The sequence below is a fragment of the Phoenix dactylifera genome, chromosome 1 (genome assembly GCF_009389715.1).
Source record: "Phoenix dactylifera cultivar Barhee BC4 chromosome 1, palm_55x_up_171113_PBpolish2nd_filt_p, whole genome shotgun sequence".
Classification (NCBI taxonomy): Eukaryota; Viridiplantae; Streptophyta; class Magnoliopsida; order Arecales; family Arecaceae; genus Phoenix; species Phoenix dactylifera.
Window position 1 is genome coordinate 9,035,225 of NC_052392.1, and position 143,511 is coordinate 9,178,735.

At 40.6% G+C, this 143,511-nt stretch overlaps 9 protein-coding genes across 25 annotated transcripts; 4 read left to right on the top strand and 5 right to left on the bottom strand.

Annotated features, from left to right (window-relative positions):
* Positions 1–7,995: 7,995 nt before the first annotated feature.
* On the bottom strand, positions 7,996–12,405 carry LOC103718397 (myricetin 3-O-rhamnosyltransferase UGT77B2-like). Its single transcript, XM_008807199.4, has 2 exons — positions 11,745–12,405; positions 7,996–9,033 (listed from the first exon to the last, which is right to left on the bottom strand). The coding sequence occupies exons 1-2, from the start codon at positions 12,298–12,300 to the stop codon at positions 8,159–8,161; spliced, it is 1,431 nt and encodes a 476-aa protein (XP_008805421.4). The 5' UTR covers positions 12,301–12,405; the 3' UTR covers positions 7,996–8,158.
* A 3,810-nt stretch (positions 12,406–16,215) lies between these two features.
* LOC103718398 (pathogenesis-related protein PR-1-like) lies at positions 16,216–17,122 on the top strand. The gene has a single exon (XM_008807200.3). The coding sequence runs from the start codon at positions 16,521–16,523 to the stop codon at positions 17,022–17,024; it is 504 nt and encodes a 167-aa protein (XP_008805422.2). The 5' UTR covers positions 16,216–16,520; the 3' UTR covers positions 17,025–17,122.
* A 1,197-nt stretch (positions 17,123–18,319) lies between these two features.
* LOC103718399 (pathogenesis-related protein PR-1) lies at positions 18,320–19,315 on the bottom strand. The gene has a single exon (XM_008807201.4). It carries the CDS (start codon positions 19,174–19,176, stop codon positions 18,703–18,705), a length of 474 nt encoding a protein of 157 aa, XP_008805423.2. The 5' UTR covers positions 19,177–19,315; the 3' UTR covers positions 18,320–18,702.
* A 9,357-nt stretch (positions 19,316–28,672) lies between these two features.
* Positions 28,673–35,009, top strand: LOC103718400 (dentin sialophosphoprotein-like). 2 transcript variants are annotated; one of them, XM_008807203.4, is made up of 3 exons: positions 28,673–29,189; positions 30,225–31,990; positions 33,592–33,853. In XM_008807203.4, exons 1-3 carry the CDS (start codon positions 28,866–28,868, stop codon positions 33,632–33,634), a joined length of 2,133 nt encoding a protein of 710 aa, XP_008805425.2. In that variant the 5' UTR covers positions 28,673–28,865; the 3' UTR covers positions 33,635–33,853. The 2 variants fall into 2 exon arrangements, with proteins under 2 accessions (XP_008805425.2, XP_008805424.2); XM_008807202.4 differs by lacking the exon at positions 33,592–33,853 and adding an exon at positions 34,153–35,009 and having other exon boundaries at positions 28,675–29,189.
* A 12,600-nt stretch (positions 35,010–47,609) lies between these two features.
* On the top strand, positions 47,610–73,307 carry LOC103718401 (putative lipase ROG1). Of its 6 annotated transcripts, none has more exons than XR_605826.4 (11): positions 47,612–48,138; positions 48,335–48,402; positions 56,692–56,762; positions 56,925–57,158; positions 58,566–58,729; positions 65,179–65,234; positions 65,348–65,400; positions 65,510–65,621; positions 68,256–68,333; positions 68,441–68,542; positions 70,110–70,208. XR_605826.4 is itself a non-coding variant. In XM_008807205.4 (10 exons), exons 1-10 carry the CDS (start codon positions 47,744–47,746, stop codon positions 72,972–72,974), a joined length of 1,323 nt encoding a protein of 440 aa, XP_008805427.1. In that variant the 5' UTR covers positions 47,615–47,743; the 3' UTR covers positions 72,975–73,307. The 6 variants fall into 6 exon arrangements, 2 of the variants coding, with proteins under 2 accessions (XP_008805429.1, XP_008805427.1); XR_605825.4 differs by lacking the exon at positions 70,110–70,208 and adding an exon at positions 69,894–69,997; XR_001880040.3 differs by having other exon boundaries at positions 47,610–48,138; positions 68,256–68,542.
* Positions 73,308–74,223: 916 nt separating this feature from the next.
* LOC103718403 (aspartate carbamoyltransferase, chloroplastic) lies at positions 74,224–79,626 on the bottom strand. Its single transcript, XM_039125766.1, has 6 exons — positions 79,570–79,626; positions 76,629–77,270; positions 76,415–76,554; positions 75,242–75,415; positions 74,799–75,035; positions 74,224–74,696 (listed from the first exon to the last, which is right to left on the bottom strand). Exons 2-6 carry the CDS (start codon positions 77,194–77,196, stop codon positions 74,589–74,591), a joined length of 1,227 nt encoding a protein of 408 aa, XP_038981694.1. The 5' UTR covers positions 77,197–77,270; positions 79,570–79,626; the 3' UTR covers positions 74,224–74,588.
* A 12,818-nt stretch (positions 79,627–92,444) lies between these two features.
* Positions 92,445–94,161, bottom strand: LOC103718404 (mitogen-activated protein kinase kinase 5). Its single transcript, XM_008807210.4, has one exon. It carries the CDS (start codon positions 93,882–93,884, stop codon positions 92,856–92,858), a length of 1,029 nt encoding a protein of 342 aa, XP_008805432.2. The 5' UTR covers positions 93,885–94,161; the 3' UTR covers positions 92,445–92,855.
* Positions 94,162–98,880: 4,719 nt separating this feature from the next.
* LOC103718405 (DNA-dependent metalloprotease WSS1) lies at positions 98,881–107,300 on the bottom strand. 11 transcript variants are annotated; one of them, XR_005511634.1, is made up of 8 exons: positions 107,035–107,300; positions 106,752–106,947; positions 105,360–105,884; positions 103,969–104,206; positions 101,904–102,124; positions 100,860–100,988; positions 99,229–99,345; positions 98,881–99,098 (listed from the first exon to the last, which is right to left on the bottom strand). XR_005511634.1 is itself a non-coding variant. In XM_008807211.4 (5 exons), the coding sequence occupies exons 1-4, from the start codon at positions 107,187–107,189 to the stop codon at positions 104,015–104,017; spliced, it is 1,068 nt and encodes a 355-aa protein (XP_008805433.2). In that variant the 5' UTR covers positions 107,190–107,300; the 3' UTR covers positions 98,881–99,098; positions 103,969–104,014. The 11 variants fall into 11 exon arrangements, 2 of the variants coding, with proteins under 2 accessions (XP_008805433.2, XP_038981719.1); XR_005511642.1 differs by lacking the exon at positions 101,904–102,124 and having other exon boundaries at positions 100,860–100,890; XR_005511641.1 differs by lacking the exon at positions 100,860–100,988.
* Positions 107,301–108,213: 913 nt separating this feature from the next.
* On the top strand, positions 108,214–112,604 carry LOC103718413 (D-3-phosphoglycerate dehydrogenase 1, chloroplastic-like). Its single transcript, XM_026808994.2, has 5 exons — positions 108,214–108,829; positions 110,210–110,586; positions 110,981–111,091; positions 111,163–111,258; positions 111,338–112,604. Exons 1-5 carry the CDS (start codon positions 108,214–108,216, stop codon positions 112,007–112,009), a joined length of 1,872 nt encoding a protein of 623 aa, XP_026664795.2. The 3' UTR covers positions 112,010–112,604.
* Positions 112,605–143,511: the final 30,907 nt, after the last annotated feature.

Sequence of the window (143,511 nt, forward strand, 5' to 3'; positions counted from 1 at the left end):
TTAGATGCACCATTAAGGCGATCGGGTAGAGTACCACGTCAGCCGGACAGATACTACGGTTTCTTGGTCCGGAATGGGGATCCTATCGAACTTGATGAAAACGATGAGGATCCGATCACATATATGGATGCAATGCAGAGGTATGACTCTGATAAATGGCTTGGAGCCATGCAATCCGAAATGGAATCCATGAAGGTCAATGATGTTTGGACATTAGTTGACCCACCCGAAGGAATTAAATCCATAGGGTGTAAGTGGATATTCAAAAGGAAACGGGGCGCAGACGGAAAGGTAGAGACCTATAAAGCCCGTCTGGTTGCCAAGGGTTATCGTCAACGTTATGGTATTGACTATGACGAGACGTTTTCTCCTGTGGCAATGCTCAAGTCCATTCGGATTGTGCTTGCGATAGCAGCACATTTAGACTATGAAATCTGGCAAATGAATGTAAAGACCGCATTTCTAAATGGAGATTTAGAAGAGGAAGTGTATATGATACAACCTGAAGGTTTTACATCTGCAGATGAGTCTAAAGTGTGCAAGCTTCAAAAATCCATTTATGGATTAAAGCAAGCTTCACGGAGTTGGAATATACGTTTTGATAAGGTAATCAAAACATATGGCTTCATTAAGAATGAAGAGGAATCTTGCATTTATAAATGGGCAAATGGTTTAGTTATTATATTTCTTATTTTGTATGTGGATGACATTCTTTTAATCGGGAATGACATTCCTGCATTACAAGGAATAAAGGTTTGGCTATCATCTCAATTTACCATGAAGAATTTGGGAGAAGCATCTTACATCCTAGGGATGAAGATTTATAGAGATAGATCTAGAAGATTGCTTGGATTATCCCAATCCACATACATTGATACTATACTGAAGAGGTTCAGTATGATTAATTCCAAGAAAGGCTATCTTCCGATGGGCCATGGAATTAACCTCTCTAAAAGGGATTGTCCGACAACCCCTCAAGAAAGAGAGAGTATGGATAGAATTCCATATGCTTCGGCAGTGGGATCTATAATGTATGCCATGACATGTACTAGACCAGACGTGGCATACTCACTAGGAGTAGTGAGCAGATACCAGTCTGATCCAGGTAGCAACCACTGGAAGGTTGTAAAAACCATCCTTAAGTATTTGAGAAATACTAAAGATCAGTGGCTTGTCTATGGTGATTCTGACTTAAAACTTGAGGGATATACTGATTCAAGTTTTCAGTCAGATCAAGATGATAGCAAGAGCGTGTCAGGATATATCTTCACTCTTAAGGGTGGGGCCATCTGCTGGAAGAGTTCCAAGCAGCATACAGTGGCAGATTCTACATGTGAAGCAGAATATATCGCAGCATCTGATGCCGCCAAGGAAGCTGTATGGTTGCGGAAGTTCATCACCGAGCTTGGAGTGACACCCTCCATTGATGGTCCAGTGGCTGTATTTTGTGACAATACTGGGGCCATAGCTCAAGCAAGAGAACCCAAAGCACATCAGCGGACCAAGCATATTCTACGTCGCTACCACCTGGTTCGAGAGATCATCGATCGAGGTGATATTGATCTTCAGAAGATTGACACAAAAGAAAATCTGGCTGACCCATTTACCAAAGTCCTCAGCATCAAAGAGTTCGACGAACATAAGTCGAAGATGGGTATTAGATACTGTGCCGATTGGCATTAGGCTAAGTGGGAGTTGTTGGAATTTGTATCCTAAATGTCAATCGTCAGCATATTGATGATTGAATTTTGTAAATGAATTGACAAATTAATAAAGTGTTATTTGGCATTATTCATCATTTCATCTTCAAATGAACTCTTATATGATGAAGTCCTTAGGACTTATGTTATGATAAAGGAGGATTTATCTTTGAGTCCTTAAACTTGTTTGCGACGAAATGATATGTTGTTACTAGGACGACAATATTATCGAGATTAGGTCGTTGTGTGACATATACATTGGTTGTCCTCTTAACCAAGGAGTGTGGAGACACTGGTATGCCACACAAGTGAAGTGTAGGAGTACATTTCACTGAACGTGACCAATTCCGGAACGCTCTACTGTCGAGAGATGTTTCGAGTGGATATGGGTATAAGTTTGGCCCTCTGACCTGAGACCGCAACCTGTGACTAGCAAGCAACTCACTGTACTTTGGTACCGGACTACCTGAATTTCTAATTCAGTGACGGAAGGTCACTGGGTGCAGTCAAGTACTTGCGTAGTCAGTTGTGAGTCAAGATGGAATTGACCCCTCCTGAAAATAGGAGATAATGTCTTGTGATTAATTTAGCAAAACCTTGGCCAGGGTAATCCCAGTAAGGAGTCACGCTAAAGTTAATCACATAATGGATGTACTAATTATAGGGTTGACAGTGAGCTCTAAGTCATCCTGGCATTAGGAGTCAAAGGGATTGAATTATACAGTAACCATAGTTCAGGGTTCCAGAATATTTGCTTCGCATATATTCGACCTATCCGGACGTCGGGTACCATTGCTAGATGGTCACATCGATTAGTGTAGAAAATTGTTCCTATACTACCGGCTTAGGTTCGAACCTATGAGGTCACACGCATAGAAGATTCCTGATTGATCAAGAAAGCTGGTGAATGATTAAGAATCATTCAGGGGTAATTTGGTCAATTTGATTGGCAAATTATCTTATAAAATAATTAAAGTAATTATTGAAGGATTAATTAGTAATTAAATTACTAATAAACTCAATTTGATTGAGTAATTGTGCTAAGGATGAGCCAAATTGAATTGGATTCAAGTTTGGGCTCAATCAGGGTTTTGACCTGATTGGATTAGGTCAGAACCAAAAAGGACTTAAGCTGATCAAATTAATTTTAAATTAATTTGTTCTTAATTGGGGATTGACCTAATTGAATTAGGTCCAACACAAAGTAATAATTCAATTTGATTGAGTTTGCATGAGCCAAAATTGAATTGGATTCAATTTGAGCTCAATCAGGGTCTGACCTGATTAGATTGGGTTCAACCAAATTGCTTTGTTTTAATTCGGGTTTGACCAAATTTGATTAGGTGCAACCCAAGGAGATTAGGCTCAGATGATGTGGCAATTATTGGTGACATGGAATTGGATTTCATGAATTTTAAATAAACCAAAATTATTGCATGGCACATGGACCCATTGCTTGACACATGGCGACATTGTTTGTTATTTGAATTTAAATTCAAACATTAAGCAATATGTTAAATGATTTTAATCACTCAAACCATCAGCCAAGGTGGCGTATGAGTTTTTGAATGGATTAAATTCGAATTTCAAGAGGTGATTTCGAAATTATGAAGTGTTTTACCTTGCCGCATGGATTTCAAATTCCTTCCCTCTTGCACATGTGTTTAAAATTTGAATTTAAATTAGATTTGGTTGAGATCTGATTTGGGTTGTTCCTATTCCTTTGCATGTGCCAACTAAAAGAGGTTTTCTGAAAATAAATTTCGAATTTTGAATGAAAATTCGGAGGCCATTAAAAGGGGTCAAACATGGGCACCAAAAACTCATCCATTGCAGCCTTCTTCCTCACCCGCCTCCTCCTCCTCTTCTTCTCCATTTTAGATAGGGTTTTCAGGGTGAATATCTAGAAGATTCAAGATCAGATTTGAGTCCTCTACTTCCCTTACAAACCTCATCTCTATCTGCTTCAAGACGATTGATCAAGAGTTGATTGAATCCCGGCGGGCAGATTTCAGCTTTCAAGTGTTCTGCAGCTGCTAGCACTGTTGCGGAAGAAGATCCTTCAGGACTTCGCGTGTACTTCTCGTAGAGGCCATTCGTGTGCGTGGCTGCGAAGTCAAGAATCAGATTCACAACTTTCATCCATCATAAAAGGTATTAATCTAGCATTAATCATTTATTATGGTGTCAAGGTCTAGGTCCGATTCCCCGAGGTTTTACCCTCTTTTGGGGCTCCTCACGGAGATATATCCAGAATCTATTCGATGGATATTCGGAGATTAATTGGAATAGAGTTCTTAAGTTTCAGATCTGATAGTTAATCATGCATAAAAGTTTTAGCATAATTGTTTAAACGATTCCGGCATAATCCTATGTGTTCTTAAGGTGCTGATTTCTAGATTTGATCTTGTAAGCATGCATGAATTAAATTGTTTGATTCGGTTTTTCCGCTGCGTTTTAAAACTTAAAAAAAACTACGTATGGCTTGATCCCCCTTATGAAGGGGTACGTAGGCAACCCGATCAGGTTCAGCCATGGTTTTCAAAAAAAAAAAAAAATTCAGCATGCTAAACACCGAAGAACCTAGGATTCACTTTCAGTCATATATTAGGATTTTCAAGTCTGCATATGCACTAACACATCACATCCATGCACGTACTGCTTAATCTATGGTGAAAGCTGGTTTTCACAAGCATACTAAAGAATTTCAAACTTGGGGTTACGTAATGATATGTCTTAAGAAATTGCAGTCTCTTAGTATTGGACTATTCAGGGTGTTGCACGAGGATGGCACTGACGCCTATGCTTGATCTCCCATTTGATTTTGGTCATAGCCTTACTTTTAATATTAAGGATTTGGTTGCAATCTCGGATAACTTTTTTGCTGAACCCCCTCCTGCGCCAATTGTTTTTATCCTAATACTGATTCCATGCCATCTTCATCTCCTTTTCTCCTTCATCGAGCACAAAAGGAGTATATTGATTCTATTTTAGCCGAGCAAATAGTTTTTACCAGTGATGGAGGCATCCAGCATTTTCTGGTTCCTTGGCGAGGACGACCAAAGTCCGGTTACACTTAGATCCAGCGTGAGGAGCTACCGTCGATTGACCCGGACTTATTGGAGTACTACCGAGGCTACACCAAGCCGCTTTCATTGAGGTCGACTTCTTTCCATCCGGGGAGAGTTGGTGCAGATACCAGTGCCAAGTCAGCTATCACTCAAGTTTACAATCGCCACAGGGTCCAATCAGTTCAAGTCTTATAATATTATTTTGCGTTGATTTTCTATTATCTTGTTTTATTTTATGAGCTTATTTGCATATTGTTATTTTAGGGCTTTTTGGAATTATTTTCTTTGTAGGAGTCTATTTGTTATTTTGTGATCCTATATATATGGGTCCATGTTCATGTTTAGGGTTTAATGAATGATAAATGAAAATTAGTCTCTTTTCTTTCTGAAGCTCTGGTGTGAAGCTATGGCCAGAGCCTACTGAGAAGTTTGGTTCTTCTTCCCCCTCCTCTTCTTCTCTCTTCCCTCTTCTTCCTGCAGTTGTCCTGCATCACTTGAGCTGCTCGGTTAGCTCGACAATGCTAAATAGAATACATTACAGGACACATGTTGGGTAAACAAAGATTTTTTTCATTAAAATATATGATATATTATAAATTTTAGAATCTTCCACAACGAGGTTTTTGAAAAATTGCACTTGATGTCGATTTGCAGGCAACATTAGCAACCGATCGGTACTTGTTTTTTTTTCAATATTCTGTTAAGACCATTTATCGAACCAAGAATTGTACCTATGCACAAAATAAGCTTATATTCGTTCTAACAATCTTTAAGTTGATTCCCAGGCTCACAATTATTTCAAGTCATGTTTGGAAGGATTTGGGCTCAGTGGCTCAATAATACCCCTAATTAAGGTTGCAAATGGGTTGGGTCATGAGTGACCCCAACTCAGCTCGATTTCTTGTTCGGATCCTAATTTTGGACTCAGACCCAACCCATTAGAAGATCGGGTCCGGGTCTATGCTTCTTTTTATATACTGAATATCTAATTTTTCACACAAGAAGCAAAGCACATGTAGCTTGATGTATAATTTACAAAAATCTGGTTTTATTTCCTAGAGATTAAGATATCAAAACAAATAAATGATATTCGAGTGATTCAAAGTCTTGCAAGAATGTTGATCATAGCTTGGCATGGAGAGTAAATGGCCTCCAATGGGACGGCCTTGGGCAAGGTCAATTCAGAGCTTTCACCCATGCCCGCCTCTTCTTTGCCAACTCTCTTCCACTCAAAGCATTGGATCCATGTCCCAAGTGCTAGCCCACTGTCTCTTATTGCAAGCCCTTCTCCTAGGCATCCACTACAGGAAAAAGGACTTTACCCGACGCTTTCGTGGAGCTTTGGCGACGCTAATTAGCGTCGGCGAAAATACCCCCGACGCAACGCCAAGCGTTGGCAAAGCGTCGGATATACCAGAGTGGCAAAAGTTTTTGCCGACGCTTTACTCAAGCGTCGACAAAAACATGGCTTTACCGACGCTTATATAGCGTCGGCAAAAATATGGCTTTACCGCAAAATGATGTTTTCCCCGACGCTTTTTTGCGTCGGCAATTCCTGATTTACCGACGCTTTAAAGCGTCGTCGGAATTAACTTATAAGCGTCGGGGCTTTTAAGTTTTCTAACGACGCTTATAAGCGTCGTTGTTTCTTAAACTTATAACGACGCTTTAAAGCGTTGTTGTTTGTTTCGCTTTTCCAACGCTAACCCAAAGCGTCGGGAAAGGTTGGCGCTGAGCCAAACTTTACCGACGCTTTCCCCTAGCGTCGGGAAAAGTTAGTCGGCAAAACCAACATTTCTTGTAGTGATCTCCTCCTCCCACGTCTTGGCGTCTCCATGGATGTAGTACGAGTTCACCAGCAATGTTGTTCCTTAAGGAATACCGTAACCTCCAGCACATTCGCTAGATGAATTATGGGGCAAAAGAGGGGGGTGGGGTTCTAGTTTGGGCCAGAGCTCTAAGCCAGGCCTTAAGCACCCAGTTTCAGAATTCTAACTGACTTGTTTGGTTTGTACCCCTACGGCCCGCAGGCTCAAACAATTTTCTAAATTCGGGTTGGGTCGGGTCGGGGCAGGTTGTAGGATTGAAAACCTAAAAATATCAAAATTTTCAATAGGTTGGGTTGGGTCTGAATTTAGTAAATCCAGACCTGATCCAAAAAATAGAACGGGTCCAATTTTAGAACCCGGCCCGACCCTAGGGATCCTCCAAAATGGAAGGAGTCAGATCTAAACAGGTCGGGTTGGATCCGGTCATGAGTCAACCCGACCCATTTGCAACCTTACTCATAATCGGTGTTATATATTATAGTATATGTTAGTCGCTATATAATTAATCATTGGATGAAATCTACCTATTTATCTTTGGTTTGATTAGAAACAGTCAACCACTAAATCAAGTTTGAATCCATCTTAATGTTGTCTGACTTTACTTGAGCTAGTTACAGCTTAATTAAGGTTATTAAGCCTCATCTGAGATTTCTTACAAGCACAAGCATATCAGGTAATTCAATCTTACAATACTTTATTATCTTATGGAAATAGATTTTTAGTTCATTTGATTTGCAACTTGGCTCGCCGAATAACAAACTAGCTAAGCTCAATCTTATTTTCAAGCTTGGTCAATCTTAACAAAATTACAATGTCATTGTTTTTTTCTTTTCTTTTGTTAAGCCCCTTACAATGTCATTCTTGGTTAATAAGAATTTTTTTTCTAGCCACTTTTAGGGGTGATGATAGGGTTGTGATATTGCCAAACCTAATTTTCATGCTTCAAGTAATTGAAGTGTTCCTAAATTAAGCCCAAACACCTCAGCTCCTTCCATCTGTAACATACCAAGAAATGGCACTTACCGTAGCCACTTCAATTATAAATAAGTAAACCCTTCCCTGAGAGAGGGATGTGCCACCTCAAATTGAGTGTGCATTTATTAAATTTTATATAAAAAAATTCTAATAAAGATGGGAGGTGATGATCATTCATACTCTCTCATATTTAGAGATTAACGGGGCATTCAAAAGTATAGTGGAGGGCATGATTGTAAATCCAAAGAAAAACAGTACTCATTTCAGAAAAGAAAAAGAGAATTTCACAAAAAAAAAAAGAGGAGTCATGTGGAAACCATTTGCAAATTTTGCCTTCTCAAGCCGGTAGTATGCTTATCAAATTCTGTAAGAAATTTAAAAAATATTTTAGTAAAGTTGGGAGATCATGACCATTCATAATATCTAAAGATTATATAATTTATTGATTATATAATAAGCTATTTTTTTCACACAAGACATGATATTTAAATATAACCAACTGTGTTCATAATTATTGGCAAGATAAGCTAAACTTCAACAAGGGAAGGGAAGAACATTTAAAACGCTAGCCGACTAAAGACACTTAATTTCGATGAATTATCTTCAAAAGCTTATTAAAATTCTCGCTGGAGCTCCCACCGGGCCGAACCGCCTGCACCGCCATGGCCTTGAGCTCGGCCGCCCTCTCCCTCATCCTCTTGCCTTCTTCCCCCCTCAACACCACCTCCAGAGCCCTCACCGTCCCCTCCTTTGTGACCACCCCTCCTTCGAAGACCTCCCCGATTCCCCAAACGTGCGACACGGCCCTCGCGTTCAACGTCTGGTCCCCGAAGAAGGGGCGGCACACCATCGGCACGCCGGCGGTGATCCCCTCCAGCACCGAGTTCCACCCGCAGTGCGTCACGAACGCCCCGGCGGCCACGTGTCCCAGAATCCCCCGCTGGGGAGCCCAGTTCACCACCAATCCCCTCTCCCGGGTCCGTAGCAAGAACCCCGGCGGCAGCAGCTCCCTCGCCGCCTCCTTCAGCGACCAAATAAACGGCGCCCCGCTCGCCTTCAGCCCCTCCGCCAGCCAGGCGATCTCGGCCGGCGGCGGCGTCGTGACGGTGCCGAAACCGACGTAGACGACGGTGGCGGGGCCGTGGCGGTCGAGCCAGGGGAGGCAAAGGTGGGGGTCGGGCTCGGCGAGGGGAGGGGCGAGGAGGTGGATGGGGCCGAGGGGAAGGGGGTTGGGGAGAGCGGCGGCGAGGCCGGCATCGACGGACGGGTCGAGGCCGTGGAAGTTGTTGAGGACGACGGCGGCGGCGGCGCGAGGGATTTGCTGAGCCATGAGGTGGAGAAGGAGGGAAATGCTGGAGTTGAGAGGGCCGAAGATGATGCCTTCGGGGAGGTCGCGGACTCGGTGGGCGGAGAGGCCGGGGATGAAGTCGAGAATCTCGTCCGCCCGGCCCGGGTTCGCTACGTGGATGCAAGAAACATAAAGATGAGTCCAGAAATATGGAAATAGACGGCCCAACAGTGATTCAATTGGATCCATAACTAATGATGGTCCAGAGTCAGTGTATTTAGTTTGTTCATTAGTAAGTTACATCCCGTTTCCATGGATAGTAGTTTACGACTCTTTGCCCATTGCTGCATCCAGAGAGGATAAATACATGCATAATCTCCATATTATAACAGAATAATTAGAAATGGATCCTTACATACTCTCTCCATTTAAGCCTTTACGTTCTCACCAGATCAAGGATCCAAATCCCACAAATTCCACTACAAATACTATGATTGGCTTGTGGTCAACTTAATTGGGTCCATGCTGCAGTGTCCATCTAGTCCATATGGGTCATAGGTCGGTTCTGCTCGGATACCATTTTTAATGGCCCAGAATCTCATCTAAAAAGATTGATAGTTTCTTAAATTTGTATAAGTACTTAAGATCTTTGCAGTGAAGGACTAAACATATGCATGCATGCGCTTTCACAATATCTTAATATTATGCCAAGTGTTACCTTTATCTAAGTTCTAATGATCTTTAAATCAATCAAACCAGCTGTATAAATTGTAAAGGAGATATCAAGCAAGGTAGGGAGAAAAACATGCCGCTAGTTCCCTAAGACCCTTGAGGAAGAAAGAGACGTTTGAGGTCGGGAAGATGGACAAATATCTAAAACTCCCACCTGCAGCTTTCACCTAAAAGGGCTTTATGTACTTTTCGTTTTGCCCAAAAGTAGCACAGCCAGAACCACCATGTCTTGCAAAAGTCTTTGATTATTCCATTTGTGATATCAGCCCGACCAAGATTCCAACCTGGTCGAACTATTGGAGTGCTCGGAAGGTCAACTACTCAAATTAGGGAAGTCAGCTGAAGATCGTGATGTATCTCCGAGGTGGCGATGTTGTGACTGTGGTGCTCAGATGATAATAACTTTGATATTGGTAACTCATGAGATGTGTTGAACAGTACAGACTATGCTCGGACCTTCGCTCCGATGTTGGATCCGACATGAAATAGCAAAAGTAGAGAAGTCCTCTAGCTAGAGAGTATCTAGCGGGCTACCTTCCGATGTCTAAGTCAAACGGACTCTTAGAAAACAGTGGAGGTGTTGTGAAAATGCCAGAATGGCAGCATAAAAAAGTAAATGGGCTCGAAAGCACTTATCTGGAGGATCCTCTAAGAATGGTTAATATAGGTGATGGTCAGTGCTTGTCGTCAAAAAATTCGTGCGTGCAAATCAGCCGTTTTTGGTAACCGATCGCACGTCTCAAAGATCGCATGGGGGCTTTCGCCTGCACATCTTGCTTACTCATCATGCAATATGAAAATTGTTCACGATTTTAGCCGAACTGTCCCAATTGAGTGGATAGTTTGAAATTTGAAGAACTATCCACTTTTGGGATCGACCATATGACGAGTTTAACTAGTTAGTCCGAGGCTTCATGGCAAGCTCTCACTGGTCGGTCTACCACGTCAGCTATGGTCAATTTTGAGGTATATCACTTGTCCCCCCACTTCTAAGGCTGAGTTAATTTGTTAGCTTGGGCGGTGGAAGTAGTTTACGGGAAAAGCCAATCAGCCGAGGTGAGTCATGAAGCTGAGCCATCACGACCATCTTTTTGGTTTTGTTGTAAAGATCTTTTATATATGAGGGATCCTGTAGAGGTCGAACTCTTCCAAAAATACTTTTTTCAGCATTTGGATTCGAGACGACCTCGGTTTGAGCTCTACCCAAAGGCACGAAAGCTCAGTCAGGAGAGCTTCTTGTGGGTATGCTAGAAAGAACGGAATTTTAGAATTTTTCTTAACAAAATCTGTTACGGTCGTAGCCTCAGAAGAACTTTACATCTACAATGACCGGTCGACATTATATGACAAGATGTTCTTTCAAAATTCAGAAGAATTTAGGCGAAGGTTAGAAATATCATGAAAGCTGACATACAAGATGTCCAGTTCTTTCTTCTCATTTTTTTTATCTTGTTCTATATACCAGCTGGAATCTTACTTCTTCCAATCTTCCATCCTCTCCCGTCATTGTTTTCATATCTTCAATAAAAGCCGGCTGTCTACCCTGCCTCTCTTTTATTAAAAAAAAATTATATAAATATCCAAGATCTTTAGGACGGATAAATAATATGGGACTAAATCTAAGTTCTAATGATTTTTAAAATCAATCAAACCACCTGCGTAAAATGTAAAAGGAGATGAGACCAAACAAGGTAGGGAGAAAAACATGCTGTTAGCTCCCTAAGAGAGGGACGTTTGTGGTCGAGAAAATGGACAAATATCTAAAACTCCCACCTACTCCTTTTTACCTAAAGGAGTTTTATGTACTTTTATTTTGCCCTAAAGAAGCACAGCCAGAACCACCATGTCCTGTAAAAGTTTCGATGATTGTATTCAAGCGGGATGTGCGAACCATAAAGTCGCAGCCACGGGGAAAGCATGATGCCGACTCCCTAGCACACTACCAGTTCGTCAAAATAACGCAGACACGGACAAGTAAGACTGAGGCTTTAAAACAAGGTAGTCGTAACTACTCTTCTTTCCAGGTAGGTGGTGGCACGACTAATGAAGCCCTGTCGCTACGCATAACAACCTCCAACCTTCCCGTAAGGCTGACGATCCCACGAAAAAAGGAAAAAAAAAGTCACAGAATGGGAGAAATCGGACGTACCTTCTTCGCCGACACCAATCATACGGCGGAGCAAGTCGGTGTGGAGGTGGGCCAACAGCCCTCCGGACCCGCCCGTCCACAGCGGGACCCACGGCACCCCCATCTCCTCCGCCGCTTTCCCAGCCATCCACAGGAACGCGTCGCTCACCACGCAGCTCACCGCCGCCCCGCCCGCCTCCGCCGACGCCGCCTCTATCCCCTTCCGGACGATCGCCGGTGCCGCCGACAGGAACATTCCGATCTGCTCCTCGATGCCCGCCGCGGACGATCCCTCCGGAATCCCGTCGGATAGAGGGACGAACCGGAGGTTCCCGGCCAGGACAGCGCCGCCGCCTCGGAGGGAGGCGAGGGATCGGGCTGTGCTGAGGAAGGAGAAGGTGGTGGCGGGAGCAGCGGCGGCAAGGGCGCGGGCGAGAGCGAGGAGAGGGCCGGCGTGGGTGCCGAAGGGAAAGGCGACGAGCGCCACGTGCGGCGGGTGCTCGGCGGAAGAGTTCATGTCGAACACCTTATCATGCGAACGGAGATTGGAATCAGGAGAGGAAGAAGGGAAGTACATATATTATGCGAGTGCCGGTCACGTGTTTCATATATACATATATATAGCAAAGATCCGTAAAAGAGGGGTAGGTTGGAGTAAAATACGTTGAGCATGGAGTTGGATTTAGTTAGCTTATTTTTTGGTACCAGTTAAAAAATTTTATAATGAAACAAAGATTATAGTAAATTTATTTAGTTGGATTATTTTTTTTATTGACTATTGATTCAAATTTGTGGGATTATTGACCCAAATGAAGGGTTTGGGGCATGACAGTAGCAGTATCAAGATTTAAGATTATAGGAATTCTGGCATACGCAGCATCAAAATTTAGGATCATTAGGGATTATGCCAGAAGTGATTTATAGAGTTTGGCTTTTGATAGACAATTTGTGACTCCTTTTATAATTTGTGGGGCCTGATAAATTTTGAGATCTTATTGTTTCGGAAATAAATTAGTGAATTAAAATATTTTTGGTGGATTTTTATTAGAGTTGTGCAGCAAAACTGTGGTGGGATAAGTTATTTTTAATCTGGTCAAAAATATTAACTCCAATTTGGAAGGTGTTATGATAGAGGTCTTGATTTGGTTTTTCCAAGGCTACTTGGGGGTTCAAGAACAAGAAAAGTGAGAAGTATTCTCAAAGTATAAAAGGGTCAAATAAATTTCGAGGGCGAAACTCTTTTAAAGAGGGGAGAATATAAGGGTCTGCTCCAGGCCCGAGAATTTGAACAGGCCCCAAAAAGAGTGGCGCCAATTTTAGCCTGCTCCACAACTATTCTTGGGTATTTATAAATATATGCCTATCGCAGCATATAATTTGTAATTTTGCCGGTTGTACTGGCCTAGCTCATGAATCCAATAGGATTCTCGGCCCAATTATTCAAACAGGTATAAGGTTGGTTTAAGGATTTTATTTTCCTCCTCTCTTTGTTTAGTTGGTGCAAAAATATCTGCTGCAAAATAGAAGAAAATGTTTGTACATTTTAACATGTGGTTCTTCCGTGAACTTGCGTGTAAGAACAAGAGCCTATTGACCGGCCTTTTAATTTATGGTCCTTTTCCTATTCACCACAACCGCAAATTGTGTAATGTTGAGAAAGACTGAAAGTAATGATGAAATCGAATCGGATATGGATTGGATGCTAGCATATTCACATCTATATTTATTTTATTTATCAAATATAAATACGAATACAGATACATATACGCATATTAGTCGGTATAAAAATTTGTATCCATATTTATTTTTTAAACGAATATGGATATAAATTAGATATCGAAAGTATGGATATAAATACGAATATAAATCGGATAATTAAACTTTATTACTACAAAATCAAACTCAATAAGTGATAAATCAAGTTAATAGCATATTATTGTGGTTATTTATTTTTTTTAAAAAAATCATGAGTATCATATAAAATTAAATAAGATTATAAATAGAATCGGATATTCGGATATGGATGAAATAGTTATCTTCCATATCTATATTTATTTTTTTTTATGAATATAAATACAGATACAAATGTTAATCGAATACATGCAATCAGAGATCATCGTCGACGTATTCGGTTAGCAGTCCTGCGATACCAACTTGTGGTTCTCCCTCAATACTTACCGGATGTCGTATAATGATCTAGTTCTTGTGCTTGAGCCTAAGGCCTCCTGAAACGACTGTATCATCAAAGCCTGATCTATAAGGATCCGTATGGGCATGTATTTAGTCCCACATTAATTATTCGTTGGATAGATTTTGCGTACTCATATAGGATCAAGAAACCCAAATAATATCTTCCAATTAGCTTTTTTTGAATGAGATTCTGGGTTGTTATAAATTGTATCAGAACGGACTTGGCCATAACCTATGTGGACGAGGGGACATTGCAGCACAGATTTATTAGGATCGATCATGGGCCGATCGTGGTGCTTGTGATTAGATTTGAATGGATTTGAATTCTTAGCCTATCAAAGACGTCAGGGCTTAAATAGGAGTATGTAAAGACCCGTGCAGGCATGTATTTAGTCCCACATCGATTATTCGCTGGATAAATTTTGGATATATATACAGGATCAAGAAATACCTTCCGACTAGCCTTTTTGAATGAGATGTTGGGTTGTTACATTATCTATGTTCCCCCATCTTTCTCCTACGCTCTATGCTCTCTATTATTGAGGACTCTTGGCCCTACCCCAATTGTACAATGATTGTCGGAATGTTGCCAAGTGCCACCACTTCCTCATTTCATCACAGTCGAGAGCTTGTCCGATCCTATCCTCCACCCCCTAGCCATTGGCGGATCATTTTATAAACTCAACCCAATTTGAATAACTTACCCCAAGGATAATTTATACTCTCGGTTAAGTTATCCCAACCTCGATTAACTTATTAGAAATTTTAAATAATGGAAAGGGTAAAAGTATCCTTTTAGATGACATTTTAACAATGTTTGGCATCAAGTGGGCCTTGGAATTTTATTGAATCACTTAACAAACTTCTGGAACCACGTTGAAAATTTTTAGAATTAGGAGGTAATAAGTGAAAATGGCCCTAAGTTGAGAGAATATTTTGGTATTTTTTTTCTTATCTTCTTGTATTAATAACCACTCACTTTGCCGCATTGGGTGATACAAGCAAACTGGATAATAGATTGCGACTTATCACATGTGCGCTCTACCTCGGGATAGCATTATCTCTCTTGCGACAAAGATGAGCACGGGTCATATACATGCATCTAGCTCTCAATTGTAAGTCAACTAGAAGTTCGGGTTCAATCACTTATTAACCTTATGTTGTGCAGCAACAGGTAATTAGACAAGATGAGAAATATGATTTTTTTTTTTTTTTTGGGTACATCGGCGGCTCACACTCTACGAGTGTGAATACGGCCAACAAAATTTGAAAACAACAAAGTAGAAAAGGAACTCGGCACTGTGCCATGCTCTCTCCTAGCAAAACCTTCAGAATGGTGCGCCGCATAGGAAGCAACCCAATCAGCAGCACCATTCGCCTCCCTGAAGACATGTATGGCCTAATGGGCACTACACGCTTGCAGTAGTCTGCGAATATCAAGTAGTAGTGGTCTGCCCTTGCCTACACGACCCCGACCCTGAATCCAATCAATGACTGTCGTCGAGTCGCCTCTAGAATAAGCCAGTCTGCCCTTAAACTCCGTCGGGCATAGGAGATGCCCTCCCAGGCGGCTCTGAGCTCTGCACATACCACCGAGGAATCGAAGATCCGAAGACCTCCTGCCGCCACTAGCCTGGAGTTATGGTCTCTGATGACAAAACCTGCGCCTCCGCAGCGTCTGTCCTCGACAACACTGCCACCAAAGTTCACCTTCAGAAAGTCAGGAGGTGGAGGCACCTAGGATACGGAGACATATTTCGACGCTACAAGAGTAGAAAGAGGGCCCAAATATCCCTAGCCAACTTAGTAGGTGAAGACTCAGCAGTGCTAATGAACTCTTCCGCATGCAATAATGCTCTGGCCTCCACCGTCCTCGGAGGCGAGAAATATGAATCTTAGCCCTAACCAATTACCTGTAGTATTGTGATGTATGGACACCTACTGATGGGACATACATACATCATAGATATACACATATAAGTATACACGCACAAACTCTCTTTTGGCCTTGTCCTGTCATCTAATGCATGATACATGGATGCCGGATGATCTGGAACCGGACTTTAATTGCTCGATATATCTCAGAACAATCAAATATATCCATACTCGTGGTAGCAACTTAAATCAGCACAAATTAATTTCTCAAAGGAACACACAACCACACACAAATGACATTAATTGAATTAAGGCTCCTTGAATTGCGCTGCTCATGGCCATACCTCTGATGAGTTTAGTGATTTGGAACAACAAAACGGACGACTAACAGATCAGTCACTTGATTAGAAGAAACAATCTGTTTGAAGTTTGTCTAGTAAATATAACTGCAACCTCCGAGAGTCCAACTAATAAAATTACTTAATTAATTATGTTCCCCAGCCGTACTCCAGATCCTCGAAGCTTTAACAGCAACTAAAAAGTATCACATTCTTTCCAATATAAAGGTGCTTCTTCCTAGTTGGACCTCCCAAAGCTAGAGTGGGAATCTAATGGAACATGGGTGCCACCACAAACTACCAAAACCCACTCCATATATGAGCGTCACTTGACCACCCAATCAATAACCCACCAAACCAGCAAAGAAGCAATCTTCCTCTAAACCTTGAAGCCATGCTTCCATTCCTCACCTCCCTTCTCCTCCTCCTCCTCCTCCTCCTCAGCCACCAAGCCATCGCCGGCGGCGACGGAGGCCCCAGCCTGGCGAGACAGTTCCTGGGCCCGCACAACACGGCCCGGTCGGCGCTCCGGCTCAGGCCGCTGATCTGGGACCCCCGGCTGGCCCGTTACGCGGAGCGGTACGCGAACCGGCGCCGCGGGGACTGCGCCCTGGTCCACTCGGCCGGTCCATACGGGGAGAACATCTTCTGGGGAAGCGGTTCGGGCTGGACGCCGGCCCAGGCGGTGGCGGCCTGGGTCTCGGAGCGGCAGTGGTACCGCTACGGCTCCAACTCGTGCGCCGGCGGCTGGGAGAAGTGCGGCCACTACACCCAGATCGTGTGGCGCACCACCCGGCGGCTCGGGTGCGCCCGGGTCAACTGCGCCGGCGGCCGAGGGGTCTTCATTGTTTGTGACTACCACCCCCCGGGTAACTTCGTAGGCGAGAGACCCTATTGATCATTGATTGATTGATTAATTATTGTGTTATAATTTTCATATACATAAACGCGTAATGTAAAATAAATTATATGGTTTGATTTTTTTTAAAGCTTTAACATGGGCTTGATTGATGAATTATGTACCAAAAAAAAAAAAAAGGCATGCAGTTAGATTTAAGGGTGGGGCTTCGCCAGATAAGCCCTTGTCACAAAGCGGGTGAATGTGGCAGGGTAGTAAGTGTAGCGATCACATGTTAGGTGGTATACTGTTTTCTTTTAGTAATGGAGGCACAGCATTTTAATAGAGGAATTTAGGAGGTCAGGGAATCCAAGGAAGAGTGGCTTGGATGGCAGTGACGAATAAAAATGGTTTGTTCCTTTGACTTTACAGTTGGTGGTTGGTTTTATAGTTGGGGAGGCAAGAGCATGTGCCTGAGCTCGTCTCATGAACTTTTACCTACGGAAAGAGATCGCTTGTTCTCATTTTCTCTACGTTTACAATTGAGTCTTTAGCTATTGCGTTTAGTCCTGCTGCGGGCTCGTTAGGGGAAAAATGTCCTTATTTTGGCCTATTCAAATCGTTGACCCCGGAGGATCTAATTAATAGAAAAATGTCTATTCCATGGAATGTCAGTATCCCAATCCTTGCCTTATACGTAGTCGTACATGCCTCATCCTGTCCAGTCTCCTAGTTCTTGAAACTGCCCCATGTCTAAGGAAGTTTTGGAGGTTAATTATCCTCGTTGCTGCAAGAGTTTGGGTTGCATTAATAGATCTTGGCCGCTAGGTTGGGTTGCATTACTATATATTGGACTGGGATTGTCTCCATCGGACTAAATCAAGTAGAATTAGAGAGAATTGTTGGGTTCCAGTCCCTACTATTATAATTGGTTGTAGTCTTTTTTTTTTTTTCCTAAAAAATCTGTTTTTAGAAGGGGTTCTCTCTTAAAAGAAAATATTGCAGGGAGGAAGTTCTCTCCATGCCTTTTGCATGGAGTTCAGATCCTCTGCGGTGTGACTAATTATATACTGAAAAATTTTGTACCATCATGTATAGCCGCTACGTCATCCATTTCTGAGATAAATAGCTCTCTTTTATTCTAGGAATATGTTTGGATGCTTTTCAACGGATGAAGGAGAGCCACCTGTTTCTGAGATGGCTGATATGGTGGCTGTTGATGACAGTTCTGCACTCTACAGTACAGAAGTTGCAACACAGAGGACCCCATTTGTTTTGTAAATTCATCTGTCACCACTTTCCAGCTAAGACCACTGCAAGTCTTGTATTAGATCGATCAATTAGAATACAAATTCAACTTAAAGCTGTAGCATGCTAGATTACTGTAATGCTGGTGTTGACTGCAAGCGAAGCGTTTTGCACCAAAACATTATTATCACAACTGCTGTCGACACCGTATCACATTAACAGACGTGATTGACCACATGACTGATTTCAAAATTTACACATTTAAGGTCATATCCTCGTAGACTAATATATTCCACAGTAAACCTAATTTACTACTCTAGACCCAACACCATATATGCCACAATATTTTGTGCCTGCAACCAGACTAATGGCTACAAATATTTCCCAGACAGAACCTAAATATACACTAAAACAGAAGACCAACAAGCCTAGATACTCCAATGACGACATCAGTCAACCGATCCAGAGCCATTGATCGGATCCAATAACACTAATAGGGTCTCTCGCCAACATAATTCCCGGGCGGATCGTAGTTGCAAGTCATGAACGTGTCCCCGTGGTCGCACACGGCCCGGGCGCACCCCATCCGGCGCGTGTTCTTCCAAACGATCTGGGTGTAGTGGCCGCAGACCCGGCCGGGCGCGCACGCGTTGGCCGCGTCCGAGTAGTCCTTCTCCTCCTCCGCCCAAGCCCGCACCGCGTCCGCCGGCCGCCACTCCGACCCCGAGCCCCAGAACACGTTCTCCCCCAACGTGAAACCCCCTTCAGGGAACGAGTGCAACACCCGGCAGTCCGCCTTCCTCTGCTCCGCCCACCACCGGGCGTAGGCCTCCAGCTTTGAATCCCAGAATAATGGCATCTCCCAGTGGGCTGCCCGGACCAAGTTGTGAGCAAAGAGGAACTCTATAGACTCGCCCAAGCATTTCCAGCAGAGGGCTTTTTGAGATGTTGTATATGGTCGCATTGTCGACCTTGGCTAAGGGCGGTGGGTTTGAGACCAATGATTGGATTGGGGTGGAGAGAAAGAGGAGTAAAGGAAGGAGGAGGAGGGTGTAAGGTTGCATGGTTGGTTCTTGGTAGTGGTGTGGCTGGAATTGGGAGTTTGGTGAGGGGGGAGAATAAATAGTGGGTGGTCTCGTGAGTTTTCGGGTGGGGCGAAGGCAGCCCGTGAGTGCTCGCTTCGTTTGTTTGGCTAGGTAACTGGGGGGTGGTTCTATATACACCCCCCCTATTGCTCAGGACACCCCCCAAAAATTAAAAAAAAATTAAATACTCTCTACACCCCCCCATTTGCTAAGGACACCCCTAAAAAATTAAAAATTCCTAAATTACCCCCCACCCTCCCCACCCCCTCACCTAAATTGCTCTCTACACCCCCCAAACCCCCCCCCCACCCCGCTCTTCCCCTCCAAAACACCTCGCCAACGCCCAAAACCCCCCGTTCCCCCTTCTCCCTCTCGTCGCCGGCATTCTCCCGATCTCCGACCACCTCGCCGGCTTCTCCCGGAACCACCTCGCCGGCTTCTCCCGAAATTTTTTTTTTTCACGGTTCGTGCTCCGTTCGGCACTGGATCGCCGAACAAAAGGCTTCTGTTCGGCTGAACAGTGCCGGACAGAAGCCTTCTGTTCGGCACTGTGCAGCCGAACAGATCTGTTCGGTTGAGGGTTGCCGAACAGAAGGCTTCTGTTCGGCACTGTTCAGCCGAACAAAAGCCTTTTGTTCGGCGATCCAGTGCCGAACGGAGCACGAACCGTGAAAAAAAAAATTTTGGGAGAAGCCGGCGAGGTGGTTCCGGGAGAAGCCGGCGAGGTGGTCGGAGATCGGGAGAATGCCGACGACGAGAGGGAGAAGGGGGAACGGGGGAGGAGGGGTTTAAGGGGGGTTTGAGGGGTGTTTTTTTTTTTCTTTTCAAAACGAAACGGAGGAGGAGGGGGGGGGTGTATGAGAAAATTTCAAGGGCAATATGGTAATTACACTAAAGGTTAGTTTGGGTTTTTTCTTTTTGGTTTTTGGGGGGTGTCCTGAGCAATAGGGGGGGTGTATATAGAACTACCCGTAACTGGGCCATGGCAAGGGTTCATGGGTGGCATAGTGAGCATAGTTTATGTTTTTTGGCATTACACGTTTAGGCTGCTCATTGGGTATCGTTTGGACGGGCCCGAGGTCCATCGGTAATAGACAGCGACTGTCATGTGAAGTTTGGTCCTTGGTGTCGTACGTGCTGTGCTGTCCCTGTACCTTGGACTCTTCAGGAAATGTCATTGGTCGGAAGCCACCTTCTGGAAATTTCTTGATATAATTGTTGAGTTCTGGTAAATGTTAATCATAAGCGGACCAACTCGACTCCTTATCAGATTGGAATCGTTGGACTTCCAGCCAATGATTTGTCATCTAACCTCCGTTAATTTTTGAAATGAGCGCGCAGAAATCTTAAATAAAAGGTACCTACCCAGAATGGGCCAAAAAAGAGATGTTTAAGTTGTAAGAACTAAGGAGGGATAGAAGCCATATTTTTCTGTATTATTTTCTAATTTTAAATTATTTTGATATAGAGAAACCTATTATTTAATTGTTATTAGATATGACCCTACTGATAGGGCATAATGTGTTCATACTTGGTATCATTAGTTGACCATCAGTAAAGCGAGATCAATTATTGATGTTAAAATTCTTTACGATGATGAACATGTGCTGGCAATACTTAGTCTTAGGTAAATTCAACTGCATGCAGAACTTTATCAAATAATCGACTGAATCAAAACCAGCGAGCACTAGTTTGAGGCCCAGCCTCGCTAGGCCGGTCCGACACAAAGTGAGGACCTAAAGGCCCTCTTTCCATTCAGAACAGGGCAGAGCCCTGGTGAACCATTGCAAAGGAGTAAGAAGAGTCCTCCTCCACCATATACTCTATCGGAGGCTAAGATAAGCCTAGCCTCTACTTCTATTTAAGCCATCGACCCTTCCTAATTCATCTTCATCGAAAGATCTTCACATATGCCGTTATCTTCTTTTCCTTTTCTTCTTTGATTGCCGACGGCCTAAACTCTTTGTGCTCGCCCAAAAATGCAGCCAAGCCTTGCCGGAATTAGAAGTATGACCCTTAATCTTCTTTTCCTTGGTTTTTCTGTTCACCAACTTCATTGTCGGCTTACTTTTTGCCAGAAAAATTTAATTAAGAAGAGGCTCTCTTCATCCTCTGTTTTTGGATTCAAAAACCACTTTGTTCTTCTTTTTCCAACCTCCTCCACTGTCGACACTTGTCGCCGGAGATGGCAACTTGTTCCCTTTGATGCCTTGGGCCGTCACTAGAGCCCCATCGTCGGAGATCATGAATGAAGAAAGAGGGGAGCTAAAAGCCTTGTTTTCGGTCCTTTCTTCCTCTTCCTGTCATTGTCGGCCGCCCTATCACCGCCGCCGGTCACCTCTGTCGCCGATCTTCTAGCTGTCGACCACCATAACCACCTGACTGTGGCCCTGACCTCTTACTTCCTCTTTCTTCTTCTTCTTTTCTCTCTTTCCTCTTCTTTTCTTCTTCTTTGTTTTTCTATATTGTTTCTCTCTCTTGTCTCTCTTTCTCTCTTTAGGTACACTTAGGGATCTTGGTTTAAGATCCTGTCATTTTTGTTCGGATCCAAGTTGACCCGGGGCTGAAGGCCTGAATACCCCGGTACCCGAGCAGTTGGCCGGCTCATTACCTCGACATTATCAAATTTCTTTAGAATTTGGTCATCATTGACCTTCTTGAGCTACTTAAATTATGTTTGATCTTCATCAGTTTAGTTCACCTTGTTCAGATCGACCTATGCAGTCGGGTACTGCCGCCTGATAAACATTGCCTTTCATCCATCATGATTGGGCCATGAGGTCGTATCCCCAATAATATCTTTTTTTTAAACTTTGTTTGGTTTCTAAGATAATGATAAATTAATAATATTTTAATGATATTAAAACAGGTGAACCTAACTGCCTGAAGTAAAATTTTGAAGTAAGAAGAGGTAAGTAACCTAATGCTTTAAAATGTGTTTTCCAAATTTTTGATAAAATAATAATTAGTTAAATTTGATTATGATATCTATTTTATACTTAGTTAAACGGGTTAGGCATAACAATATTATGATAGAAAATATTTTTAAAATATGTTATATGCTATGTTATAAAAAATAAAAAATGTGACTAGGCAAATTATGAAAAATTTGTTTTATATGTATGTATTCTCAGCATAGATATGATCTGGCTCCGCCAATGAAGAATATTTGTTGGCCCTGTTGACTTGTAATATGAGAAACTGGTTTCGACATTGTACCATTAATGATTAGAATAGTGATATTTAGTATAACACTGATGGTTAATAATAGTAGTGTTTAGTACTTTGTGCATGTTGATTCATCCACTAGATTACGTAACCATAGCCTGTTGTTGCATTTCTGGTATTAGTTTATAAAAATAATAATATATTTCAAAAAAAGATATATGTATTATTCGAGAATTGATTTATTTTTCAATTAATATGTTGCTCTTTAACTTATTCTTTCGCATGCTTAGATCCTACTTTGAGGTGTTATGTTGCTTACTAGGTTTATGTAGCTCATTATTATATTTTATCTATTTTTTTCAGATCTAAATGCATGATTGCTCGAGAGTGTACGTGTACTAGGAGGGCTTCTTGCCCATGACGTTGCCATGAGGGTCATAGTTGCGAGCGAAAAAGGTGTCCCCATGGACACACAACCCGGGTATAGCTGATGAACAAGCTCTAGCTCCACAGTCCACACCATTTGGGTATAGTGCGAGAAGTCTTGGTCCTGCAAATCACCATTTGCTCCATAAGCTTAAATTGATAGGATGATATAGATTTATTTATATATTTTATATTTTCTTACAAGAAGATGTTCTCCCTGTAGTTGGTATTGGAGTAGGACAAAGCACAACCTCTCCTCCTCTGGTTTGCAGAGTTTGCCCACCAAGCAACATACTTGGCTAGCGAAGAGCCCCACCAGAGAGGAGGGATGCCAAGGCTGGCTCGAAGGCGATTGTGGGGTACGGGGAATTGCTGAATTATACTACTCTCTAGCAGTCGCCGTGAGTGACGTGTTCCCTGGAGATGTTGGCTCGAGGTAGGATGAGGGATGAGGAGATGAGGAGGAAGGTTCCTAAGAGTATACAATAGGAGAGGCTTTGGATGGGCATTGAAAGAAAGATTGAAAGAAGAGATGCTAAAAATATTCTAGACTTGAATTTGTGTATGAGATTTGGTTGAGACTTTCTGCTGGCCGTCGTGAGTTATATGTAGGGTTTGAGTTGATCATTCTGATATCCTATGGTACCTGTACGTGCTTAAACAATTTGTGAACTTGAGCGAGCTTTATTATTAGTGATATACCTCGGAACTAATCTTTGTCAATGAGGTAAACTGATCATTCATTCAAAACTTACCATGTGGCCGACCCAAAAGGTGCGTGGAGTCCTTTGCATTGCAAACTTTTCCTCTAGTCGGCAACAACTTGACCGTAATCGCTAGTTGTGTCGTAATATACGTGACATCCAAGCAAATCCCCACGGAAGAAAAGCATGGGTATGATTCATGGGTGAGATACGTTGTTTGTTACCTTATCAACTAGCGTATAGTCCTAAACTATTCGGGTGGGCTCCGGCCCTCGTCTATATATTGTGTTTCTGAAAACGTTGCAGATAAGTTCTCTTTTCACTCTCTTACGCTACCTTTTTGCTCCTCTTAGGCCTCCTATGTTCTGAGAGTTGTATTTGATTTAGACATCGAAAGGTTCCTCATCAGATACACTTTAATGGATGATTTTTTTTATTTTTGCTATTTTAGATTAGAGCCAGTATCGAAGCACCAATCAAAGTTGTCCCTCCACCAACCACCATTCAACATCAACTCATAGACGCTCATATTGGGATCATCACCGGTTGAGTGTAGTGGTCATTGGACCATCATCGTGGAGGCATGCTGTGACTCTATCTAATCTTTTCGATTGAGATGGCGGACAAGCTGGGATTTCCGGCGACCCTATTAACCCGGCGTATATGTCGGGCTGGTTCCGAGTGGCAACAATTAAGAATGTAAGTGATGCGGTAGTAATAGTTGGAGTTAGATAGTTTGACACCGTGGTTCCTATGCAGTTGTCTGCTACATGAGAAGGTATTTCATTCACAGTTAAAATCTTGAAAGCTTCTCTCATCTTGGAAGAGGATTCCTTGAGCGTTATTAAGTGGTTAACCGGTTCAACTTCTTCTTCTTCAAAACTCAGCAGTCATCACTTGAGGTAGAATGAGTGCATCTCTATAGTCTTTCGAAGTAAGATATGCTTTTAGAAAAGCTAACAGTGCAGTGGATTGGATGGTGTCAAATGTTGCTACTCATACCGGATCAGCACTATGGATGTTTGTGATTAATTTTCCTTCTCAATTGTTAGACATTTTATTTTCTGATTCTCATAGATGTATTTACTCTAGATTGGTTTAATAAATTCCATTTTACCACAAAAAAAAAAACAATTTGTGAACTTGGAGAGCAAGTGCAGATTCATTTCATGTGATTAGAACGTGAAACCAAGACAAGTGGGACATGTTAGTGAATGTGGAATTTGGATTAACTTCTATAACATCCTTCAATCATTCAGTGGAGATGGTCGGCAAAATTTTGTTAGTATGGTACAAAGCATTTCTAAGTAAATATAGCAATTTATGATCCGACCAGTCAACTCAATCTACAAGCAACCTGCTTTAAGTAGATCTGGGTTTGACATAAATAGATTTAAATCATTGATGAGGGGCGAAATGGATCGTCCAGCACACAACAAAAGGCCGCTCGATTTTGGCCCAACAAACGCCAACGCCGATCGGTCAAACCCTCGGTCCGGCTCAAAATCATCCCGACCTCGGATTCTGCCAAAAGCTCCATCGACCTCCAATATTCGCCGACTTGCCCCGACCGAGCTCGGGGCGACCGCTTCAATAGCATGCCCCGACCCTCGAGCGCGCTCCACCGAGCACACCTTGGAATCCGGAGAGCTGAGCTATCCTCGACACCCATCTAGCCGACCTCGCCAAATGCATGATGCGACCTCTTAACAAGTTCGGCCTCGCCAACAGTCGCATCCATGTGTGTGCCTACACTCTTGTACGTAGCCGTACATTGCAACGCCACTGCGCCACGCTTCGATAGCTGGCCCTCAACAGTCAAAGGACAACGCCATGACTACTTCGGCCATACCCTGCTATGACTGTCAACACCTTACCGTTTTCAAGAACAGACAGCACCACACGCCACCGGCAGCCTTAGCTGCGCGCCATTCGACTCAGAGACACCCCCTCTCATGATGAGGGTGGACAATGCCTCTGCCACCTGAGCCTCTCCACCAGGACTATAAATAACCCGATCAAGTAACTTCTAAGGAACTTTTTGGCCGGACCAAATTTATCTCACTCTAACTTGATCGTCGGAGAGCCCTCATCGGAAATACCGGTGAGGCTTTGTGCAGGTCCGCCATCGCCGCCGTGCAGGAGGTGGCCCCTGTCTTCTTCCTCCAATCATCGGCGGCTCCCTCGACTCCACCGGTGTGGTCACCCTTAGGCCAAATTTGAACTACAACAACCATCAATAGATCAACTTGTTTAAATATATTTATAAATTTGGTTAGGTTCAAATTTAAACCTTTGATCTGTTTAATAATTAGGTTGTGTTATGGCCCAACTAATTTAATCAATTTAAAACTGCTCAACCTATTTCTGTTCTATTTAACCCAACCCATTTAACCCATTTGATCTATTTAAATTTATTTAACCCATTTAAAACTCATTTAACCTCTTTAACTCGTCTAACTTAACTTGATATGTTTAATAAAAAGGTTATGTGGGCTGGGTTGGATCACCTATTTAATAAGTAAATGGGGTTCTAATCTAAATTTTTGGTCTATTTAATAAATAAATCGAGTTCGGTTTGATGAATTTCTGATATGAGTCGTATCCAAACTAACTCATATCCGATTTGACCTAATCCAATTGCGGCGCCTACGTGAGCAGTGGTTACCTTCCCAGGACTCTAAAGGTTCATCTGAAAAAGCACAGCAGCGATCAGCTCTGCAAAAAGATAGAGGATAAATTTATTATAAAAAGCTTCTGTGTTTGATGCAAAACATTGTTAAAGCATATTTATAACAGAAACCTTATTTATGTTTGCCTCTTGTAAAGTGCAAACATGGGCTTATATCTTATATACGAGGTTTCTTCAACTCAGAAGGATAAAAACTTAAAACGTGCAGAAATGTGCCGGGTAACACAAGGCAAGTGAATGGTGAGACTGCGAGTAGAATACTTATTAAAAAAGTATCATATATAGAAACATTATTGAAGTTCAAAGGGTGTTGACATGCTTTGATATTTGTTTTCAAGACTTATGGACTACAAAAAATGTATGGAAAATAAAAATGGTTTTTTTATGGAAAATTATAAGTTCTTAAAAGAGTTATAAGTTTTCCATGGTTTTCATGCTTGGCCTCCTTCTGAAGAAAGGTTTTCTTGATATGCATTGTCTCATCCATGGCCAGCGTATTAGATCTAAAGAAGTTCCAAGTCATATGACATGACTTGTTGGTATTTAATGATCGATACGGACTAAATTGTAGGGCTAATTTGAACACATTTAAAAAAGAAAAAAGCCCCAATGAGAAACTAATTTCATGACCTTCTTGTTCTCTCTTTGAAGTATATGAGAAAAATTGATGTACATTCATGCATACATTACTATGAGAAAAGTGATATACTTTGGTGCATGCACACATAGTGAGAGACTTAAAAAGCTATAACACGCATATTTTTGGTGCCAACAAGATGTTATTCTTAGATGTTTTACTACACCAGCCAAAGATTTGACTAGACCCATTGATAAGACTATTATCCTCAAAACAGTTAATGGCACAAAAGTAGAAGTGCGACATCAAAGTGGAGATGTTGTAATTCGTAAATTCTTACACTCATGAATGGACACGACAAGCGATGCATGTAAACAGTGCCGGCTCGAACCTTAGGCGACTGAGGCGGTCGCCTAAGGCCCCCGGCCCAGGAAAGGCCCCCACCGAAAGATGCTGCAGCTATACAAACACTCATTTCTTCCATTCTCGTCTTCCCCCCCTTCGTCTTCCACTCTTATCTTTCATCCCTTCTCTTTTTTGGTTTTGGTCTTGGTTTTCCTTCCCTCACATTACTCCTGATCCAGCTGGGCCATCGGGAAGAAAGATAGGGGGATCGGAGATGGACTTCTTGGAGGGTGGAGATTCTTTTAATTTTCTCCTCTCGGTTTCTTCTCTCCTCTTGGGTGGTAGAGAGAGAAAAGGAGCTAGAGGGAGTTGAATGGCTGCTGTGCTGTGATGTTGCAGTTGCTGCTTGGGTACTCACTTGAAGGGGAGACGGTGGGATGGGACTTTTATTTATTGGATGGAGTGAATTTCCCATAATGCCCCTACTTTCTCTTATAGAGAGGTTCAATTTTTTTATTACCTTGACAATGAAGTGCCATGAGATAACCATTTCCTATTCGGCTTTTGCTTGACATGGTAAACACTATTGTCAAGCATTACCTTAGTTAATTAATCAGTTTCATGGCCCTTCTTTTCGAGCAATTACTTTTATTTACTTTCATTTAAAAATTATATTAAATTAAAAAAGTTTTTTACCTATTTTTATTAAATTTATATATCTTTATTGAAATAGTATACTTGATAGCTATCTATTTCTATATCATTTTTTTAAATATTTTATATTTATTAAAAAAAATTATTATTAAAAAAAAAAGCCTCATTCTTTGGATTGAAATAGTATACTTGATAGCTATCTATTTCTATATCATTTTTTTAAATATTTTATATTTATTAAAAAAATTATTATTAAAAAAAAAGGCCTCATTTTTTGGATTTGCCTTAGGCCCCCAAATGTATGGGGCCGCCCCTGCATGTAAATAAGTGTTGACTGTTATTTTTGAAATGAATAGAAACATCTATATATACAATATTTAGTGCCACTCAAATACAATATTTTGAATATAATATTTTTCAATATCAACATTGTAAAAAGAAAAAAAGAAGAAGAAGTATAGAGGAACATATTCAACTCATCACATTTACATTCCTTTGGCCATGCCAGTTCTTCGGCTATTTGTGACTTCAAATAAAGGCAAGCAGAGTGGTCTTTTTTTTATACAGCGACACCTCGTACAAAATGTGTATGAGTGTAGCTAATAAAATTAGAAAAAAAAAATTGATGAAAAAAAAAAGAATAAATGCACCGATGGATTCAAGCCTGCAGATGACCTCTTTTTTTTTTTTTTTTAATGCAATGATTTAGAACATGGATCCGTTATCGTACTATGAGTGGATCCGTTATCGTACTATGCTACAAATGAGTTGAGCTCGGCCCATTTGAGCAACCCAATTCTAGAGTCTAGACCCCGGGCTTAAAACTTCTTTTCGTCAGCTAAACTTTGCCTGAAGACGGAACCGCAGGAATTCCGACGGAGAGAGGTAGGCAATCCTGCTCACGAGCGCTGAGATCTGTGAGAGAGTGAGAGCGGGGAGGAGACCACCGCTGGCCTTTGGAACCAGTGAATCGGCCGACACCGACACAGGAACAAGCTCCCAATGGCGTACGAGATCCCCTTTGATCTGATCCACCGGCTTCAGTCCGGCCTCCGGACGGCGGCCGGCGTCCCGTCGTACAACCCCACGGACCCGGCGCTGCCGCCCCTCGCCTCGATCGATGATGCGGTGGCGGAGCTCGACACGACCCTGCCCCCCTACCTCCGCTGCAAGCGATGCCGCGGCGGCCTCCTCCGTGGTCTCCAGTCCACTCTCTGCATCTACTGCGGCGCCGACCGGGGGAAGGAAGGCTTCTCCTACGAGATTTCCTTCAATTCTACCGTCGGCTGCCGGAAGCTCCTCGAATCCCTTGGTCTCGATGGATCTGTGAGTATTTTTCTTTGATTTGATGCCGGATTTCTCTTTTATTTGGCTATATATGGTTTCTAGGGTTACACACCGAAGAGTTCGTTCTGCTTTTACGAAGAGAAAAAAAAAGGATCTTTTTTATGTTCTTGGAAGTCAATCAAGAATTGAGGATTTGGTCTATAAGTTATTTAGAGTTGATTTTCGTGTAATTTCGGGTGGGACTGCTAAGGGGGATCTGAAATCTTGTTTTGTCCGTCATCAATCTGATGAAAAATCAAGGGAGAATAATTGTTACTCCCAAGGAGAAAGTAGGGGATTATGCAGGGTAGAAAGAAAATAAAAAATGAAGGATGAATGCTCGGTTTCTGCGTGAAAGAATAGCTGGCATAAATAAATTTGCATTCCGCCAAGAAATAATTAGTAACATAAAGTCTAAGATATTCTAAAGGTTTAGTGACCTTTTGGAACCACAACAATCATATTAACTGATCACGGTAGTTCCTGTATGAATTTTTTAGAAAACAAGGAGTGTCTATTGACATAAAACCATATCCCTCCCCCTTGACGAATGCAATAGTGATAATTTGTACAATTCAAGAAGAAGAGATGATAGGTGGTAGAGAATAGGCTTTCATTCAACATAAGGAGTTGACAATGTGGAATAGGAGCAAACAACTTTGTTTACCTGTCAACTAAAGAAAGGAAGAGGAAGAGTTAGTGCAGTGAATGCACATGAGTGCTTTGGCATCTTAAAGACACTAACACGTGCATTGCTTATTGTTCCAACAATGTTTTGGGAATATTTATGTGTATTAAAAGTCGAAGCTTATTAGAGTCTTCCGGTAGACATAACTTAGGAAGCTATGTTTACGACTTTTAAATAGGGATGTAATCTATTGATTATTATTAGGAAACACAGGTGAAAAGGAAATGCTGTAAGTATATGTTGTTATCTAAAAGTCAGTATTGTTCTTGTTCTTGCTCTAAAAAGTTTAAATCATGAGTTTCTTTGATGAATATTTCTATGAGAAACTATGCTTTATTATTTTTCAGGAACCTGTTACTTTGGAAACTGAATCAAGTGATCCTAAGGGCAAGGATACACCAATGGGTGGTTTGGTTTTATCTGATCTTTTGGATTTGGAACTGAAGTGGCCTTTGGATAAGGAGGAAGTTGATAATAGCAGTACAAACAACAAGTCCCCTACCAATGCTTTTGCTTTGAAGTTGTCAGGGGTTGACCTTGATAACTTTTTTTCTGAACCTAAGATAGAGGCAGCTTCTGCTGCTCCTAGCATACCTAATGAACAGATGATGCCAAGCAAGCAAAGCATGAAAACAGAAATTCATGACTTTTCTGGTTCAGATAGTATGTTTGAGAACCTTCGGTCTTCAGACATGAAAGCAAGTTCTTTTAACAATAAAAGTGGTGAATTTGGAGATTCTTTCACAGTTTGGGAGGCCGAGTTTCAAAGTGCTAATTCAAATACTTCTGATTCTGATTCTAAATCAGTCGACCTGTTTCAGGGTTTATCAAATACCAAATTTGTTACTGCACCAAGGCCTGAGGTCACTATCAACTGGCAGACTGATGTACAGAATGAGATATGCAGCAAAGGTAACACAGGAAAATCTACATATGATGCAGGTCAACCTTCCTCAAGTAATACTTGGATTCCAGATGATTTTTGGCCTATGAAAACTGGGGAAGTAAGTAAATCTGATCAGTTCAAGAGCAAAGATGAAACTAATATTGATGAACTGAATAATAACTCAAATTATATGCCAGACCATGAGGTTCAAGATGATCTATGGCCTCCAAGCAGCACAAAGGAATCTGATAATACTAAAAGCATAAATGATAATGATGACTCTATTGATGATTGGCAAGATTTTACCGGCTGGGGCAAGGCACAGGAAAGTTCATCAAATTTGGGGATACAAACTGAGCCCAAATTGTCTGAGCTACCATCAGAAACAAAGTCAGTGGATCTATTGTCTCCAAGCAGCACAAAGGAGTCTGGCAATTCTAAAAACTTGGACGGTAAGAATGATCTCTTTGATGATTGGCAAGGCTTTACTAGCTTGGGTTTGTCAACTTCAGGGTCACAAGCTAGGGCCACATTGGTTGAGCATCCTTCAGAAACAAAGTCAGCAGATTTATGGTTTACAAGCAGTACAAGGGAGTCTGACAATAATGAAAACCTGGATGGTAATGATGACTCATTTGATGACTGGCAAGACTTTACTACCACAGGTGAAGCAGTGGGAAGTTTATCGAATTTAAGAGCACAAACTGGGGCCACGTTGTTTGAGCATTCCTCAGAAACAAATTCATTGGATCTCGGGCCTATGAGCAGCACCAAGGAGTCTGACAAGACTGAAAACATGGATGGTAATGATAACTTGTTTGATGATTGGCAGGGTTTTGCTAGCTCAGGTAATGCACAGGGAAGTTTATCAAACTCAGGGGCACAAACTGGGGCAACATTGTTGGATCATCCATCAGAAACAAAGTCTGTGGACCTACAGTCTACAAAAGAATCTGACAAAACTAAAGCCGTAAATGGTAATGATGACCCACTTGATGATGGGCAAGGTCTGATCAGCTTGGGTGAAACAACGGGGAGTTTATTGAGTTCAAGGGCACAAACTGGGGATACATTACATGCATATCCTTCGAATACTAGGTTAGCGGATCTACAAGGTATGGAATTTGGCAGCTTCTTGCATTCATACTCCTTTTCTCAAACACCTGGCAGTCAAAATGTTTCTAGTGAGGGGAACAATATGCCGTTAGATGTTTCAATCTCTAACAGGTACATGATGAATATTCATTCTGGTTATTGCTTATAAAATTAATTTTTCTGTAATGTTAGTGTTGAAGAAGTTTCCAAAAGAAAGTCCTAGCTTAGCTATTCATCGATATTCAGCTAATGCACGCCGGTTAGTGAGGTACTGTTGAAAAAAAGATAGAATGACTCAATAATTTTATTTAACAAAGGCATATACATTACATTGGAAGTATCTTTAGGTGGTGCACATTTTGATTATTATGTTCTCTGCATATATAAAGTAGAGACTCTGTAGTTGATTGTCATATGCATACATGTTGATCTTTATGTTTTCGACTTGTATAACGTAAAGACTCTATAGTGCTCTATCCAATTTCAATTTCTTTTAGGAAATTAATATGATTACTAGTTGAAAAGTTCACTAATATAAAGATGCGCTGAACAATTAAGTGTTCTCACTAGATATAATGAGGTCTATGCTTGAATTTTGTTATATGAAAAACATGCACGTTGGAGAACAATGACCACCAAACACCTATAAAGAACAGTCGCTACAAAATATACTGTTTTGTGTATCAGTGTACATGCTGTTATGTAGTGTGTTTTATGTAATTGGTACATGCTGTTATCTAGTGTATTTTGTGTAATTGGTACATGCTGTTATGTAATGTATTTTATGTAATTGGGTCCCATTTAATGGGGTTTTTTGGACCTACTTTATTTGATGTAGCTGTCCATAAGTGGCAGGGAACATAGCTAGTGCACTAATGTCAGGTCACAACTTTAGCTGGTCGACCTAGAAGGGTGAACGCTCCTTTCCCTTTTGTCTTTTCTCTCTCTCATTTCTCTGTCCTCCGTATTTTTTCCTTTTAAATTTAAATCACCTTCCTTGGAATATTTTCTTTCTTGTACTCTTGTTAATAATCCCTTAAGGCTTCCTTTTTTTAGCAGATTTTCTGGCATGAACAAATGTAACTGGTCCTATGTAATATTAGGGTCCAATTCATCAAGATTGTGCAAGGACAGAGTTTTTACATTTTTGCACTTAATTATATATGAGCATGCTGTTAAAATTATATCAATAAAATGAAACAATAATAGTCATATTTGATAATATCTAAAGAGAAGCAACTTTTAAGTTATTGGGAATTGGATATTTTCACAACTGTCATATCTAAATAACTACTAGAGTCCCTTTTTTTATTACTTGACTCTTTGGAGTGAAACCATTTAAAGAAATTTTAGATATGCCTATATGGGATATCTTTTTCTTAAACATTAAAAGTTTTAACATGCCATATTATTATCAATGGCAACCAGAACAACTGCTCCATTATTCAGGGTAGCACTTAAGCAACTACCTGCATCATCTTGAGCCCAAGAAGCCACCTAGTTGTTTAGTCGTGCGTAGATAAAATATCGTATTACCATTTCATAAGTTACACTAACCTGCAATTATGGCACTTTTATACGAACATTTAAACTATTAACTGTTAGCCTAAAAGTTATTGTTCCTATGATTCATTATTTGTTTAATAATATACAAGCTAGTTAAGTTTATAATATCTTGTTTGTTTAATATATATAAGCTAGTTAAGTTTGTTTTTATGTATATATATTTGCAGCAATAAAATCAATTGTGAAAATAAGAAGATACTAGAGGAATGACTACAAATTCTTTAAGAGTGGTAAGGAAAAATAGGAGACCAATATGGAAAGGGGCAACAAAAAAGTTTACAAGCCAGTCATCCACATCAATCATGCTCCAAACAACAATGACTTGTGGCATTTACTTTCTACTTCTTTTTCTATCCTTTTGTACTTCCCACCAAACTGTATGATGTATCGGGAGTCATCAATAATATTGTTATTCCTGGTTTCACCAAACGTTGCTGATACTCTTGTTATTATTGCAGTTATCTTCCATTTATTTTTATATATTAGGTATGTCTGCTTTGGTCAGTAACGAGTAGTCTTCTTTTATCATTGGATTTTCTCTGTACTTCGTATCTAAGGGTAGTATCAGGTTTTGGGTATGTGTCATGCTGGCTTATCTTCACCTCTGTTTCTATCTTTTGCAAAGTAAGACTACAAATTTAGAGGAGGGTTTGAAATTGTCCCTTATATTGTTTTAATAAATTGGGGCTGCATAAATTATTGTTCTTTTATCACTGCTCGGCCTGCAGGATGAGTGCAATGCATGAGACATTTGGTGTGGATTCCCATTCTTCTGTGCAAGGGGCCACTGATATTAATAAGAATTCTACTGCTGCTTTAACTCCAGAATCTGCCAATTTCAAAGTTGAGGAACTGTTATCTCAGATGCATGACCTCTCTTTCATGCTTGAGGACAACCTTTCAATTCCCGAGAAGACTGAGAGATCTGACTCCAATTCCTGATCTCAAATTCGGTTCCTGTTAAGGTGTACTATAATTTTGATGGCCTGGTATGTAACAAAATCCTATCTTTTCAAGTGTTCTAGTAGGTAAGAATTCTGAGAAGATTGCCAGTAAGACGAAAGGAATTGCTGCATTTTTGTCATGGCGCCAAGCACACGCATAGCTCAAATCAGTGTGCTTGCCTGTTTGGATGTTTACCCACCGCGTGGGACCTGGGTCTTGATTACCTTTTACCATCGACACTTTTGATGGGTTGGAAAGTCTGCTTGGCTGTCTCGATCACACTGTAGCTGACATTGAAACTTTTCACGGGATCCAGGTGAGGAACAGGAATATTTGCTTTCAGTAACAAGATGCACTGCCTGTTGGAGCTGTGCACTGTCCTGTGTGCTTGGAAGCGCAATGGCAGCGGACTTCCACGGGCAGACCTGTGATCATGATATTCTTTGAATTAATAGACATCCTTTACATTGTTTACAGTTTATGTTTTCTCTGGATAATTCGCAAGCAGGTGATTTATTTGCTAACCTTTTAATCATAATTTGTATATGATTTGTTGAGGCAATGGTAAATTTGCTCTATTGTGACCTAAGTGTCACTAATTCAAAACATAGGAACGGGTAAGACTGCTTACATTTGACCATCCCCTCCCCTAACCCGGCATGAGCCTCATACATTATGAAGCTTTTTTTTTTTTTTTTCTTTTTATCATTTGTTCATGAAATGTCTTAGTAACACGTGTTCTTGATGTTATTTGATGTTGTCCTTAATGTTTTTATTGCATGCTCTGCAAATTTAGTTGTTTTGTATTACATTCATGTTCAAGTAGTGTCTTTTTCCCCTGAAGTTTATGTATTTTTAGGCCTCTCCCTCCATTCAAAATCTCATCCTGTGCAAAATATGAATTCTGCGCTTGAAACCATGGGCAGCAGCTGTGCTGTTGCGTGGCCCGTTCAATCTGGTTAATTTGTTGGTCTCAAGCCAAGATTGATACGAAATCTTCAAATGCCGTGTTTTGCTCTTAAAGTTGTTTTTCTCTTGAAACCTTCATCTGGATGTCAAGATAGCCTAAAACATTCACCGAGACACCATCAAAAGCCAAGGAGATAATTCTTGATGTTATGTAGAAGATTGGATGTTAGTCTTGATATCAAATATAAGAGGATCCAACCAATTCAGAGCTTGGATTAAAGACAAATGAGCTTGTTAGAAGCCTTGAATTGGTTCTGGAAAAAAAAAATTAGAAAAAAGGAGCAATGGTTCGGGGATGGTTTCTGTCAGATCTTAACCACTCGACAAATGGTCTCATGATCCAGGCGTCTAATATTTTTGAACGTTTTTGCTTCCAGAAAGGTCTCTGATTAGATAATGGATTTGGTAGCGGTGTCGGGATGGATAAGAAAATGCCAGATCTCTCTGTACAGATTAATGCTTCTGTGGAGGAGTAAATTTTCTATCATTGGAAGTTGTGGTTTTTATGTTTATAAATTTGAAGATTTTTTGAATGTATATTTTTCTAAATATCGAATTTTGTATAAATATCCTTCAAAAATTCATATTTGCATGTATACCCTCGTAAAACTCTATTATTATACAAATGCTCGTAATATAACGGTTGTTCTAACGTTATTAAGAAAAATCATATTTATATTAATTAAAAATAAAATAAAATTTTAAAATTATGCTATTGTTTTTAATTTTTTTTTTGCTATTAAAATCGTGATCTATTTGCATGTCTACTCATTAAGAATATTTTAGTTATTTTAATTTGAAAATATTAATTTTTTAATGTCGTTAAATAGCATAGGTATATGTGCAAAAATAAAAACAGAAAAAAAGATAGAATAGCAAAATAAGTGTTTGATAAGGGTATATATGTAAATATAAATTTTGAAAGAATATTTATGCAAAATTTGATATTTAGAAGAATATTTATGTAAAAAAATTCTAAATATAATCATTCTAAATGGTTCGCTCATGGAGTTTCCATTGGAGAGCACTCACGGTTTAGGCGAGTAGAGAGACACGATGTAGTCCGTTGAAATGGCCATACCCCACATTCGGACACGCAAGCTCCTTTCTCTTTCAAGATGGAGACGGTGGCGAGATGACCGTGGATTGATCTGGTTGTGTGATGTATTCATTAACCATCAAAACTAGTAAGTCTCGTTAGAGGCGTGGACAAGTCGGATCCGACTCTAGGCTCTGGTCCCGTTAATGTGCGTACGATATTATGCGGAGACGTTTGGAACGTTCCGACCCACTCCGCCACCACGTTTGACGTGCCTTGAACGCGACCTGACCATAAAGCCGGGGTCTCCGAGATAAACGTGGTATCCATCATCGCGGAAGATCACGCTCGAGCCTACCTGTTTGCTGGATAAGGCCCTATTTGGAGGAGCTGTGGACAGTAGAGATGTTGGAAGTAGAGCTGTTATAAAAAGCTATTTGCTGTTTGGTAACTACATTTGTAAAGTGCTGTGGCACTTTAACATATGTTTGGTAAACAAACTGAGAAAGTACTTTTGTATAACAAAATTACAATAAAAGACATTGTATATTATTATACAATAGAACATAATAAAACATAACATATTTTAATACATAAATATACGATATAGTATAATATTATTGTAATATAAATATTATTATTATAATATAGCATAATAGTAAATAATTATTAGAGTAAATTAATTTTTGATAATATAACATAATATTAAATTATTTAACATAACATATTAATGTATTATGATATAATGTAATATATATTATATTTATAGTATAATACAATAATAAAGGTATAAAATATTATAATTATTAGTATAAATTAATTTTTCATAATATAACATAATATTAAATTATTTAAAATAACATATTAATGTATTTTGATGTAATGTAATATAATATAATATTTATAGTATAATACAATAATAAAGGTATAAAATATTATAATTATTAGTAAAAATTAATTTTTCATAATATAACATAATATTAAATTATTTAAAATAACATAATAATGTATTATGATATAACGTATTATGATATTATATTTATAGTATAATACAACAATAAAGGTATAAAATATTATTATTACTAGTAAAAATTAATTTTCTATAATATAACATTATATTAAATTATTTAAAATAACATATTAATGTATTATGATGTAATATAATATAATATAATATAATATTTATAGTATAATACAATAATAAAGGTATAAAATATTATAATTATTAGTATAAATTAATTTTTCATAATATAACATTATATTAAATTATTTAAAATAACATATTAATGTATTATGATATAACATATTATGATATTATATTTATAGTATAATACAATAATAAAGGTATAAAATATTATAATTATTAGTAAAATTAATTTTTCATAATATAAAATTATATTAAATTATTTAATATAACATATTAATGTATTATGATATAACATATTATGATATTATATTTATAGTATAATACAATAATAAAGATATAAAATATTATAATTATTAGTATAAATTAATTTTTCATAATATAAAATTATATTAAATTATTTAATATAACATATTAATGTATTATGATATAACATATTATGATATTATATTTATAGTATAATACAATAATAAAGATATAAAATATTATAATTATTAGTATAAATTAATTTTTCATAATATAACATAATATTAAATTATTTAACATAACATATTAATGTATTATGATATAATGTATTATAATATTATATTTATAGTATAATACAATGATAAAAGTATAAAAATAATATAATTATTAGTATAAATTAATTTTTCATAATATAACATAATATTAAATTATTTAAAATAACATATTAATGTATTATGATGTAATGTAATATAATATTATATTTATAGTATAATACAATAATAAAGGTATAAAATATTTTAATTATTAGTGTAAATTAATTTTTTATCTTCCGAATGACTATTTATCTTTCTAACAATTTTTCTTGCGGAAGGGGGTCTGATGGCTAGGGTTCTTGGCTCCAGTAGATTTTAGGTTTATAAAGGGACAAACTATGTAATTATTACATTTTAATATGGACATTTTTGTCAAAAATACAGCTATTCAACAAAGCTGAAAACAACATTTTTGGAAAGCTCCAAATTGGAGCTTCCCTCCAAAAGCTGTTTTCAGCTTTCCGTAAAAGCTGAAATAGCTTTTTGGAAATTTTACCAAACACCATTTTTCATCTAAAAGTACTTTTAGAGGGCCAAAAAGTACCCTCCAAAAGCTCTCCCAAACAAGACCTAAAAATTGTACGGTGGCAGCATAATTTATATATATATATAGAATGGGTTTTCTATTTTATTATATATATATTTTTAAAGTATGAAATTTATATGGATATATTTTCAAAATTGATATTTGTATATATACTTTTATAAAACATTTTTTTCCATATATACTTTTTTTTCTTCTTACATATAAACCCATACCATTTAACGCCGTTAAAAAAATTAATGGTTTAAGATTAAAAATAACTTAAACACTCTTAATAGGTAGACATACAATAAAAAATATTTATAAGGGTATACATACAAATAGCAACTTTACGAGGATAATTATGTAATTTCATATAATTAGAAGAGTTTACATGCAAAAAATTCTAATTTTATTTTTGCCTATTTCAACTTGTTTTAACAATCAGATTTTAGTCTAGTGATTAATTTTTAATATTTTCTGCAAAAATATTGCTCAAAAAAAAGATTGATTCAATAATTAGATAACAAAAAGAGTTATGAAAGTTCGGTCACTAAACATAAGATTATTCTACTTTATTCTTATTCATTTATAACAACCATAATATCTTATTTCATTAAAACATAGCCTGTAATATTTATTATTATAGATGCATATATGAAGGCATGTATTAGAATATAGAAAAAGATTAGAATTTCTGAAGGGCACACGATGGATTGCATTGATCAAGTTTTTTTGCTACTGCTGTATTTATGAGTGGAAAAACATCATGAATCATCCCCAAGCAAAATTGTTGAAGGACTTCAGAATCCTTCAAACTTATTAACAACTTTATTGGACATATAATAGAAGGCTACCTCTTACGTTGTGTATCTTAAGTCACTTTTTTTTTGGAACCTCGATTTTTTTTTTAAAAAAAATCTAGGGTATAGGGCCCATCTTGTCATAGCATTTTTAAATGATAAATGTTGCAAATCTCATACACGAAACGATAAATATTGCAAATCTCTTACAACACTTTTCTTTAAATAATTCATAAAGCTAAAGACAGAATCTAACTATCTTCATGTAAAAAATAATACAATGAAGGGCGAACTTTGATAGAAATGAGAGGGATTCAAATTCCAGCAACGAGAACTCTGACGAACAAAAGAGAGGGAGAAGAGCTGCCTATGGTGGAGAAGAAAGTCGAGGAAATGGTTTTGATTCCGAATGGAGGAGTAAAAGAGATAGATCAAGAGAGATCAAATTTTTTTTTTAAAGAAGGTAGAGATATTAGTTTCCAGCGAGATCCGTAAATTTATTACACGTTTCAAGGGTAAAAAGATAATTTCATAATTTTAGTTAATTTTTAATTTAAATAAATGTGATTTTGGCTAATCATGTCAGCTGAATCACTATATCAAAGATATTCATACAAAGATAGATATTTTGTGAGGGCATGTATGTAAATATCAATTTGGGAGGGTATTCATACATATTCCAATATTTAGGAGGATATTTATTCAAAAATCCAAGAAATTTTTTTTGTATGCATTTACTCATTAAGGGTATTTTTATTATTTTAATTTTAAACTACTAACTTCTTAACGATGTTAAATGGCACGGGTACATATGTGCAAAAAAAAAGAGAGAAGGGTATACATACAAAACAAGTGTTTTATGAGGGTATACATATAAATATCAATTTTAGGAGGATATTTATGCAAAGTTTAGTATTTAAAAGGGTATTTGTGCAAAAAAAACCTTTACTATATTTTTGTTAGTGCCAGTCTTAAAACAAGAAAGTCAAAGTTAGGGACTCTTCTTGCTAACAGAGTTGTTAGTCCTAAATTTAAAAAAAACCAAGAAAGAAAATTGCACAGCATCTTCTTTCTTCCTGGTTTCCAAAATATATTTTTTTATCAATATACACTACATGGCCAAGTGATATACACTAAATAAATTAATTATCTAGCAAACTAATACAAACTTCTAAGTAAATCAGTACACAATTGTACACCATAACGTACACAATACACAGCCAGATAATGCATACTTTGTAAATTAGTTATCTAGCAATCCAATACATACTTTTGGATAAATTAATACATATTTTTCAGAATATTATGTTCACCAGTACGTAATACATGGCTAGATGGTGCACACTCATCGACTTCCTATACATACTGTAAACTTATTTAATACATATCAAGCAGCGATCCAATAAATACCTTTAGGTAAATGGATATATAGTTTTCATAATATGCTTTTTATCAATACATACTACATGGTTAAATAATACACACTAGTCATCTAGCAAGCTAATACATACCTTTAGATAAATCGATATAGAATTTTCAGAGCATAGTGTTTCTTACCTTTGTCTATAATAAGAAATTATATATTTATCATTCATTAAATTCAATGAACTCTTAGATGCAAATATCTTGAAAAAGAGAAGAGATTTGGAGGAGGAAAAAGGGACGCGGAAAGGAGAAGAAAGACCTTACGAACGAAAAAGATGGCTTGACAGGAAAAACATGAATGGAGAGGTTTGACGAGAAAGAAAAAGAATATTGTGCACGACTTTCTTTCTTTAGATTTTTTTAAATCACGGGACTAAGGACCCTATTAGTAGAAGTCCCTAACTTTTACATTTCTTCTTTAAGATGGTATACCTATTGGAAACATGGCAAAGTAGGAAGCCCATCCTATATTTTTTTCTTTGGTGCTCACCCATATGATTTTTGTTTCCATTTGCTTTGTATCTTTGAAACAAAAAACATATGGAGCGAGCACTAGAGAAAGAAATATGGAGCGGGCTTCCTATTTTGCCATATTTCCTTTGGTACTTATCTTAAAGAAGAAATCTAAAAGCCGAAGACTCATCTTAGTAACAAAGTCATCATTCTCGTGATTAAAAAAAATATAGCATCCCCTTTTTAGGTGATCTTAACCATAGCCAAGTACTATACAACTTGCAACTCTGAAAAAGAGAAAAAAAAGAAGGTTGTGAGCTTTACAGCCCAGTTAAAATTTCAAACCGTTACACCATAAGTAATAAAAAAATAATCAATTGGCAATACCAGATAATATGAATATCGTATTAATACTTAGAAAGCTCATACGAATAATATGCACATTATAATTTTATCATAAATTTATATGCATACACACACACACACATATATATCAATGTATTCAATTGTTCAACAATAATTTCTTATGTCATTTCATCCATTTCTCATTAACTTAATTTTTATGTTTCTCATTGATTAACTTCCAACTTTGGACTAACCAAGATCATGATTCAGTCCAAGACCGACAAAATTCTATGCATAAGCTCGTGGAGGCTATTCTTATGTATTAGCCTGTAGAGGCTATTCTATGTATAAGCTCGTGAAGGCTATCCCCATGCATTAGTCCCATGGGCACTATCCCACACGTAAGCCTGTGGATGCTACCCTATGCGCATAAGCTCATAGAGGCTATCTATGACAAGGTTAGTCTAAATCTTATCTTGTCCGTCTGATTTACATGTTACTCTTGTCAAATCAGTTTCCACTTACATAATATATTTCTCTCAAGATCAAATTATCTTGGTCATATAATCCTGATTTTAATATCTGATACATATAACAACCATATAAGTATATTTGTCTTGAAAATCATATAATACATATCCTCACATGCTAAACCAAATCCATTGATGCAAATCTCACGATGCAAATCCAGTGGTATAAACATATATATATATGGTGACCTAGTACAGGGATTCTTATCTCTATCGCAATCCAATGTAGCTGCAACGTTACCAATCCACACCTAACATGTCCGGTCAATTTAATATCAATATAACACCAACTTATGCCTTATCAATCACTCACCATATTAATAAATTAATTATTCAGTAATTATCTAATTTTAGAGTTATAATGTTTGGATTATCTATATTCTCTATTCTTATTTAATTAAAAATTAAAATAAATAAAGGATCAGGGTCTTACCTCGATTTAGAAACTAGAGTCTAAGATCTCGTTGGACTTCTTTCTGTCTGGATGACTGTAGCCCCATACAAAATTAGGATTGACTAGTTAACACAATGAAACTCAATCCATCTGATCAAAAAATATATATCTAATCGACAAAATGATAATAGATCAGGGGTTATCAATTATGGGTCCAATGGTAGATAACAATAGTCGAGTGCAGGATGGACAAGATCGACTAGGTAGCAGTGTCCAATGATACGGGTTGGTCCGCTTTGGCCAATCAAATCAGTCAACTCATGAAACAAGAATCAGACTATGGTATGGATAACACAATAAAGACTAATGATGATAGAGTTCAACAGTACTCGCCAATAGTCGGGGTAAGTCTAGTACGATGGGTGGTCATAGCGACATTGGTCGAGGATCCTATATTAGGGTTATACAGGTAGTAACATTCGGATACTTGGATTAATCATATCCAGATAGTCTAATCAGTCAACTCAAGAACAAGAGTCAGGCTACATTATGGATAGCTCAATAAAGATTGGCATGTCGCCCAACGACTATGGATCAGGACCCTTCACTAGAGCCGACCAAAAGTCACTGAGAGATGTCCTTACCAGGTCCAAAAATCCTAGAGAGTAAGTCAATCCAGGTAGAAAGAGATATAAGAGAGAGAAAGAAGGGGAAGAGAGTGAAAGAGAGAGAAGATAAGAGAGAGAAGAAGAAAGAAACCTCTCCTCTCTTCCTCATGAAGAGGGACCTTCGCATTCCCCTTAGGTCAGAACCAAGGGCGGCCAGGGGTGGTCCAACCCTGAAGACAGCGAACACTGATGGCCCTCAGCGGCGGCATCATCGGCAACGATGGCCAACCAATGCAAGGAAGAAGGAGAGAAGATCGCCATGATCAACCCCTCTACTCAACCATTATCGTGGCTGTCTCTCAATCCCACCATCACGTGATCTCAGAGGTCCCTAGTGGTGGCAAAGCTTGACCAATCTTGGCGGCCGATGATGAAGCACTCGGAAGAAAAGAGACGCTAAAACAAAGCACCCTAATTCGGATTGAATCCCGGCAATTAGTCAGCTCAAACCCAAGCAAGAGACTGCTAAACACTAGAAAAGGAAGGAGAAGAAGAAGAAGATCACTCACCTTAGTTCGACGAGGTGGTTCAACGGCTCTTCTCGAAAAAATCGAGAGAGAAACCTGGGAAGAGCTTGGGATTGGCGGCGAAATCTTGCCTATTCTTTGATGGATCTCAAAGAAGGAGAATAGATGATCTTAAATAGGCAAAAAGATTTCTTATTTTTTGGTGTTTGGATCATCCTCAAACCCTAGGCTTCCGGCGCGATCGAGATCGAGATCAAAGAGGAAGAAGACTCCCAACCGAAATCTTCCTCCTTATTTCCCTCACATGTAGTACACGTGAGGAGTTGGGCTGGCCTTTTCGGGCCGGCCCACAAGCCCACCACTATGGGCCGTTACAGGCCAAGTGATACACACCAAGAAAAGCAATCGTCTAGCAAATCAATACTCAACTCTAGATAAACTGAAACACAATTTTCATAATACGGTGTTCATCCTGTGCATATTACATGGCCAAATCATACATACTTAGCAAATTAGATAAAAAATGTGTATTGTGTACTAGTACTAATGAACAAAATATTCTGAAAAATGTATATCAATTTACTTAGATGTTGTATTAGTTTGCTAGATGAGTAATTCACTTGATGTGCATTATTTGAATATATAGTCCGTACTGATACGAAACATATTATAAAAAATATGTGTCAATATACCTGGTGGTGTGTATGGGATCATCACTAGGTATGTGTCAAAGAGGCTTATAGTACATATCAGAAAGTCAATGAATATATATCACCTAGTCATGTAGTATATATTGATAAATATGATGTTTTGAAAATATGCATCAATTTATTTGGAGATGTGTATTGGAATATTTGATGACTAATTTGCTAAGTGTTTATCATCTAGTTATGTATTGTGTACTGGTAAGTATTATGTTCTAAAAACTATATATCAATTTATTTAAATATATATTAATTCATTAAATAATTAATTTATTTGATATATATCATCTAGTTATATAGTATATATTGATAAAAAAATATGTTTTAAGGACACAAAGGATAAACTTTTAATTTTTAGGCTTCTTTAGGATGGGCCACTAAAGTGGAAAGCCTTAATATTCCTTGCTCTCGTGCCCGCCCCATATGATTGCTGGTCGTATATTCGTCATCACGTGCATCGCAAAAGCGTGGGTACTGCCGACACTATTCGATCTCTCTCAAATTTTCGACTAGGGCTGTTAATGAGCCGAGCCCGAGCTTGGGAAGGCTCGAGCTCGGCTCGTTTCACAGAAGCTCAGGCTTGGGCTCGGTACCGATCTTTGTATTGGGCTCGAGCTCGGGCTTGCTTGGTAAAGCAAAGGCTCGGGCTTGAGCTCGTAAAGCTCGTTTCAATTACGAGCTCGGGCTCGGGCTTGATATGAGCTCGACACTAAAATTTACTAGTATCCAAATTACATACTACCAACTCAGCACTAAAACTTGCAATGCATTATTTTGTGCAAATTTTCAGTTAGCTAGCAGTCAGAAAGAAAAACTCTAACTGGCAACACTCCAGTCAAAAGGACTATATGCCTGCACCAACAAAGTGCCCATTTTGCAACAGATCCATGAAACAACCAATCACCTCTTGCTCAAATGCTCCTTCTCCCACGTAGGTTGGCTTGACTGCAATCAAAGAATTTTCAGCAACAAATAGGCCAGCACATCCTCAATAGCAAAAAACTTAAATAGCAATTGCAATTGCAGTTGTAACCTGCAAGTCTGAGCTAGATTACTTCGATCTAAATAACTTTGATTTGAATAGAAGTATAGAACTCTATTGCAACAAGTTACAACAGACATGAAACTCGCTGTATTGATGTATCAAACAAATTAACAAGCACACTAAGATAGAGATCTGCCGACATGAATTTTAATCTGCTGGATTTTTGCTGCTTCAAACTTGTCCTGGCATACCATCAGAGACCTGTTCATTCATTCCTGAAGGGAAAAAAATAATAAAGTTGCAATAATGTGAGGCTGGGACTTGGGAGCTGGATGTTGCAGTGTTTACATAGTTGCAGATTTATAGGCAAATGGACCCTACTGTTTGATTTGAGGTCCATAGATCCGTCGTTAAGCTAATTCTATCAACATTTCTTAACATTGGCCTCAACTTTTGGTTCTCAATTGCAAACATTTTCATGCAGTCACTCCTCAAAGTAACCCGTTTTATTAGCTCAAATTTTGGGTTAAGAGCTTTACAGAATAAAACAAAGACCTGATGTTCCACCATCCTAAAAGGATACTCATGCACTATAAACATCTTTGCAAGAATCTCTCTTATCTTGTCTTTATCATACTTGTAAGTTGCTAGCATTGCATGACCTTGAGTAACATCAAACGACAATAAGCTTTGTTTTAACTCTTTGTCTTCGCTAGACTTAGAAAGTTTTTGAGGCATGCAAGCTTTTAAATGTCTTTTAAAATGAGTTGTGGCACCCTCCTTCTTTCATGCCAATTTAGCACTACAATAATTGCATTTTGCCTTTGTGTTGCCATCTACTGTTACAATATCAAATTCAGTTCACACCTCATATCTCTTCCTCCTGTTTGGGTCATCCCAAGATTGTTATGTACCCATTTCTTTCATTTCATCCATTGCATCATCTTTATCAATAATATTTTCCAATTCAACAAGTTCGTTTGCATTATAAGCTATAGAGGCATGTTGATCGAATTTAGGTTGGCCATCTGACATTTCTTGAAAAATATAAACAACCAATCAAATTACATATTTAGTACATAACTACATAAGCATGCCATACTGCCATACAAAGCCTATTCAAGGCCAAAACAAAATCAATCAAATTTAGATGCCAATTCATTTAAACACTTGAAAGCATAACATTCAGCCCTCCTCCCAAACACGTTTTCATAAAGAAATAATAACAACAATAATAACAGAAACAGATGATGGACGGTAGAGGAGCTGAGGAGTGAGGACTGAGGAGCAAAGAGATGATGGACAGTGAGGAAAGAAGAGGAAACTCACCAGCAAGTCGGGGTCGGCCGGTTGGGGGTCGGCGCCGCAGCAACTCAGCAAGTTGGGGTCGGGGGTTGGGGAAGATTCTGGAGAAGCAAGTCGAGGGGTCGAGTTGTCAAGGTCCAGATGATGGAAGGGGTGAGGGGTTCGGAGGAGAGGGAGGGCCGGAGGGGTTTGGAGGGCGAGAGGGGTTTGGAGGGAAGCAGGGGTAAAGGGGGTTTGAAGCCTTTAAGGGTTTGGAGGGGGGGGGGGGGGGGTTCGGTGGTGTTGTCTGTGGAGTCGGGCTTCACGGCCGGCAGTGCGGCGCGCGGGCGAAGGGAGGCAGAGCATGGCAGGGCCGGGGCTTCAGCCTGCAAGCCTTCGAAGTTCGAAGGTAATAGGACCAGTCGGGCAGACCGACAAAGCTAGTTAGAGCCTTGGAGGTGGAGGATGGTTGGAGAATGGAAAAGAAACTAGGGCAGAGCTGCGCCGCAGCAAGTCGGGGAAGGGGATCGCCGGATCGGGATTCGGAAATCGGGAGAGGGCTGGGAGTGGGAGAGGCCGAGAGGGAGACTAGGACATCTGGGGTGGTGGGGCCTGGGGAAATCAGCAAATAGTCGATCGGGAGGGGGCTGGCCGGGTGGGAGTCGATCAGCAAATGGTACTGGGAGATTTTTGTTTAGGCTGGGCCGGCTGAGAGTCTTTCATTTGGACTGGGAGACTAGAGCTCATTTGGGCTCATGAGTTGCTCGGATTTGGGTGTAAACGAGCTTCATATTAGGCTCAAACTTGTTTGACTAACGAGCAGAACTCGAATCGGATTTTTATTAAGCCGAGTCGGCTCATTAACAGCCCTATTTTCGAGCTCATTAACAGCCCTATTTTCGACCACGCCCTATCCATCTCTCTATCAAATAATCGATGCATAGTGCCCCGCCTCGCCAACAGCGCGAAAAGCCAAAGCGAGACAAAAGAAATCAAGAATCCCCCCTCTATCCATTTCTCGAGTAAAAGAAGCCCGTGGATTGGGATTTTTGTAGAGTTTGGACGCCGATCCGGCTCTCGGATGCGCTCCCTCTCTCGCCCCTCCGTTGCTCCAACCATCGAATTCTTGGGAGCTTTCGATCCCCGCCGACCGCGGATGCTCGCCGCCGACTCGATGCCGAGGACTGCGAAGCCTGGCATGGGGATCCCCGGGGGCCACCGGATCCGGTGCCTGAGGGGAATGGCTTTCGTGAAGCTAGGGTTTCGGCAGCGGTCCGCTCAAGAACCAAGAAGAGAGGGCGGGAAGGCCGACTTCGTCCGTTGGATGAGCTGCTTCAAGGATCCCATGGGGAAGGGGAAGAAGGTGGAGGTGGAGAAGGTCCGCGGCGGGGAGGACCTCTGGGATGCGGCTGCCATGGCGGAGCGGGGGAGTTTCCCGGAGCATCTTGTCATAATGGTTAATGGCTTGGTTGGAAGGTACATGTTCATCTCTCTTCTCCTTTGGGCTCTGTGGCTCCTTTATCCTTGGGTTGTTCTTGATCCAGGTTTTAACATCTTTATCATGCTCTTGTTTTATGATTTTGGTTATAAAGAAACAAAGTGATCTTCTATGTTGAGTTCGGTGACAAGTCTTGCTAATTGTCACTTTTTCCCTTCTTCTACTTGATCATAGTGCCGAAGATTGGAGATTTGCTGCGGAGCAGTTTGTGAAAAAGCTTCCAAATAAAGTAATTGTCCATCGTGAGTTTTTCTGTCATCCCTAATCTCCGGGATTCTTGCAGTCGTCCATAAGTCATCTTGAAAGAATGATCTATGATTCCATTCTCAAGTTTTAAATTTGATTCATATCAACAATAAGCACTGTAAATTCATGCTATATATGGTAGGCAAATTATGAAAAGCAAGGATATTAATCAACAAAACAAAATAATATAAATTTAGTTGATTTTAGGCTGGTTGCTTTATTTAAATTTACAAAAATAACTTCCTCCTATATGGTAATCAGCTTTGCTTTTCGTTCTTTTCACACAAGGCCAAATTATGTGAAGAGCCATATGTTACTTGCAAAATTTAGAATTAGTCTGATTGCATCACAGAAATTTGAAAACTCTGTTTAGTTTTGACCAGGCCAAATGTGTTTTGGTTTCTTTAAATTCAATTTAAGGTTCAATTTTTTGGTCCAAGGAATAATAAAAAAAGGAAAATACAAAAATAAAAAACTAAGATATTAAAGCAGATATTTTGAATACGTTTCAGAGTATGTCATATAGTTTGGAACCTTTGGGCATATTCTATACACTCTTCCATGTTCTAACACCTAACACCTTCTCAAATTTATAATAGTTATCAACAAAAAAACTTTAAAACTCTAAACAAGTAGAAGAAAATTTACAGAAATGGCACTTGACTATGAACCATTTTAAAATCATAATATGTTATTTGTTCAGAATTTTGAACACCAGATACATACGTTCATGTTGAAATATTTTTTTTAAAAACAAAAACTTAAATGTACTAGTTTGCGAATTTCATTGCACTATGATACTTCAAAAAATGTAAGCAAGGTTTTTAAGATCTTGCTTAGTTTAAAATAATTTGAAACAATGACATGAGAATAATATTATTTCAAAATATCATGTTTCTCTTTAATATCTTGCAACCGAACACCTACATACTTGTAAATCTACTTAATAATTGCAAAATTTGAATTATTAATCTCAATAAAAATGCTTTTCTAGAGGCTTAATTTATTAACCAGAGCATGCTCAATTTAAAAATAACTAAATATTTTAAAAAATTTACCCCACATGTTAATTTTGGCTGAAATTCTGAAATCAACCTCCATTTGGCCTGAGGCGCTTCAGTTTCAGTTTCTAGACTAAATTAGAAACAGTGGATTGTAAAGCGTGTCTAGGACGTGTTTTGCCCATTTGTCATGATAGAAGTTCAAAAGTTCTCACCTATTATATTGTGCTAATATGCTACACATAAACAAGTTTTACTCTTATCATGAGTGATCTTGTCCCCATATTTTTGCCTCTCTGACTTTTTGCACATGATTTTTTGCTTCCAAAGTTTTCTTGTTTTTTTTTACCTATCCTTGTGCATTTGTTCGTTCTCTAAATAAATTGCCATTTTAGCATGGACTAGTAAGTAGGCATGTGCAGTGCATGTTGCAGGGAAGAGAGAGAGAGAGAGGGCGGGGGAGGGGGGGGGGGGGCTGATAGAGTCCAATTGGTTTAAAGTCAAATCAAAGAGTCCATTATATAGGAGTTGATTGAGGGAAAGAGTCCAATCTGTTTGGGAGTTTTATGAAAGGAGTCTTGATTAGAAAAGGATGGACATAGTGTATGTAGTAGTTAACATAGGGAGAAAGCCAGTGGCATAATTAACATACTTTTAAGATAAATAGAAGGGGTATTGTTGGTATAAACAGTGATGGACTGAATCATGAAGGAATATTCGTTGATTTTAAAACTGTCATTTTATATGTAGCATAGATGACAAGGTGTGCTAGTGTAGTTGTCAAATAATTCAGGCAACGCTGGGCAATATACCTACTAATGGCCAAAGCAATCGCATAAGTGTTCTCAAACCATTGCCTAAGAGGTAGCAATCGATTTTTAATTCTACCACTACATTTATTTTCTCTTTTGTTCTGTCAAAAAATTAGCTTTCTGCCATAGCTTTAGGCATAAATTGGTGAATGTGTAGCACTAATACTCATGAACAAATAATTGCGCTTTCAAATATGTTTTAAGTTGTAAAATGTGATGAAAAAATGATAGAAGTATGACATATGACTTGTCATTGAGCCTGAGAGATGGAGATTGCTTAGCTTCCTCTGTCCAACTTGTTGGCGATTGGAAGTCTAAAGTCTTAAATGAAGTACCCTTTTATGATCACCTTTTCTTTTTAACATTCTAAGTAGTTTTTATTCTCTTCTGATGGAAATTAGTTTTTATCTTTGGTCCAATATCTACCATGAAAATAGAAGGATAAAGAATATTCTCTGCAGACAGTCTAATACGTATATTTTATGTGCATGCATATGCAGAAATATATCTTTATCTATTCCTATTTGTTGTTTGCTTATTTGTGTGTTCAACAAATAATTGTGCTTTCAAAATATGTTGTAATTTGTAAAATATGATGGAACATATGATAGAAGTACATTACATATGACTTTGGCCCCATTTGGGGGAGCTTTTGGAGGGCCAAAAAGCACTTTCTGGCCCTCTAAAAGCACCTTTAGATAAAAAATGGTGTGTGGTAAAAATTTCGGGAAGCTGTTTCAGCTTTTTCGGAAAGCTGAAAACAGCTTTTTGGCAAAAGCTCCATTTTGGAGCTTTCCAAAAACGCTGTTTTGAGTTATCGGAAAGCTCTATTTTTGACTAAAATACCCCCACTTAAAAAAAAATTCCTTCCAGAATGCCCCTCTCACGGTCTGTTTGTCTCCCACACCGCTGTTCGTCTCCCACCCACCCCCTCCCCCTCCCTCGCCGCCGCCCCCATGCCCCTGCCCCCATGGTGGGGAGGTGCCGAAGATCTCCCCCTTCCCGCGGCCGCCGCCGGCCACAACATCCTCGTCACGGATGGGGAGGTGCCGAAGAAGGAGCTTGACCGGTCGCCGCGGATGTCCCCGCCCCCACGGTGGGGAGGTGCCAAAGAAGAGGAAGAAGAAGGGGGCGCCCTCCCGCTTCCTGTAGCCGCCGGCGGTCACGACTCGCCCCCTCCCATGTCTGCCATGGCTCGGCCTCTTTCCGACGCCATTGACCTCGCGGGAGGAGAGCACTTCACAGGGGCCAGCCGTGGCCACCGAGACTGCCGCAGGCGCCGCCAGCCACGGCTCGGCCCCCTCCCGCGGCCTGGCCCCCTTCCGGCGCCGTTGGCCATGCGGGAGGAGAAGAAAGGAGAAGGGGGGAGAGGAAGGAAGGAGAAGAAGAGAAGAGAAAAGAAAAGAAAAAGAAAAGGAAAAAAAAGAAGAAAAGGAAAGAAAAAAAAGAGAAGAAAAGAAAAGAAAAAAAAGAAAAGAAAAAGAAAAGAATAAATAAATAAATAAATAAATATGTATATAAATGAATGAATGAAAGAATAAATAAATAAGATAATAAATATATATATTTCAATGAATAAAATAATAAATAAATAAATAAATGCATAAATAAATATATACGAATGAACGTATAAATAAATTTATAATATTTTATATATTTATTGTTGTATTATGCTATAAATATAATATTATATTACATTATATCATAATACATTAATATGTTATTTTAAATAATTTAATATTATGTTATATTATGAAAAATTAATTTATACTAATAATTATAATATTTTATATCTTTATTATTGTATTATACTATAAATATAATATATATTACATTATATCATAATATATTAATATGTTATGTTAAATAATTTAATATTATTTATATTATGGAAGATTAATTTACTCTAATAATTATATTACTATTATGCTATGCTATACAATGTCATATTACTATATTATAATAATATTATTTTATATTACAGTAATATTATACTATATCGTATATTATGTATTAATATATGTTATGTTTTATTATGCTCTGTTGTATAATACTATGCAATGTCCTTTATGGTAATTTTATCATATAAAAGTACTTTTCAGTTTGTTTACCAAACATATGTTAAAGTGCTACAACACTTTAGAAACTATAATTACCAAACAGCAAACAACTTTTTATAAAAGCTCTATTTTCAATATCTCTACTTCCAACAGCTCTACTGCCAACAACTTCCCCAAACAGGGCCTTTGTCATCTTAGCTTGAGAGATGGAGATTGCTTATCTTCTTCCGCTGTCCAACTTGTTGGAGATTGGAAGTCTAAAGTCTTGAATGAAGTACCTTTTAATGATCACTTTTTCTTTTTAACATTCTATGTAGTTTTTATCTCTTCTAATGCAAATCACTTTTCTCTATGGTCGAATATCTATCATGAAAAAAGAAGGATAAAAAAAAGTCTTTGCAGACACTCCTGTACGCATATTTTGTGTACATGCATATGCACAACACATATGTTGATCTATTCCTATTTGTTGTTTGTTTGTTTGTGCATGCATATTTAGATAAATATAAATTTATGACGTATAATATACAAATTTATATGGATATGCATGTTTGGGTTGCTTAGGCATCTAAGTTAGGGCTGTTCACCTGTAACAATGGTGCTAGTGTTGGGATGGTAGCATAGCACTCCATTGTCATATCTTGTACACCTTCCTGATCTATGATGGCCTTAGTGGGAGAATAAAAAAACTGATCTGCAGGTGTATATTCACTTCACAATTCTAAATTATATGGATATTGGTAATTTTGGGAGATGTCAGCACTGTGGCAACGATCAAACAAGTAGGTGGGTTTCAAAATGTCAAAGAGTGTGCACTTTATAATGTGGACTGATGTGTCTGATACTATAGATTTGTATTTTTCAGACATTTATAATGTGTAAGCATGAGGATGTTGCTGTTTGAGAGAGTTAGAAGAACAAATTCTTCTTTGCTACTTTGTGAGTGATTTGGATGGAGAGAGATAAAATTTGCTAGATAAAGCTAGATAAAAAGAGCTAAATAGATGTTTTAGTGAACTATTAAGAGGATTTTAAGGGACTAGAGTTTTTAGCTTTTGGGCTTCTAGAAGCATGGCCTTCCTGTTGTTAGAGTTGTGGGTAGCCTTTTTTCATTGTTTTCATGCCTTTTTGTTTTCCTTTGCTTTGTGCTCTACCTTCGTATCTCCATTAATAACAAGGAAAGAAAAGTGTGGCCTGTTTTTCAATTTTTAAGCCATGAAGTCAACCAATAATTTGTGCATTCAGCTAATTGAAAAATTTGCATTCTGCTTATACAAAGCTTTTTTTAATATCTTAGGCCCCGTTTGGCAGAATTGTTAGCAGTAGAGCTTTTGGAAGTAGAGTTTTTTGAAGTAGAGCTTTTATAAAAAGCTATGTGCTATTTGGTAACTACGTTTCGAAAATGCTGTCGAACTTTAATATGTGTTTGGTAAACAAACTGAGAAAGTATTTTTGGTATGACAAAATGAGCATAAAAGATATTACATAGTATCATATAATAGAGTATAATAAAATATAATATGTATTAATACATAAATTTATGATATAGTAGTAATATAATAAAATATAATATTATTATAATATTAGTAATATAATATTGTATACTATAGCATAATAATATAACATAACTTACTTGCAAATGTGAGACTGCAGATTTTTGTAATATAAAGAGATATTTTTTGTAATTATAATATTTTATCATGAGTATTTTGGTCCAAAAAGAAAAAAAATTTATAAATCAAAACAGCTTCCTGACGCATGCTAAAAGTGCTTTTCCAAAGAAACTGTTTTAGCTTTTTGACAAAGCTAAAACAACTTTTCGATTTTTTGTACCAAACACTCTTATTTTATCTAAAAGTACTTTTGAAAGGTCAGAAAGTGCTTTTTGGCCCATCATAAGCTCCGCCAAATGGGGCTTAGTCTCTCATGTATTATCTCATTGAAAAGTTTGTAGTATGCCTGCGGAAAGCTCCTTGAAACATTTTAGTCTCTCATGCATTTGGTAAGCTAGAAAGGGCTGATTTAAGTATCACCTTAGTTCCAAGAGGAATAGCTTTGATTCCATATAAATGGTCTCTTATTCATTTCTGTAAAGATATGTAAGTTTCATATGTCAAGCAAGCCAGATAAATGAAATTCAAAATTTCAGCAACTTTGGGAACTAAAAAGTTTGTTTTAAGTCGAGAATACGCAAAATTATACGAGCATGAAAAACAAGCCTTATCCAATCTATATAGGTTTTGTGTTCCTTGGCTAGTGGCTCGTCCAAGGAGCAGTCTTCTGTAACACCAAGTGTCTTGAAATCCTTTGAGGCTATTTCTGTGCATCTAGGTGATGAAACAATTGTTAAGATCAGGTTTTAGATTTTTTCAAGAAGCATTTTCGTTGTTTATCTCTGTCATCTATAGCCTCTGATTTCGTGTCCGTAAATCAGAAACATGTATATAAAAGAGCATAGAAGTCACATTGATAGTTGAGAATGTGTTGGCAGACTAACTGGGATGATATGCTGGGAGCAATAGAGGCCAAAAAGACACTTGTATGGTCGGATTTGGATTTGTACAGAAGGCTTAGGAAGTCTTCAAAAGAAGAGGTTAAAGCTGGGAGAATCTTCTTGAGTAATTTTACTAGTTTTCTGATTACAGCCAATTCTACATAAATTTATATCTGGTTTTATTTTCAAAAAATTGAAGTCACTCCCCCCACCCATGGGCATCCAGTGGGTGGGGGGACCTGATTTTCTCCCCAAGCTTATCAGTAACATAAGCACTTATACAGGGAATACAATCAACTTATAGATAGGAAGGACTGCAACATTTCACAGTAATTCCAGTATATCAGAAGAGGCTTGGATTAGGGGCTGCTAAAATTAGCAATTAATTGTGGAGGGGTATTCGAGATATCATAGGCAGTCAGGTTTATAATAGCAAGGCTTGGAGTTTGGTGGCAAGTCAATGATCAACAAGAGCATGGGAGTCTGGGACTATTGGAAACAAAGGGTGAAGGAGAAATATTGGCTCAGCATAGGAGCATTGGTTGAAAGGTGGGGCCTTTATTGAAGGTGGGGGTGAAGGTGGTAGTTGAGTGGTCATAATGGTAGCAGAGAAGGCAGTTTGAAGAGATGTAGTATAGATGCTGAATGCTGATATGGATTTATGCCGAGACTAGCCTATAGGCTTGTCCATGCATGTTAAGTCATATGGAAAGAAAAATTGCTTAAAAGTACATAAATATACCTATTTGTATGAAAATGAAAGTAATTAGATACTAATAAAATATTTTGAAGGAGTGGAGTTTTTAAGGCAGTTGGCAGAGAGAGACAGTGGTTTCGGATGATGGTCAGTTTCACAAATCTAAATCTGAATAGGATTCATATTTACTAAGAGATCTGTATATAGTTCCAATTTTTCCCATGGACATAAGTTCCAAAGGCCTTGGCTTGTGCTTTTTTTAATATAGTAAAGATATAACAAAATACAGCCATAAAATAGTGAGGTTGATAATATTATGTGTAAAAACCAATTGGATAGATTTTTAGAAATGGAGGATAGATCTTGGATGAAATGGAGAAATTAGTATGGACTGGTAGTAATATGGTTGAACTACTGCCTATCAGGCAAGTTCTTTTCAGAGCACCTGAACATTGTAGCCACAATATCTGAGGGGAAATTGAACATGAACCGGTTGTTTCATCAAAGTGAGAAATTGGAATGATATATATCTTATTGCTGCTGGTGCAATCTCCATGGTTCCTAAGTACATGTATATGGATATATTTTCTTGCTTCTTTTGATAAGTTAATAAACTTCCCTCAAAGGACTTAATAAACTTCCCTCAAAGGACTTCTTTTGCTATCCACCCATCTCTCTCTACTGTTATAGACAGAAGTCCTTAAGCCACAACTCATGTGTCCTTGAGTTGTCAAGTTCGTGTCTCATCCTCTATGTACCTCCTCCTGTGAAGAATACACCCCCTAGATTCAACTATCTCTAAGGGTGAGAGAAAACGGAAGTTCATGAAACAAATTTAGGAGTGTATTTATTAATGAACTTGGCTTTGAGAGGGGAAAAATGAATTAGATGGGACCACAACCTTCCACCCTTTAAACATGCATTGCTTGTGCTCCATTCTGATAAATATAATATAAGCTTGCTGAAACATGGGAAAACCTAAATGAAATCAAAAAGTCAAAAAACCAGTGCCCTCATTTGCCTTATGTTATTAGATTTCCACGAGCATTTTTAATATCTTCTCTTAGTCAGTTTGTTGGATGGTAAAAAAAAAGGAAAAAGAAAAATGATAGCCCTGGTATACTATCCTATATAGTCTTTTGTGAGGATAAAACATAAGCGCCTTTTTTTTCTTCTTTTCTTTTATTAGCAAAATAATTCAACATAATCTTTGTCAAGCAGGGAGTGAGTGTAATACTTCAAGACTGACATTTGATGGAGTTGATTTGATGGGTGAGAGGCTAGCAGAAGAGGTAATTTTGTTAATAAAGCCACTTGTTTTACATGTTTTCACTCCCCTGTTTAATAGATTTCTTGCGCTTATATGTTTGCTCTTTTACATTTCATGAGTTTTATGTCGGAAAGAAGTTTTGATTTCATGAAAGAAGTGTGTGTATGAACCTGATGTTTTGTAGGTCCGTTCAGTTGTTAAGCAGAGAGGAGGCGTACGGAAGATCTCATTTGTGGCTCATTCATTGGGTGGCCTGGTAGCCAGATATGCTATTGGAAGGCTTTATGAGCTACCTCCTGCTGATGCCAAGGACCAGTTTGATGAAGAGGGGTGTTTGGATGGTAGAATAGCTGGGTTAGAACCTATGAACTTTATAACATTTGCATCACCCCATCTGGGTTCAAGGGGGCATAAACAGGTAGAAATATATTTCTTGTTTCTTGATCCAAGTGCACTTTTTTATGCTGCATAAAATACTGTCTTTGAATGCATTATTCTTGTGGTAGTCTAGGACACCATTTTGGACTGGAAATAATAGGGTAAGTGGTGCATGTACGCAACTTGTAGATTGAATGATGAGGGTCGTGCAAAAGAAAAGGGGTAACATTTTGTAGCATCACTGATTTTTGTGAAAGTAAATCAAAATTGATTGAGAAATAAAAGTGAAAAAATGGAACAGTAAATTCTTAGAGCAAACTCATACAAAGCATTATAGCTTCATTATTCTGTCATTGCTTATATATTTGTTAATTGAAAATGTCATAAACAATATCTGGAATGCTGTAATCATTTGATATATCTTGTCTGGCATTATCAACAATCTCATTTCTCTATTGATGTATTTGGAACACCAGAGATGATGTATCTAGTGTAGTCAAATGAATTTTTCATCCACAGCCTTTTCTTTGGAGGATGGAGTATGTTTTTATTATATCCGTGTTAGTTCTCATCTGGGATTTGAAACCTTTCAGTCAAAAGATTTTGAGAATAGGAAATATGGAAACTACATGGAATATTAATTTCACGAACACTTGCATCACTTCTTCAGTTATCTGCCATTACCACTTGGTCTTACCTGGTAAGGAAGCTTGCAAGTTGCAACAAACTATTCATGCTCTAAGAAGCTGCAAGCTTAATGCATTAACTATAAGTGCAATCAATATATCTTATAACAAGTCTTCAGAATTCTTTGTGACCGCACTATATATATCAAGAATATGATAGTAACATGACTTTGAATCCTTTTACCGTAAATATCTTTTTAGCAACTTTGTTCATCTAGCAACTATTGAATCAAAGGCCTTAAAGGTTTAGTTGAAATTCCCTCTCAACTAAATTTGTTTTAGCCAGGATTTGGCACCAGATCATAGAGGGCTATTGTTAGGTTGATTGCCAATCATAAAATTGCTCAATCCCTCCACACATATTCTCAACTTTGAGTTCTGCTCTATAGCCAACTTTATATTTGATGGGAGAAGGCTTGGATGAAGAAGATGGATAAGTAGTGTTGCTATCATTATAAACCTCTCTATATCAAAATGAGTTACTACATTATATGCACTAATTATCACACCAAAGTGTTATGTTTGTTTCTTATAGCGGCGACTGTTCATGAATGTTTTCTCCTGTTCATGTTACTTTGGCAAGTATCGGTCTTTTTTTGTATTATATTTTCTTGGTGTTTAGAGATTTTGCATGGTACTTTACATAAACAGTGCTCCTTTTTCAAGTTCAAACTCATCTCATGTCATTGATTTTCTAACTTTTAAATCAAAGGACTTCCATAATCAGAATGTTCTGCCCTATGCCTGTGTCATTTCACCAGATTCCTTTCCTATGTGGTCTTCCTTTTTTGGAGCGAAGGGCATCCGAAACTGCACATTTGATAGTTGGGAGGACTGGAAAACATCTATTTCTTACAGATAATGATGATGGAAGACCTCCACTTCTCCTACGAATGGTTGATGACTGCGATGATGTAAAGTTCAGGTTTGAATTCCTGGTTCTTTATTTCTTGTCAGTTGCCACTATCTATTAAGTCTGGACCAAGGTTCTCAAAACCAACCCGAATTGTCTTGTTCGGGGCATATTATACCGTACTGCCTGGTTTGGGGTGTATTGTGTTGAATCGTTGCCGAACTAAGTTGGTAAGGGGGTTTGGTTCGGGACTCAGTAGGAATTGGCCCAAATCAATTTGAACAGAGGGGAACCACCTGGTTCTGCTCGGTTCAACTTGGTTCGGATTGACACCTGTGGGTTCTGAGCTAATAGTTGAAGAGATAGAGAAGAAAGGGCTTCCAGACCACTCTCCTTCTAAAATTTTGAAGGTTTGGGAGTGTGGTGAAGTGTGGAAAAGAAAGGGAAGGAGGGATTTTGTAGGCCGAAATCCTTGATCAAGGAAGAAAAAGATAAAATCTTCTTCTCTCTTCTCATTTTTCTTTCAAGCCTGAAATAGGCCAAAAATTGCTAAAACAAGGGGAGGTCATGCTTTCTTTTTCTTAAAAAAAATTTGGCATGATTTCATTGCATGCTGTAGATTTAAGGGTGATTTGTTCATTAAAGTAGAAATCATTATTTTTTGTTGGTTGTGTAATTTTTAAATTAAAAAATATATTTTTGGTTTAAAATGGGGTTATTGCTTGTTGCAATGGTAAAAGCTTGGACTAACAAGTGCAATGGCATAGTTCGTCTTGGGGCTGCCACTTTGTATTAAAAAATGCCAATATTAGATTTGTCCCTAATTCACCCCTCCTAGGATCCTAGATTGTCAGTAACATAATTGAGTAATGGCCTTTTATATTTTTGGTTTAAAAATAATATTTCAAAAATAATGTTCAAAAATTACAAAAATTGATAGCATGTTTGTAGTGTGCATGTTATTTGCTGTCTTTTTTTGACAGCAATTTATTTAAATTTGAGCATAGTTAAAGCTCCCCAAACCTAAGTCCAAATTCATATAAGTTTCAACAGATAAATAGTGACTAAGGCATGCCCATGGACTAAGAAATATATATCTACTAACCCCTATTAGGGCCCTACAGTAATCCAAATTTAAATTAGTTTATTAGGTATTTTCTAATTAAATATTAATATTTAATTATTATATTAAAAATAGTATTCTATACAGATAATTTAGAAGTATTTTCTGAAGTAATACAACCATTTTTCACTAGAATGTAAATTTCAAAATTTTTAGATATTTAATAACTTAAAAAATATTAAGTCAACTAAAAATAATGAAAAATTGAATAATGTATATTGGTAATTGGACATATTTTCTTGAAAAATATGCATAGTTTTTACATAACTCTTATAATTATTACATGTATTAAGTGAAATTATAGAAGACACTAATATGCCTAGAAATAAATAATATTTTTTTTATTTTGTAAAAAAGTGTCGATCCACTTTATGCAAGTCATGATAATGAATGAAGTGGTTTATGATGATGGCCATCAAACTTGTAGAAATGGATTCAAAAATGAAGAAGGACGAGCATGTTGATATTGGTTGGTAGCAAGGATCACTGTGCCGGTACCAGGGCTCGTACCGGTTAACCGGTGGTATGGTTTGTTATGTCCCTATGTTGTTTCGTGCCGGACACGTACCAACACAGAAGAGGGTGGGGGAGAGGAAGAATGGGAGAGGAAGAGAGAGAGAGAGAGAGAGAGGGAGGGGGGATAGGAAGACGGAGAGGGAAGAAGTGAGGGAGAGAGGCGGTGAAGGTTGGTGGATACGATAGAGAGGGCGGGGAGAGGAAGAACGTAAGAGAGGAAGAGAGAGAGAGAGGGAGTGAGAGAAAGAGAGAGTGAGAGAAATGGAGGCCGTCGAAGGCCCGTGGATGGCGAAGAGTGGCGCAGAGGGGCGGAGAAGGGTTCTACCCCTCCAGATCCTTGTTTTGTTCGAAATAGGAGTCCATTGAGGCTCCTCTTTTTATTTTAAAAATTTTAAGAGAAGTTGGCAACCTACTTGCCGACTTTACTTAATATTTTCAAAATTAAAAAAGTCATTTTTTATTTTAAAAATATTAAGTGAAGTCGGCAAGGGGGTTGCCAACTTCACTTAAAATTTTGAAAATAGAAAAAGGAGCTTCGATGGGCCCCTTTTCGAACGAAACAGGGGTTTAGAGGGTGGAGCCCCTACTTAGCCCCTCCGCGCCACTCCCCGACCCTTCGCCGCCCTCTGACGGCCTCCATCTCTCTTCCTCTGTCCCTCTCTCTTTTCTTTTCTTTCCTTCATTCTCTCCTCTTCCTTCACTGTTTTCTTGTTTTGAATGCTGAAATCGTCCCGATCCATCGATGGCACGGCTCGGTACACCCTGAACCAGGTTTTCGGAACGATTCCGTATTTCATGGTTGGGAGCATGGCGTAATGATCTTAGCATCATTGGAGATGCAAGTGGTGCGGTGCAGAGTAGAGAAGGGATGGCTGACGAGATTGAAGAAGTACTTGGTTGGTGTTATTCGATGTGAATGGATACAAGAAATGTTTATATGAGGTTCGACATGTGCTGAAGTACTTTCATGAATGCAAGGAGAGTAAGGAAAAAAACACAGAGAACTAGGCAGAGATTGATCATCAAGAAGTTGAATGATGATCATATTACTCTAGGGATTCAGATGAGTATGAGTTATTGTACATAGATGACACTGGAGGCCTAGATTCAGGCTGCGATACAGGGTAGTCTGAATGATCAGTGGTAGAGGGAGGTTTTTAGGCACAGGGCACAGTTTGGCCCCTCACAATGCGAGATATTATTGGTAAAGGTGGCAACCAGATAGCATCTATGTTTAGGTCTTGTATGGGAAAAAAGGGTAAGAAGCCTCGAGATATACTAGAAGAGGCCATCATTCATGACTTAGATCCACCTGCTTTCCCTAGTAAAGACTCAAAGCAGCTCGTCAAAGATAAGAAAAGGGATATGTGGAGAGCTATTACATCTTGGTTCCACCATAGTACCATCCCTCCAAATTTACTACTATCTTGCTCTTAGCTCCAAGCTAGGTAGAGTATCAATCCCGCCGAATTAAGTGATATTTTTGGTGAGTTGCTTGATGATAACAATGGTGAGCTGGAGAGATGGATAGCATTTGCAATTTGCTTGATTGCACTTGCAGCTGATGGTGGTTCTATTTTGGGTTGCCATCAAATAAGCTCGAGGTTAACAATCCAAATCCTCTCACAAATGGTCTCCTCCAATGGTTTGGAAGTGCAACTTTTTGACCTTTCTCCTTAGTACAAGCAATGACAGCTTTTGTCAGAGTGTTGGTGATCTGCGACTACTTCCTAGCAACAACAACAAGCAGCGACTACTATTGCAGTGGGTAGGACTGAAAATGGGCTCGGATTAGCCCGAGGCCTATTGGGCCAAGCCGGCTTCGGGTTGAGCTTGGTCTTACAAATCAAGCCTGAAAACGTTCCAGGCTAGGCTTGGGACTATCGTCAGCCTGGTTTGAGCTCGGCTCGAAGCTCAAGCTCAAAAATAGGCCTAGTCTGAGCTTGAGAATAAGTCTACTTCGCTCCATGCATTCACTCGCTCTTTGCCACTATCCGTTCTCTCCCCTCTCCTCTCTCTACCCTCTTGATATCTCTCTTCACGCTCTCTTCCCTCCCTCTTAATCTCTTCCCTCCTCTCTCCTCCTCCCCCCCCCCCCCCTTGTCCATCTTGATTCCCCTCTCAATCTCTTGATCTTCTCTCTCCCTCCCTATCTTTCTCCGTGCTCTCCCACTCCCTCAATTTCTCTTTCTCGGTCTGTTTTCTCCCTCTCAGTCTCTTCGCTTGCTCTCCCTCCCACTCTCTTTCCTCTCTCTCCCCCTCCCAATCTCTCTCTCCTCTCTCTTCTCCCCTCATGCTTTCCTGACCCCTCTTTCATTTTATGTTGGAGGAGAAGCTAGGGCCTAGATTCAGGCTGAGCTTGGGTTTGGGCTTGGGTTGAGCTATGGTTAGAATTTTGAAACAAATTGGGCCTTGACATGGCTCAAAGACCAAAACTTTTTAGGTCCAGGCTCTTGCTGCATAGAAACCCAGTCTGGCCCAGCCTGATTCCAGCTCTTGCTTTGGTGTTGCCTGGCAGCGGTGGCAAGCAATGTTGCTGCTGCTGGTGGCAGCGCATGCAGCAGCAACAAGAAGCAACTGCTATTGTCGGTGATGCTTCCGGGGAGCAGCGGCAAGTATAGTGTTACACTTTAAAGGTAACACAGATTCCTGGTAAAAGACAGTTGCAAGCTGTTTTACGCTTATCATGTAAAGACGAGGAGGATGAGGTGTTGAGGATTGTGCCTCAGAGCCTTTGGAGCCTGTGGACTTGATCGTCAGGTAGCCTTCCCATCTCCTTTGCTGGAAAATTTTGTAAAAATGAACAGACGTTAGAAAGAATAAACTGAGCCAATAAATTGCTCTGTGTGTCTTTCGTGTGTGATACCTTACAAAATACCTATGCTTGGTTGAAAGGTGTCCTTGTTCTAAGCATCTCTTGTACAGACTTGTCTGGCGTTGTCTAACTGAAATGGAGCTGCCTGGTCAGAAAGTTTGCGTTGATTATAGGATTTTCATCATAGCTAAATTTCTGCCCTTTCTTCTATTATTTGCACATGGTTTTGAACTAACATTTGATTTGGAAATTAAGTATTTGATTGTGACCTATTTTTCATCTTTTGGAATTACGACTCGTGTAATTTTGTATGAATTTTGATAGAACTTTTATGTTGGTCATTGATAGTGTATGCTTGAAAGAAATAATCTTTTTGGTTGTTCGGGAGAGTACGTTCCTTGATTAATTGCTGTAGATCGTATGGTATTTGTGTTATTTATATAATGATTTCTAGATTGTAATATACTTTTTATTTGAAAAATTCATTTGTCTAATTTACTTAATGTTTAGTTTTATTAATTATAGTATTACTGTTCATTTTCAATTGCTTTTTGTTTATTTTGGAAATTTAGTAGGATGAATGATGTATCGTAATTTTATTGTCCTCTTATGGCATGAATTATGATTGTTTAATTGCTTACTGTTTATTTTCCTTACTACTAGTATATGCTTGTGTATAATTGCATTATATTGTTTAATTGCTTAGGGGACTGTCTTAGCTCTAGGTGGCCGCTTAAGCAACTGCTTAAGCCCTGTTTGGGGGAGCTGTTAGTAGTAGAGCTTTTGGAAGTAGAGCTGTCTGAAGCAGAGCGTTTATAAAAAACTGTTTGCTGTTTGGTAAATACATTTCTAAAATGCTGTGGCACTTTAATATGTATTTGGTAAACAAACTGAGAAAGTACCTTTGTATGACAAAATGACCATAAAGGACATTACCAGTATTATACAACAGAGCATAATAAAATATAATATGTATTAATACATAAATATATGATATAGTATAATATTAATGTAATGTAATATAGTATTATTATAATATAGTACTATAACATTATGTATTATAGAATAATAATTTAATATAATATTAAATTATTTAACATAACATATCAATGTATTATGATATAATGTAATATAATATTATATTTATAGCATAATACAATAATAAATATATAAATATTATATACAATAATAAATATATAAATATTATAATTATTAGTGTAAATTAATTTTTCATCCTTCTAATGACCATTTATCTCTCTAACAAATTTTCTAGCTAGGTGATAAAATTGGTTAAATAATTACTAATATTTTTATTTATTTATTTTATTTGGTTATTTATTTATTTATTATTTTATTTCATTGAAATATAGAGGGGTCGCCGGCCATGGGTGGTGGCCGGCATGGTGGCTGCCATCGTGGGCAACCATGAGCTCCCAAAACAAAAAAAAGAAAAAAAAAGAAGAGGAAGAAGGAACAAAGGCGGCGACGTTGAGAGGAAGAAGAAGATAGAGAGGGAGAGGGAGGGGATGGGTGAGAGAGGAAGAGGCGGGATGAGGGTTTTGGGGAAAAAAAGTGAGATTTAAATGGGGATATTTTGGTCTAAAAAACAGCTTCCCGACAAAAGCTGAAAACAGCATTTTCGGAAAGCTCCAAATTGGAGCTTCTCCCCAAAAGCTGTTTTCAGCTTTCCGCAAAAGCTGAAACAGCTTTCCGAAAATTTTATCAAACACCATTTTTTATCTAAAAGTACTTTTGGAGGGCCAGAAAGTGCTTTTTGACCCTCCAAAAGCTCCCCCAAACAGGGCCTTAGTGCCTAGGTGTTACGTAGTCTCCTGGCCGCCCATCTCTCATCTACAGTCTTGAAAACATCATCTTGACTTCGAAGTAATCATAGCAATAAAAAAAAATGAAAAATAAAAAAGTGAACCGGTACCATATGGGTATGCTTATGTGTGCCTAGTTTCAATATAGTTTTGCATGGACTCAGCATTGAGATTGTGAGCCTTGGTCTAGACATTTTCAAAATGATAATAAAACATACATGTTCATTGTTGTTCCCTTCTGCAGGTCAGCTTTGCGCTCTTTCAAGCGTCGTGTTGCCTATGCCAATGCAAATTATGATCGTATCCTGTTTGTGTTCATTTGTTATAACAATTATGTCTGCTTTCATAATTTTCTTTTTAGTAACTTTCCAGTCATGACATCTGGAAGTATCTGCATTTAACTAGATAAAAAGATATAGTAGGATGGAGAACATCGTCAATTCGTCGTCAACATGAGTTACCGAAAGTATGTATTGACGTCTTCTATTTTGTGTGGACATAGAATATGCTATTTTAGGGATAAAAATTTCTTTATTACCCTCAGTAAGTATCATGATTTTTTTCCATCCATGCAGCATCATCTTCTTGTAGAGGATGAGAAGTATCCACATATTGTTTTTGCGGATAAAGGAAATGCAGAGATCAAGCTTAATGAAGATGTAGAATCTCAAAAATATGACTTGGAAGGTATCTGAATAGTTTTAGATTGGTATATAGTTCTATCAAAAATTTTTCACGCTTGCATCTTTAGGAATTTAAATTGTAGAATACATCATGTTCAAAAAATATTTGCTTTTTTCCGTTTTTCTTTTGTGGAGTGAAAGTGGCATACTAACATTATTAGTTGGGGGAGCATGTGTGGCATCTTGACTAGGTTTATCTAATAGTATCTTTAGGGCTTTAATCTCAATCTTGCTGAGGCGTCAGATCCTTAATTCAACATGCTTGTTGTGTTAAACTAGTCCTTGAACCAAAATGTGGAGTTTTTAACAAGAAATTTCTACTTTTGGCTAGAACTTGTTGGTTAGGTTATAGGGATGAAAATGAACTTGGGCCAACCCGAGGTACTGTGGGGTCAGGCCATCTTTGGGTTACACTTTGGGCCTAGCTTGAGAGGGTTCAGGCTTGGATTGTAGAGCCCAAATCAAAATCAAGCTTGGCTTGAGGCTTGACTCAAAGTGTGACCAAGATTGGCTAACCCGAACCCTGACCCATTAAACCCCCTCACTCCACCCCACCCCTCATGAAGCCGCACCCTCCTCATTGCAACATCTCACCATTCTCTCTCACTCTCTCACTCACTCTCTTCTCCTCTCCCTCCTAAGGTTCCGATCTCCCCATCTCACCGGAATCTCTCTTTCAGTCATCTATTCGGTCGCTACCAAAATCATATCGCCCCACCCCATCCGGAAACACTCTTCCCCTAGGGTTCCAATATTCCTTCAATTCATCAAAATCATCATCCACCACCCATTTCAAAATCATCTCTCTGCCTCCCTCCCTCCTCCCAAGGATTCCAATTTCCCCCACCCTGCTAGAAAGATCTTTTCGGTTGTCGGAGAGCCACTATGGCCCAGGACAGAAGCCTACTCACCCTGTGATTGCTCGCTCCTCAAACCACGGCAACATCCCTCTCCTCCATGTTGCCCTATCGAGATCCCACTGCTCTCCTTATCTTACCCTCCATTGAGTAGGGCTTGGTGGGCTCGGGCTCGATTTAGGTTAGGGCCCTTTGGGTTTCGGTCTGGGCTCGACTAAGCCCACAAAAAAAATTTGAGCGCGGGCCTGGTTCGAAGCTCTAAATTGTTTGGCTTGGTCCGAGGCTTGAAAATATATTCCAGGCTGGGCCTAGGCTGCATGGAAACCCGACCTACCATGGTCCAGTTCCAACCTTAGTTAGGTGTCATGAGGCTTTCACACACATTGTCATCGAGTCCCTATATGGCATGCAAGTGTCTGTAGTAAAACCTAATTTCTGATTACACACATAAAACTAACAAAATGAGATGGTAGAGAGTTTTCTTGGCACATATTAATAACAGCAGTTTTCTCTATAGAATTTAGTGAAGGATGAAGATGTGGATGTGGATGAAGGATGCTAGTTCGACCAATGTATAGTGGGCACATGACGAGTAGGGGGCTTCATAGATGATACCTAGTGCTATGTGCCCAAAATTCGCCGCTAAAATATATAAATAGTTTTCTTACTAAGTATCAAAAATTATACCTTATATCAACTCCATCCAAAAAAATGAAAAAAATGAGAGAAATATAAAATATTATCCACCTAACATCATTATATTATGTCAACTCCTGTATATAGGTGAGGGCCCATAATCTAATGAGAAATACCATCCTCCACCAAACACAATAAAATTACTCATGGGATAACAATATCCATAATCATAGAATATCAACCATAAATAAAGATATCCACAATCACATAATGTTCCACAACCATATAACATAACTCACTTTTCTTTCTCCTCTTCTCTCCCATGCTCTGTTCGACTAGGGCATGAACCAAGTAGACTAGCCCGTGCTTTCACTGGCCTGTTGAATGGGCTGATTGCTGGATCAGTTGAATTGGAAACCAGTCCAGCACACTATGGAAATAAATCACTCACTTTGAACTTGTATCTTGGTGGCTGCTATAGCAGTTTTTACCTGATATATCGGCCACTGCATACTCAAGCATCATATAATGCTGTTATGGTATTCAGCACAGCATTTTCAGGCCAAAACCACTATAGTAGTTGTAACAGCTGAGTTTTAAAACAATGAGTACAACTTGATATAGATATGCTAATGCAAGAAATCTTGAAACTTGTGATACTGTATTGTGGGGTGCAGCAATAAATATATAAGTATGATTTACATATATGTAAAAAAATTGTCAACAAGTTTTCACAATAATTAGTTCATACTTCCAATAACATCAACAGTCACAAACTCTATTATATACTTGCTATTGCAATTCATAGACCATAGTCCATACCCCATACTATAACAGTAACATAATAGATACTAGAATTAACTATCCATCTCGTTCAATATCAAAAAGTTAACATTCTTATTAAAAAATAACATCCCCAAGTGGATCCAAGAAGTATCTGAGACATATCCAACAAGTAACAGAAGCCCTTTTTTTTTCCCTAACAACATGATATTTGAGATAGGAAACTGACACATACCATAGCTATATCTGATGCATGTAAGTATCCATATTTGTTGGATATGGTCATGACATGCAATTTGAAATATTTATGTGTTCTATCTAGGCCATTGGCTTGAGGAGAAATATAACTTGTTTTGGTGCAGAGACAGTTGAGGATGTTTCCCTGGTTGCAGGCTCACACCTATTAAAGCAATTGCATTTGATGATCCCAACTTCTTTGGGTATATGCTTTTGTGGACTGTTAAATGATTTTCTATTAGTTCGGTGGTCAGGATCATCCTACCAGCTCAATATTTTGTTTTCCATACCCATTACCATTGAATTGCAGTTGGAAACCTGAGAAAATGAAATGTGATACTGATCTGGATGCATGGAAATCATGTCTTCTCCATGAGCTTTCTAGCGTCAATACCAGCACACGAAGGGCAAAGTGAGTCACTTGCATGTTACTAGCCACTGTGGACCCAATGATTTATGGACTTTTCTAATGTTAACTTTAGTAAATAAGTAGAAGGAGAATAAGTTCTTGGTTCGAAAATCAAAACATATAAGCATATGGCAACTTACAGCCTTAATTTTATGCAAGTCATTAGATATTGATGTATAAAGAGTTGAAATAATATTTGAAGGTCAAATACAAACTTATCCATGATATTCATTTTTGGGTAGTTTTGCAATTTTGATCAATTTTCTTTCGTATGTTATCAAATTGATTTATTGGTATGTCAAGGGTAAAAACTTATGCACAAAGGTACCCTTGTGTTTTGTCTCTATATGCGCTAAATAAATCTCTTAATACATGAACATTCTATATATATTTTAAAAGGGCCTGCCTGAAGGGAATCCATGAAGTGTTGGTTTTGTACCCATTATTAGAATCCCAATGCCAGGTTTTTGATTGGATATAGGAGCATATTTTTCTAGCTTACATCTTAACCCTAAGAGGGTCGGACTTTGTAACAGGTAGTTTGTGAAAGAATTATAGTCTCTTTATGGCTTCTGCATACCAGCCTAGTATCAATTGAGTCATATAGGAGGAGAAGCATGAGAGAAGAAATAACTAATTATCTGCGATACCCACTTTGTGTTAGCTTTACATTAATTTTATATAAGTCATTAGATACTGATGTAAAAGAGTTGAAATAATATTGGAGGATCAAATATAAATTTATCTATGATATGCATTTTTGGATAATTTTAGATCAATTTTCTTTCGTATAGTATTGAATTGATTTATTAGTATGTCAAGGAAGAAAACTTATGCACAAAGGTGACTCTTGTGTTTTGTCTGTCGACTAGATGTGCTAAATGGATCTCTTACAATATAAACATTCTATACACATTTAAAAGGATGTTCCTGAATGTATTCCCCAGTGCCAGGTTTCTGATTGGATATAGGAGCACATCTTTTGTAGCTTACATCTTAACCCGGAGAGAACTTTTATAACGAGTTGGACTTTGTGACAGAGTTTGAGAAAGAACTAAAATCTCTTTATGGCTACTGCATACTATCCTAATATGTATTGTATTGAGTCATCTAGGAGCATAAGCATTAGGGAAGAAATAAGAAATTACTTGTGGTACCACGTTGTGTTAGCTTCACAAATGCAAACCACATTTTATTCCTAAATGATGAAATTGAAATAATATATCTAGTGAAACTTTATGTGCAGCAGACTCTTGTATTTTTTATGTTGACAACACATTCTAGGTCCTTTAGCACATTTACCCTGTATAGATGTACAAAAATGGGACTGATCATTGGGTATTCTGTTTCCCAGTTACAAGCAATACTTTGGATACGCCAAGCTCGTGGACTTATCCATAAATGGCAGCAGCATTTCTTCTGCTACTTATGTCTTGACCCTAAGAAAATCTTTGGAATGTATTAGACCTTGCAACAGATAATTATCTTAGATTATTATCGGGGAGTATGTCAAAATGGTACTTTTCTTATGCTTCATCAGCAGCTCTAATGAATAATCTGCTATATGCAGAGGAGATGATTAGAGGTCTTACACAAGTACCTTGGGAGCGTGTGGATGTCAGCTTTCAGAAAAGTAGGCAAAGATATGTTGCACATAATACCATTCAGGCAAATCATCTCATCTTAATATATTTGTAAAAAAGTTAAATCTTGACTTGTTTTATTATTGCTCTAAGATACTTGACTTGTTTGTTGTCATGATTGTTGTAATCTTTAGATATAAGACCTTTGCTTTTAAACTGTTGATCCGGCACAATAGTCTTTTGCATGGCCCCCTCTGTACAAGTAGTTAAGCACATATTTTCTTTTTATCTTGGTCATACCAAAGCAATTTAAGAAATTTGCTGTAGAGTTTGCTTTCACATGTTTAGTTGTACCATATTTCGAATTACTTATTTGAGAGCTTGAAAATATTTACCCCAAGTGATCTTGACACTACAACACATAAATCAAGATGGCATGCTGCTGATTCATTTTTAGCCTTTTCTTTTTCTTTGTTTTTTTTTGGTGGGGCAGGGGGGGTGGAGGCTGGAGAGGAGATGGTAGAATAGGCCTATAGACAATGAATGTGCTACAACATAAAAGGGTAGCCCTCCTCCAGATACCGCTAAACCCTTACACCTTGGTGAAGGCAGGAACCCAAGTTACTGGGTATAACAACCAAAGTCTTTGCTAGCTTGGTCAGCCGGCAACTTTACTATTTTTAGCTTTTTGATGATGATTGAAACTCCCAAGATTCATTTTAGTCCCCATTTACTATTATTTCTTTTCTTAAAAGAAATCTATGAGTCCGATTTTCTTATCATGTATTAAGATGGACCTGATCTTACTATGTGACATGGGTGTAACATATTATATATTTTTCTATTTTCTTGAATTATAGTGATATTAACACTATGGTGGCCATATCGTCCTCATTTATCAATGGTAGCCCAATGCACATTATCCTAACCAAAGTTGCCCAAAAATGACTAACTGGGTCCTGTAATGCCAGTTAAAATGACTAGGCACTGCCAATTCATTAAAGCAGTGTTTGTTTAAACATCAAGCACCATTTAGTCTACTTAGCTAAATGGATCTGTTTACATGTCTGAGTGGCTGTCAGAGAAGCATATCATTTGGATAAATGATCTAGCAAATATCTTCGAAACCTAGTAAGTACAGTGTTTAATATAATTTATTATTAGTTAAATTGTCTAGATATAAAAGCCTAAATTGTTCGACGTGATGTAGTAATTTGGTTTGAGTATGTTAATTGATTTCCCTTGAAGGTATTTCATACTCTTGATTTGTTAGATGTAAATGACATGAGTAACCTGTGCTAGCAGTCGTGAATAGAGAAAGGCCTCCCTCCTTTAATTGCTTGACCATATGTTGCATGCCCCCTCCCCCCTCATCTTCACTCGAGATGTTCCTTTAAGTAATACTTCATTTTTCACTGTTACATGCCAAAATTATCTTTTTTCTTAAATAGCCCTTTGCTTTTATTTACCCCCTAATATTTTTTTTGCCTCCTAGGTTTACTAATAATGCGTTCTAGCTTACAAGTTGTAAGGGAATTGTATGTAATAGTTCTTAGATTTTATTGCTTTATTTAAGGATTTTGTTTAATCACATATCATTTTATCTTTTAGGTTTTCTATTTACAAATAACCCAATTGCTTAACTATCTAAGAGTCTTATGTAAATTAGAGAACCATGTTAATACTAAATGGTCATTAATGGTTCAAGTATTTAACTATGTTGACCATCATGCTCTTAACATTTATTGTTAAAGTAACTTGGTAAATGCCTAAGAATCAGAAAGTATCTAATGATTGTTTGGCCATTTTGCATCTGTGTGCTTAACATTATTTGTCAATAAAACATGGTATCAAAACCCTTGCTGAGCCATAAAAAGTATCGAAGAGCAAGTACCAACAATCATAACATTTGACACCTTTGTTGTGGAATGTGCGTGATACATCACCCTTCCAATACTGTTTTGGGGAAAAGAGTTGCAAAAACATCATTAGAATCCAACAATTGAGCATCCTTTTGTTAATAAAAGATTCAGGGGAAGAAAAAGATGCAACTTTGCTTTTGGCTCCTATATTCTTTTGGTGAAAAGAGTGCAAAACCATCACTAGAATCCAACAATTTGATCATCCTTTGTCAATAAAAGATTTTGTGGGGGGGTGGGGGGTTGGTGCAAGGAAGAAGGAGGGCAGGGGGAGGTGGGGGAGGGAGGGAGACCGGTTGGGGGAAAGGATGGGGTGGGGAGGACAAATTATTTTGCATGTTCTGTCTTTATGAACCTTCTTTGAAGCACTCCGGGACTTCTGGGGAAGATCATGTTCTTATTCTTTTCCCCTTTTCATTTCTTGGGCACATGTGGGGCTCATTTTGCTGATAATGGGAATCAGTGCACAAAACCTAACACCTTGACATAGGATCATAGGTAGCCTTCTTCATGCGCAAAGGTGATCATCTTGAGTGGTTCTGTATCACATTAGATGTGCCACTCCTAAGCTTTCACTGATACTTTGTTTCTTTGTCTGTCCCTATCTTACGAGACATGCAGGCTTTAATTGATGAAATTCTCATGTTTGCTACTCCATCTGACACATGAAATTTCCCTCTTTTGCTACACCATCGTAAATCCGTCCATCCCGATCTTGCCACGTCCGCCTTGATATTCTCATTTGTTACATCATCTGACGCGTACCCGTTGAGTGATTATGTGATATTTACAATTTTTCACATTTATTGACTTTTAACTGATCTATTTTAATATTTTTATCCATTTGTCAAAAATGTCCAGGTGAAGAGTTACTGGTTGAACTCTGATGGTGCAGATGTGGTCTTCCATATGATAGATAATTTTCTTGTCTAGTCCCTTGACAAATTTTGCGATTCCCAGCTGGTAGGCTACAAGCCGATTCCCATGCGTAGCGCATTAATGCAAGCACATTTATTTTAAAAAGCTCAAGCTTGTATATAAATATTTTTCCTGTGTCTTAGTTGCCATTTTGATTTATTTTTTTAATTCTGTTGACTTGGATTTGATAATCGTCAATATTGATGATTTCATCATACTCCACCTTGTGAATCTGCTAAGCAGGAATTATAAATTTTTCTTATTAGGTGGAATTGCCTTGTAATACAACTTTTGTTATTTTATATCTTTGGAAGGAATTTCATACAAGGACCTACAGCTCCCGTAGCACCATCACTGAAGTCATTTTGTTTTGTTTAATATGTTCATTTTGTTTTGGTGCAATAAAAAGTTGCTCTTGGAGATCATAAATTTGAAACTGGAACCCCTCCATATATTTGACCCTCTTGCAGTAGGCCAATTTTTTTTTTCTTTTTTTGATTTTTTTTCTACATGGACACTACTGATGAGGTGTTAAAGAGGCCTGAGCCTAATAACAAGATTTAGCTGTCGCATCTGCAGAAATAAAATTGCAAGCGAAACAAACAGTCCGTGGCAAAAGAAACATGCAGTTATTTTGGTTGAGACCCCCAGTAAACGATGACTGTTTAATGGTTAATAATTGTCATCTATTGCTGACCCCCACTGGATGGTGCAGCCGCTGGTTGCTGAATGTTACATGCTGACTAATAGCATAATCAAAGGCTGATGAGGCTTAAATTAATAAGCCGTGATGCCTTCAACCAAAATGTAGTGTTTCATATAACAATGGCAGTCTGGTAGGATTATGCCTTGCATTCATACCGCTCACAGGTTTTCTCTTGCATCTATCAACGCTTAGTAACAAGATCTTTTGGCTGAAGTGGAACGGGTGAAACAAAATAAATTTCGAGAACCCAAAAAAAAAAATGTAATTATCCAAAAGGTTGTTTCAGCTAAAAAAATCTATCGTAATAGGAAAGAAAATCATACATTTACGCGCAGATGTTTTAGTGATCCTGCACCGATCTTCCATCTGATTTCTAAGATATGGAGCATGTTCTTCTGCAGTCCCCTTTGAGAGCTCAATATTGAAATGAGGACAGATCAAACTCACGTTTCTTGTCTCTCTTCATGGATGGGAGTTGCAAACCAATTTGCTTGCTTTCAAGAATGTGATATACCTAGATAGTGAAGCATTTTCCAGAATAGCTGTGAAATCACAATGAGAGAATGAAAATATGACGCTGATAATATGATGAAATGATCCTTCTCCATGGTCTTACCAATCACCAGAAAAAAGAAAATCTGATTTACATACATCAACTACCATGAGAGAGCATTAAATATAAATAATACAAAAGGTTGGTCCATTTACATTGATCATCACCAAAAACGGGGGAAAAAAAGAATGATTCATCATGCTGATTTTTTTTGATGGTGGAAGTTGGAATTGGCCATCAAAATTTTGAGAAAGAACGAGAAAAAAAGAGAGTTCAAAACAAAGAACAGAATGGGATACAGCAAAACATAAGCAAAAAAGAAATTTTAGAAGATTGGACAAAAAAATTTAGATAACTGACTCATTATCCATCACCAGCCAAGTAAAAGAAGCTTTAACAAAGCCATCCGAATATAGAGACCATTCTTGGCTTGTCTGAAATATGCAGCCCTAGGATCAGCATCAACATCCACTGTTATCTGTACAAACAACGGATGGGATGTAAATTTAACTGCTCATAGGAGGAAGAGTGATATTTGAGACATTTCAACTACGAATGTGAAAAGTAGACAACTAATCACCTCATCGAGCCTTGGGAGAGGATGCATGATAATAGCATGCTTTGGCATAACATCAAGCACCTTCCTATCCACTATGTACTTCCCACGAGCTGCTTCATAAAGATCTATCCTCTCACCAAACCGTTCTCGCTGAATACGTGTCTGATAAACAACATCACACTTTGAAGCAACTTCCAATAAATCCATGCTCTCTTCCCATTCCACACCCTTAGATGTCAAGTAATCTTTTATGTCATCCTGTAAAGAACAAATACAGTTTCCATCAATGTTACCTTTACAATAAACACAGTTGTTAATAATAAAATATATTAAAACTCATCCCGAAGAGAAGGCAAGAAAAATGGGGGGAAAAAAAGAAAAGAAAAGAGTTTACCTAGACACAAGCTGAAATTATATAAAAAAGTAATGTATGAAGTCAATGGAACATTGTGAACAAAATTAACCTTCATTTTTACAATGTCTGGAGCGACAAAGTAGATCTTTGTGTCTTGGTACTTAGCAATTAAATAAGCCAGTGATCTGACCGTCCTCCCATTAGCAAGATCTCCAACCAAGCCCAGTCTAATTCCATCCAATCTACCTATTTCTCTTTCAATAGTATATACATCCAAAAGAGCCTATACACAAACAGGAAAGATCAGGGTTCAAGAATAATAATTAATAAGCAATACAGATTGCATTATATTTAATTGCAGGACATCCTTGAAGTGAGGTATTCTCCTTGTCCTGTATCATAACCTCTATTTCTAAATCAGCTTATCAATTGATATGAACATATAGTGGCTTTGAATTTTTTCTTTTTGAAAAAAAAGAATAAAGAAACAATCAATTAGCTGAAAGATCATGTTTCCTACTAACAAATTAAAGTTCTACAACAATGAATAACACGATCAAATTCTGCTTTTCTTTGTTCATATTGCTTTTAGGAGTCATCACTGCCTAAGAAGGATGCTTTTATATAATAAAATAATGAAAATTTAGCTTTCTAAATCTGAAAAAAACTTGCTGATTTCATACATTACATTATCATTTCTGTGTCATAAGCTTCTTATTATAGGCGTTCTTATATCTCCAAGTAGAGTTATTGAAACAACAGCAACAAACAATTCTTGGCCAAAATTAAGCTCACGAATTGACATCAAGGTGGATATTATTTTTTTTCCAGAAATGGCGACTCATTTTGATGGATAAACTGAGTCTTGCACAATAACCAATATCCTATGTGGCATACAAATTGCAGAGAATTGCCCTATTTAAGTCCTATAATAGGCCAATTTATGCATAGAGTATGTCTCCGAGAAAGTTAAACCGCTATATTCTGAAAGTCATTAGCATGTTTATAGGATAACCGAATCTTTGTTTTTCAACATTACTTTACGAAATTCTTATTAGGTTTTCTCAAAAGAAGTTGATAGCTGTAAAAGAATTAATATGGCAAATAACCCATGTATCATTTGTTTTATGTCTTCTGTAAGTTATTCATTACTACTGTGCCTTTTTTTTCCTTTTTCTCTATTCATGTCACCATGTGCTTTTTTTCTCTTTCCTTTTTTGCCCCTTTGGGATGGGGGAGGGGGGTCTTGTCACAGAGAAGTAAATTTGCATATTTTATGTACCTGAGTTGGATGCTGGCCTGGACCATCTCCAGCATTGATAATTGGAATATTAGCAGTAGAAGCTGCTCTTTTAGCAGCACCACTTTCGAAGTGTCTCATGACAATTATATCAGAGTATCCTTCAACGGTCCTTATTGTGTCTGCATGTCCCATTTGCTTTCACATCAAATGGGGGAATAATAAATGAAATTAACAATAAACAGAAATGATGTACCTTCAAGAGTTTCTCCTTTTGCTGCAGAGGAAAATTCTCGTGCATTTTCTGTTGTCAAAACTTCTCCTCCCAGTCTTTTCATAGCAGATTCAAAAGAAAGTCTTGTTCGTGTGGAAGGCTCATAGAATAGAGTAGCCATTAAATAGCCCCTTAATATTTTACTTGCAGATGAATTTTTTTCAATTTTTTCCATTTCACGAGCCACTTCAAATATATCAGACATGATTTCTCTATCAAACTGTTGAGATTCTATTACATCATCAAGTTGAAACTTCTCTCCTACTGAGATAGATGACTTTTCAACATCAAGAGGATAGCATGGCCCACCACTCCTGCATACTGGTCTTCTCAAATGACCCATCTGTGAGGGCCATGTAAAGGACAGATGTTTATCTTGTTTATAAATAGATGCAGAAGATGAGTTGACCAAGCTTTGCTGTTTCGTAAAAAAATTTGAATAAAAGCTTGATTGATTACATCCCCTGGGATACTTCGTCAAAAAATTTGTAGATGGCCTGAAAAGAAGCTTTTCTTTGTGGATGGCATATGTTTGAGGAGATAGAGCCATTGAATTAGAAGAGATTATCCAAGACAGCAGTAATAGAGCTTCACACTCATATATGCCCCAAGAAAGCAAAATTACTGTAAAACCAGATTGACAACAAAGTGCCAATAAGAATTTAACATGTAATACAGATATCTTAAAAAAAAGGAAAAGAACTGACTCGCGCAAGGGACTGAATTGTAAATTTCATGCAACAGCAAGTCCTTAATATAACTATGCTTCAACATGAAGGAATTTGAGCAGCAGGATAAGCATGGAAATTTTTATGAAGTACATGCATATACGAAAATGAAATGGAAAAATACCACAGATTAACAAAGGAATTATTACTGCTCAGTGAACAACAAACAAATGTTCTAACTGGCACAAAGAAGCTAAAATCTAGAAAGACAGTAAAGAGGTGGAATAAAAGGGATATGATTTCCTAAGCAAAAAGGGAAACATTCCAAGGTAAAGGAAAGAGTTGAAACCTTTGGTATAATTGATAATTATTAGTACGGAGTCAGGATAATCGCAATCTTGTCTGCAAGGAGCACAGCTCAAGCACTACAGGGCAAGACTATATGAACATGGATTTTGAGCAAGTTAGAATAGAATCTCAACTTACTTCAGTACCTGGTAACCATGAAAAGTTTGTTTCCAGAGTAGTTTGCTTCTAAGTTTCGATGTTTTTTTCCTTTTGTCAAAACAATAAATAGAACCAAAATAACAAACTACGCTTATCATTGGTATGATTCTTCATTATATGAGAAATCCTTATATACCCTAGCATCCTCATTCAATCCTTTTTCATTTCAGCATAGCAGAAAGTCAACAGGGCTTTATGAAAGATAAGCTAAACAAATTCAACCAGCTTTTAACTTGGCATCAACCCTCTAACTGGGTGTACGTTACAGGTAGTGCTAGGCCAATTAGCATGTAGGGCAAACTAGCATACTAGTCGTGATATAAACTTATGATACCGAGGAGGCACTAGCATTCATCGAAATTACAATAATCATAATTCAAGATTACCAGGATCAGCCCTTTACTCTAACATAGGAGTCCTTTTCTTTCCTCCAATGAACTTCGTGAAGATTAGGATTACAAGAAGTTCAAAAAAATAAGGAATAGAATATCCCAGGTGAAAGAATATCACTCTAGAAGAGTATTTATCAAAACAAATATCACATTGACTAAAGAATCCTTTCAGAGTAAACATAATAAGATATATTCTTTCTATTTTATCAAAATAAATTGGCTATTCAGTATATATACCAATTCAATGATGAAATACAAAAATATTATTGGGCTAAGACTATCTAATCCCTGGAATCAATATACTTTCTTATAGACTGAGAGTACTTATGAATGTGGTCTTGATTTTTGGGAATAAATTGACTGCCAACTGCATGGATGCTCTTTTATGCAGTATTTACAATCTTTAGACGTATCCACATTATTCAGTGAGCCAACTAATTAAATTAGCTCCAAGATATAGAAATCCTAGATATCAAATTGTGTTTCTTCGGAAATAGTACAATTTAAACTTCTATTGGAACTTCTCATTTTGAACTCTATTGGAACTTTTTGTGTGTGTGTGTGTGTGTGTGCGTGTGTAAAACTAATTTTGCTTTCTTGGGGCACACACACACACACATGCATACATATACTACAGGCTCAAAGAGTTAGTTGTATTTAATTAGGATGTGGATCCTATAAAAAGTTTGGCCGATAGAAGTTGCATTACGGCCACAAACAGAAATACTCGTGATTAATTAAAGAACGCCATTTGGTCTGAGGAGAATGGTCTTATCACTAATGACCCCACAAATCACCCTTTCCATCACTTCCGTCCTTCCTTTAGTCTTCTTTCTGACGTTCATTCCCTCAACTGGAAACAAATGAAGCCCTATCGCCTCTGAAAAAAATGAGACTTGAATTCCTTTAGCACCCCAAATTACAGGCTTTCATCAACGAAAGAAGATCCAGCATTGGAAACCTCAAGATCACAATTTTTCCCACTGATCCAACTCTAATATAAATAACCCAATCCATTAGCTATTACAGGGTAAAAGAACTAATCCTATCCATCATCTGACAAATCTAAACGCATTCCCACCCCTTCTAACCGTATCAAGAACTGAAACAGAGGACAAGATCGAGCGTTACCCTAAGTACCCTGCTTTCCATTTCGATCAACAACCGAATCCCCTCGACACACGCTTCAAACCTCAAGAAATTCGACCCTCCGGTTGCTGCGAGGGCTTTTAGGGGTTCTCTCAGCGAGAACGAAGCAGCGGCGGAAGAGGGACGATCGCGATGGAGGAGTGGGGCAAAAGGAGAGGATTTTTATAGAGATATATGGGGAGCGAGGGGGAGAAGGCGTACCTTCACCTTGTGAGGAGGGCGGCGGCGCCAAGGGAATATCACAAAGGGGAGGGGGGTGCCTGCGGGCGATGTTTTTTTGAACTTTATAAAGGAAGCGACGGGCGCCGTGCTACGGCGATAGCAGCCAGAGCCAGTAGCGTTTGTTTGAAGCGTTACAGTAAAAGTGTAGACAACTCCAACACGTATCTGTACATGAAGAAATTGAGGGAGAGCTGTTACTTAGGGCTCGTTGGGTTCGCGGGAAAAGAAGGGGGAAAAGTGTGGTCAACAGGAAAGTAATGAGATGCCTCTTGTTTGGTTGGAGTTTTCAAAGGAGAGAGAAGGAAAAGTTGTATTCCCATGGGAATGTGATTCCCACATTTCATGGAAAAGTCTTTCCCATGAGAAACATGGGAAAGTTACTTTCCCATGAGGCGGGAATCACTCCATTTTTACTTTTTCCCAAAAAGTCCCTTCAGCATTAAAGAAGTATTAAAGTGGCATTAAAAACCTAATTTTTATTAAGGGCATAATAGGAATTATATATAACTTTCCTAGGAAAGTGGATGGCCAACCAAACATAAGCACCTCGAAAATTTGTCACTTTTCCATGGTCAACTAAACATGTCAAAAGTACTTTCCTAGGCATCCTCTCCCTAGGAATTTGTTTCCCAGTAATCATATTCCTAGGAAGGAAAATGCTTCCCGCGAACCAAACGAGCCCTAAGAGGTAGTTTGGATGTGCTGACTTTTAGATAGAGAAAGTTCCATGGATCCTATTTTTTTTGAATCTTTAATCTTGAATTAATATATTTTTCTTTTCTTTTTTTTGGGTTAGAACTATAGAAGGAAAAAATAAATAAAAAAGAAAATGATTTGGCTAGAGTTTTGTCATATTCTTTAATATAAAATAAGTTTGATAAGATGATATCATAGTTAATTGGATCTAGTAGCAATGGGAAAGGAATTTGACATTATATTATGCCACATTCTTAAGCAGCTATTTGGGAACTTGAGCGAGAGCACAATCGACACGTCCAAGTCGGTCCGGGAACTTGGACCAGGCCACGGCGGCGACCGGATCCCCTGGATCCTCCCTTCCGCGCCGTATGATTGGTTGGTCCCACAAAGAATTATATTAACAGTTGACGAAGATCAAATAAGGATAGAGATTGGGACGCAACACACGTACAAGAATCAATTTTTAATAAGTTGGCAAACTTGCCCCATAAAAATTTAAGCTTTCCATAATAATGGTAATACAAGAGTTGTCTTGTTTGACTGCTGCGATACCAGGTATCAATTCAAAAATTCTTGGTCCATTGCTTTGAAAAAAACCGTTCTTCTAAATCTTCCCAAATTTTGGAAGCTGTTCTCTAATGAAAATATTATCTAATATTTTTTATAGAGAGCACATTTAGAAGCTATAGAATATTCACGTCATTGCTGCGATCCCATAAAGAACATATAGAAGATGTGGTGGATGGCTGTGAAAGAGACCTATCTATTAACCCTAATTAACTTTTGGCATTCAAAATTATTTTTATGGCACGTGACCAGGTGTAATAATTATCGCCAATCAAAGATTGGGAAACAAGGGTAGCACCTGAGTTTGCTAGAGATGTGGTTAGTGTAGGGCAAGAACAAACTTGGATCAATGAAAAGAGTAGAGGTGGGGCTATTTTAAGCAATAGTGGAAGAGTTAATAGTAGGTGCGGAACTTTATGTGATAATGGTGATAAATAAAGTCTAACCAAGTAAGGAATGCATTATTACAGAAAAAAAAGGAGACGTTTAATGAACCATAGAAGCGGAAGAAAAAATTAGGAATCTCCTTTTGATAGCAATCAAAGACCAATGCCCCATCTGGCAGGGCTTTTGGAGAGCCAAAAAGCGTTTTCTGCCTTTCAAAAAGCACTTTTAGATAAAATAAGAGTGTTTGGTAAAACAATTGAAAAGTTGTTACCTTTTTTAAAAAGTTAAAAATAATTTTTTAGGAGAAGCTCCATTTTGGAGCTTCTCTGGAAAAACACTTTTAAATTCCGTCGAAAAGCTATTTTTTATCAAAAATACCCATAATAAAATATAACAATTACACAACATGTCCCTTTATAATTCTGAAAATCTGTAGAAGTTCCAATAAGAAACCCTAATCGCCGAATAAATTCCCTCTCATGAAGAAGGTATTCTTTTTTTCTATTTTTATATGCATCCTTTTGAATCCTATTTTAGAAAAAAAAATTTATAATTGTCTCCATTCCTTCCGAAACAAGTCATATTCCATCGATTCTTTTCCATCTTATATCATAGAGGACCACGACATCGCGGTCCTCCTCTGAGCGTGGAACGTGGCATTGTGGTCTACCTCTCGTGTGGACCATGGCATCACGGTCCACCTCTCAGCGTGGACCACGGCATCGTGGTCCAGGCTCAAGCGGGGGGAGAGGGCGACATAGGACCGCGACATCGCGGTCCTCCTTTGAGCGCGGACCGCGACATCGCGGTCCGCCCACTCTCTCTCCTGATTGATCTCGCGGTCCACTGTGGACCGCAAGATCAATTGTGTTACAGAGAGAGGTTCTCTCTTTGTTTAAGAGAGAGGATCTCTCTCTGTGTAATAGAGAGATAGAGAGAGAAAAAGGTATTCACGGTTATTAGAAAACAATCAATATACATGTCGAATCAAGATATTATTTATTTTAGTTTATGTATGGATTGCATTGCTAGAGATAAAGAGAGGAAAAGGTATTCACAGTTATTAGGAAACAATCAATATACATGACGAATCAAGATATTATTTGTTTTCATTTTTGTGTGGATTGCATTACTAGATTTTGTTTATTATCATCAATTGATATGAGGAAGAAAAGCAAATTTGAGAATAAAGTTTGCTACATAACGCTGTTCCTTTTTGGGCACAATATTATATTACATTATATCATAATACATTAATATATTATATTAAATAATCTAATATTATGTTATATTATGAAAAATTAATTTACGCAAATAATTATAATATTTTATATCTTTATTATTGTATTACACTATAAATATAATATTATATTACATTATATCATAATACATTGATATGTTAGGTTAAATAATTTAATATTATATTAAATTGTTATGTTATAGTATACAATATTATATTACCACATTATATAATATTATATTACGTTACAGTAATATTATACTATATCATATATTTATGTATTTGTTTCCCTAGATGACAAGCCAAGAGGGGGGGGGGGTGAATTGGGTTTTCTAAATTTTTAATCCCTTAATTAAATTGATAGATGAATGGATAGTTTAACTAATGTTAATTAAGTGCGTGTAGTGAAATTAGAAAGGCACACAATACAAACACACAAGAAATATAGTGGTTTGGTGCTCTCCTAAGTATCTACGTCCACTTCCCAAGCGTCTTCTTGGAAATTTACTATAATCCCGCGGATTACAGTTGGATTGTTTGCCGGGCTCACAATCCAAAAATCTTTACAATTTGGTTTTTCGGGATCACCAATAACCTACGTTGGTTTTGCGGGCTCACCAACAACCTACAATGTTGGTTTTACGGGCTTACCAACTAACCTTACAATAAGATTGATAAGTAACAAAAGAGAGCTCCTAAGAGAGAAAATAACGTAATTATAAACTACAAAGAAGAGTTTAGAGAATATTTATCGCTTTTGGAGGAGCTATTCTCTTCTTCGTCAAGCTTGCTTCACTTCACAAGGATTGGTGGAGCTATTGATGACTCTTTGAAACTGCTCAACAACTTTCTTTTGGCCCTTTTGATGAAGCAATTGAATGAGGCTTTGTTGTCTAGGGTTTGCTCTTGAATGTGCTTCTTTAATATCCAAAGATTTCTTCCTTTGATGAATAGTGTCACTTAAATACTTTCCAAGCTCTATTAGTCATTCGCCAGATATTTGAATAAAAAAACTAGCTGTTTCTAGCCGTTGAAAGCTCAAAAAGCACTTCTACAGAACTAGTCGTTGGGTTGTCACCCATGCTGGGGTCGACCCAAGCTTTTCTAGGGTCGGCTCAAGTTACTGTTCATCAGTCTTGGGGTCGACTCAAACTTCTCTGGGGTCGGCCCCTGCTACAGTGGGGTCGGCCTTCTCAGGAAACAGAGAACCTTGTTTTTCTAACTGTTTTCACTAGGGTCGACTCATGCTTTCTTGGAGTCGACCCATACTATAGTGGGATCGACCCAAGCTCCAGTGGGGTCGGTCTTCTCAAGGATTCCAAAGACATGGTTTTTGAATACTCATCCTGGGGTCGGCTCATGTTTTTTTGGGGTCGGCTCCACTGGGGTCGGCTCAAGAAAACTTGGGGTCGGCCCTCTCAGTAATTTACAGAGAGTTGTTTTCTTTGAGTTCACAAGTTGAAGTCGGCTCATGGTTCTTTGGGGTCAGCTCCTCTCTTGGGGTCGGCTCAAGGATTCTTGAAGTCGGCCCCAGTTACTGTTCATCTGTGCCATTTTTGCAAGGATGTGCCAGATCATCCCAAAACGTGCCTCTCCATCTCTTCTAGGGTTGACTCCTACTCTGTGCCAAGTATGTCACTCCATGCTAGTGCGTGCCATATGTTCTAGGTCGACTCCAAACCTCTCTTGGGTCGACTCAACTCACAATTTCCTGCATCTTAAAGTTAGACTAGTTCAAAGGATCAATAGAATATATTTCAAATAATTTTGAGTGTATGGCACGATAGAGCTTCATACCCTTAACAATGAAAATTACAGTTTTGCCCTTGAGAGTATTCTTGACTTGAAACTTTGCCGAAATAGATTTAAAAGCTCTCTATCATTTTCTACTACATATTTTATCTCGTTGTTAATCATTGAGAGTTATCTTGATCTCATTTTCTCAATGTATTGAGGGTATGGCATCCCTTAGTGATGTATCAAGTTAAACTGTATTGTTAATTTGATATTCTCTCAATTGTTGTGTTAATCATCGAAATAACATTATCATCCTCAATATTAATACATATTATATTTTATTATGCTCTTTTGTATAATACTATATAATGTCCTTTATGCTCATTTTGTCATACCAAAAGTACTTTCTTAGTTTGTTTACCAAAAACATGTTAAAGTACCACAATACTTTAGAAATATAGTTACCAAATAATAAACAGCTCTGCCAAACAGGGCCCAAATCTTTGATGTCTCCAAACAAAACTCCTATTGCTGGGAGGGACACTAGCCAGGCTTTGAAATGCCGGCAGAAGACAAGAAGAAAGTGGTAGTTGAGAAGGCTCCTACTGGAGAAAAAAAAGGGCGCCCCCCTGATGCACCATCGTCAGGACGCATATGAGGAAAAAGACTGTGGTACCAAATGCACAATTAGAAATGGATGACTTTGATACCATGTTAAGGAAGAAATTTGTAGCCAAAAGGCTTGATTTTTATTAGCTATGATGACATGCTTATACACACTTCATATGGGATTAGTATCCCTACAAAGGGATCAATATCTCTACATCAAAGGAATGATATGATCCGTATAAAGAAAGTCTCTACAAATATGTACATAGTTGGCAAAATTAAGGAATGATTTCCATCATATAGGATTATATAGTTGGTCGTATCTGCCAAATCCGGTCGCATATTTGGCCAATGAAATCAAGAATGATTTCCATCACATAGGATTGTATAACTACCCATATTTGCCTATTTGGTGCTGATAGAATCCAGAAATATTTTCTATCAAATCAAGAAATGATTTCTATCACAGCTCTATTCCAACCCCTTCGCCTTTACAAGGCTTCTCTTTCCATCATTTTCATTTCATCCTTCTTTTCACTAAACTCTCCTCCAAATCTAAGAGGTAAGCTTCTTTGAAGACTAGGAATACGATTTGGGTTGCAGTGTGACTTCAACTATAGTGCAACTTCAACAACCACAACTTCATGCAAATCTTTTTCACTTAAGTGGCAAAAAAGCAAGTATGTATAAATCTGGAGAATTCCATAAAGGACCCGATAAGACATACACTCTTTTACTTCCCATCACTGCTAAGATATGGGACGGTCTCTGATCTCCACTACTTATGAGCGTTACAGATAAGGGGACCTATAAGACGTTTTGTTACCAAAAAACAAAAAGACTGTAAGAAGTTTGTAATGTCTCATATTGGTTGTGTTGATACCCAATAATCTGTATTGGGAATGTTCACATACAATTGTATCAGCTATAGCAAGCTACATTTTATTCATTCTGATCATCTTTCCTTTTTTTTTGGGTCTCCCCGAGATCTGTAAATTTAAATTCAAATTCGGCTTGGAGTCCTATCCAATTCCAGATTATCCAATCGAAATTCTATTAAAACATCTCTTAGGTTTTCATATTAGGAGGTCCTAAAATATTGAGATGGTTATGTCATATAATCTCTACTTTGCACAGGTCTTTTGCATGAGTTTTACAACAAGAAAACCAAGAAGCACTGCTCTTATGCACTTGGTCTTTGGCTCTTAGTATGCAGTTGTTTCTGTGTCTTTTAGTATTTTGGATTGTTTCGTAAATGCCTATTTTTGATGGTTAATCAACTTATGTTCAGCTTGATAGATCTTATATATAAAGATCCTTCTTTCCGGAATTATAGATTACCCTACATATCTTTTGCTTGTGCACTGGATATTTTTCATCGTACTATTCTCCGGGTTCTACCAGAAAGAACCCACTTTCATTTAAATGATACAATGCTGAGGAAGGGATCATTAGAAGATGAAGGTTGATTACCTCATTTGCTTGCATTGATTGGACTCTGATGCATACTGAATGCTATTTAACTTCTATAGATGGATCTTGTGTTTGAACCTGAGGATTGGATGAGATATTTACCATTGCCTTTTGTCATACATTCTATGGGACTGAAGCTGACCCTTTTGGTGAAGATGAGACAAATTCACTGGCTATCGCCAAAAGAAGTAAGATGAAAACGAGTTCTTGTGTTCCTGATGAATAACTCACGAGGCTGTGTTGATGTTTTCTATCTCAATGATACGGTGTGAGCCAATTTTGAATTTATAAACAAGCTAGGAGTTGATAGATGGTCCTTCGATGACATGAATACTTCTCCTGATGGTAAAACAATGGCGGTCAGTCCAGTTTGTTTTGGTTGTGTAATTTAGACATGCTAGGAATTAGTACGAACTTCTTGCGGAGCATCAATGTGCAATGAAAGCTACTTATAGGTTGAAGTATGATAGTTAGAAATCAAATGCGAGCTTTGACAAAAGTCACAAATTTTGGCCCTGGTTTGGTATGATTTCTTTCTAATTTTTTTTTTAAATATGAAATCTAATGCAAAAAATATATTTAGTTATCCGATTTCTATTTTTTTTAAAAATAACTTTTATTATTTCTGAAAGAAAAGTTAAAGTGAAAATTCACATTCACCTCTCTTTTTTTAAAGTGCATTTTTGCTCCTCTCTCATCCTCTCCACCAATCCTCCTGATTTTGGTGCCGCCCTTCCGACTCCTTAAGGTCTTGGCCACCCTCCTTCTCCCCACTACCGTCTGACTCTTCGGTGACTTTTTTTGCTGCCTCGCCACCGTCCTCCTCAGTCTCACCATCTCTTCCGTCCATCTATTTATTGGTTCTCTGCGTCTATTTTCTGTCATCGTTCGTTCATTATTTCATTCTCGGTGTTCATTTCTAGCATCCATCTTCCATCATCGTCCGTCCATTAGTTTGTTCTTTTGAGAACGGTGGTGTTCGTTTGTTCCCAACATTTGTTGGTTTGATTGAGCATGATTCTGTTCGAGTGGCTCCGATTGCATTGTCTCCAATTGCCTCCTTCCCCACTCTCCATCCTCTCTTGCTCGGTTCCATACTTCCGACTTTTTCGTGGCTTTTCATTTTTCTTATTAAAACAGACAGAGAGGGGGGAGGGGGGGGGGGGGGGGGGTAAAATATATTTTCTATTGTAAATAATTTTAAGAATAAAAATAGTTTTTTTTTAAAATATTAAAAAATAGTAATGACACCAAATGCAGCCTTAATAGTGGTGAAGTTCCTAAAAGTATATATACAGATAGATAGATAGATAGATAGATAGATAGATAGATAGATAGATAGATAGATAATAACTGGTAAAAGCGTCAGGAATCTAATGCAAACCTGGATGAATTGATAGCCCTTGCAAAAGAACTCCAGGTTCAACACTCCAGCTGTAGTTGTTGGAATGATACTTAATTGGCATGTCCTCTTATTGCTATTTTCCTTACTCTCTGACCTTGCAAGGTTCCCTATCCTAAATCGCAAAATTCTTATTTATTTATTTATTTTTTCATGGGCAATACTGCAGAGTACTAGAATTCGTCCCTCATGGGTCCCAGCTCAATTGTTCATGCATCCAAGCTACATGCATTGAGCTGCTACCAGGCATTTAATTTTCATATTATCTTAATAATTTTTAAAGATTTATTTCTCGGTTACATGTGATTACTTGAGGGTTTTCAATCAACTGGTTTTGCAGCTCTAAGGCAGATGTGTGTGCCTATGCTGCTGCTGAAGTGAAAAAAAGCCTCGAGGGGTTAGTGCTCTGGTATTTGTGCTTTCTGGTTTTAAATTTGTACTTAATTTGGATGCTCTGTTGGTCACACACTACTTTGGAGGAGAGAATTTTGTGTTTTGGGGTTGCCAAGAGGGAAATCAGATTCTATTTGAATACTGATATGCAAAGAGAGCTTGATCACTTGACATGGAGATCGAATTTCCTAGTTTTTGTTTAAAATGTTTTTCACAATTTATTTTCATATAAAAATAAATATTTTTTTAATGGACGTCTGTTTTAACTTGCATATTTGTCACTTTACGGTCAAAGTTTCTACGAGCAGCTGCTCATTGGAAAAGACTCTATTCAATGGTATACGCTTTTGCTTTAAGTCGTTCTAGTAGTTTAGATATCTGATAATTGCATAGTATGAAGTTCTTGCAAGGTTTCATTAGGAACTAAGGCCATTGGCATTGAATGAATCATATCATATTTCCAATCCTCTTTAACTTTTATAATATGAATTTTTTGTTTAACAATTCTTTTCCTTATTCTTTGTTGTTTTGTTTTTTATATATGGATTTCTTTATACTTGTTGGAAGAATATTGCATAAAATTTGCTACATTGTTGTTTTTATTATGTTAAAATGGTGTTATAAAAGAATAAAAAGTAGAAAATGTGAAGATGAAACAAAGCACCAGCGCAGTCAGAGGTGATACCCGATCGGCCAAGCTAAGCAGGCACATGTGGTCATCAGCCCACTCCCTCAAAGCCCAACTTGAATTCTCAGAATTTTTTTTTTTTATTAAGCAAGAGGACTTGCTTCCATATATCTGACATGGAGCTAAAAATAATGTAGGAGTTTTAACATTTTTGGAACACTTAATTAATAGGAGATAAAATTAATTTTATTTTTTAAAATTAATTTTTTTAATAAATTAAAACATCAACAATACTTGCTAGAATCTTTTTTGAAAATTGAAGATATGGTGAAGTAACGGCAACTCTCTCTTTCAGGACCCTGCGAATCCAACCAAAACCTCACAGAACCCACCGAGAATCAGTGCATATCTTGGTTATATTTTTTTATTGGATCATTTGACCCAGTTTTATATTCTTTCTTTGGTCAACTCATCATTTCTATGTCAGATATGCATGGGATGCTGCAACATCACCACCTTTCTTACAGAAGTGTGGCCATTCAGGTACTCATCTTTGACCACCTTTTGCTTTATGCCGAGTGAAACTTTATATACAGGCAACAATCCCTATTTCAGGTTATTGGATTCAGCTTTACGAATTTCTTATTATCATTTATATTTATGGGCTATATCCTTATTCAGTGCAAACCTTTTGAAAGAAATCCATGAACCCTGCAGGATTCTCTGTAGCTTGGGGTTGTCTGCCGACCGATGCTTTCCAATCTCTTATACCTTTCCTTTTTCTACCCCACTACCCCACATTGATCTTCCAAATCTACATGCTCTTCCTTTGTAGCTCTTTTAATTCCTTTAGCTAGGCTCTGTTTTTCCAAAACATATTTGCTTATTAATGCAAACTATTTATCAGACTGACATTTGCATGTCCTGGGAGTTGATGCCGTACCCTACTGAGTTATGTGTTAGAATCATACTGGATGGAAGCAGCCTCATGGCTGTGATAGCTGTGGATTGGTCTTTCCCTACCATCAGTCAGTCATCTTGAGAATGAAAGCCATGGGCAACATAAAAGATTCCATCAAGCCAGGATTGAATAAGTCCTTTGTAAATTCTATTCCAGTAATTTCAGAAATTCTCTTATCCAATTACAGATGCATGTCCAAAATGCCAATTATTGCTCAGAATCTTCACTCCCATCTGCTATATGGAACAGAAAGAACGAGGCACACATATATATATGATTGTGGTATATCCTTATAATCTTATCGGTTCATTGAAGAGCAAGTCGGACCATTAACTTATTGCATGTCTTTTAACTATCACAAAAGTCAGTGGGTAAAGGTTAAATTTCCTCCATTAGTAAAGCTATTTTGGAGAATATGATCGTGGATGTGAAGTAACATCATGATTTGAGAATTTGAATTCAGTTTATTTAAAGAACTTGATAGAGAGTTGATGCATATTTCAGTTTATTTCCTTTATCAACTACATTAATAAACTACTGTCTCTGCAACATCCCTACTCCACTCTGCAGGAGAATTAAACTCAACACAGAGTGCAACCATGCTGCTCTCTCTGGTCATAGGTATGCCTTATTTGCGAGTCAGGGTCATTCAGGTTGACATGATCAAAATGGTAACATGAAAGTAGTCTTGCTTTAGTAGCAATGCTTCAAATTTGCAGCTGCCACCTTGGAAATATAGATGCAAACGCCGGTGATCCACAAATTGGTAAATTTTATCTTCCCTAGCACATACATGAAGCTGCTTGTCTTGTCTCACTACAATGTTTTAGCCAGTAGTTGGACATACAAAAAGGTAACAAGTTTCGTGGCATAATGAGGACTTTTATTGTTGCAGGTTGGGATAGAAAGCAGTATCTTACAGGCACTGGAGAGGCAAATTTGGTAATGCTTTGTAGTTAGAAATGTACTAGGATGTGGACACATCATCTAACTACTTTTTTTGCTGGTTTGCCATTCACAGGGAGGACTTGTTTCTGGTGGATTCAACTTAGCCCAAAATTTGTGAGAGCTACTACTCTTGTCACAGGCTTGTGTTTCTGCTGCATCAAAGAATCAGAATGCTGTTGTTCTCATTTGATCATTTTGGAGTGTCAATAGTTTTGGGGTTTAGATAGATGAACCCTTCTGTATGTTTCCAGTGATGGCACAGAAAAGGGAGTGTTCGTAGCTTTACTGGAATGGAGACTCCACAATGCTGCCAAGCTGATAGAGGTTCTCTTTCAATATTAACTCCCAGGGCATTCTCCTGGATTAGCAACATAAGTTTGATTGCTTGCTACTACGGTTCTCCCATCGAGCTTGTTCGAAAGTGGTATCAGAACTTTTACTCTCGAGCAAGAAGCACGGGTTGAGGTATTCTCCTTGTTTTCATTTTATATCGAAGACTAGCAAAGAAACATTGAGGTGAATCTTTTTGGCCATTCTGTTTACCAATGTTGAAGGCCGGGAAAGCTGAGTTTGAGACACCCGAAAAGGAAACCATGGAATGGGAAGAAGCATTTGTTGCTTCGGGGAAGCAGGTGACTGTAACCAATTAGAGCTAGTCCCATATTGAACCATCCACTTTTGTTCAAACAGTTCTGTACGAAGAACTTATAAACTTACTGCTCTTCTATTAAGTCTACTTGATAACCGAGTCCACTCTTGGCTGGCACAGAAATGCTCATTTATACATCTTACTTATGAATGACTTTCCACATTTTCATACATGGCAGACTTCATGAATGACCTGAGAACCCAAGCAAACTCTAATATGTTGATCTTGAAGCTCTCTAGGTAACTTTAATGACAATGGTCATGGCAATTTGAGATTCCATGAGGAGCAAAATTAGGAATAGAGCTAACTTTTACATTCTTTTTGCATAAAATAGCTACTTCATGGCTCAAACCGACCAAGCATTATCATTTTACCAAGCAATAACATTTTTTTTTTTAAAATAGAAGGGTTTAATCCTTATCCCTTTTGAGGGTGATTCTTCAATACCAGTCACAGTTTCACCGTGAGTCATTTTCTTTGAAACCATTCATCAAATCTAAAATGATAGCCCACTCTGTTACAATTTATATAATTTAAAGCCCCACACAGCATATCAACTCCAATCATTATTAGACAAGCAGAATTCCTGTCACAGCAACCTAACAGGCTAACACCAACAACCAAGAAACCTATCGAACACTACCAAAATAGACCCATTGACAAGCATTTTGTCTTGCTGTTGCCGCTACGACCTATCAACCTCTTGCACTCGCGCATGCCCTCAAACGCCCCCCGAGCCTGACCATTCTTCCAAAATCACACCGTCCACTTGCAGATCCCAGGCAGGAGCTCTGGTACCAATCTCCTTTCCATCGCATGCATCCATTCCATTGATGGAGGTTGCCGTCTCTTCTTTATCTCTCTTTTCTCTCGTGCTTGTTCGTTCCTTTTACATAAAAATATATCTATTTCTATGCACGTCCCTTTCCCTCTTGTCTCAATCAGTAGATCACCTTTCCTCTACCCGCCCCAATGTACCTCGCATTTATGCCTATCTTGAAGAGCTGGTCGAGAGATACCCAACACCAAAGCCTGAAGCCCCACCCACAAGTCCATGGAGAGCCATAAAAAGAGAGGAGATAGAAACTCCAAGCGAAAGCCAAGCAGGTGAGAACGGTAAGGAAAGAAGATACGAAGATGAAAAGGGGAGAGAGGGGGAGATCCAGAAGACAAGAAAGAAGGGGATTGATTCCCATTTCATTTTGGTTTGCCATCACCATAGTTGATGGTTATAGTACATGCATCAAATGTAATCGCTCCACCGAGTACAGAATACAACAAAAGCTACAGTCCATCTCCCCCTCTTCCACCACCGCCACCATTAGAGCTCATCATCTCCACCACCATCCAAAAAAAAGGGAAAGGTAAAAAGATTGGAACTTCCATATACTCTGACTAAAATCGAAAGAAAAAATAAATAAAAAAGCTAACTTTCGATTAAAGAGAGGGGAAAGAACACACCTTTTGCATCACCACCCATCTCTCTCTCTTTTTTTTTTCTTTTTTTGATAGACGATAGAACTCGGTTGGGAACTAAAATTTTTTCTTTTTGAAAAATTGAAAGCTAGAACATCTTTATCACGGGTGAGACGAGGATGAGGAAGAAGAGGAGTGATGGAGGGACTGGGTGATGAAGGGGTGCTGGAGGAGCTGGAGGGCGTTGAGCCGCCTGGCGGGATCCTTCTGGAGGCAGCAGGCGATGAAGCTCCGGAACTCCGGCGAGGCGGTGGTCGGCGCCTCCGGGGGGTTGGAGTAGCAGATGGCGCACATGAGAGAGGCCCAGTCCCCCTGGCGGCCGAGCTTCTCGCCGAAGGGGAAGCGGCCGAGGTAGAACTCGAGGATGCTGAGGCCGAAGCTCCAGATGTCGCCGGCGTAGGCGTTGTAGATGCCGTGGTTGAGGTCGGTGTTGATGCGCTCGGGGCTCATGTAGGCGATGGTCCCCACGGAGGAGTTGCAGGGGTCCATGGTCTGGGCGAGGATCCGGCTGACGCCGAAATCGGCGATCTTGACCTGGCGGGCGGTGTTGATGAGGAGGTTGGAGGGTTTGATATCACGGTGGACGATGTGCTGGCGGTGGAGGTAGGCCAATCCGGTGAGCACCTGCCGGGCGACGTCGGCAAGGAAGCGCTCGGAGGAGACGCGGTGGCCGTCGAGGGAGCCGCCGTCCATGTACTCGAGGAGGATCTGGATCTCGCCGGCGTGGTCGTACATGCCGTGGCAGCGGACGACAAAGGGGTTGTCGGCGGTGCGAAGGATCTCGATCTCACGGCAGATCTGGCGGCGGACGGCGTCCTCATGGTTGCCGTAGATGACCTTGAGGGCGTAGATCCTACCGGTGGGGCGGTGGCGGACCATCCAGACGGTGCCGCCGGTGCCGCTGCCGACGCGGCGGAGGCGCTCGAGGTCGGAGAGTGCCGGGGTCTGGGAGGAGGCGGTGGGCGGGGTGGCGGAGGCGGAGGCGGAGGAGGATGAAGGAGGCGGCAGGGGGAGGGGGACGGCGAGGGAGGGGTCGCGCTGAGGGAGGGGGAGGGTCAAGTCGGGCCGCCGCCGTGGCCGGTTCGTGGTGCCCGCCTGAACCGGTCTCAAGGGCGCCGGTCCGGGTCTCATGATGGCCGTTCCTTCTTCTTAGGATGACAACAAGAGGAGGAGGAGGAGGAGGAGAAGGAAACCATACAAAGAACTATATTCTCATCTCATTTATCAATAAAAGAAGGATGGAGGCTTTGAGGTTGGAGGTATTGATAGATATATAATAAGGGTGTGAGTATAAAAAAAGGATGATGAGGTGGGGAGTTATTTGGTTGATGGAATTGTAGCACGAAAAGGAGGAACGAGAAGAGAAGGGGGAAAAAAAAAATGTTATCTTTTATGAGGAGGGGGGGGGGGGGGGGGGGGGGGGGGGGGGGGGGGGGCGGGGGGGGCGCAGAGAAAAAGGGGAGGAAGGGTTCGAATATGAGAAGGGGACAGAAGAGAGAAGAGGGGGGAGAATTTTACAGGGGAAATGATGAGAGGTGAGATGGGAATATAAAAGGGGGAGGAAAAGGTTTAAGAGGAAAGGGGCATTTCATTGCTTCTACGTCTTTTGTTCTTTTCTCATTTTTTCTTACACCCAACCGTAGGGCTTGGGGGTTCCATCCGAACCCCACGTAGGAGAGAGGTCACTCCGCCAGATCAAATAGAATACGGCGTCCGAAGCATGCTCTTGTTGAAATGGAAATGGTTGAGTCTCTCTCATAAATTCTTTAATTTTTATCATCTATCTATATACAAATTTATACAGTTTTTATATCTTTATTTTGAAAAAAGAGAGAAAAATTTCACACATGCCAATGAAACATGTGTGCCCATCAAAATGCGTGTTGGAATCTTGCACTCGTCCTCTGTGACACTTAAATGATCTTAGTACCACTTGTTCATTAGATAATTAAGTGATACAATCACTTGAGGAATATAACATTGGAGGTGATCCAAAATATCTTCTTGTAAACAAGCCTGTGTAACAATAATATGGTCAATTAATTTGCATCTCTTTCCTGCTTTGTTCTACATAGTTGAAGTAATGTCGATATGAGAACATCAATTTGTTAATAATCTCGAAGTAAAAATACTTATGAAGAACTTTATATTAGTGGGTTCATTGCATTAAATGTAACTATTGCATGAAAAAAAGAATCACATATATCCCTCAAAAAAGGAAAAAAACTCAACCCCATTAATTTGAATGCCATTTGCTTTTGCTCAAGCATCGAAACTCTTTAGCATTCGATTAGATATTTGAATTCAAAATCCAATTTTACTAAAATTTAGAGAAAGGTGGCATTTCAAAGACTACCCCCATGTTGTAGCCAATACTTTTGAGCTTTTTTCTATAGAAAAAGTTATGAAAAATTAAAAACTAGTAATTCTTGTTTCATCTATACAAGGTTAACGAAAAGAAAGATATATCTAACTTTGTAATCATTTTGTTATTTGCCATTTGGCCTAAAGTCATCTCTTCAACTTTTCAAATTCCAGATCATTGATAATTATCAACTCAAAAAGAGGCTATAAAGGAACACGAAAGTCTAATTGATAGATTAGAAAGTGACCTTATTCATCACGTAACTTGGTTCGTGCATACAAACATCAATCATTTGAGGCTCTACCATCTTTCTAGAGATTGTAAATAAAGATAGAAAAAAAATAAGATTTGACGTGAGAAATTTTATTCATTTGATCTAGAGCACGTTTCATCGGCAAACTTATGAATTAAAATGCACTCCTTTTTTACTTTAATTTCGACTAACAACATCCTTTCCTTTTCCTGTTTTAGAGGGAGAATAGCAAATTTGTTAAGTTAACCATTAGGTAGTTAAAGATAGTTTCATCAACTAAGTGTTTAGCTTCAATTAATCAACAATTTTCAGTCAAAATCCTTCCTTAAACGACCCTTTTGATGCGCAAATGGATACTAAATATGGCACATGGAATTGTTCCTTACTACTGAAGGCTTGTAAGTAAATGATGAGAGGGGTCCAGAAAAAGTTTTAGATTAATTTACTAACAATAATAGAATGACAGCTCAGATGGACATGGAAATATTTTTATACACAATCATGCTAAGGCAAGCTCACGAGCTCTCCTTTGTTACTCCCGTCCTACCTCCTACTCCTAGCCCTCAAAGAGGCCTCTTATTCGACTTCATCTCCCTCTCTCTCTCTCTCTCTCTCTCTCTCCACACTCATGAACAGGTCACGAACTCGGAACTTTTGGCTCTTGCCGCGTCTAGTGGTGTCCTACCAAATGAGAGAAAGAAACGAATAGAATAAAGGGGAAAAGGGACGCATACGTGTGAACATGCCACGTTGGATGTCTAACGTCAGCGTGTAGCATGGGCGACACGTGGCAGGCGGAGTCGCCGGGTTGGACCAAATCCATTAGTCTTCAGGCGGGGGGGTTCGTCGCGGTTTCACCAGCAGGACTAAGAGGAGAAGGACGAGGAGAGGAAGAAGGGTGGAAAGGAGAGGCGAATGCGATGCCGTTAGAGAAGGAGACTTTGCCTCTGTCGTTTTCATGAAGATAATTATTCAAAGGTAGAAGTTTGCAGCTTGAGACTATCAAACGGAAGTCAGCAAAACGAAAGACCATCCAATGAAAGCCCACGGACACGTGGCACCCCCTGGTTTGCAGTTGCAGTCTGATGCCACTCTGTGCATGTGCAGAGAAAAATGGTAATAATTCTAGAAGACTCTTATTATTTATTTATTTATTTCTTTTTGCATGGATACCCTCCTATATGTCGAATTTTGTATATATATCCTCGAAAAACACTTGTTTTACTATTCTATCTTTTTTTTTTAATCCTTATTTTTATATGTACCCACGCCATCTAATGCTGTTAAAAAAAATTAACGATTTCAAATTAAAATGACTAAAATATTCTTAATGGATATATGCGCAAAAAATATTTATACCACAATAATAATAGAGAATAAATTTTAATTTATTTTTAATTAAAATAAATATGGTGTTTATTATATTAGGGGCATTTGTGTAAAAATAATATTTTACGAGGATACAAAAATAATATAAATTTTAAGAGGGTATACACGCAAATTTGAAATTTTAGAAGGATATCCATGTAAAATAATTCTTTTTGTTTTAGTTATGAGATTATTTTAAAGTTATCCTAAAGATTAGAAAACATGATAATTTGTTAAGATTGATATGGAAATTGATGATATAAGATTTTAAGATAAGGAGTAACAAAATAGAACATGGAAACGAAGGCAAGAAAGTTAATGATGCTCCTTGCCTTCTGCTTTACATCCGCTCCATGAATAATCCAAACTTATAGCTATCAAACATGTTTCCAACGAGTCATACCAATATCCTTTCGCCACGTTATAAGTTTGAGGACAAGTTTAATTACTGGTCTGAGCCCCATTAGTTATATTCTTTTCTTGTTTTTTTAAATATATATATAACATGAACTCCCGAGAGGAGAGTAATCTGAAGTCTAGAAGGTCAGATCATCATGGAAGGCACATGCGATTAAGATAAATTTAATAGACCTTAGCAAGCCGCCTTATTTAGTGTGAACTTGAACATGCCTGCTTTCCAAGATTGGACCACATGTCAAGCGAAGAAGGTTGAGGTTCACGATTTGCCTTCTTGATGGCTTCTTATCGCTCTACAAGATGGACCATACTAAGAATTATAACTTCGTGATAAAAAAAGAAGAAGAAAAACTTTTTCTCATGACGCATTGAAATGGACTTATTCTATATCACAGACATTGTTAATCTCTCCACTCCCCGGAATACCACCCACAATCGTTGGAAATTCTTGTAATAATCATGTCGAACCAATGCTGCAGCGTTAGAAGATGCATGATATAGATTATTTTGTTACTTCAGCTTCAAATATTTCTGCAAATTATAAAAAAACATTCAGTGAAAAAGCATGTTTGGTTGTGGGGAGTTAGATTCTGAAATAAGAATGGAAATAAATGACTTCTATTTTTACCGTTTGATTGAGAGGAGTTTTATTCTCATTCTGATTTTAAAGAAGAATGGAAATGTCCTAATCCTTCAAAACTCGATTTTTACCATCTTTTAGTATTCAAATTTCATTCTGATTCTGATTTCGATTCCAGTCACGAACCAAACATATCGAGAAATATGACAATCCAATTTTCATTTCAATTCAGTCCGATTCAAATTCCGGTCGCGAACGACACATCTAAATGCTGATAGATTTTTCATTATGTCAATTGGATGTGAAAGCCTGTGGGCTATCGTAGCCCTAAACATCACACTTATTTTTTAATAATTGAATCATAAAGATAGTAAATGAAAAAATAAATGTAAGATACCGTTCTCTACTACTATGCCTTTGAATCCGAAAAGAGAAAAAAATCCAAAAATGTGTCTTTCCTTGTTAGGTCCACTTTGTCTTCCATAGTGGGTGTCCCTAAGAGATTACTATTCCATTCCCTCAAATTAATGTTTCTTTTGCTTTTAATAACACTATAGTAACCGCAACGCAGCTCATGCTAAGTTCATGAAAGCTACTGTTAGATACGCTCCAGCTAGACCACCGAACCTCTACGTACTACAACAACGACATGTCCACCGTCCAAATCTTGTGATACAGCAAGCTAGATGTAACAAATTATAATTTGATTGTGACCATTTTGGAGGGCAGGGCCCAACATCAAGTCTAAGATGTTCAAGAATAGCTGGTTTATTTGATGATACCTGGCATCTCACGGCACTGAAAATTGATAGCTTGAAAGGTTTTGGGATTGGTCGGCGAATTAATTTTTGACAACCTTTAGGTCTATCATTCGGTGCCCAAACCCCAGACATGGCAAAATTACAAACCTATAGTTGCAGGTCTAACAACCGTGCCACTTTTAGATTAATGAACAATCGCTAGACGTCTAGACCAGCAGCTAGTATGCATCTCAATCACAGGCCAATAATAAATATCAGTAATTAGATTAACCACTAGGGCATCAATAGCTAATATTTAAAAATAAATATTGAATGCTTCTTTTCTTTACCAGAAAAGAAATAATTTCATTTAGCAAGAGAAAAAAAAGAAAGCAAGAAAGAAATTGATATACAACAACCACCATTCATGATATTTAATATTTTTGATATCAAAAGATTGTCATCTCAATTTGATAGGGATAGTGAAACATAAAATGCACAGCATATTCGGTGTATATGCATACATGAAACCAATCAGAAAACAAGCAAAACATACTCCAGTGCAGCAAGAGAATAAAGCTTCTCTCAACTCCATCACTGAATCAGCTTAATTCTTGCAGCCCTGTCCATCACAAGGGATCAAAGTTTCAGCAAATGTCCTCAAGTTACTGAAAGAACATAAAAAACAGCAACAATGGACAGGAAAAAATTATATTTTTATGGGGATATTTGTAAGATCATCACTTATGTACATGAGATGTAGTCTCCGATGAATGCAACAAAGCCCACATAAGAGGTTGGTTCAGAACAAAATGATTAAGGTTAAATAATCAACCAATTCATAGCCCAACCTTCACATATGGCAGAATCTGTAAAAATGAATCACAAAAAAGGAATGATAAATAAGATGTTTGCTCCAGATCAAAAAGCTTTAATGGAGGGTGGACCTGTTAGTGAGGACCATGAGTTGCTTCAATTACTGCTAAATGCGAGATCAATAAAGAAATTTAACAACATTTAAGGCCAATATCTCAAAAGTATTCTGTTCGTTGTAAGGATCTACGGTATGGTCCACAATGGTAGGCACTGTTGTAAGACCATTGGCACACTTTTGTATCAGCTCACTTACTAAAAACAAGAATAACTTCATTTAGGTGCGTTTAGTTCAAGACCGAAATCGGAATCAAAATAGATTGGAATGAATCGAAATAGACATATTCCTTGGCGTATTGGTTCATAACTGGAATCAGAATCAAGTTAAATTTTTGGAAATCAATTAAATAGAGAAGTATTTTTAGAAAATCCTTGGAGCTTGTTTGGATTTTCTTTCGGAGCTGGGCTGAAAATCCTGTAGGCTTTGTGGATTGGGCTAGTACAACCAACAAGATCACAAGCTACTAGCTAGATTGGCAAAATATGCAAGAATAGCTTTGGAGTGGGCCGGCCTATAGAAAGAAAAAAGTTTCTCCCTATGGGATTCGGGCTGGCCCACTCTAAAGGTATTTCTTAGTATTTCATAAATACAGGCCTAGCTCAGCTTGTAGCTTGTGATCTTGTTGATTGTACTGGCTCAATCCACGAATTCTACATAATCCTGCAGAAAAATCCAAACAGGCCCTAATTTTTTCAACTAAACCGCTAACAACATGGGATTTGAATATTAGGAAGTGAGCTGGTATTAGGCATTGCTGTTTCCCTCGGAATAGGTATGGAAATGGAACTCCCTCCAACCAAATGGCTGGAGTGAGAGTCACTTATTCCCATTCCTACACTTATTTCCATTCCTACTCCAGAGCCCAACTCTCTCCAATTAAATATAAAGTTAATCAAAAAGAAAACACACAAGATAGTGTCTCGAATCCAATTCTAGCAGGCCATGGCTTGCACAAATAAAGCGCACCCTTCCGCGCATTACTAACCTAAATGCCAGCATCAAACTCCAGACTCCAGACCTTTAGACATGGTTAATTTTTTTCTTTTTTTTTTGATGGCAGACATGGTTAAATATGATATCAGGGACAGAGACACATATCCCTTATTAAATAAACCATTGCTCCCCTCCAAATTTAGAGCAATGAATTTTGTATCCCTAGGCTAGTTATAATCAGCGTAAACTGGAGCATTTAAATCTTTGAAATAACGTGGATTGCACATCTCCTTGACATGAAGATAGACCATCAAGGACCTGCCCAAATGCTAGTAGAGATGATTTCCTGGCAGAAGTCAGATAGCATAATTTTTTTTTAAATGCATGAAAACAATTCTTGCAGTGACAAAGGTTAGCAATAACACATCAGTTGTCACCATTCAAGGTGAACATGAATATAATGCATACATATAACATGCTGGCAAACAGAGAGCTTCACGAGAACCAAGAGCACACCTTGTAGAGGCGTAGCCACATACAGTAGTATCTTCACAGCAGATGACACATTTCAATGGAACGTCAAGGAACACATCAGTGAACATTTCGTTCCTTTAAACTATATGCAGAAACTACATATTCACACATCTGCAAAACCATAATCTTACATCCAGATCTTTTTCCCATCAGGTTTGAAAAAAAATTAATGGCCAGACATATTTAAGGAAAGCAGATAAACAATCATCTTCCAAGCAGAAGCACATCCATTATAAAATAAGATCAACAGGATTAAAAAAAAAAAAAAAGAAGGCCCAGTTAGGAACTGTTGTTTTTTTCATGTTTCTTCTTTTTCAAAACAGATATACGGAATCCAATACAAAAAAATATGTTTGGTTATCCTATTTCTGTTTCTATTTTCCATGAAGAAAATACCTGAAGCTTTAGATTACTTAGGCCCTGTTTGGTACCCTTTTTTCCTTTTTTTTTTTCTCAAACAGACACATTGAAACCAATGTAGAAAACACATTTGGTTATCCTGTTTCTTTTTTTTTTTAAAAAAAAAACTTTCATTATTTGTGAAAAAAACTTGGAAGTAAGAAATTTTTGCTTCCATTTTTTTAAGTGGGTCATCTCCTTCCCACCCTAACTCCCCACCCCTCCACTACAGCCCCCTCCCACCTGGTCGTGCTGCCAGCCCCGGCTTCTTCTCGGCCGTTTCCATATCACCGCTGCTGCCAACCATCACGTCCTCTTTCCATCGTGGGAAAAATGAATGATTTTTCTTCTTTTTCCCCTTTTTCTTAGTTTTTAATGATTCAAGATTTAGGTGAGGCAACCAAATCAGCTGTAAATCAGCTGTCCCATGTACTCTGCTCCATCATTAATATTTCAAAGAAACATATGCTGCATTTATATATAAAAATTAATCTATATAATGAAAGGTAATCTATTTTAAATTAAATTTATTTTTATATTGAGAAAGAAGAGTTTTTCTTTTTTTTCCTTTTGCTTTTTCTTTTGCAAATTGTGTTACTTATCTCTTTCATTCCATCCCGATATTACCTCCAGCAAGCAGCGGTAGGATGTCGCCCTCCTCGATGATGATCTTCTTATTGCGGCCACTATGATGAGAGCTCTCAACCTCAACATGATCCAGCAACTCCTCCCAGCTCTGCCTCTTGGCCTTAACATGGTCAAGCAACTCCTCTCGTAGTTGAGAGAGAGAGAGAGAGAGAGAGAGAGAGAGAGAGAGAGAACCAAACATATTTTCTATTGTCAGAAATCTGAAAAAAATAGAAACAGAATCCCTTTTTTCATTTTTTTAAAAAAGAAAAGTGCCAACAATACCAATTACAGCCTTAAAATACTGTTTTCTTTTTGTCAACAAAGACATACAGGGGAAGCCATTCATCTCATAAATAAATTAAACTGAATCATCAGATAATCAAAAAAAAAGGGGGGCCCCGAAGAGGGTACAGGGGCTCTTGTTACCCTGGATGCCAAAACTTCACAATTTTTATACACATACCTAGATAGAGAGCCAACCAACCTTTTTGTACGTTACTAGGTTATAGTGAAACACGGCTATGAACCATCTGTGCAAGAATTAACAAGTTGGATTCAGTCAAGACATGCCATTTACAGTGGCTTGCCTGAGCAGCAAGAGCAACAACTGCAATGTAGCCCTGACTCCACTTTAAAGCTGCTAAAATGAAACTTAGATACCGAACTTTCCAATAAGAGAACACATTATTTTCTGGCAATTTTTTGAGTATCTGGAAGCTTTGTCTAGAGAACAATTGCCTTACTGGAAACTAGTATGCTCACACAGAGCACCCAAGTCTATGCATATGCTTTTATTCAGCATCAACATCTTAAGAAACAGATTGCAAAGTTAAGGTGTAAAAATATCTGGACACATTAGCTGCTTTTCATCAATCATGTTAAATTTCCAAATTGCATAATTTATATGTAAATTATATGCATTTTTCTTCTCAGTATATGAATAGCCTCTGTCCATAGCTCCAAATGCCTCCCTAGTAGCCCTATTACTGCTAATTATTTTTTAGATCAGTGATATCCATAAGGATTCACAGAGACTGCTGTGAATGTCTAAGAGGAACCTAAACTCAAAACATGTATATGCATCATCTGTCAAAAGAAAATAAGGAAAAAAAAGCTGGGATGGATTTCAGCACCTCGTTGGTACATATTGACATGGTTTTGTATCTCTCCTTGGCGATGTGTAACAAGTGTCAATTTTGTAAGACAAAGTATACATAAAGTGACAAGTCCTGACTTATATACACATGACAACATTTATCCCAGTTTTCTAGACTATTAAATTTCAATCAAATTATAACAATTGGTAAATTGGACACATCTCTTCTGGAATCACAGAAATAAGCAATTCCATCATAGACAATGCTTGATGTCAGTAAGATGAAACTTTACTTTAAGGACTTAGGAGTCTCAAATCACTATCAAGAATAACATTTGTAGAAACCTCCATGGTTACATCACAACCTATAGCTATCACATAGACATGTAGGTTCAATATGAGTATCTGACTTAGAAGAAATTAGGCCTACGGATACAACTTGCATCATGCAGGTCATATATACTAGTGAAACAACAATGGCATATATATGTGCATTTGACTCAAGATAAATAAGGTTTACAATATGTTTTTTTGTGTGCGAGAGAGAGGGCATGGGGCAAGTACTCCAAAAGTCAAGGTTTTAAAAACCACTAGAATGGGATGGTACAAGGGGACCGCATTGTTCCAGTAGAAAACCAGCACTAGTACATAGTGTGTCGGTACAGGATATAGTCTCATACCATGTGTTGGTACCTGATACTATGCCAATTTTTCAAAAAAAGGGGTATGCCCTTTGGTAGTACTGGTTTTTAAAACCTTATACCAAGCAATTTTGTTATTTTACCATACCAACCTAATTTCAATATACTACTAGACAACCTTGCTGTAAAAATATATCAGACAATAGAAATGTATGCTTCAATGTTCACTGATGGAGTAGCAAGGCAAACACACGGTAACCGAAACATTTGCATATCTAATTTCAACTCCAACATGCAAAAACTAAAATTTGCATTAGATACTTACAGCTAGATATCATCATCCATTTATGCTAGTGAACTGCAGTGCATCTTCAAGTGCCATAATTGGGACCAGGAGTGGATACCGGTGGACCATATGAATACCTCCACTGATCACATGCTGAACACTTCTCTAACTTAACACTATTCTCCAAGGTACAAAATTTACATGACCAGGTCTCGAATTTCGATCCAACATCTTTAGGTTTTTGTGTGCCACAAGCTTCACAAACTGGTGCCAGAGGCTGTAGCGGCCCAACCATGTCAGAAACAAATATTAGCCCTTCCATAAATGTCTACCAGAATTGTCTAAAGAAATGATTATTGCATGCTAGCAATCATGTTAACGACAAAGATGTAGACAAAACATAAAATGGTTGACGACTATCAGCAACTAGCTAGGCACATGAGTTCACGATATAAATAGTAGTGGTCTTAAAAGAGTAGGGATTTTGTAAATTGTATCCATTAGCTGCTGCATTATTATTCCTGTATGTTACATGGCAAACTGCATATAGATGTTACCGTATAAGTGTATTTGAATATGATATGGAGCGATAGAAAGAACAGCCTCATCACATTTTGCATTTTCCAGGGAGAAAGGACACAACAGAGTCCCAAACTATAACAATTTACACTGTATTTCCCTTTCTACATATTAAATTTATTATTCCTATTGGCCCAAAAGGTACAGGGGCAGAGTTAGTAAAACTGTGAGAGCATCCATATTAATTAAATGGGAGACAAGGTGCAGATTGAAAGCATGAATAGAAGACCTGTGATTTGAGAAAAAGGTAGAAAGAATCGAATTGTTGCACGCCAAGATGATATAGAGGTCTTTCTAAGCGCTATAAACACCAAATATATATTCCCTAGCAACTTTCTCCTCCAAACATCTGTACAGCTTTTTGAACGAATTGAAGAAATCTTTCATAAGCAGCAAAGTTAAAAAAAAGGAAGGAAAATGTTTAATTGAAATCTTCAGCTACCCTTCAAATATAAATCAGCTTGAATATTATTGCAACTTGAAGCCCTGAATCGTCATCAGTGAATGCTGTTACTTTAGTTCTTCCAATGGCTGAGAAATTGGTGCATGTTGTCTTGACTAACATTCCATGTGGATCGATATCTTAAAGGACTAATTGCTCCCGTATGGCATGCTCAATTAATAGGTTAACTAATTCATTGTGATGCACTAATGCTTAATCAGTGGTAAATGTTTTATTGGTCATATTGATCTGCCACTAATATTGTTCTGGATGAAGCATGTTAATACTGAACTTGCTCTAATTACTAGCAGACAACAATATGCATTCAGCAGTACACGATTTGTGCAACTGTATGTGTGAAAGAATATTCAGGGCTGCGGTGCACCTCATACCATTGCTATTGTCTTACCTGATTAAAAAGAGTGCACACACTGCACTCCCAAATCACTTGATCTTCTGTATCATCTGTTGTGCCTTGGGAAGATGAACCACCAGATAGTGGTGCTCTGCCACTGAAAGTAGAATCCTCTAATGCACTGTTTTTGCCTTGTGGTACCCCATTGGAAGATTTTGAAGGTTCCTCTGATTTTGTAAACGCAGGTTCCTTTGACATGCCACTGCTACTATCTACTTCACTGGCGATGTTGCTGTGCCCAGATCCACACCACAAATCATCATACATTCTCCTCTCTGCAGCCATGGCAGCGGCTTGTATTGGACTAAGTGCAGTCATAATGTCACCATTTCCCCCTAATCGTTGTGGCCCAGATGGCAGTAGCGGTCCGATACGTGCCCGTTTTTGTGCCGCAGCCACTGCAGTTTGCCGAAGTGATGACAATGGGCGCTGGAGAGTATACCCACCCAGACGTCTTCCAGGAGCATCAAATCCCTGTCCAGTGCCAGTTGTACCCTTGGCCATCAGTTCCTCGCATTCCTGCAACAATCCGTATAGTTTAAACTTTTTTAATACCAATTTTTACCCAATTTTGTCATGAAACACATCAGTTCAAAACTTGAATGACAAAATCATAAGATAAGCATCAATGACACTTTTCCCCATCCTTGGATAGACCAATATCCCCTAAATATAAAAAAACTAATTAGATGTCTCAATGTACACTTTATCATAACCTATTAAAAGCGCTCTATTTACAGGAATCCCTACATGATAATACATCTTCCATACTGCAAACTAAAGTATAGAATCATTAGATATATTGGGGGTGACTAAGCCCGAGAGATGCAGAAGCATCAAAATAGATTATCTATTAGTTTCTTTTTATATTATTAACACTCCAGTACCACTTTAAATAAAATTAATCACATCAACACAGATAAAATTTGAAGTTTCTTAACCAATGTACAAAGAAGCATGCTGTCATTACCGTGAAAAAGAAAGAGCATTGCAAGGATGCATGAGAAAGGCAATAAGAATTCATTAGAAAAAAAATCATCTGATGTATTTATACTTATTAAATAGTGAAAACAGGATGTAGTCGTCTTAATTCACAGTCAATACAAAGTGTTCAACATACCCAACCAAAAAGTTGAGAGGTTTACATGATCATGCGTGTTCATCATCATGATTCCAGGGAGGAATAACAATAAACACTAAAAAAAAACTCTAATCACACAATATTCATCCGCATGAAATTGATTATACTGAGAGAAGACAGATTCCAATGTCTTGGTTGCTTTCTGATCACTATATCTGAAAATCATGTTACGGTAACCTTAATAATAGAGGGGAGTATAAAGGCCACAGAATTCTTTAACAAAAATAAGGTTTTTGATGACAAGCCTTGCGGATTTCGTCCCAGAGCTTGTAGAATTGGGCGTTGTGAGGGCCGTGTTCGATGTGGCACAGTTCGTGGAGCATCGTGTCCAGGACTTGCTCGAAGGGGAGGAAGTCCCAGTCCCTGTTGGGCCTCCGAAGCCGGAGCTTCACCTCGGCGCCTCCCCCTACGTTTAGCCCCAGAAGCGCCAATTTGATCGGACTGCAACTCAATTGAAGAGGAGTAATAGGTCTCCAACGAGGGAGAACGAGGACAAATAGGGGGAGAAATTAAGGTTTCCTGGATTACCAGAACTCTGAGAGTTTCTTGACCTTCCATTTGCGCCGCCGCATGATCGGCTGGACCTGCTTCGCCACCCGCTCGAGCATCCGGCGGGCCTCCTCCTCGCCGGGCTTCTTGAGGGTTTTAATCTCCCATACCTTGTTGAGGTCTCCGAGATCCATCGCCAGGGGAATCGAGAAACCCTAACCGTAGAATGAAGCCAGAGGGGAAGAGGGAACGAGCCCGGAAGACCGCTCGGTCTCTATCGTCTCCTCCTTGGCAAAGAAAGAGGCACCTTTTACGAGTTTCATACGAGGAGAACGAGGGACTCGGGTTGCATCTTTCGCGCGAATCCACCGTTGGATCATCAAACGCACGGATTTTAAAACACTCGATCGCCGTCATTCATCGGCCTTCACAGATCTCAAAGCGAGAGTGGATGATCCAACGGTGATTCTCGCAAAAGGAAGGTGAATCCTTCTTTCGCGGGAAAGATACAACCCGAGTTCGGGAAAGGAGATGGCCGGATAGAAAATTATCCTCGGTTCCTAGGTGTATTGGAATTGCTTTACAAGTCGCTTAGCGTCAAACTTCTATTTAGCCTTTAGCAGCACTTAGCGTATTAAAAATGGAAAAAAGATAATCAGAGACCCCTAATTTAACAATAATACGCAACGGCGCCTGAGTTGCAAGGTTGAAGGTTTATTTAAATACTGCATATCGTTTGCCGTGGATAGTTTTTTTCTCTGCATCCACAGAATACCGCCTAAATGACTAGCTACGTAAAAAGTCATTCAATTTGCAGCTTCATTAATTTTTCTATAAATATATTTGGCTAGAAAGATCTTTCATCCTTGCCTATAGCCTAAATGCATGACTCTGGTCTGTAAGAAGGGGAGGAGAAAAAGTGTTGTAAAATAAAAAAAAAGATAGAGAAATACTCGTGCATTACACCTTCTTTCAAGTAAAAGTTCCGTTAAAGGCAAATCGAAAATAAAAGATTAAATAAAGTCGGATTCGGTTAGTCCTGCTTCCACGGACTGAACTCTCTCCCTCAAAATCGCCCTTTAAATCTCTACTCCTTTGGCCCCAACGAGACCTTCGAGCGACCGCTTGATTACCCGATAAAAAGGCCGGGACCAAAAACCAACGGCCTTCACCTTCTTTCCCTCCTCTTCCCTCCGAGATCGAGAACGAAAACAAAGCATGGCGTCGTCGAAGACCATCCCCTTCCCCCGCCCCACGACGACCCCACGCTCCTCCCTCCTCCTCTCTCTCTCCAACTTGAACTCTTCCTCCTCCTCGTCTTCCATCTCCTTCCTTCGCTTGAGATGTCAGTCTCGATCCCCCTTCCTCGGCCAGGCCGCCAGGCTCGAAGACGGCGCCTCAGCCATCGCCGCCGTCCAGCGGCGGAGGGACCTCCAGGTCGCGGCGGCCGGGGACCCGAGGCCGACTGTGCTGGTGGCGGAGAAGCTTGGGGAGGCGGGGCTGGCGCTGCTGCGGGAGCACGCGAACGTGGACTGCTCGTACCAGCTGTCGCCGGAGGAGCTCTGCGCGAAGATCTCGCTGTGCGACGCGCTGATTGTGCGGAGCGGGACCAAGGTGACGCGCGAGGTTTTCGAGGCCGCGCGGGGCCGGCTCCGGGTGGTGGGGCGGGCCGGGGTGGGCATCGACAACGTCGACCTCCAGGCCGCCACCGAGCTTGGTTGCCTCGTCGTCAACGCCCCCACCGCCAACACCATCGCCGCCGCCGAGCATGGCATCGCCCTCCTCGCCGCCATGGCCCGCAACGTGGCCCAGGCCGACGCCTCCATGAAGACTGGTAAGAGCTAGACCGTTCTCTTTCCTTCTCTCTTTTAGTGATGTAACGGTGGAAGAAGTTGAACCTCCCGCCTAGTTATTAAGGAGATATAAGAAGATACATAGAGAACAAAGGGAAAAAATTTACAACATTCTCTCTCTCTCTCTCTCTCTCTCTCTCTCTCTCTCAGCGTTTGCTTCGGATCTTTTGATCTGAGAGTGTGGACGGAAGTGATTTCTTTACGTTCTTATGATGAACTGTTGTCGGGTTCGATCAAAAAAGAATCACTTTTATTAAGTTCGGTTGGACCGTGTTAACGGTAACGGTCATGATATCTTCCGGTTTGCCTGCCTTACTTTTCTTCATTCCCTTACATCACTGGCCTGACTCGACGGATTCTCTTGGATTTAGGCAGAAGTGTGCAAATTTTGTTTGTTTTGAACCTTAATTTGGTCGCTTTTCGATATTTTAGGCTAGAAATGGTAAAGAGCGGACATCTTTTGTTTTGGTGGCTCGTTTAGTGCTGGAGGTGCCCTCCAGATTGCCTAGCCGAGTTCTTTTCTTTTACTTTTCCCCCCATAGATAAATGCATTGTTCCCCTTGAGATCTGCAATAATCTATCGCCACACTGTTGGCTTTCTTTTTCTATCTTTTTACTTTTTTTCTCTGCCTTAAATTTGATGGATTTGTGGGACTAGAAGAGGTTGTTTTGTGGTGAAGACGATAAAATGACGTTTGCTGATAAGCTATATATGCTTTTATATGCTGGAATTTTCAAATTTGTGCATCAATGACTGAAAAGATTACATTTCCCTTCAAAAAGAAAAATATTAACACATTTCAGTAATGCTGATTACTGGTTTGTAGTTTACTTGATGATAGGTGATCTATATCTTTGAAGTGGGATTTAAGTTTGGACAGATGACCAAAATATGCATATCAGTATCTAATGGCCCTTCTTTCACAATTTACTATTTTAAATACAATAAACATATTATTAACTCCTTTATATTTCTCATTGCTATCATGTACCTACATAAGTAAAGAACTTCATATATCTGATTATTGGTGACATCTCTCGCAGGATATGGCAGGTATTCAATGCAAATTTGCATATTAACATTTTGTATATCATATAATGAGTCATATACTTCACATAAGGCAATGCCTCTGACTCTCAGTCATCTGATGCATACTTTGATTTGTAAATGGGGCATCTTTCTGGCTAAACTTTCATAGCTGTGATGTGTTTAGTAGCTTTCTTGTGTTCTAGTTGAAGTAAAATAGGTCTGCTGCTTTGTTTGCTGCTTGACAAAAACCTCTTCTCTTCTATAACATGAGTTATGATGGACCTATTGCGCCTAATACTTTGCCTGATGCTATTATGTTCATGTTTTGCAGAAAAATGGCAACGCAACAAGTATGTTGGCGTCTCTCTAGTGGGAAAGACACTGGCAGTTATGGGATTTGGAAAGGTTGGTTCTGAAGTCGCTCGGCGTGCAAAGGGACTTGGAATGCGCGTGATCGCCCATGATCCATATGCACCGGCTGATAGGGCCCATGCTCTTGGAGTTGAACTTGTATCTTTTGATGAAGCCATAGCCACTTCTGACTTCATTTCTCTCCACATGCCTCTTACTCCGGATACTTCAAAGATTTTGAATGATAATACTTTTGCAAAAATGCAAAAGGGAGTGAGAATCATTAACGTAGCCAGGGGCGGAGTGATCGATGAAGATGCTTTAGTGAGAGCACTGGATAATGGAACAGTTGCTCAGGTACTCCTCTGAGATTTGGTTAAACATATTCATGCAGCAAATCTAGATTTGCAAGTGGACTTCCAATCTGCACCAAATCTTCTTAGCTTGCCTGTCATGGGTAGACCATGAATTTTTGCAGCAGAGTTGATGTATTTTATGCTGTTATTTACTCATTTCAGCATAAAAATCCTTGTGATGTTTATATCCAATTAAATGCCAACTAAATAAGGTTTTGGAAGATGCAGTTAGGTATCCGTCTTAGATGGAAAAGGAATCTAAATGATTTGACATTGCACTACAACCCCTCAATGCTACCTTGTTTTATTGAAGCAGTCATAAGTACTACTAGTGATTTTCTAAATGGGCAAAGAAGCTGTTAGCGAAGACTTAATGACTCCATTATCTGGAACAGGCAGCTCTTGATGTATTTACAGAGGAGCCTCCACCAAAAGACAGCAAGTTGGTGAAGCATGAGAACGTTACAGTCACACCTCATCTTGGAGCTAGTACCATGGAAGCTCAGGTTAGCCATTGCTCTGCAGCTGATTTGATAGTTTTAGTCTCAACATCACCTTACCCTCTTTCTTACTGCAGGAAGGTGTAGCAATTGAGATCGCAGAGGCTGTTGTTGGGGCATTGAAAGGAGAACTATCTGCCACTGCCGTGAATGCACCCATGGTTCCTTCTAAGGTAACATATACAATGTAGTCTAGGTTCCTAGATTGGTTCCTACCTGATTTCTACACAATAATCCTTTCCTTTGCCTCAGGTTTTCTCTGAGCTATCTCCCTATGTGGTCCTGGCGGAGAAGCTGGGCAGGCTCGCTGTACAACTAGTTGCAGGAGGAAGTGGCATCAGGCTGGTCAAGGTGGTGTACACCTCAACCAGAGACCCCGACGACCTCGACACAAGAATTCTCCGAGCCACGATCACGAAAGGCATAGTAGAACCTATCTCCAATGTGTTTGTCAACATTGTGAATGCTGATTATACTGCCAAGCAAAGAGGCCTCCGTATCAGCGAGGAGCGGGTCTTCCATGATGGATCTCCTGAGATCCCGCTGGACTCGATCCAGGTCTGCTTCTCTAATGTGGAGTCCAAGTTTGCGAGTGCTATATCGGATTCTGGTGATATAAGAGTGGAGGGAAGGGTGAAGGATGGCGTACCACATCTCACACTTGTGGGTTCTTTCAGTGTGGATGTGAGCCTGGAGGGGAACATCATACTCTGTCGGCAGGTTGATCAACCTGGTATGATTGGGCAGGTGGGAAACATTCTTGGGGAGAAGAATGTGAATATCAGTTTTATGAGTGTAGGTAGGACTGCTAGAAAGAAACAAGCCATTATGGCTATTGGAGTTGATGAGGAACCTGACAAGGAGACTCTCAGGAAGATTGGCAAGATCCCAGCAATTGAGGAGTTTGTTTTCCTTAAGCTATGAAGGCAGAGGAGGAAGTACTGAATAGGAAGTTGCTTGTGCTTCTTCTTCTTTTTGGCTAAAAACGGGAGTATTATATATAACGTGTACGGATACAACCAAAAAAATTAAAAAGCAACACATCACGGAGAGCACTAAGCAACTCCGTCTCCCCCACCCAGAGGTGGTCTCCGGAATGGTTGGCAACAAAGGACGTCACCCAATCTGCAGCCTCATTGGCCTCTCTAAACACATGCTTCGGTGCTGTTGCTATGTGTATCTATTTTCTTGTATTATCTGTTGTTGTCCTTGCGATATTTCCTTGTAGGTGGGTTGCAGTGTTGAGCAGAAGTTTTGTATTAGTGCATCATTGATTTTTGTTACTCAAGCATGCAGCAGAGCAATGGTTATTACTTTGTTGGAGCAGGCTGTAATGCTGTCTGAGATATTAGTACATTTTTCTGCCCTTCAAATCTATGTCAACAGGTCCTTGAAGGATAGTTCTTTTGTTTTCGTATCCATTCTCATGGTCTTTTAAGTTGGCAATTGGCCATGCTTTTGGATATCAAAATACATCATCATTACTGATTTAAGGAATATTATGCAGAAGAATTGATCATGAAAATGTTTTGTGTTGCTGGTGGTCCAAACCGAGAACGATTGGCACAGCGGTGTGAACGGGGTTCCCTTTGAGTTGCTTTGGTTGCGCTCCGCCCTCCGCCGTGAAACCTGCAAGCAAGCCCTGCACCACCATCGGGGTAGTGGGGGCCCTCCGACGATCAAGTCAGAGGAGATTAAAGGAGAAGGAGAAGGAGAAGGTAGCAGGTGAGATGATACTCTGGAAGATATATCTTACCCTCCCCCTTCCCCCCCAGCCTCATATATATCAGGCTGGGGGGTTTTTCCGGGGATTCGTCATCGTGTGGCACGATGGGGCTGCCACTGACATGGCCGTTACAGGGCGTCGTGGGGCAGCGCTGGGTACAGCCATGGCAGGGCATAGTGGAGCTCCGCTTTGTACGGCTGTTACAGGGGATCGTGGGGCAGCGCCGGATACGGCCGTTGCAGGGAGTAGTGGAGCAGGGGGCCGCGGCGTGCCTCAGAGCAACAGTCTGTTGTTGTCGAGAGATTGCCGACTCGGGGTCGGATTGCTGGATCAAGGGGCAGCCGACTCGGGGTCGGGCTGCGGAGCTGAAGATATCCGACTCGGGGTCGGATTGCTGGATCAAGGGGCAGCCGACTCGGGGTCGGGCTGCGGAGCTGAAGATATCCGACCCGAGGTCGGATTGCTGGATCAAGGGGCAGCCGACTCGGGGTCGGGCTGCGGAGCTGAAGATATCCGACCCGAGGTCGGATTGCTTGATCAAGGGGCAGCCGACTCGGGGTCGGGCTGCGGAGCTGAAGATATCCGACCCGAGGTCGGATTGCTGGATCAAGGGGCAGCCGTAGTCTTCCTGGGCGCGCGTGCCGGTCACGTGGGGCATGGTGGCTAAGTTCCCCCGTAACAGTAGCCCCCCACTCCCGAGCCTGGAACCAGGAGGGGAACGGGTGAAGGGAGTGATGCTTCGAGATTGCCGCCATCCCTCGGAAAGGCGCGCGCGCTCCGAGCTTTCCGCCTTCTTTATGGCGTATGGCAGTTGTCGCTGATCTGGCGGTCTGCGGATTTCGGCGGACATCCTTCCTTAATGGCGTCGATTCGCCTTTGGGGCGCGAACAAACTTTCGGCAGCCAGGCGTCCTCTGGCGTCACCGAGGCGTCACCCGCCTTTCCGCTTATTTAACCGGGGGCCCTCCCCCGTCCGCCTTTCTCTTCACAGGCATCTTCAAGTTTCTCCCTTGTGCCGCTGCCGTTGCCGCCGAACTGTTCGTTCGCTCCTCCTTTGATGCTCTCGGAGCCGTTCTTCCTCCCTTTCCGGTGAGTTGCCCCACTCTTCGATTTAGGGCTCTCCGTACTTTCTCCTTTCGTGTTAGTGTATTCCAGTCGTTCCGGTGCCTTCCCCCCTCTTGACCCCGTCCTGACCGTAGGTTCACTGGCCATTAGGGATGGACGAAGTAAGGGCGGACGGCATTCGGTCGGAGCTGGTCCCTGAAGACCTAGATAGGTTCGTGGCCCGGTACCACCTTCCCGAAGCCTGCAACATTACGCTCCCGGGGCCTGAGGAGAGGATGTCCCATCCTCCTCCAGGGAAGGTCGCCATCAATGAGGACATCCTTCGGGCTGGGTTCCGCTTTCCCCCCTCGGACTTAGTCGTGCAGGTGCTTCGGGGTTTAAGAGTGGCGCCGACGCAACTGGTGCCGAACTCATGGCGTACCCTGACGGCCTTCCAGGTTCTCTGCCGCATGCACGAGGTTCCCGCCACCCTGAACGTCTTTTGGGAATGCTACGGCCTGAGCGGCCACCCCCGGGACAGAGGGTGGTGGTGCTTTGCGGCGCGGCGAGGGTGCGGCCTCGTCAAGGATGCTCTTTCCTCCATTCACGGCTGGAAGGAGCGTTTCTTTTTCATTGACGTAGATCCCTCTTGGGGAATCGGGGCAACCTGGGAGACGCCGATGAAGTCCCCGATCGGCTTATCGAGGTTGTCGAGGGAGGAGTCCGATGGCGTTGCCGTCTTGAGGGGGCTGGTTGCCGAGGGCCGGCTTCCCCCGGTGGCCTGCCTTATTTCCGAGGATGCCTTGGTGAACGTCGGTCTGAGCTCGGTCCCCGCCGACCGTGAGCCCGCCACCACTTCTTTTTTAGCTCTTTTCTCCTCTTTCGTTTCTTCTTTCCATCAGTTTCTCAGTCTCCGACCATCTCGTCCTTTTTGCAGAAATCGACGACGTCATGCGGTCGGACAAGGCGACGGCTGTCAGTAGGGCGTCCCTACTGGAAGCGGTCCGGAGGAAGAAACGGACTCCTCCGAGCGGGGTCCCACCGGCGAAGAAGTCCCGCCAGCAGGCGACTCCGACGCCGACAGACGGGTCCGGACCCACCGGTCAGGGGGACGCCGCGGGCTTGGACCGACAGTTGACGCCGTATCAGCCCTCCGGTGATGAGACTACCGCTTTTCCGGAGGCATCACCCGGGCGCGCCCGAGACGGCCGGGTCGGACACGATCGGTCCCCAGCCCGGCCTTCGACTCGGTCGGCTTCGGATGATACGAGAAGGAGCGCGCCGAGGCCCCGGCCGAGCGGGACCCTATCGATTTCTGGAGCGGCCCCCGCCCCGAGCACGGTCAGCACAACTCTCCCCCAAGCAATGGGTAAGGGTAAGGCCGCAGAACCACCGTCCGGCTCCGGGGCGAAGTCGGGGTCAGCCTTCACTTTCGCCGGCGCCCGAAACCTCATCGAGACGGTGCTGCTGGAGAGTGACCGTAGGCGGGTCCGGCAGATGGGGATCCCTGACGTCGGGGCTGCCAGCTGCGTCTGTCTCATGTCGGTGAGTGTTCTTCTGGCCGCTTTCGTCATTTATAGGCTCTATTGATCCCCGCCTGACGCCCTCATTTTTCCTATCTCTTAGCTCGCCCAGTACATGATCCGTCTGGAGGAGAGCCACGAGGAACAGGCGAGGCTTCTGGCGAGGGCCGAGAGCCGACTAAAAGCTGTAGAGGAGGGAGGCCAGGCTGCGGCGGGGAGGACGACCAGGGACCTCGAGACGAGGCTCCAGGTGGCCGAAGAGCGGGTACTCGGCTTCGCCGCCCTCGAGAGGCAACTGTTGGAGACTCAGGAGCAACTCAAGGTTGCCTCGGGTCTCGAAGGCGAGATCAGGAAGGCGGAGGAGCGGGCCGAAGAGCAGTCCCGGAAGGCTGCCGACTTCCGGGAGAGGTGGGAGAAGGCCCAGCAGTCAGCCGACAACGCCCGCAACCGAGCCCGATCTCTTGAAGCCAAGCTGGCCGAATTGGAATCGGCCTTGGAGGAGTCCCGCGCGAGCAACCAGGAGCTTCATTCGCGCCTGGAGGAGGCTGAGGCTGCTCGCGTTGCTGCCGAGGCGAAGCACATGGAGGCTCGGGCCGATCTGCTGAGGGTCTCCTCCGAGGCGGACGACCGGATTGTGGCGAAGGTCATGGAGGCGAAAGCTCAGATTACGGAGCGAGCGGAGGCGGCGCTGGCCGAGAAGAGCGCGGAAATCGGGCGTCAGGCGGTACAGGCCTATCGTCAGTCCGCCGAGTTCATCCGTGACATGTCGGATGCGGGGTCCGACTCCTTTGCCTTAGGCTTCGATGAAGGCCTGGCAAGGGTGTCCACTAAATACCCCGGAATTGACCTGAGTGGGGTCTCCCTCCTCGACTCCCCTCCGATGCCATTGCCTGCCGGTTCTCCAACCGTCTCCCTACCCTTCGCGGACGTGCTCGCCGTTCCCGATCCAGGGGTTCCTCCAAGCTGACCCTCTGTACTTTTTCTTTGTTCTTTTCTTTGTATGTTGGCGTTTTGCCATGTTGTATGGGTCTCGGCCCTTATGCAACGAAAGTTAATGCAAACAAAGTGTTTCCTCATTTCACTTTCGTCCTTCCTCTTTTTAACTCTTGGTAGCGTCTCGCCGACTCCTGACTCTTGAAGTTCCTCCGGCACTAGGCCAGGCATCCGAGGGTTAGGCCTCAGAAAATCCTTCCGGCGCTAGGCCGGGCATCCGAGGGTTAGGCCTCAGGAAATTCTTCCGGCGCTAGGCCAGGCATCCGAGGGTTAGGCCTCAGGAAATTCTTCCGGCGCTAGGCCAGGCATCCGAGGGTTAGGCCTCAGGAAATTCTTCCGGCGCTAGGCCAGGCATCCGAGGGTTAGGCCTCAGGAAATTCTTCCGGCGCTAGGCCAGGCATCCGAGGGTTAGGCCTCAGGAAATTCTTCCGGCACTAGGCCAGGCATCCGAGGGTTAGGCCTCAGGAAATTCTTCCGGCGCTAGGCCAGGCATCCGAGGGTTAGGCCTCAGAAAATTCTTCCGGCACTAGGCCAGGCATCCGAGGGTTAGGCCTCAGGAAATTCTTCCGGCGCTAGGCCAGGCATCCGAGGGTTAGGCCTCAGGAAATTCTTCCGGCGCTAGGCCAGGCATCCGAGGGTTAGGCCTCAGGAAATTCTTCCGGCGCTAGGCCAGGCATCCGAGGGTTAGGCCTCAGGGAATTCTTCCGGCGCTAGGCCAGGCATCCGAGGGTTAGGCCTCAGGAAATTCTTCCGGCGCTAGGCCAGGCATCCGAGGGTTAGGCCTCAGAAAATTCTTCCGGCGCTAGGCCAGGCATCCGAGGGTTAGGCCTCAGGAAATTCCGCTCATCGGTCGGCCAAGGCTGGCGCAAGCCGAGGCGACCGGTCGGGGCTTCAGGCTAGTCTGCTCCCGGGATGATCATCGGGTTAGCCTGGCATCCGAGGGCCGAGCCTCGGAGAATTCCGCTCGTTGGTCGGCCAAGGCTGGCGCAAGCCGAGGCGACCGGTCGGGGCTTCAGGCTAGTCTGCTCCCGGGATGATCATCGGGTTAGCCTGGCATCCGAGGGCCGAGCCTCGGGGAATTTCGCTCGTTGGTCGGCCAAGGCTAGCGCAAGCCGAGACGACCGGTCGGGGCTTCAGGCTAGTCTGCTCCCGGGATGATCATCGGGTTAGCCTGGCATCCGAGGGCCGAGCCTCGGGGAATTCCGCTCGTTGGTCGGCCAAGGCTGGCGCAAGACGAGGCGACCGGTCGGGGCTTCAGGCTAGTCTGCTCCCGGGATGATCATCGGGTTAGCCTGGCATCCGAGGGCCGAGCCTCGGGGAATTCCGCTCGTTGGTCGGCCAAGGCTGGCGCAAGCCGAGGCGACCGGTCGGGGCTTCAGGCTAGTCTGCTCCCGGGATGATCATCGGGTTAGCCTGGCATCCGAGGGCCGAGCCTCGGGGAATTCCGCTCGTTGGTCGGCCAAGGCTGGCGCAAGCCGAGGCGACCGGTCGGGGCTTCAGGCTAGTCTGCTCCCGGGATGATCATCGGGTTAGCCTGGCATCCGAGGGCCGAGCCTCGGGGAATTCCGCTCGTTGTCGCTTGCCGCTCGACGGGATTTCTCCGTGGCCAGCTACGATCGTGTTTCTCCTATTCTCCAAGCGTCGCCTGGGGAACACCAGAAGGGTATTAAATGCTAATTGAGGCGTTACCTGGGAAATCGGATCGCCAGTTGCTGCTTGCAAGGAGTGTCAGTTAAGCGGCCGCGATACGCGCGCTCTTCGAGGCGGATGCGGCCTGGGCGCGAGCGGAGATACGTGGGCCGTGGGATACACACCGCCCGGAGTGTCCTGCATGAAGAATGCAATTAAGGAGAACGACGCTTAGGAGATCGTGGGAGGATACGCCTCGAGAGCTGGAGCGGCTCCGGATTCGGTGCGCCCGCCTTTATTGGAGCCACCCGCATCGGAACGACCGGGGGGCCATAGTTTGGCTATAAATATAAGTGCAGGTGCGGTGGAGCCTCCCAAGCCGGAGCTATTCGGGTTGCCATGGATCGTGGACCTCCTCTCCGGCGTGTGGCTGGGAAACCCCTGCCGGAGGAACGGGAGGCGCGCCCCTCGCGACTTCCGCCAACTAGCCGTTTCATCTGGGATCAACAAGGAGGTTCTCCCCGGCGGAACTCCGCTCTAGGCGTTTCATCCGGGATCACGCTTCCTCGCGCTCTTCTCCCTTGTATTCCTTCCCTCCCCTTCTCCTGGGGAGGACCGGAATATCCCTTGGAGGTGGCGTTCCTCTGGAGGCAGCGTGAACTCCTCCTTCGTCCACTTCTTCTTCGTCCGTGCCGGCTCTTCGTCTTTTGCGTGAGGCGTCGACGGCGCCTCCGGGGAGAAGCACCCACGCCCGGTGGGATTGCAGCTGCTTCGGGTGGAGGGTTCGGGATCCCGGATCTTCAACTCTACGGAGTCCCCACCTCTTCCTTATTTTCGTTACTCCCCAATCCCCCTCTGGGAATTCTTTGTAATCACACGAACACGCCATTGTAACCAGGAATTATTGAAATGAAAAGAATTGTACATTTTTCGAACTGTCTTCCTGGCTTTGTCGTTCTACTGGTAATACGCCCGCAGGTTAGCGGAATTCCAGCTCCTCGGAATTTCTCGACCATCTAGGGCCTCCAACTGGTAGGAGCCAGGTCGGTTTACCCAGCGAACCCTATACGGGCCTTCCCAATTTGGCGCCAGCTTCCCACCTTCCGCGGGTTGAGATGCTTTGGCTCGCCTTAGCACCAGATCTCCGATTCTGAAAAGTTTCGGTCGGACCTTGGAGTTATAATATCGGGCCACCCTCCGCTGATACATCGCCATCCGAACCTGCGCCATTTCTCTTGCTTCTTCCAAGAGGTCCAGGTTCCCTCGGAGTTGCTCCGAATTGGCCTCGGGTCGGTGCGCGGCCACCCGGGGCGAGGGGAGTCCGAGCTCCACGGGAACAACCGCTTCCGTGCCATAGGTTAGGCTGAAAGGTGTCTCCCCGGTAGGAGTCCGATGCGTGGTCCGATATGCCCAAAGGACATTCTCGAGTTCTTCGACCCAAGCTTGCCCCGTCCGACCGATTCGCGCCTTAATTCCTTGGAGGATTGTCCGATTTGTGACCTCGGCCTCACCGTTGGTTTGGGGATGCGACACAGATGTGAACCGATGCTCGATCCCGAACTCCTCGCAGAAATCACGGAAATGCTTGTTGTCGAACTGTCGACCATTATCCGAGATGAGGACTCGGGGTACCCCAAATCGGACAATGATGTTTTTCTTCACGAACTTCCGGACTTGCGCCTCCGTGATAGTGGCCAGCGGCTCTGCCTCCACCCACTTGGTGAAGTAGTCGATTGCAACAATCAAGAATTTCCGCTGGGCTGAAGCGACGGGGAATGGTCCGAGGATATCCATTCCCCACTGTGCGAAGGGCCAGGGTGCGGTGATTGGTGCCAAGGGGACAGAAGGGACTCTCTGGACGTTGGCGTGGCGCTGGCAGGCGTCGCATTTCCGTACATGATCCTTTGAGTCCTCCAACAAGGTAGGCCAATAATAGCCTTGCCTCATGATCTTGTGCGCCAAGGACCTAGCCCCCAAGTGCGATCCGCAAACGCCCTCGTGGACTTCGCCGAGGATGTAGGCCGCCTCCGAGGGGCGGAGGCACCTTAAGAGGGGGGCGGTAAACGAGGTCCGATACAGCCTCCCTTCATAGAGTACGTAGTGGGCGGACTTCTTGACAAGTCGCCGAGCTTGATCTTCGTCTTCAGGGAGGATCCCTTCGGCGAGGTAGGCGACGAGCGGGTCCATCCAAGACGGCTCCGGATCAATTGCCATCACCGCTCCAGCCTCGCCGATGCTCGAGGCCTCCAGGGTCTCCAGGTAGATTGCCCTCGACAAGTTGTGCGCCTCTGCGCTCACCAAGCGGGACAACCTGTCGGCCCTAGCATTTTCGCTTCTGGGGACCTGCTGGATGTCGACACTGCCGAGATCGGGAATGAGTGCTTGCACCTTCCGGACGTAGTTCTGCATGGTCGGGCTCCGGGCCTCGAACTCCCCACGGACCTGCCCGACCACCAGCTGGGAGTCGGTGAAGACCTTCAAACGCCGGATGCCGAGCTCCCTGGTGAGTTTGAGTCCCGTGACTAGGGCCTCGTACTCCGCCTCGTTGTTGGTCACTGGAAATCCAAATCTCAAGGCATACTCGGCTATCACTCCATCAGGACTGGTAAGGACCAGCCCGGCTCCTCCACCCTCGGGGTTCGACGACCCATCGATGTGAAGCGTCCAGGTCGGGAGGTCGAGGCTGGGCGTTTCCGGCGGTCTAGGTTCCGCCTCCTGCACCGTGCACTCAGCGAGGAAATCCGCGAGCACCTGGGCCTTGATGGCGGGTCGAGGCTGGTAGTGGATGTCGAACTCACCGAGTTCTATTGCCCACTTCACCAGCCGTCCCGCATTCCCGGGGTTGCTGAGGATCTGTCGTAGTGGTTGATCAGTTAAGAGGGTGACAGAATGGGCCTGGAAATAAGGGCGAAGTCTCCTGGTCGCGGTCAGCAGCGCGAAGGCGATCTTCTCAGCCTTCGTATACCGCGTCTCAGCATCCCGTAGGACCCGGCTGATGTAGTACACGGGCTTCTGGAGCTTTGCCTCTTCCCGAACCAGCACCGCACTGACCGCGGTTGGGGAGACCGCCAGATAGAGGTAGAGCATCTCCCCTTCTTGCGGCTTGGACAGTAGGGGAGGAGACGCCAGGTATTCCTTGAGCTGGTCGAATGCTGCTTGACATTCGGCCGTCCAGAGGAAGTCTTTCGGGCGTTTTAACACCTTGAAGAATGGTTGGCAGCGTTCGGCCGATTTTGCCACAAATCGTCCAAGCGCGGCGACCCTTCCAGCGAGCTCCTGAACCTCCTTTACTTTGGTCGGAGGGGACATACCTTGGATGGCCTTGATTTTGTCCGGGTTGGCTTCGATACCCCGCTGGTTGACAACAAAACCGAGGAACCTCCCGGCCGAAGCGCCGAAGGCGCACTTCGCTGGGTTCAGCTTCATGCGAAACTTCCGCAAGGTGGTGAAAGTCTCCTCCAAATCCGCGATGTGCTGGTCTGCATGGCGGCTCTTCACCAGCATGTCGTCCACGTACACCTCCATGTTCCGGCCGATTTGCTCTTTGAAGATTTTGTTGACGAGGCGCTGGTAAGTGGCGCCAGCATTCTTCAGACCGAAGGGCATTACCTTGTAGCAGTACAGCCCCCGGTCTGTTATAAAGGCAGTTTTCTCCTCGTCCTGTGGGGCCATCATTATCTGGTTGTAACCGGAGAAGGCGTCCATGAAAGACAGCAGCTGATATCCGGAAGTCGCGTCGACCAGTTGGTCTATTTGCGGAAGCGGAAAGCTATCCTTAGGGCACGCCTTGTTCAGGTCGGTATAGTCGACGCACATCCTCCACTTCCCGCTCGCCTTCCGGACAAGTACAACATTTGCCAGCCACTCGGGGTAGCTTACCTCCCTTATGAATCCTGCCTCCAAGAGCTTGTCTACCTCCTGGTCGACCACCCGGATCCGATCCGGGGCACAGTGTCTCTTCTTCTGCTTTATTGGTCGGTGGGTCGGGTCGACGTTGAGGGCGTGAGAAATGACCTCCGGGTCGATCCCAGGTACATCGGCCGCCGACCAGGCAAATACATCGGTATTGGCTCGGAGGAATTCCACCAACCGGGCCCGAGCTCCCGGATCGAGATTGGCGCCGACCCGGACCGCCCGGTCGGGGCGGCCTTCCTCGAGGGGGACTTCGACCACGCCCTCGGCCGGCTCCCCCTGCCGCAAGGCCACCTCGTCTCTGGCATCAAGGGACTCGACGCTTAGGGCTTCCACGGGCTTCTTCCCTTTGAGGGTTGCTAGAAAACATTGCCGTGCGGTCGGTTGGTCACCTCGGACCTCTCCGATCCCGACCGCCGTGGGGAACCGCATGAGCAAGTGGTACGTGGAGACCACCGCGCGAAGGGCGTTCAACCCGGGTCGCCCGAGGATAGCGTTGTAGGCCGAGGGAACACGGACGACCAAGAACCCGAGTCGCACCGTGGCTTCTGCGGGTGCGACGCCCGCAGTCACAGGCAGCTCAACGACACCTTCCGCCGGGACAGCGTCACCGGTGAATCCTACGAGGGGGGTGGACATTTTGTGCAACAACTGTCTGGACAAGCTCATCTTTTGGAAGGCCTCGTAAAACAAAATATCAGCTGAGCTTCCACTATCCACAAGAACACGCCTTACATCATAGTTTGCCATAGTGAGAGAGATCACCATGGCGTCATCGTGGGGAGTCTGAACCCCCTTTACATCCTCATCAGAAAAGGTGATTACATTGCCGACCCTCTGCCTCTTTATGACGGCCGTCCCTGACGCTTCCGTCGAGCCCCCTACGTTCCTCACGGGCCGAGAGCAGCCCCCAGTGATAGTGTGGATCACGCCCGCAACGGGTCGATTCTGCTCCCGAGGCTCCGGAGGAGCCGGGTCGGCCGGACGCGGGTCTGTGGGGGGACGTCGGTCGCTCACATATCGACCGAGACGCCCCCGACGGATAAGAGCCTCGATCTCGTCCCGAAGCTGGAAGCAGTCCTCTGTGTCGTGGCCGTGGTCTCGGTGGTACTCACAGTACGCCCGGGAGGGCCTCTTTCCAGGGATCCTTCGTATCTGTCTCGGGGCCGGGAGGTCCTCCCGCCCCTTGATCTCCATAAGGATCCGGGCCCGGGGAGTCAGGAGAGGGGTGTACCGGTTGAAACGCCGGGGCGGAGAACGAGGGCGTGGGGCGCCGTGGTTCTTCGCCGGCGACGGGCTTCTGCGCCGACGCTGGGGCGTCGGGCTCCTCCTCTGGCGTGCCTCTTTCCGCCTTTTCTTCCCAAGCTTTGGAGGGATCTTGGCAGCCTCCTTGCTCCGGTGGGCGGCCGCCTCCTCGGCGTCCGCATACTGGTTCGCCCGGGACAACAGCTCTGGGAAGCTCCGCGGCAGGCGTTTGTCCAGGGAGAAGGTGAGCCTGCCCTTCCGGAAGCCATGCTTCAGGGCTGAAAGAGCTACCTCCTGACTCAGGTTCCGGACCTCCAGCGTAGCCCTGTTGAAGCGGGTAAGATAATCCCGCAGGCTTTCTCCCTCGTTTTGCCGGACGTCAAAGAGGGAGTCGGAGACCAGTCGCCGCCGGCTACTGACGGCGAAATGAGTGATGAAGAGGCGAGTGAACTGGTCGAAAGACCGGATTGAGTCAGCCTCCAGCCCGGCGAACCACGCCCTCGCCGGGCCACGGAGGGTTGCCGGGAAGGCCTTGCAGAGAAGGGGATCTGATGCTCCGTGGAGGAGCATAAGGGTCCTGAAACTCTCGACGTGATCCCGCGGGTCTGCCGCCCCATCATAGGGCTCGATCGCCGGCATTTTGAACTCCGGGGGATTCGGAGTTCGCAGGATCCTCGAGGCAAGTGCCGGCTGGGAGGAGATCTCTAAGTCGGCGAAGGGATCTTTGGAATGGCCCTTCAGGACCTGGAGTTGTCGGTGGAGATCGTCCACCCGCCGGTCCAGGGAGCGCGACCGGTGGGTGGGAGACAAGGAGCGGCGAGTGGGGGACCGACTGGAGCGCGGGTTCCTCGAGGACTGGGGGGTCTGGGAACGCGCCCGGGCCCGCCTCTCGTACCCCGCGCAGCTCCGATGGGAAGGTCCCGGCAGAATAGACCGTGCTCGAGAATCCTCCTCGCGCCGGCGCTCCTCCCCATGGGAGAGGAAGGAGCGCGGGTTGAGGAGGACAGGCGAACGCTCAGGCAGCAGCGGCTCCTGAGCCCGCTGCGGCGCCCGGGACATCGCACCCTGCAGATTCTGCACCGCCTCCGCGAGGGTGCGAACCTGCTGGGTTAGCTGGTCGAACTGGGCGGCTTCGACCATCTGAATGGGCGGTGGGGCGGTGGAGTGTTGCTGAGAGCGTGTTGGAGATGCAGCGGCCTCCCGGCCAGTGGCGCGAGAGGCCCCGCGACCGGAAGCATTGGAAGCTCCACGACCACCTCGCCGTGCCATTACGATCGCTCTGAGATCCGGCCCTTCCTCTAGCGCCAACTGTTGCTGGTGGTCCAAACCGAGAACGATTGGCACAGCGGTGTGAACGGGGTTCCCTTTGAGTTGCTTTGGTTGCGCTCCGCCCTCCGCCGTGAAACCTGCAAGCAAGCCCTGCACCACCACCGGGGTAGTGGGGGCCCTCCGACGATCAAGTCAGAGGAGATTAAAGGAGAAGGAGAAGGAGAAGGTAGCAGGTGAGATGATACTCTGGAAGATATATCTTACCCTCCCCCTTCCCCCCCAGCCTCATATATATCAGGCTGGGGGGTTTTTCCAGGGATTCGTCATCGTGTGGCACGATGGGGCTGCCACTGACATGGCCGTTACAGGGCGTCGTGGGGCAGCGCTGGGTACAGCCATGGCAGGGCATAGTGGAGCTCCGCTTTGTACGGCTGTTACAGGGGATCGTGGGGCAGCGCCGGATACGGCCGTTGCAGGGAGTAGTGGAGCAGGGGGCCGCGGCGTGCCTCAGAGGAACAGTCTGTTGTTGTCGAGAGATTGCCGACTCGGGGTCGGATTGCTGGATCAAGGGGCAGCCGACTCGGGGTCGGGCTGCGGAGCTGAAGATATCCGACTCGGGGTCGGATTGCTGGATCAAGGGGCAGCCGACTCGGGGTCGGGCTGCGGAGCTGAAGATATCCGACCCGAGGTCGGATTGCTGGATCAAGGGGCAGCCGACTCGGGGTCAGGCTGCGGAGCTGAAGATATCCGACCCGAGGTCGGATTGCTGGATCAAGGGGCAGCCGTAGTCTTCCTGGGCGCGCGTGCCGGTCACGTGGGGCATGGTGGCTAAGTTCCCCCGTAACATTTTGAGATTAATATTTCGTCATCGAATGTGAATGTGCGGCAGTACCAATTCCTGCTAATGTTCTCTAAATTTCACACTCAATAACAATGCATTGTGCAGAGCGCAACAAGTGTAGAACAGTAATCCGCATGCCATCCAAATGCAACTCTTTCAGACTTTGGAACACTGGCAACTAGCTCCTACCAAAGCTCGAATCCTCCGCTAGCAACTTCAGAAGGGAAGAGGAAAGCAGATTTAGCATTTGGCAATAAGAAAATCATAATTAGGTAGTATTTTGAGAGTATTCGAAATAATAATATGGAGGAGAAAAATTCATCCAACGAAAGGCAACTTTAACTCAAAAATTTGAGACGGTGGCTCGTAGTTCAGGAAACAATTTCTTGATAAAAATGCCGAGAAAGAACGAGAAATAACATATATTGATTTTCGTCTATTAAGGAAAAAGAAAAATGAGTTATTGCAGAAAGTGTACCTTGATGAGCCTGAAACGAACTCGAAGAACCTGCACATTTGATGGTCGGGACATGAAGATTAAAGGAGGTCATAAAAGAAGTAAATAAACAAAAGCATGTTACACTGCTATGAGCATGCCCCTACCGCTTCTCCATGTCTTCCTAGGAATCCACGCACAGCCGCCAGAGGCACTCTTCAAATCCGAATGCAGTGCCAAAGATGTTTCCAGGTACCCTGAACCAGGGATACCTGCCTTTATCGACAGTGAGGAGACATGCGTGAGAGTCTAATACCGATAGACAGAGCTGTGGTCATAGAAGCCTTGGAATCCTGGTGGGAGTTTCGGCACCACGCCCCTAGCGAGTGTCAGCGCGCACTGGAGGAAATTCGGACGCAGGCTATAGAAATTACTAAAAGACGGGAGTCGTGCTTATTGAAAACGTTATTAACCTGGACTATTATGCCCCGGCACAATGGTGTACAGTAGCTGGCACAGAATCGCCAGCTCCTGAAGTACGTTGAAGAAGAAGGAAGGAGAGTAGAGTAGATGAAGAAGATAATGAGATTACATTTCATTCATCCATATACATGAGAGGATGTGAGACGGAGGTTTTATAACTCTCCTGGGAACATTCTGGATGGGAGTTTGTTTGAAGTTTGTTAGGAAGAAACAGAACCCATGTGCCTGGAGCTCCGTAATGAATCTGGAAGGAATTCAAAGAGAGTTAATATCCCCCTGCAAGATGATGGTGAGGTAATCAGCATCAGCTTGTTGCAGAGAGCACGGTGACGGCGAGTTGAGAGAGCCTTGGTAAAAATGTCGGCTGGCTGATCATCGGAGGCTACGTGAGCCGTGCATAGCTCGCCGGAGTAGATTTTCTCCCTTACAAAGTGATAGTCTACTTCAATATGTTTAGTCCTGGCATGAAATACAGGATTGGATGCCAAGGCTAATGCTGATATGTTGTCACAGTGTAAGGGAGTTGATGCACAGGGTGGTATTTGAAGCTCGGATAGCAAGCGACGAAGCCAGATGATTTCCGATGCAGTGACTGCTAGAGCTCTGTATTCAGCTTCGGTGGAGGATCTGGCGACCGTGGGTTGCTTCTTCGCATACCATGAGATTAAGTTGGGACCAAGATAGATACAGTATCCTGTAGTGGATCGCCGGTCATTGAAATCCCCTGCCCAGTCTGAGTCGGAGAAGGCAGAAAGCTGAAGAAAGCCAGGTTTGTTGCCCAAGGTGACAATCCAAGAGGGGGGGGGGTGAATTGGTTTCTTCTAAATTTTGGTGTTTTAAAAGTTTTCTTAATTAAGTGCGGTGGATGCTTTCTTAAATTATTTGAATGAGTTAAACTAGAACAAAGATGGAAGATATTGCAAGAATAAACGTAAGCACATGCACAACACAAACACAACAATATATAGTGGTTCGGTGCTCTCCTTAGCACCTACGTCCACTCCCCAAGCGACCCCTTGGGAATTCACTATAATCCCGCGGATTACAGTTGGATTGTTTTCCGGGCTCACAATCCAAAAACCTTTGTTGGTTTTACGGGCTCACCAACGAACCTATACACTTTGGTTTTCCGGGTTCACCAAAAACCTTTGTTGGTTTTGCGGGCTCATCAACGAACCTATACACTTTGGTTTTCCGGGTTCACCAAAAACCTTTGTTGGTTTTGCGGGCTCACCAACGAACCTATACACTTTGGTTTTCCGGGTTCACCAAAAATCTTTGTTGGTTTTACGGGCTCACCAACGAACCTTTACAAATAGTTTGATAAACAAAAAGAAAGATTCAAACTCCTAAATGAGCAAATGTAACAATATTAACTACAAAGAAGAGTTAGAAAATATTTATCGCTTTGAAGTGGCTTCTCTCTTCTTTGTCAAGTATGCTTCACTCTTCAAGGGAGGATGGAGCTCTTGATGACTCTTTGAATCTGCTCAACCTCTTTCTTTGATTCTTGAATGAAGCTCTTGAATGAAGAAGATTAGGGCACTTTTGTTTTCTTGTGTACTCTTTGATATTCCTTTCAAAAGTTATTCTATCTGATGAATAGTGCCCCTTTAAATAGCTTCCCACATCCTTTGGACAAGCCCCAATGGTTAGATTTGAAAAACTAGCCGTTACTGACCTTGGGAAGGACAAAAAGTACATCTGCAGAACTAGCCGTTATGCTTCAGCCCGTGTTTGGGTCGGCTCAACCTGTCCTTGGGTCGACCCAACTTTCACTTGGGTCGACTCAAACATTCCTTGGGTCGACCCTCTCAGAAAACACAGAAACTTGAAATTTCAGCCTTTCTTCCCATGGGTCGACCCAACCATTCTTTGGGTCGACTCAAAGTTCACTTGGGTCGACTTAACTTCTTCTTGGGTCGACCCTCTCAGTAATTCCAGAGAACCATTTTCTGTCTGCCTTTCTGTCTTGCCTTTGGGTCGACCCTCTCAGGGTTTGGGTCGACTCAAGCTTGGGTCGACTCAACCACTGTTTGGGTCGACCCTCTCAGTAAATCCAGAGAACATATTTCTTTCATGTTTTGAGGTTCTTGAAGTTTGGGTCGACTCATGCTTACCTTGGGTCGACCCAACTCACTGTTCATCTGTGCCAATTTTGCAGAAGTGTGCCAAATGACTTCTTGATGTGCCGAGGTCGACCCAATCAACCTTTGGGTCGACTCAATCTACACTTTGCTGCATCTCAAGGTTAGATTCATTCAAATGAACAAAGACATGTATCTATATCAATTCATACAAATATACTGAGAGTAATGAACTTATAAATGAAGTATCAATTTAACTTATAATATACTCTAGATAATTGCTTGTTAATCATCAAAATAACACTATCATCCTCAATCTCCCCCTTTTTGATGATTACAAAATAAAGAGTATAAGCCTATTGATACTTGTCTTTAAAAACAGTTTATAAAAGGGTTTAAATTGCTGAATTTCAGCTTTTCATATATAAGAGTGAAATCTCCCCCTATATTATTTAAATGTTGCCAATTTGACTCTTTGAATTGCTCCCCCTTTCATTTATAATTCATTAGCGATGAAACTTCAAAAATTTGAGATAAAATATGAGTTTCAGGTTATGTATCGGGGTGCGAGAGGTGCGTGCCAAATTCTGAATTTATATGTGCCAAATTCTGAAATTTGATAGAAATTTTTGACTTGATCATTTTCATTGTTGCAAATTGCTCCCCTTTGGATGTATATGCTTTCCTATATGATTTTCAATTTGTTTTACAAATTATTTCTCTTTCTTTCTTTACTTCTCCTCTTATTACTTTATCTTTACTTCTCTCCTATTACTCTTTCTTTACTTCTCCCCCTTTTTGTTACTCTATTTACTCTATCTTTACTTCTCCCCTATTACTCTTTCTTTACTTCTCCCCCTTTTTGTTATCATCAAATAGGTACATGGAAAAAGACACAATAACAACCATTCAAACTTCATTGATCAAAATAGGAATATTTTAGTACAATCATGCCAAAAACAAAAGCAAATACAATGTTCCTCAATCAAGGTTCAAAATACATGATCAACACAAAATACATATGAGAACTAGATACATATCCTAGGCTCTAAACAAGATCGTGAGACTCTCCCGGATCGCTTGGCTACGGCTCTCTTGGGTCCCATTTCTCCAAGATATTGAAGTAATCTACTGTTTGAAGATGATTGGAGAAGATTTGAGAGTGGGGAATAGGGTTTTCGAAAGAGGACAAAGGGTAAACAGTGCCCTAGATAGCTCACGGGTCCCCCTTTTAACAGTGGGGTCCCGACGTTGGGTCAACTCAAGAATTTTCTTGGGTCGACTCAACGTTGGGTCGACCCTATTCTGGGTTGGGTCGACCCAAGTTCAGAAATTTTTCTTTTCTCTTCCTTTTCGCTTCAAATAATTTTTTTTTTCTTGCTTTCAATCCTTACAAATTCTTTCTGGGACAATAATACATGAGTAAGAAATCTATAGATGACAAGTTTGACTCATGTTTCATGGATTTTTAGAAATGGGAGGAATGTATCATGAGACTGCTTGCTCCCTTTTATATCTCTTCAATAAAAAGGATCACATATGCCTAATTCCCTCCTTAGCGTGCAGAATCTATCTTCACTCAAGGGTTTTGTGAATATGTCGGCTAATTATTTTTCAGTGCATATATGCTCAATACATATGTTTCCATTTTGCACACGATCCCTAATAAAATGATATCTTATTTCTATGTGTTTGGCTTTAAGAATGAGATATTAAGGATGTAAGCCAGAAGTGATCTCTAAATGTAGATTCCAAAGATAGTTTTGAAATCAAGTGTAGATGGAATCTTTTTCAAGTTATTTCAAGGAGTATCAAGAATAATATTCAAAGAAAGCACGAATGAAAATCCAATACCCTTTTTTTTTAATATATTAAGTATATAGCAACATGAGAGCAATCTAATTAATTTTTAGAGTATAGTATAAGAGCAGATAAAGATCAAAACTTATATACTCGAAAAACATAAGATTATGTTGAATCCTTAATTCTTAATGACTTCAAAGTTCTTTCATGATATAAAAGTATTGGAGCATAGATACCAAAATATGAATTTATGCAATGTAGGATACATAAAATTCAGGGCTTTGAAAGTTCTTTTAAAGCTCTCTTAAAGACTTTCTTTTACTCCTTTAAAGATCATAGAATCAAAATCAATTAAAATGAATTGGCTCAGGATTGAAACACTAAAGTGCAAGCCAATAAGAACTCATAAGTAGATTCCAAGATAAATTTTCGAAATTAAGATAGATGGAATCCTTTTCAATTAAATTTTCAGAAATAAATGATTTACCGATGAATACAGATGGAAATCCAACTTTCAAAAGATATTCAATGAAGCACAAAGTTTAATACCACTTTACATTTAGTATTCTTTGTCTCATCTTTAGATACGAATTTATACGATTAAGTTCTATATGATCTCTCACTCTGAAATTTTTTTTCTCCCCCCTTAATTAATCATTCCATTTGAGAGTTTAGAGTTTGAAGATAATTTTCAATAAAGAGATTGAGTATTTAAAGCTCCCTCTCAAAAGATGCATTTTCTTTCAAACCTTTTTTTTTTTTTGTTCTTCTATAATATCAAGAATGTAGAGTGATCTAGAATTTTTCAAAATTTATAGCAATCACTCTTTTTAATCTTTCAAGAATAAATTATATTTTCTCTTATTTTTTTTTGAATATGTATGAAAATATTAATCAGAAAATAATTCTTTTGAAGCTCAAATTTTTTCAAAAGCATTTACATTTTTTTTCTTTTAAGAGTCATTTGAGTGAGCTGAAATATTTCTAGACTTAAGATCATTCACTCTTTTAATAATATATATATACATATATATTTTGATGGAAGTCTTTAATAATGTAGGAGAGGAAAAAAAATATAGATGATCATTGAAGAATATATATTTATAGAACTCAATTTCTTAATCAAAGTTTTTCAGCAATGTATATATGAAGCACAATAAATCTTTTCAATATCAAAATAAAATCATATATTAAGAATATTTGTTTGCAATCAAGATCATCGAAAGACACATCATTCAGACCAATATTAGTCCACTTTGAAGATAAGAAATGATATGTTTCAGATGCGTATCGGGGCAAGCAATCAAGGCATCAGAATTATTCTATTTTTCTTAAGCTGTAGTTTTATCTAGAAATTCATATTGAGTTTAAGCTTTTATACAAAATCAGATTCTGAATTTCATAAAGATTCTCAAGGAGGCTTTCAAAGTTGTAATTTGAGATATGTATCTTCACATTGTAGCTCATCTTAAATCATTACGATTGAAAACACATATTTCAAACATATAAGAGCATATTCAGAATATTTGTATTTATGTTGAGTTTTGGTATGAATTTGAACATTATATACCAAAGTTAGGCAAGTTGAAGGATAAAGCAAAATCAATTCATTTTGCCTAAATAGAGATATCCTTCTCTTCTCCTTTTTACAAATTTATTCAACTTTCAGATTTTAAAGATGATTGTGAACGACAATTCTGAAATTTCTTTTCAATAATACCAAATAAGAATTTTATGTAGTATTTCAAACATTCAATCAAATTGTCCAAGCATGGAGCATTACAAAATATTGAGAACCCATAATTCAAGACATCATGCCATATGCAAAATATATTATGTGTTAAGTCATGTATTAAAATATTAAGAGCAAGCATGTCAATGATCAAAATCAATTCTTTTCAAATAAACTCCTCCTATTTAAATATAATCTTGCACTGATTTCATCCTTAAAGTGTGTTTTCAAGTGATTAAAAATTTGACTTGATTCTTCTTATATACTTTTATTTTTACCTTCTTATGCTCTATACTCTATTTGCTCCCTATCCGGTGGAGTTGGAAGGGGCACGAGGTACTAGCACTAGCCTCCCTCTTGTGCCGTCCCTAATATACCCTACACCGAATAGTTGGGTCAAATAGTGCCGGGTACTACCACTAGCCTCCCCATTGGCACCATCCCTATGATGAGCAATATAGAAATGTTAAAATGTTCACTTCAAACTCTCCCTGTTTAAGTGTATTTTATTACGGATTTTATCTCTTCCAAAGGAATGTTCATATTAGTCTCACAAATGTGCCAAATATATTATGCTTGTTTTGCTTTTCCTAAAGATTGGAGTATTTGCCTTTACTTAGATTTTACTTCTCTTGAATAATTGTTCATTTTCTTTTCTTTATCTCCCTCTTTTTGTTATTCTCAAGTAATTTACATGAAAGAGCAGAATAAAGAATTAATCTAATATGCTGCATATAAATGTATATCATGCAAACAGCATTTTCATTATGCCCAATGATTCATAGCTTATCACAAGTTATTTTGAATTAGAGATTTGAGGCATAAACTTGTGTATTTCATGGTTATGCATTATATAGGAAAAAGTAAACTTCAATTTAATCACACCATGAAACAATCATCACTAGCATGAGAATGAAGCATGATATCAAGATGATCAGCAATTAAAGGTTTAATCATGCTACCATATAATTTCAGACTATTGATTTTGCTCAACTAACTCACAAGAGAAGAGTTTAGATTACCAGTGCATTTAGCATTCTTCAAGCCAAATACCTTTTAGATTCTTTACACCCTTGGCTGAAGAAAATCTTCCTCTTTTTTTGTTTTCAAGGGAATGTTTATTGTATCTTTCATCGAGGTGTCCTTCAAGTTGAAATTTCTTGCTCACAAATCCTGTATCATTAGCAAAATCTTTTTCTTTTCTTGAAGGCAATTCATTAGGTTCTCTAGGATACAAAAACATTCATACAACATATCTCTTAACTAGATGACTCAACATGAGACATGACAATAATTGAATTTGAGTCACTTTACTCAAGAGATTGCCTAAATATAAGCAAGCACAAGTCACTTGAACTGAAGAGATAACTTTATTAAATAATATGGTTCAAGGACACCCATGTGAGGCAATAAGAAGATTTATCAAAGTCAAACCAATTTCTTATTTTCAAAAGCAATTTAGCTTAGATTCTATTTGCTTAAGATAATTATCAATAAGATATACCAGTTAAGTTTTAATCAAATTATCTTAAATAGTTGTTTCTATCAAAATTCAGATTGTTACATAGAATCAAAGTGATAAACTATATTTTCAATAAAAGATCTAGTTTTAATAAGAATAATATAAATTGATCTTTCTACAACTAGTATCTTTTCATTGAATATTCTATATGCATTGCTTAAAGAATAATATCCAAAGAAATACTTGTTTTATCAGATTTGGCATATATTTCATTCTTGAGAACATAATATGTATAACTGAAAAACATGAAGGTATGCAACATTTGATTTTCTGTTTTTCATGAGTTCACATGGGGTTTTCTTTAAAAATAGATTTAATAGAAATCTTATAATATGACAAGCTGTGATGATAGTTGCTATCACAAAGCATTGTCCTTACACAACAAAGGTTCTAAATTTTTTTTTTTTTTATATTTTTATAACCCCTATATGCAATAGTGTTCTTGGTGCAAGCACAATTGTATTCAATACCATTTTATCAACAAATTGGTTTTCAAAGCTGTGCCATGAATTTTCACAGTTTGCAAACCTTTTTCATTTGAAACCTTTTGTAAGTTTGTGCCAAAACGGAAAATATTTCAATTTAAGTGCCAAGAATAAAACCAACATTAGCTTTGAGAAATCATCCATAATTACAAAATTAGAGAGCTTATCTCCTAGGTTCACAATCCTAGAGATCCAAATAAGTTCTTATGGAGAATTTCCAACGGCTAAAAGGTGGAAACAATGTTTTCAAATTTAGAAATGATTCTAGTTTATTTTTCTAGATGACATACATAGCAAACTTTGACCTTGCGAAAATTAATCTAAGTGAACCAATGACAAGGTCTTTTGAGATTAAGTCCATACTAGTATGAGTTGATTTTATATGCCAAAAGTGGTTTCTTTAATCTTGGTATTCATAGTGCATATATTTAAAGGCATACCAAGTATACATTCTCATGTCTATGATCAATAAGATAATACCATTGATAAAAACTCTCAATCAAGCATATAGAGAATTCATAGAGTTATTCTTAATAAATTGATTAATCATTTAGCAACTTATCCAGCAGTAAGTAAGGCATACTATAAAATGAAGTGATTTGATTATATTTTTTTTTAAAAAAATATTACCTATATCACATAATTGATTAATACCTCCAATTTATGTTTTAATTAGATACTAAGGCAAAGAGAATGATGAGATGCAAGGATTACTAATTTCATTATTCTTTTCATTTCAATTATTTTTCTAAAGTATATTTTAAGTTTCATTCTTTAATATATGTCTAGAGCACCCAATTTCTAAATTAGCATCTTTTGTTGGAGCCTTGAGTGCTAGACACACCTACAGAAAATATTCAGATTTTCAACTTAGGAATCCAAGCTCTTTTGGGTCCTTGTAGGTTAGCTATTATTGTTCCTTTTGGAACCCATATTTTCTTAATGGCTATTTTGTCCATAGGCTTGCAGATTTTAGGATTATAAGGAATGTATTTCTGCATACTCTTATTAAATTTAACAAACATCGATTTAATATAAGTAGATGATGGATTTTTAATTTTCTGTTTTTGTTCATTAGGTTCATCAGATAAATTAGAATCCGTTTTAGGATAGATAGCGGAGGATTTAACACATATATCATTAAGGAATTTTTGTGTGTACCAAGATTAATATCCTAATCCAGCCTTTTCAAATTCAGCTCTTTGATTATTTATCATTAAGTTCAGTTTTTCAGAGCTGATAGTAAATTTTTCAACTATAGGCTTAAATTTGTTAACTTCTTTAGTTAGCCTTTCATTGTCTTCTGAAAGTAATTTATTATTTTTCTGAGTTATATCATAGCTTTCAGCAAGAGATAGATTTTTCTGATTTAGCTTTTTATTCTTTAAACTAAGCTTCTTATATTCTAGGTATAAATCAGAAAAAGCATCATGAAGTTCATCAAATGTAAAATCAGATTGAGCTTCAGTATGTACTTGATTTTTGAATGAGAAATCACTTTGTGTTCGAGTACATACCTCATCTTCATGTGCTACAAAGCATAGATTTTCAGTTTCAGTTTGATGCTCTTCTTCTTCGGAACTAGTTTCAAATTCACTAGAAACGTTAGTGCATTCATATTTAACTTCAAGCATATTCCGTATTTCTTTAGCAGTTATGCAAAAAGATATGCTATTAAGTTCACTATCATCCAATGCACAATATAGAATATTCATGGCTTTTGCATTTTGCTGAGCCATTTTCTTATCATGATTAGCATTTGTATGTAGCCCATTGACTATGATACTCCATAAATCGTAGTCATGTGCTTGAATGAAAATGCGCATGCGTGCTTTCCAATATATGTAGTTTATACCATCAAATAGTGGAGGTCTATCAATTAATTGTCCCTCACTCATAGAACATCCCACTTGGGTTGTCATGATCTTTAACTCTTGATTGTGAGATCAATGAGTACTATTAGAGCACCTTGCTCTGATACCACTTGTTGCCCAAGGTGACAATCCAGGAGGGGGGGGGGGTGAATTGGTTTCTTCTAAATTTTGGTGTTTTAAAAGTTTTCTTAATTAAGTGCGGTGGATGCTTTCTTAAATTATTTGAATGAGTTAAACTAGAACAAAGATGGAAGATATTGCAAGAATAAACGTAAGCACATGCACAACACAAATACAACAATATATAGTGGTTCGGTGCTCTCCTTAGCACCTACGTCCACTCCCCAAGCGACCTCTTGGGAATTCACTATAATCCCGCGGATTACAGTTGGATTGTTTTCCGGGCTCACAATCCAAAAACCTTTGTTGGTTTTACGGGCTCACCAACGAACCTATACATTTTGGTTTTCCGGGTTCACCAAAAACCTTTGTTGGTTTTGCGGGCTCACCAACGAACCTATACACTTTGGTTTTCCGGGTTCACCAAAAATCTTTGTTGGTTTTACGGGCTCACCAACGAACCTTTACAAATAGTTTGATAAACAAAAAGAAAGATTCAAACTCCTAAATGAGCAAATGTAACAATATTAACTACAAAGAAGAGTTAGAAAATATTTATCACTTTGAAGTGGCTTCTCTCTTCTTTGTCAAGTATGCTTCACTCTTCAAGGGAGGATGGAGCTCTTGATGACTCTTTGAATCTGTTCAACCTCTTTCTTTGATTCTTGAATGAAGCTCTTGAATGAAGAAGATTAGGGCACTTTTGTTTTCTTGTGTACTCTTTGATATTCCTTTCAAAAGTTATTCTATCTGATGAATAGTGCTCCTTTAAATAGCTTTCCACATCCTTTGGACAAGCCCCAATGGTTAGATTTGAAAAACTAGCCGTTACTGACCTTAGGAAGGACAAAAAGTACATCTGCAGAACTAGCCGTTATGCTTCAGCCCGTGTTTGGGTCGGCTCAACCTGTCCTTGGGTCGACCCAACTTTCACTTGGGTCGACTCAAACATTCCTTGGGTCGACCCTCTCAGAAAACACAGAAACTTGAAATTTCAGCCTTCCTTCCCATGGGTCGACCCAACCATTCTTTAGGTCGACTCAAAGTTCACTTGGGTCGACTCAACTTCTTCTTGGGTCGACCCTCTCAGTAATTCCAGAGAACCATTTTCTGTCTGCCTTTCTGTCTTGCCTTTGGGTCGACCCTCTCAGGGTTTGGGTCGACTCAAGCTTGGGTCGACTCAACCACTGTTTGGGTCGACCCTCTCAGTAAATCCAGAGAACATATTTCTTTCATGTTTTGAGGTTCTTGAAGTTTGGGTCGACTCATGCTTACCTTGGGTCGACCCAACTCACTGTTCATCTGTGCCAATTTTGCAGAAGTGTGCCAAATGACTTCTTGATGTGCCGAGGTCGACCCAATCAACCTTTGGGTCGACTCAATCTACACTTTGCTGCATCTCAAGGTTAGATTCATTCAAATGAACAAAGACATGTATCTATATCAATTCATACAAATATACTGAGAGTAATGAACTTATAAATGAAGTATCAATTTAACTTATAATATACTCTAGATAATTGCTTGTTAATCATCAAAATAACACTATCATCCTCAAGGTTTGAAGAAGAGACTGAGATCGGCAGTGCCTTTGATGTAGCGAAGTACCCGCTTGAGAAGCTGAAAGTGTATCTCGAGTGGCTTATGCATGAATTGACAAAGATAGTTCACGGCAAAGGAAAGGTCCGGTCTGGTAATAGTCAGATATTGTAGAGATCCAGTGAGACATCTGTAATGTGTAGGGTCGGAATATAGAGCCGAGCTGTTGGGGAAGATAGGTAGTTTCAAAGGAAGAGGTGATGCCACTGGTTTGCAATCCTGCATGCCTGCCTTATGTAGAAGTTTCAGGGCATAGGACTGTTGATTGAGTGTAACTCCATGGGTAGAGAATGAAGCTTGAATGCCCAGGAAATGAGATAATTGGCCCAGGTCTTTCATCTGGAATTGACCTTGTAGTTGAAGAAACAAGTTTGTCATGGCCTGGGGACAGTCTCCTGTGAGCAAGATGTCGTCCACATAGATGAGAATATATATTGAAGCATTGTCTTGATGGGAGAAGAATAGAGACGGGTCGGCAACACTGGATTTGAAGCCATGTTGTAATAGGAAGTTGGAGAAAGTGGCGAACCATTGCCGGAGACTTTGTTTGAGACCATAGATGGCTTTCCGAAGCAGGCAGCCGTGGTCTGGATGCTGAGGATCACTGAAACCTTGTGGTTGCTCCATGTAGACCATCTCCTCTAGTTTCCCATGAAGAAACGCATTAGAGACATCTAGTTGTCTGACCTGCTAGTGTTTGGTAACTGCTAGAGCAAGGAGAAGCCTGATGGTTTGGAATTTGGCGACTAGGCTGAATGTCTCAGTGTAGTCTATGCCAAATTGTTGTTTGAATCCCTGGGCGACTAATCTGGCTTTATACCGAGCTAAGGATCCATCTGAATTCCTCTTGATTCGATATGTCCATCGGCATCCGAGAACCTGTTGAGAGGGAGGCCGAGGTACCAGATCCCAGGTGTGCTGATTGAGCAAGGCGTCGAACTCTGTGGACATGGCTTTTCTCCACTGCATATCCGTGGCTGCCTTTGTGTAACAAGTTGGTTCAGATGGTTCTGGTGAGGTGCTGAGGAGTGAGAATATTCGTTTGGGTTTAAGGGAACCAGTTTGCTGTCTGGTGATCATGTGGTGGCGAACGGGTGGTGGAGGTGTGTTAGTTGTGGAGGAAGAGGAGACCCGAACTTCTGGTTGTGGTGAGACAGTAGAAGTGGAATCTAGAGTTGCTGGCAGTGGGAAATGTGGAGGAGAGGAAATGGGAATGATGTGTGAATTGCTGGGTAGTAAGGAGGGTGGTACAAGACAGGGAAAAGGCAGAAGAGGAGGTTGTGCTGAAATGGTGGATCGAGCGGAAGAGTGAGGAAATTTAGTTTCATCAAAGCGGACATGCCTGGAGATGATGACTTTTCCTGTAGCTGGGTTATAACACCTGTAGGCCTTGTGGTTTGGGGAATAGCCAATGAAGATGCAAGGGGTGGAACGAGGGGATAGCTTGCTATGGGTTTGAGGAAGTAGCCGGGATAGCATTGACAACCAAATGTTCGGAGGAAGTTGTAGTCTGGAGGGTGGTTGTAAAGTGCTTCGAATGGAGATTGAAAATGGAGTGTCGGTGTAGGCAACCTGTTAATTAGATACGTTGCTGTGAGCAGGGCATCAATCCAGAACGTTGTGGGTAGAGAGGAATGAATGAGAATGCTACGGGTGACTTTAAGTAAATGTCTGTGTTTTCGCTCGGCTATTCCGTTTTGCTCTGGGGTATACGGTGCTGAAAGTTGATGGACGATGCCAAGAGATGAGAAGAGAGAGTGGAATCGGTTATTAGCAAATTCACCCCCTCCGTCAGAGCGAAAACGTTTAATGGAGTGACTGAATTGTCGTTCAACAAGAGATTTGAAATGTAAAAATTTATCAAATACATCCGATTTTCGAGCTAGAGGATATACCCACGAGTAACGTGTAAAATCATCCACAAACAACACATAGAAGCGAATGGTATTATCGGAGCTTGGAGGAGAGGGACCCCAGACGTCGGAGTGGATTAGTTCTAGTGGTGACTTTGTAGTCCGTGAGTGTGAATTGAAGGGAAGACGACTGCTCTTGGCCATGCAGCAGGGCTCACAGAGGGAAGAATAGTTAGTTGACTGATGAAGACGGAGATTGCTGGAGAGGTGTTGCAGTATTTTGTTGGCCGGGTGACCCAAACGAAGGTGCCAGATTGAAGATGGGAGGGATGTAGACGCTGTATAGGCTGTAGGAGATGACTGGATGAAAGTAAAAGGAATTTTGTAGAGACCGTCAGAGCATCGTCCCTGGAATAGAGTTTTGTTGGAGTACTTGTCCTTGATAACACAACCAGAGGAGTCAAAGATGAGGATGCAGTTATGATCCGAAGCTAGTTTGTGGACAGAAAGAAGGTTATGTGATATGTTTTGAGTATGTAGTAACGTAGGGAGGTGAAATGTGTGTAATGGAGTATGAAGGATACCTGAACCTGTATGAGTAATATCCATGGAAGAACCATCTCCCAGTATAACCTTGTCTGAGCCAGAGTAGGAACTTGGCTGATGAACCAAGGATGAATCTGGTGTCATATGTAGTGAAGCTCCGCTGTCAATGATCCAATCACCAGATGAAGATCCGGTAATGGAATGAGCGAGGTGAGCTTGTGGACGATTGAAAGGGCGTGGATTGCCTTGATAACTGGGATCCATGCGAAACCAGCAGCGAGCTGCGAAATGCCCGGGCTTATGACAGATTTGGCATTCGATGAGAGGTGTGGAATCCCTGCTGGGAGAGGATTGAAACCAGCTACCTTGTCTTGAGCGACCACGTCCCCGAGAGGTGGAGAAGTAACGGCCACGACCTCGTCCTCTGGTTGCCATTAAAGCAAAGGAATTATCGAAGGCAGAGTGTTGCTTTTCTTTGGACAGCATGATAATTTCCTCACTACAGAGGAGAGCATAAAGTTCATCAAGAGTAATGGAGGAAGAACGAGTTCGAATGGCAGTGGCGAAGGAGTCATAGCAGGTTGGTAAGCCGTTGAGGATGTAGAGAATAACATCTTCTGCTTCTAGGTTGGATCCAGCAGCTGCCAGAGCATCAACCTTTGATCGGACTTCGTTGAGGTACTGTTGCATTGACAAATTGTTCTTCCGAATATTGTGTAGCTCATTCTTTAGCTGGATAATGTGTGTCCGAGTGGCTGAATTCAGACGATTTTCAAGAGTCCTCCAGATCTGGTGACAGTGTTCTAAGTTGACTACAAAAGGAAGAAGAGAAGGGGAGATTGTAGAGTACAGCGCAGTGGATAAAAATTGGTCTGTAAACAACCAATTTTCGAATTCCTCTGAATCATTAGAGGACACTGAGGGTGCTGTATTGTCTAGAAAGGTAAGAAAACCACTCGCCTTGAAGACACGAGTGATTTGTGAGCGCCAGGTAAGGTAGTTCTCGGCTGTGAGTTGAGTTGGAACCAAGGATTGAATCCTGGTGATGAGGAATTTTAGATTTGGGGAGATAGCAGAGTTGGAGAAACTTCTGCGGGCTTCATTGGATTTGTTTTGATCCAGGAGATGCCATAGCTTCGTCGTCGAGAGGAGGTAAGATCACTTCAAGGATAATTGAGTCGGATGACATGAACTATGAGAAAAAGAAAGGTCGTCAGGAGCTCACCAACACACAGGGAGGATTCCTGCTCTGATACCATGAAAACGTTATTAACCTGGACTATTATGCCCCGGCACAATGGTGTACAGTAGCTGGCACAGAATCGCCAGCTCCTGAAGTACGTTGAAGAAGAAGGAAGGAGAGTAGAGTAGATGAAGAAGATAATGAGATTACATTTCATTCATCCATATACATGAGAGGATGTGAGACGGAGGTTTTATAACTCTCCTGGGAACATTCTGGATGGGAGTTTGTTTGAAGTTTGTTAGGAAGAAACAGAACCCATGTGCCTGGAGCTCCGTAATGAATCTGGAAGGAATTCAGAGAGACTTAACACTTATAAGTCTCTAGGGCTCCAAGTTACCGTGTATCCTAATGATAAAGATCCTAGTCAGCAGTCAGATCACAATAGCACTTGAACACAGTTGCTCTCTTAGGGTAAGAGCATACCACAAGACAATATAGAATAGAAATTCTCCTTCATATCATTTATTCATGTCCAGAGCTTATCAATATATTAATTTCAACCAATTATTCGGATATACAGCCGAAAATAGAGGTTCTAATACAACGGCTAAGAAAATAACAGAAATCAACTTTACTGTAAAACAGAATAGAAAAATAGATGCCTAAAACTACTCCAATGACTAGTTGACGCAGTAAAGCCTCTCATAGCCATTTGGAATTGCTGCCTAGCTGCTCCGGTTCCTATGTTCAAGCATGCATGGGTTCAATGTTCACACCTAAGCATGCATGGGTTCAACGTTTATGCCTGCCTTGTTCTTACGCCTGATCTTCCTCCCCCATACTTGGGATTCGATTTTGGTGCTCTCTCGGACCTACGTGACTTATCAATACTCCCCCCATGAAATGGAACCTTGTCCTCAAGGTTCATGTGTGGAAACTGTTGTAACAGCACCTCAGTTGCTTCCCAGGTAGCTTCCTCCGATGGTAAGTGCCTCCATTTCACCAAGCTCTCCTCAAGAAACTTACCTCCCTGCGTAACCCAGCGGTGATCAATGACAATCTTGGGCTCCAGTAAGATTACTCCATCGTCTGGAACTGGTGGTAATTCAGTGCTGGTCTTTATTGCATCTCCCACATACTTCTTCAATAAAGAAACATGAAATACTGGGTGTATGCGTGCTCCTTCAGGCAGCTGCAATTTGTAAGCAACGTTACCTACCTTCTGAAGAATTTGATAAGGACCAAAGAATCGGCTTGCCAATTTCTAGTGTGCCCTTTTTAAAAGCAGTGTTTTGCCGATAAGGCTGCAATTTGAGAAACACCATTTCGCCTTCTTTAAATGATACATCTCGCCTCTTCTTGTCAGTGGACTGTTTCATGCAATTTGCTATCGTTTCCAAGTTGTGCTTGAGCTGTAGCAGAAGCTCATCTCAAGTTAAGAGGTCTTGTTCAACACCGTTAACTTAAGATGACCCATCACAATATTCTGGAATGGATGGAGGTGGCCGACCATAAAGAGCCTGGTATGGTGTCATTCCCGTCGACGCATGAAATGTGGAATTGTACTAGAACTCTGCCTATGATAAAAATGAGTGCCATTTCCGTGGCCACTGATGGGCGAAGCTTCTCAAATACTGCTCAACACAGCGATTAACTACCTCCATTTGGCCATCGGATTGGGGATGGTGAGCCGAGCTCATCTTCAGTTGTGAGCCGGACATTTTAAATTTTTTTTGCCAAAACTTGCTGATGAAGATGGGGTCGCGGTCGCTGATAATAGACTTAGGCATACCATGCAATTTAATTACTCCTTCAACAAATTTTTCAGCCACGGTTTTAGTCGTAAATGGATGAGATAATGAAATAAAATGCACATACTTACTCAATCTGTCCACCACAACTAAAATGGTGTCCTTGCCTTGGGAAGCCGGCAATCCTTCAATAAAATCCAGAGTAATATCGTCCCACACCTGACATGGAATGGGCAGGGGTTGTAGCAGTTCCGCCGGTGCCAATGTCTCTGTCTTTGTTCTCTGGCATGTCTCACACCTCTTCACATAATCTTGGACAACCTTGTGCATTGCAGGCCAATAGAACTGCATGGCTAATCTTTTGAAGGTCCTTAATACACCTGAGTGACCTCCCATTTTTGTATCATGGGCTTCATATATCAGCTTGTTGCGAAGAGTGGGCTTGGAAGGAACAATGACCTTGCCTTTGAAGAGGGTTAACCCATTACGTTGAGTATACGGGCCTTCAGGTTGGTCTTGAGCCAAACGGCGCACAGCATCCATATAAGCATCCCCTGTAGCAGCCTGTCTAGTTTCCTCCCAAATATCACACTTTAGCATGAGCAGGTGATCAAGAGTAGGGCTGTCAGGTCGTCGAGAGAGAGCATCCGTGGCAGAATTCTCATGACTTGGGCGATACTGAATTTCGTAGTCGTAGCCCAATAATTTGGCAACCCATTTTTGTTGTTCCGGCATTGCAATTTTTTGCTCCAATAAATATTTGAGACT

Coding starts and splice junctions, on each gene's coding strand:
- LOC103718400 (XM_008807202.4), top strand. CDS start 28,866: ATGGCGTACGAGATCCCCTTTGATCTGATCCACCGGCTTCAGTCCGGC. Junction 29,190..30,224: donor CCCTTGGTCTCGATGGATCT/GTGAGTATTTTT, acceptor ATTATTTTTCAG/GAACCTGTTACTTTGGAAAC. Junction 31,991..34,152: donor GATGTTTCAATCTCTAACAG/GTACATGATGAA, acceptor CTCGGCCTGCAG/GATGAGTGCAATGCATGAGA.
- LOC103718413 (XM_026808994.2), top strand. CDS start 108,214: ATGGCGTCGTCGAAGACCATCCCCTTCCCCCGCCCCACGACGACCCCA. Junction 110,587..110,980: donor ATAATGGAACAGTTGCTCAG/GTACTCCTCTGA, acceptor TATCTGGAACAG/GCAGCTCTTGATGTATTTAC. Junction 111,092..111,162: donor CTAGTACCATGGAAGCTCAG/GTTAGCCATTGC, acceptor TTCTTACTGCAG/GAAGGTGTAGCAATTGAGAT.
- LOC103718405 (XM_008807211.4), bottom strand. CDS start 107,189: ATGGATCTCGGAGACCTCAACAAGGTATGGGAGATTAAAACCCTCAAG. Junction 106,948..107,034: donor AAGAAACTCTCAGAGTTCTG/GTAATCCAGGAA, acceptor ATTGAGTTGCAG/TCCGATCAAATTGGCGCTTC. Junction 104,207..105,359: donor TGTGCACTCTTTTTAATCAG/GTAAGACAATAG, acceptor GGGCCGCTACAG/CCTCTGGCACCAGTTTGTGA.
- LOC103718398 (XM_008807200.3), top strand. CDS start 16,521: ATGCTTCCATTCCTCACCTCCCTTCTCCTCCTCCTCCTCCTCCTCCTC.
- LOC103718401 (XM_008807205.4), top strand. CDS start 47,744: ATGCGCTCCCTCTCTCGCCCCTCCGTTGCTCCAACCATCGAATTCTTG. Junction 65,401..65,509: donor GTCAACATGAGTTACCGAAA/GTATGTATTGAC, acceptor CCATCCATGCAG/CATCATCTTCTTGTAGAGGA. Junction 70,208..72,902: donor TTGCACATAATACCATTCAG/GCAAATCATCTC, acceptor AAAAATGTCCAG/GTGAAGAGTTACTGGTTGAA.
- LOC103718399 (XM_008807201.4), bottom strand. CDS start 19,176: ATGCGACCATATACAACATCTCAAAAAGCCCTCTGCTGGAAATGCTTG.
- LOC103718397 (XM_008807199.4), bottom strand. CDS start 12,300: ATGTACTTCCCTTCTTCCTCTCCTGATTCCAATCTCCGTTCGCATGAT. Junction 9,034..11,744: donor GATTGGTGTCGGCGAAGAAG/GTACGTCCGATT, acceptor GCATCCACGTAG/CGAACCCGGGCCGGGCGGAC.
- LOC103718403 (XM_039125766.1), bottom strand. CDS start 77,196: ATGGCTCTATCTCCTCAAACATATGCCATCCACAAAGAAAAGCTTCTT. Junction 76,555..76,628: donor AAAAGGAGAAACTCTTGAAG/GTACATCATTTC, acceptor TGGGACATGCAG/ACACAATAAGGACCGTTGAA. Junction 75,036..75,241: donor CAGACATTGTAAAAATGAAG/GTTAATTTTGTT, acceptor TGTTCTTTACAG/GATGACATAAAAGATTACTT.
- LOC103718404 (XM_008807210.4), bottom strand. CDS start 93,884: ATGAGACCCGGACCGGCGCCCTTGAGACCGGTTCAGGCGGGCACCACG.